This window comes from Cydia strobilella, chromosome 14 (genome assembly GCF_947568885.1).
Source record: "Cydia strobilella chromosome 14, ilCydStro3.1, whole genome shotgun sequence".
Classification (NCBI taxonomy): domain Eukaryota; kingdom Metazoa; phylum Arthropoda; class Insecta; order Lepidoptera; family Tortricidae; genus Cydia; species Cydia strobilella.
The window spans coordinates 13,712,793-13,831,839 of NC_086054.1; the positions used below are offsets into that span (position 1 = coordinate 13,712,793).

Here is a 119,047-nt window from a genome sequence, read left to right on the forward strand (position 1 = left end):
GCCTAACGTTTTCACAGTAGATTCAGAAGTTAATTTAAAATTTCTGAATTAATTCTGTGTTTTAAACTGTTCATACTTAATACTTATACATATCTGTGAATGATTCTCATTATTGTCATATGATAAAAGTTACTAGAAAATTAGTGTTGACTAGCCTAATGCTTCTAATTATTGACTTCTAGGGAAACATAATTAATATGTTTAAGATTTAAGCACTTTAGATCACAATACAATATATTATATCGATAGTCGACACTAATGTTTAGAAACATAGGACGTCACTATCATTCAATAGAGTAATCATAGACAATGTGGTAATAAGAGTGAATACGAATGAAAAGTCTGTGGGTGGATATGAAATGAAAGTCCGCCATATCTATTATCTACACGTCTTGTCTTTCCAATAGTGACTCGACTTTCGTATTATTTTGTTAGATAGCTCGGTTGTGTAGATATTTGTTTTAATTTAATTAATTTTAGTTCGACCAGTGCACGGTGAGTAACGTGTTTGAAAATGGATCAATGCATTGTAACTTTTTAATTTGGAACTTGTTTAGCCGCGACGTGCTCTACGAATTGTCAAAATGGAAAATTCTCAAAAAAATCCAATTTTGTAGGCTAATTCCACGTGTTATCCTCAAATCAAAATCGTTGCAATTCTTTGTGGTATATTTTGCTCAGATTGGTTTGTTTCTAAAATAACTCTTGTTTTCGTGTGTCGGCATTAGGTACATGGTGTTCGCGTAACTCGCAGACCTTCGCCGGAAGATCACCATGGAGTCGCCAAGAAAATTCAACGATTGTTACTTCTACTATTATTCCACATGCACCAAGGTTAGGCGTTTTACTGATCTTTTAATTGTTATATTATTTGTAGGGTAGGTAAACCTTATAATATTCCAAACAATTGAAGTTCTACTGATCGCCTTAGCTTTATCAGTATTTTTCGTGTATAACAGAGTGAGATATTCTATTATCTTTATAAGTCTTGTTTGTGATGAACTGTAATCAACATTTAAATTATGCATTTTACTGCATACTTTGTACTGTAAATCTGCTCTATAGCTTATAGATAAAATGATTACATCAATCGGGTGATTAGATAATGATGCTAATTATTACATAATGTGCCAGGGGGACAACTGTGTGTTCCGACATGAGCCTTCAGCCCTGGGCTGCGAGACCATGTGCACGGCCTGGCAGCAAGGCAAGTGCATGGACAAACGGTGCAAACTCCGCCACATGGAGCTCAGGGTAAGTGCAGACATAAAGTCCTACATTATGCTTATTCCTTAAAAATGCATGTGTGTTGGGTGCTTTTGAAATTGAAATTAAAATCTTTATTTATTTCTTCAACCCCTTTAATCACATAGGCCCAATATTGGCTAGCCAAAAAGACATTGAAGTTTTCTTTTGCTGTGTTGGTAGGATTTAAGTGGTTAATTAGGGTTGCTATCCATCAGTGTTGGCTGAACGTTAATTGCAATTAACTATTAACCAGTACAAATTGAACCGTAAACTGTAACCGTTTAATTTAACTGTAACTGTAACGGTTACAGTTTATGGTTCAATTTGTACTGGTTAATGGTTAATTGCATTAACGTTTCGGCCAACACTGCTATCCATCTAGGTATTCTAGGTGTTGTAACAAATGTTTGCCCTTACTTGTGCGATTGAATTATTCAGATTAAAATTATTTTATTCTACTTAAACTTTAAGCTAAACTTTTAACTTTTTAAGCCTCAATTAGTTAATTCATGTTTTATCCCTTTCTTACAAATACATAAGTCAAAATAAGAACAGATTAGGACAAAAAATTATTTGAATTGAATAACACCAATAGTGTTTGTGGTGGGAAAACCAGAATATTTTTGTGTGTCAAATGTTTTGCCCAGTTTTAGTAAATAACATAATTTTCGGACATTCCCTAATGAAATGAAAGGTCAATCTAATCAAGTTACCAAGTGTTAAATTAATTGGGCATAAATGAGGTAGAAACGGTAGTCTCATTTATGAATGAGTGGTTGTTTGTATTCTTAGGACTTGACTAAGTCACTTATTACAATTAAGAAAATAAGTAGGTAAGTAAATATTCTTTATTTTTCACTATCAAGTTAATAATACACTGAAAATTAAATACAAGTACAACAGCATTAAATAAACTTTCTACTTCACAAAATAGAAGATTCAGAAAGGAGTCCGCAGATCATAGTGTCAAAATAATCCGAACAAATTCAAGAGTCACCTTACACTTCGCATCAAGGGCCTGACACTCTTTGATAGAGAAAGATAGTCTTATTGCGATTCCTATAAGAGGAAAGAGAAAATAGTGCCATGCTTTGCCCATGGTCGGGTTATGGCAGCATAGGTAGGAGCTTAGGAGGCGATGGCGAAATACCGTAATTTTTAAGTGAAAGAGAAAAAGGATTAGTCTGCCATACATTAACCTGTCAATACATGAATATGTCTTTCTCTTACCCCTGGTCGCTCTGTTTCATGTCTATAACTACTATACTATGTCTATGCTTCGCATAGTGACAGTGACAGTCTCTCTCCCTACATAAAAACGAGAGTTCGCAACTAAGTACAACAGCTAGGCTTATTGATATAATCTGTGATTCCTCAAAGAGATTACATTTTTTATTGCGAAAAATAAATAACTTATTTTTTGTATTGTCTGTAATACTGTTTCTAAGAATGTGTTGAATGTTTGATTATGAAACTATAACTTGGTTGTTATATCTTCGTATTATTGTGTTACAACTACCACTTCTTATCTTTTTCGTAAGATTTCTGAGTAAAAACCAAAATAAGTAAGGTCATGCTAGCTGATAAGCATACTTACCAGTATTTTGCTGTTTAGTTTAATAATTAACATTCTCCTGTTTCATGTTAGGTGTTACACTAGATTCGATTAGTTTTTTAACCAATGTTAGCTAGGTTTTTTAAATTTCATTATTTTGGTGGCTTTAACCAGTTTAGTATGAGCCTTTGTTTTTAAAGTTACAAAACTGATTTCTCGTCAACTACAAATATATACATACTTAGAAACTATTGAAATAATGCAAGTGGCTCTTTTATATCCTGACTCTTGCATAACATTTCTCTCCAATATATAAATAAATGAACTTTTGCACCATATCAGCTGTAACTGTATTTAGATTTTGCTAAAATTGCATTGGAAGTTTCATAGATCTGCTGAGTAGAATCACTGAAGTGTAAGGAAAAAAGTTAGTATGGTAACACTACAGAAAACTCATTAATCAACAGGATTAATTTTCTATTGCTAAGATAACTTTTGGTCACTACACTAATTTAGTATGAAACCATAATCTCACATTTTAGCTGTGTCATGTTTACAACTCATGTAAATTACAAATATTAACAAAAAGTAAGTTTACGAAGAAAGCCTTGAATCATTTAAACTAATAGTATAGAATTAACTAGCCAACAGTTTTTTTACAAGTGAAGTGCCTATGTCACCTCGCTGTGGCTGGAGTCTGTGGCTAGTTGTTTGTGCATACCATTTGTGTTAGTTACTCAAAACATATCTGAACTGTAAATTAAAGTTTGTGACAAAGACCTCTTTTACCATAATTAATGTTGGTTTCAGAAAAACCGCAAGCAGATCCCTTGCTACTGGGAGAACCAGCCGGGCGGCTGCCGCAAGAAGCATTGCCCATTCATGCACAAGAACCCGGAGGCCCGCACTGACGGCATCGCGCCCAGCCAGCCTATCCCGCAGCAGCCCATCGCTGTGAGTTTATCTTTGTTCTTAACTCTAAAATAGGGTCTAAGAGCATCCTTCACAAAGTGGTAAGCAATGTAATAAAATACATTCATTAAATTGTCAGCATGCACAAAATAAAATAAAGATAAATTTATTCAACATGCATTCAGGTAAGGTATTTACATTATTTATATACAACACATAATTTTTATCTAATATTTGTTAAATCTGCAGTTACTACTTTCGAGGAAGCCTGTAACGGAGTAGAAACAGTGTTCCGTTAACCAGCTGCAGAGTTTTACAAAACCTATTATAACATAGGTCGGTAATTTCTCTCGGAATGCTATTATATATCAAGGTCGCCATGTAGTCACAGTTTTTACGATATAGTTGTACTTTAGGAGCAGGCATTGTCAGTGCTACATGTGTGTCTGATCGTTTATTGGTCTTGTCCTTTAAATTAAATAGTGATAAATTTCCTTTAACTTGTTTGGCAATTTCAAAAATATACATAGCAGGCAACGTTAGAAGCTTATTTTTAGTAAATAGCTCTTTACACGATTCTGTATTATTCATGCCCCAAATCGCACTCAAACATTTTTTCTGTGCTATGAAGACTCTATTTACATTAGATGAATTGCCCCATAATACAATTCCATACCGAATCTGAGAACACACGTATGCATGATACACAGTAATTGCAGTTTCCACTGACGTGGTTCTCCTGATTGTTCTTAAAGCACATATAAATGTATACATTTTTTTGCAAAGCATATCTACATGTGCATTCCAAGTTATTTATCTAAAAATATTCCTAGGAATATCGTGCCACCATATCCATGTTTATCGTGCGCGTCATTGTGAACCCTGTGTGGAAATGGACAAAGGTTGATATTAGGCTGTAGTGTAGCCGAGTGCGTCAGTTGACGTCTTTGGCGGTGAAAGGATTAAAACTTGCGGCCTTGCTTGAGTTTCTTGACATTCATGCAGGAGACTCAATGGTTGATGTGGTTCATGGAAGTACAACGTTTTTCACAAGTTTCTATGTAAAAATCAGTTAATTATTAGTTTATGCAGGCAAAAGGAAATCAGTCTGTGGTACTGCACACTTTTTTAGATGTGATTTTCTATTTCTTCTCGATCTTTTATTCTATTGAGAAATTATATTTTTCGACTGGTTCTATTCATTTTGCTTGTCAGGAGGAACTTTAAAACGGCGTCCAGTTACAAACATATCCTGCTAAAGCATTAAATGAGTTGTCTGCGACTTGAGTTTAACAGTGTCTGGGTGTTGCACACTGGGTGGTGACTTGCTTGACATGGTTGCAGGGGCAGACGGTCCCCGTCGGGCCGGACGGCGCGGATACGGCGCCGGCGCTGGGCGTGGGCGTGGGCGTGGGCGTGGCCGCGCCGCAGCCGCAGCCCGTGCCGCTCTTCTGGCAGCAGCAGCGTCAAGGTAATGCCACGAGCGTTTTGTCCCGTTGTTGAGACCTGTTTAACCCTTCGCTTTCTACTGCTGCGATATCAGATCGCAAAAGAGACAGTCGAAACTCAACAGGTTGTGTCAGACTAATATCGATATGTTTGCACTTGCAGTAGTACTCGACCCCGCGATCCTGGACGCTCTGCCGGCGGCGGCGGGCGGGGGCGGGGAGCTGCCGCTGCGGCGCCTGGTGGGCGGCGTGCCGCACGTGGGTGTCCACGCCCCGCACCCGCACCCGCACGTGCACGAGGCGCCCAACCCCTACCTCAGTCAGGACCAGCTTGTCGTCAACTTCGAGGAAGGTATGCGACTCTACTGAAACAGACCACGCCTGCCGATTGACCGATTTGAGAGGCGCGCGAGGGAGTAAGCCCGGGGGCAACGGCATTACTGAGCGGTAAGATCGGACTATTTTTTTTTTTGAATCGCCTATAACATGCTGAAAAAAATTGTATTGCTGGTTATCTCTAAATATTCCGCTGGTATATCTGAGGGGTAGGATCTGGCCGAAATATGAAAGTGCATAAGTAGAAAAATAGTAGTAAAATAAAAATTTGTTTCTCGCGTTGTTTAAATGAAAACCTAGTCAAACTACCTTAACGCTAAGATTACATCTTTCATTTTAACACTTACATATGAAACCAGAAAGATGCGATTGAACGAACCAAACCAACCAAAAAGCGTTTTGCTGATTGTTAGTGCTAAAGAAAAAGCACTAGTGCTAGTGATAAATAATATTTACTCAGTGCGTTACCTAGCGGAATATGTCTTTAAAAAAAATGGGTCGAATCGCTCGGTAATACTGACTGTAAAAGAGTAAAGTTACATTTTAAGATGATAAGTATTTTGATATCTTAATATGTAATAGAGCCCTTTTTAATCGCTCGGTTTTCTGTCTAATTAGATATTTTGATACAGTTATGATTAAATTCTACGCCATTTAAAGGCATCAGATTTGCTCTGAATGTTATAAATCAAGTAAGTTGTAAAATTACTTGTAATGCAATATTTGCTAATGGTTGTATTTATTGTATGAAGCGAATTGGTCTTCCTATTGGTTTGAAAGACTTTGAGGATTGTAGTATTTTATTGTAACTGTGTCTTGAATACTAACAATGGAAATTTCTTACTGGATCGGGTGGATTTGATGTTAAATTGGTGGCTAATACTACTGAAAATGGTTTGATAGAAAATGAAAAGTAGTCCATCAATTGTTTGGACCTCTCATTTTCGGTTGTAGTTAATTTTGATTTAAATGAAATAGATCGCAGGGTTAGGAGGTAACAATTTTTTTTACAGTGTACCTCCGCCTCACGTGAATTGAAAATAAAAAGCGGTCGATTCATTTATTGAAACTTAGTCTTAGTAATGTGATTTTTTTAAATAAATAAGACCAAAATATAATGGTTGTATGATAATTGTTAGCTAGATCCTGTAAGTAATTTCCAATTTGTGTTAGTATCTGGTTGTAACTGTCGTCTGGTTATAGTTGTTACAATATTTTTATTTGAACATTACCAATGATGTAATTAAAATAGTCCGTAAATAGAAAGTTATCAATAATATCTACCTAAGAATAGAATTTTAAGTCTGTGTTGTACTTTGTATTATGTATACATATACAAAATGTGTTATTCTTCGCAGTATTATGATTGTCACTAGACTAGACACACATCTGTTTGGTGAAAGTATCGGTCTGTTTGAAATCCTGTTACTATATTTGTTAGAAAAAGGCAAATAGCTAGCAAGGTGACCGGAATGTAATGTAACAACTATAACACATCCGTTACACGGCTAAAGTACCTCTCAAATCGAATGGCGGGACTTAAACGGCGCTGTTGTTAATATTTAATCTCGTCGAAAACGTCGCCGTGTCGTAACAATGGATTCACTTTAGTCTATAATCTATTGATTATTTATTGTCGACGTTTTCGACTAGTTCTGTGGCGGACACGATGATCCCTCAGATTCATGATTGTTATAAACGCACTAGAGTTTTCAATAATCGCTTTGTTTAGCTACATTTGTGAATAGTATAATAATATTAACCGATGATATAGTCGGCTCACGAAAAAACTGTTTGTACGCTGTAAAATGTAACTCAAATTGCAAACTCTAATACAGTGTAGGATAAGAATGAAATTATTATATACATTCGGAAGCTCACTCACTAATTTAACTATAATGAATCACTGTGCTTTAGGAAGAAGCTCAGTGCTGTGTGGCACTATGGTCGGTTTAGATTCTGTCTTTGGAATGTCAAGAAATGGCGAAAATTGCGCTTCGAGAATGTACGACCGAGCGATGGCCGTCGCGGACCTAAACTAGAAACTACAAACAACAAGTGCCAACACCACACGTCGAGAACGCAAGTGGTCTCTCTCCGCCGGTTATACCAAGCAAATTAAATAATAAATATCTCATAAAAAATGCCCAAAGTATAATGCGTAAGCTTGGTTTGGGGTTAAAGTATGCATAATAGGTAAAAGCGGCGGAAAGAAAACTTTATTGACGATATTTCGGAGTAGTCACACGACCAGACTACCCCCAGTTAGTAACAAACTGGGAATTGTTTTAAATAATTTACAGGACGCGGTTTTTGTAATTTGATTAAGTTTAGTAGACGTCTTGTGAAGAGAATGCTTTTATTTCGTTTGTCTTCCCAGTTTGTGGCTGGACGAATTAAATGTCTGTTTGATTGAAGGTAAAAATGTATTTAGGTTTTTTCTTCAGTAGTCAATTAATATAGTATTTATTGATGTAGCGTTAGTTGGATCGAGTCGCGCGCGAGGTGCGCGGGACCGCCACGTTATATTTTTAACGAGATGTTTTATTTAGGTTTACATTGAGCTGCCGACTGAGGCGTCGTTTTGTTTGGTTCTCTTACGTAGCCAATGCTTAGTAATATTTGTATACCATCGAGCATAAAATATATGAGTATTAATCTCGGAGAAAGATTTATTTATGGCTCTCTGTCCGACTTCTAGGACGGCGACGGAGAAAAGCAGAGTCGGTATTTTTGTATGTGCAATACATTAGGAAATATAACCACTTTCATATCTTAGCTAATTAGATTCATACATGAATATCTCTCGCTTTTTCATTTATCGTATAGAAATATCGCAGGCGACGGTGTCCGCCGCGGACCCACGGTGCGGCAGACATCGCCGGCGTAGGGTTTTTAAATAGATGTTTAATAATCTTTGTCTATAATAGAACAGTACATAATAAATAGGATAAATAATATATAAAAATACAAATAAAAATATATATACACGAATATTGTAACTGATATAAATAGGCGAAGAAAAAAAGAAAAAAAAAAGCTTTATGCCTTTAAATCGTTTGTATGTTAGCATTTAGGATGTTGGGCGCCGCGTGCGCCGGTACTTTGTACCGAGAGCATTAGATAGAGCTAATAAATAATTAAAAAAAAACTAGTTATACATCACATAGACAGCACAGTTCCATAATTGCCGACTGAAACTTAGGAACATATTATTTTGCTGTGCTCTCTATTTAATAACAAAATTATCGTGCTTAAGATCGTATTACCAATTTAGGAGGGTAACATATAACGAAAAGCTAACAGTGTTGAGCGTGTATAGCGTAGTGTCCCGTACTGTCGACATAGCTCCGATCACTCCCGTACGTTATCCTACTAGTAGCATCGCGGTACGTTTCAAATTCACACTTATCATTTGCTGGACCCTTCTCGGTGATGTTATTTTTTATATTTTTGCAATGAGAGTAAAGTTCCTATATTTATTACAAAAAAAAAATAGCAAGAAATGTCACGACAAATGAAATAGGTACTGTTAAAATAATTTGTCTATGGTCCACGGTACGCCTAGTCATTATTTATATATAAAACTATAATTATCAATATTAAAAGTAATATAAAAGAATAATCTCTATTGGTGGGGGATAGTTTAAAATAAGGAGAGACGAAAAAAAAAGGACGTTCTTATTTTCTACAAAAAAATATGCTCTTAGTGAAAGAGAACCGTGTTTGCCAATAAAAATATCTATAAGTTCATTTGTTGTGTTATGTATAACGAGGGGCGCGAATTAAAAGGTTTATTTTCCTGAACGCAGCTTTTTCGATGACTTCAGTAGGAATAGTTTTTATGGTCCTCCGGGCTAATTATCACTAGATTTATTGTTGGAATGTTAAAGTTTTTCTGTTAAATGTAAAATTTCACGTTAAGTGAAATCGTCCCGTGAAGTGCCGAGCCGCCGCCGCCGCTAACCAGAGCCATACCGCGAAAAACGAAATTTCTTTATCTGCCTCTCTATCGCACGAATATGCGATGGCGAAGCAGATAACAAAATGTAGATGTTCGTTTTTGGCGGTAGGCGCTCTGATGGCCGCCCGGAGCGAGGGAGTCGGCCGGCGCGGGCGGCCGCGGCTCTTCGTGTTGGTGTTTTTATACCGATTGTATTGTGTGAGGAAGGTAGAGGCCACGGCAGGAGCCAACGGCAAATTTTCGCATTCAGGGGTTGTTGTTATGTTAATCTTAGTCTTACTTTGTATAAGAATTTCAAAATATGTTCAATTAGTGACGCGTGTGTTGAGACCTTTCTTTTAAGCTAGTAACCTTTCGAACCGATCGGAATTCGTATTGGAACGTGTACTTTGGCTTCGTTTAATCAAATTGTGTTTAATATACCGGCGAGTAAATAAAACAGTTTCATAATATGATTTTTGTAATTATTTTTGAGTACCCCCGATCACTTTCAGATCGAACCGGCGAGAACACACAACTGACTTGGTCGAACTCGAGCGCGGGCTCAAAACTAATTACGAAAATCGCTGATCGTTCTTAAGCATTCGACTGAGTCGTTGTGTGTTCTTGCAGAGTCCGATAACGAGAGCGCGCCTTCCTCCACGCCCACTAAAGCGGGTTCTTCGCCGCCGCAAGACAAGCAGTCGCAGGAATTACTGCTCCTCGAGCGTATTCAGGCCGAGGCGGCCGCCTACTACAGCTACGAGAACCTCCCGACCGACCCACCTAAAGATCGCAAGATCATCCGCACCAACCTCTCCACCAAGTACGACCGACTCTCACTCGACGAAATCGCAGGTAAACAGGCCACCGAGCGCCGCAGCTCGCTCGATTTCAAAATACTCTCCCTGGAGGAGATCCGCGCTAGAAAAAAAAGCGACGCCATCGTCCACAGCGCGCCTATCACGCTCAATCTGAGAAAAAGGAAATTATCTACACAAGAATCTGTCACGACTACCGGTGATAAAATCATCAAGGTCGTTAGAAGTAATTCTATAGTTTACAAAAAGGTTGACCATAATGTGCCTTCGACTAACCAATCTAAACCGGAACATAGGCTCAGTGGCAGTGGCGACGCCAGCAGAAAACGAACCTTATCAGAACAGAGCGATGTCTACCTGGTCCACGAGGACGAATTAGTAGATAACTGCCACGAGTTCAAAAAAATAAAACTAGCAGAAACCACCTCGAAACCTAGACTAATTAGAAATAGGAGTAGTAATAGTGAGGCTAAGGAGCCAGTAGCTACTAAAACGGACGACTCAGACACAGAAGTACAAATAGTAAGTATCGATATATCAGACTGCACAAATGTAGATTTATCTTATGATGAAGACAATAGTAAAATGGCAGAGCACGTAGATGTTGTAGATCTAAGTGATGACGCGGACGATTGCGAAGTCACGATATCAGACTACGACCTAGGTCTAATCAAGAACGTTCCTGATGTAGTCGCTAGTTGTCAAAAGAACTCGAATTCGGAAAACATTGAGAGAGATCTTGTTAGTGACATAGATAATATTTTGGATGACTTGTTATGATTTCGGATTCTAGTTTAGGAAAAACGTACAAATTTTTAGATTTAAGATGTTAGTTAATACTACAATCAGATTAAGTCTCACCTCGAAATCCTTCCAAAGTTATGAAATTTGGTATGTATGTTAATTAAAGGCCTCTTTTTCATGTCCACACTATTTCACATTTTGGGGACCTCGAGGAATCGCAGCCATCTTGGAAAATGTGTACCATCCTGGAGAAATTTCCGTTTTACTCTAAATATACGTTCTCTATGAAAATATCGTGTAAGGCAACATTAAAGCTTATTAAATTCTACACAAATAAGTCCTAGATAACTTTGCGGAAAAAATACATCTTGTTATAGAAAATAATAGCGGAATCCAGATTTAGCGCTTATACCCTTTCAGGGGATATTCTCTTAATATGAAACTTGGCGGAATATGAATTCCACTTTTGTCTATACATTTGTACACGTTCTACTGCAATATCAACATTTTAATCGACTGCGACTTAAACAGAAAGTAGTGTTATGGGTAAATACTGAAAATCAGTACACCCTAGCTCAGGATACTGGACCGATTTTTTAAAACGACATATTGGTAGATTCCTCTTGCCCTTCACAACCTGTTTACACCTGTTTTATTAAAGAAAAATCAATACAGCTGCCTTGAGAGGACGCCGAATAGTAAATCATATTTTTACTTCTAGCGCCTAAACTATTGAGTGGATTTCAATAAAATAGACATCAGTAGATCCATAATTGGTACACGAGTGCTATGCAATACAAATTTACTAAAATAAATGCAGGAAAAATGTGTAAAACTTAAAAATGTGACTATAAAAACAGATTTTAGGTCTTAAATGGATCTTTTCAAGATGGCGCTTGATCCCCGTGGTCCCCGAAGCTCCAATTTTATGACACGCAAACAGGGTTCCCTGAAATTGTAGGTGTCAAATTTCATTACTGTCACTATTGTTTAAACCCCATTTAAGACCTAAAATCTGTTTATGATTTACTATTCGGCGTCCTCTCAAGGCAGCTGTATTGATTTTTCTTTAATAAAACAGGTGTAAACAGGTTGTGAAGGGCAAGAGGAATCTACCAATATGTCGTTTTAAAAAATCGGTCCAGTATCCTGAGCTACAGGGTGTACTGATTTTCAGTATTTAAACCCATAACCCTACTTTCTGTTTAAGTCGCAGTCGAGTAAAATGTTGATATTGCAGTAGAACGTGTACAAATGTATAGACAAAAGTGGAATTCATATTCCTCCAAGTTCCATATTAAGAGAATATCCCCTGAAAGGGTATAAGCGCTAAATCTGGATTCAGCTATTATTTTCTATAACAAGATGTATTTTTTCCGCAAAGTTATCTAGGACTTATTTGTGTAGAATTTAAGAAGCTTTAATGTTGCCTTACACCATATTTTCATAGAGAACGTATATTTAGAGTAAAACGCAAATTTCTCCAGGATGGTACACATTTTCCAAGATGGCTGCGATTCCTCGAGGTCCCCAAATGTCAAATAGTGTGGACATGAAAAAGAGACCTTTAATTAACATACATACCAAATTTCATATCTTTGGAAGGATTTCGAGGTGAGACTTAATCCGGTTGTACTATAAAGGTTAGTGCATAGGGAATTCAAATGATAAGTGTTCACTAAAAGTTACAACTTGTTGTATTGTTTTACGTCGCTACAAATTTAGTGTGTGTTTCTGAGATTGTTAATGCCATTGATGCAATTTTTCTATTGAAGTTTAGGAGTTGTTAAAATGATAAGTTTAATTTATTGTGATACGGAAATACATGTTTTCGGAAAGTGATTCTAGTAAAATAGAATGGGGAATAAATAGTCATTACCTACTAACTAGTTCATACTTAACTGTATAAAAAGTATAAAGCTAAAAAGGGAATTGCACTGCCAGAATCGCCTTAGCTGAATAATTAGAAATAAGAAGTCGAGGTTTTGATCCAAAAATGTAATATACATACATAATGCTGTTAATAAAACGTACCGACGCGACACAATTCTTATTCACAAAAGAAGTTCATATTAATATGTTTACACCTTAGCTTTAATATAATAAATTCGAAATGAATCCCTCAAAAGTTGAGGCGTCACTAAAGATTTTTGTGCCTAGGCACATGATACATATACACGTTTTGGGCTTAGTGTTTACCTACGTTAGTAAGTATAGTGTCATAGAGTACCCAGCCTTAGAACCGCAAAAGTTTGTTGCTCGAAGTTTAGCATCAAGAGTAAAATAAATTATTTAAAATTAAAGTACATTGTTTAAACAAATATTTTAACTAGAAGTATTTGAAAATCAGTACAACAGAGGACTAAAGTTTGATGCTATACTTCGTCTTTTTTTAGCATTAGAAATAAGGTAAACAATATTGACGTCTTTTTATTGAAAAATATAGAAAAAAGCTTTTAAAAAATTGGTTTATAAAAGCAAAAGAATGTAAAAGATCGTATATGATTTATAATTGTAACATATTTGCTGTGACTTATTTTTCAAAAGCGATTTTTAATAAAAAAACACGTCAAGATAGCTTACCTTCTTTCTAATGCTAAAAAAGCGAACTATAGTTGTACGTGAAATAACATCATTACACAGTAACAATGTTATCATTGTGAATTTATTCCAAGCATGCGGAGTCACTTAAAAAGGTTCAGTACCTATTTCGGTTTTAAGGCTTTTATTTTGAACTACGCTAAAATGACCATTTGTAGACTTTATTTGATAATAAGGCTAGAAATGATCATGTAAGCGCATCAGTATGGTACGATTGAAACAGGCATACTACAGTATGATTTGTGATACAAATTACATTACTTTGTAAAAGAGACTCACAATTATGTAACGAACATTAAATAAATTATTTACAACTTACGGTTAAAAGCCTTGTCTTTTTGTAAAAATCTAAAGGGACTTGGAAATGTTTTATCGGTAATTCAATATAACTTATAATCCAACCTTGTGTTAAGAGGCCGGTGTCGATTTTAGTCGCAAAAATGTAAAATTTATAGATTTCGTCGGTGAAATTGTACACCTTTTGTTACCTAATTGAAATAACAAGTACTGGTTTCTATTAGCACGTCTTCTTATCTTACCTTTTATCAGATCAATTTTTTGAAAACAGACGCATTAAATTAGTAATGTTTGCTTTTCTGATGGACGTTTAGGTAAACGCGCGTAAAGCACTGATTTTGTCGCTCTTATTTGTAAATTTCGTAAAGTTTGGACGGCTTAACATGGTAATTTTGTATTACACATATCCTGTGCTTGACGTTTATCAGACTACATTTTTATTTTTATTACTTTGAAGTAGTCTAAATGAAAGTTAGACGAAATCAATTTTCTCCAGAAATTACTTCAAAACAAATGACAATTTCTCTGAAAATCTACTTAAATTCAACGTAATTTTGATACTTAAACAATCTACAACATTTGCTGAAACTATTCTTATACATCAATTTGTATAATTTACCACCATAAATTTTTGATGAATTTTAAAAAACTGCCCCTTCGTTTCATATATTACCGGTGACACACGCTCGCGACCTCATAATTAAAAGGCAAGATGAGAAGACGTGCTAATAGAAACCAATACTTGTTATTTAGATATTACGTAACAAAACGTGTATAATTTCAGCGATTAAAGCTATCAATTTCAAATTTTTGCTCCAAAATCGACTACGGCCTCTTAAATATTTCTTAATAAATCCAGTCTGTTAAAATATGTGCGTGAAAGAGACAGGTATTTAAAAATCTATGAAAATTACGTATTGACTGTTACATTTTCTAACTTTCAAAATTAATTGGAACCTGTATACTCACTTGGTAAATGCTACTTCTTAGCTTCCTTTTTGAGATCTGACTTCCTGCCCTGTATGAAGGGTACAACGAGGGAACAGTGGCTCGGTAGAAAAAGGCCATGGACAGTGGCTCCGTCAACCTAATTTCAACATGAGAGAGGCGATATTTGGGCGACAGCCACTGTCCGAGCTGAGCCACTGTTTCCGCCTTGACCGTTCCGTTCCGTTTATACGTAATGGAATTTTGCTTTCCATATCAAAAGATACCTTGTGTTGTTACAATAAGGTATCGTTTGATAGTCACATAATTATTTCATTCATAGGGCACTTATTAAATATGTACATTATTGCAGAAATTATTTTAGTCATATCTTTCAAATATAGACCATATTGCAATTATATAAGATTCACTTGAAAAAAAGACTTTCGGAAATGATACTTTATTTAATTTGCAATTTTAGTTTCCGCAATAATATAAATTAAATGTTATATTTTTTGGATTTTGCCTACGTACTATGTTATGTTAGCGACATATACAATAAATATACAAGGCCGCCGGGCGAGGCCTGCAGCCCATAGTTACTACTATATCTTACCTACCCTATCTACTTTGTGTTCATTATCATAAAAAATAAATTTTAGCTATTAACACTTACCACGAGTTGTAGTAATAAAAGCAGAATGGTTATTTGCAAATAGACACCTATGAAATGTTCATCGTATGTTGTATTAATGCATTTTATAATTTTAAATACCTAACAATAATTTTGTTTAAGTTCGACCATGAATAGAAAGACGAAATAGTTTATAAAATTACTAATTTTGACACAGGCAATATCCAACCAGTCCAAACACAATGGTTGTATCAGTATTTGTAATCTCTTTTGATCATGTCATATTAAGTGTTTTCTATTAATTCATACTAGCAGGTGTCGATTTGAAATAATCACTCCATGCTTTTACTGAAAGTTAATTCCTGAATAAAATAGTTTGAGCCCAGATTTGTGCTCTTCCATATTTGTGGCATGACTACTGGATATGTTTATTCTTGCACATGTGCAGAAACAATACAATAAAATTATGTTTTCTTTCGATCTGTTCCCACTATTTTTATTGCTAATAACTATCGGATTTCTTGCCTAGTATTTAATGATAATACGTGGGTTTCATTATGAAAAAAGTTTCTGTATAGCAACTGCGTAAGGTGGAATGCTATGAATAATTGGCTTTGGATATTTAGATAACAATATAATCCTCGTTTTTAATGTCGCGTTCTGTGGAAAAATTAACTAGGTATGTAGCTTTATCAAAAATAAAGACAAAATTAGTAGAAACAGACCTATCACAAATAATCTACATTGATTATTTCACATAGTTTCACAGTCGGTAAAAAGGAATGATACGTCCGTATGAATGAGATTAGGGCAAGAGCTACTTGTTTTATTTAGCAAACAAGTTTCACAATATGAGCATTTCGGAAAACGATAGGTAGTAATTTAGCTGTAATACTTAATGTCAGTTTTATGTCATCATTTCTCCGTGATATGCCCCTTAGTGGTCTACAACCGAGTCGACAGCAACAGGGTTCAGTAGTTTAATGTATAATTATAACTCTACTTAATCAGATTTATTCTTATCTATAGCCATACCACGTAACTGAGACTTCTGAAGATAGCTGCACCATGATTTTTAGAAGGAGGCAGCTTTTAGGTTGCACCAAACCTCCTGTAACCGTCAAAGATCGCATCGTTTCATTGTATGGGAAGTTCGCTGATGAGTAACGTTGATCAGTCCTCTAGGTGGTTGGTGAACTGACCCTTAGTGCAGTGTACGAATAATAACTTCTCAACACCTATAACAACTATTTGAACTACCGAAACCCTCTTAGGGCGTCCGCGTCGCGTGGGCCGGGTGCACTTCGCGGGTGGGTGCACGCGGGTGCCATTGTAGGTAAATAGTATTTTATACAATCGTGATATAATAAGAGAGTTTTTCAGTCGAGTACCGTGTTTAGGCAACGAAGCTTGCTGAATTGCCTAAGTGAGGTACGAGATTGAAAAGCTTGACTAATATATCACTATTGTATACAATACTTTTTCTACGAGTCATCTAAAATAATACTTTTTTTACAACAAAACCTAAATAATTAATGAAAATTGGTACTACAAAAATGTAGTATAAAAGACATCAACGCGCGACTATTGTTTAGTCTTTTCTATGGGAGCGCGGCGGCACGTGATTGGTGACAGCGTATCGAAATGAATATTATAGTTGTTGGGAGCCCATACAATCAGCAATACAATCTTAATTCAAACATTACAGTCGACGAGTTGAAAAATACTATTTTGCTCACCCGCCCCGTGCACCGCGCCAGCTAGCGGACGCCCTTTTATGCCACCTGACCAGTTATCAACTAGGTATATTTCCTCTAAGTTGTTATGAGTGGACACATTTTCGTTTCAAATATTTAGGTGGTCTTCAAGAAACAAAAGCGTGTTAAAACCCAATATCTAGACTTCGCCTCGGTGACAGCAAATTCTTAAAATTTAATCAACCCTGCATCCCTCAAACACTGTTGGATGTCAAATTTGGATAGGTTTCTAGCAGCCAACTGTAAGAGATTACCATATCATATCATAAATGATTAAAACAAATATCCATTGAGATTGACAGTAAAGTCTAAGACAAATTCGTGCTTTGAATTAGATAACATGTAGATGACGCTGTACGGCACAATGTACAGAACATTATGCGGTAACTTGTCAGACGTTGACGTCTGAGGCCCTACCGCGAACCGCGAACGAAGTTTTGCCTCTATGTCGCACTTGTGAATAGATACTTAAGTGCGACAGCGAGGTAAAACTTAATTCGTGGTTCGTGGTAGGCCCTCTGACATGGGGCCGTACAGCGTCATCTTTAGCTAAACTAAAGCCGGGGCACCATTTTTTCTTGGAGTTTAGGTACACATTTTAAGGGGTCCGCAGGACGATATCGGCCTGTTAGTTGTTCGGAACTGTCAAATTTTTGTTCTAACTGACAGGCCGATATCGTCCGGCGGACTGATAGTCAGTGGGCCCCTTTACAATCAATTAATAATTTGATTTATAAGCAACTTTTTATTTCGCAGCAGAAAAAGTTGGGAAAATTAAGGTCATTAACTAGTGTTGTGGAGTGCAGAGCTTATTGAAAAATGCTTGATGTTGTCGGGCTAAGTTAGTTCCACCAGGGTCACTGCAGCCGCGACCAGTACTGCTGGGACTCCTGGCCCGGCACGGCGAGCGGGACCGACACGCCGGCGCCTAGGAGGCCGCCTAGCTCTGGAAAGTGACAAGATGAGCTGACTAATTGGGCGTTTTTTTTCTGTAGTGATGCACTGGACTTTTTTTCCAAAATAAGTAAATTTAATCTTTTTCCTACTCAGAATCACAAGCTCCTTCGTTCCTACTAATAGGAGAAAAAAAGCGTCCAAAGTTTTATTTTTCTATTCCGTTACCATTTTTCAAACACTGCACGACCGAGTACCGAGTACGGCGGTAACAAAATGGAAAGTACTTAAAATGTATGAAATTTACCTCATGGTTCTCGGCACAAATAACATTAAATTTACATATCCTAAAAAAAATCCAGTGCATCACTACAGAAAAAAATGCCCCAAGGTAGGTACAGGTTTGGTATACCAAATCGTGAAATGAAATAGGTATGTCGTGAAATCGTTTGTTAAGTATATTAAGGAATAGCGAAGTGCTGGACCACCTGTTTTTTACGAACGCTACTCTTGATTTTTCTGATAGGTAACGCTAGAAAGCAAAGTTTGGCAGAAGTAACTTTTAAAAGAGTAGCGTTTTAAAGCGACACTGGTGGAATGCTCCTTTACAACTTAGTCACAAATCTCGCGAGACATGAACAGCAACGATTTAGTGTCGCCATCTATTGAGCAAGATGAATTTCTCACTTACGTACTAGATGTCGCTAGTGGTAAAGATTGTTGAAAGAAGTTTAAATGCTGGAAAATAATTCTAACATAGATTTTTCCAATCTAAAAAGAATTGTTAATCACGCAAATTGTACCGAGATTTTAAGAACAGGTATGTACTTTGGTGCATACGACGGGAAGCACCATCTGTTAAAGGTTGTCGAGTTTTTAAAGTAGGTACCTACTAGATGGCGTTAGTAGTAACTAAGATCGCTACTCAAATTTTGAAACCGCTTCACGCCAGTTGCATACTGTCCGCGCTCGAATTCCGTGCACGACTGAGGAATGTTAGGAATGTTGGGCGTCATGACAGTGGTGTCATTTTGTACAGTCAGCTGCAGAGAAAAGGCACCCCCCGTGCATAGAAATTTGCATGCAAAGGTGCTAAGCGAATAGTATTGCTGACTGTACGTACGGGCGAGGCGCACACCCCCACACTTCCTCGACCTCCGAATGCACGGAATTGGCGCGCGGACAGTAGGTATCAATTCCGTGCGGTGGCTGTCGATATCCCAGCTTGTAGCGAGGGTAGCCGAGGAACCTGCAAAGCCCTTGCAGAGCTCCGGCATGGTGGGACTAGCTACAGGTGGTGGGACAGCTGGATTATGGTCAAGTTACCTGATGTCGGTGAGGGCTCGTGCTGGTACGGATGGTTGACATAATGCGGTGGTTGCCGGTAGCCGAGTTCGTAGCGAGGATAACCGAGGAACCCGCCCTTGCAGAGCTCCGGGTCTGGTTCGCATACGGGCACGGGCGCTGGTTCAGGCATGGGCGTCGGTCCGTAGCCCATTGGGGTTAGCGGACTGAAGAAATAAATAAGTTAGTTTACAGGCAATTTAGAAACAACCAGTATGATGGCAAAAAGAACAGTCAATTGTAAAAAGTGTCTTCAAATATTTACAACCCAAACTTTTAGGTAAAGAAGAGACGCTTGTTGTTGTCTTTTTTTTTAATACTACGTCGGTGGCAAACAAGCATACGGCCCGCCTGATGTTAAGCAGTCTCCGTAGCCTATAACACCAGAGGAGTTACATGCGCGTTGCCGACCCTAACACTCCGCGCCCTCGTTGAGCTCTGGCAACCTTACTCACGCACGCGCATAATTATACCATAGAGTAACTTATACTAGAGCGGTACTGTCATAGTAAATTTTGTAACCCCAGTAAATTCACTGCCATCTGTCGACACACTTTAAAACTAAAAATGAAGATTTATAAAAATACGATAGAATGTATTTAAATATAGATAAATGATTTTTTTTATTTGCATTAATTATTTTTTTGATTTTGACCCATGTTCTTTCACTGATATGCGTTAAAATTGTTAAATAACAAACGAAACCGTCAACGCCATCTATACGACTGTAGGCCAAAACTAGTAGCGCCCTCTGAACGAGAATCAAATTTTCTTGATTTTTGAGGCACGTTTTTTCCTTAGACTGTATCTATCTATTACGGAGTTATATCTATCTTTGATTATACATATAGCTGTCACGCTCGCACAGTGACATTGACAACCGGCATCATAGACGGTGGGCTGGGGCGTCAGGTTGTTAATGTCACTGTGCGAGCGTGACAGCTATATAATTATGCGTGTACAATAGAGATATCAACAGGTGGGTCGATGTACGAAAATCTACGTGGAAAGCGACTCATCTGAGATATTTAAATTAGGAAAGTGTGTGATATTTTGAACTCACCAACAGGTACGTACACCAACTTCTTGGCGCTGTGAGAACTCACAATGCCTTTAAGGATTCTTGTTTTTATTTATAGTGTTATGTTTATGAATACACAAACTCATTATTCTTGCCGTTTAAAGGTTTTAAACTCTGCTGCCATTTTTAATGTTGATCAGTTCAACATTAAAAATGTCTGATTGTGCTTGGGGCAATGTACGCTTTGGACAACAGATACTAACCAAACCTAACCTAACCCAACATACATACCTGTAGCTGTCGATGTTGAAAGGTGGATGGACTGTGTGAGAGATGATATGCAACGAACGCAAGTGAATAATGAGATGACGGGCGACAGAGAGGTATGGAAGAAAAAGACATGCTGCGCCGACCCTAAGTGTATGGGATAAGGGAAAGCGAATGGTGAGCTGTCGATGTTGACGGGCGGTGGGTACTACGGCGGCGGCGGGTAGCACTCGGGGCTGCGCCGCTGCGTGCGGATCTTAAGAACACGTTAGGTTAGGTTAGTCAGTAGTAGTTAGGTCATTACCTGTAACTGTCGATGTTGACGGGCGGCGGGTACTGCGGTTGCGGCGGGTAGCACTCGGGGCTGCGCCGCTGCGTGCGGATCTTAAGAACACGTTAGGTTAGGTTAGTCAGTAGTAGTTAGGTCATTACCTGTAACTGTCGATGTTGACGGGCGGCGGGTACTGCGGCTGCGGCGGGTAGTACTCGGGGCTGCGCCGCTGCGTGCGGATCTTAAGAACACGTTAGGTTAGGTTAGTCAGTAGTAGTTAGGTCATTACCTGTAACTGTCGATGTTGACGGGCGGCGGGTACTGCGGCTGCGGCGGGTAGCACTCGGGGCTGCGCCGCTGCGCGCGGATCTTCTCCTCGCGCCGCCACTTCGCGCGCCGATTCGAGAACCACACCTTAACGTCGGGTTACGTTAACAGGGCGCGCGGGGCGCTAATATTACGTAGGGCGGATCCAGTAGGGTTACCAGATTGAGAAAGTAGGTACCTTTAAACCACCCAACTATAAGTAGTTCAATACTACACTATGGTTCACAGTTTACTGTCAATTATGGAAAAATTTCGCCTTAGAACGCCGTCATTCAAATAACAATCACATGTAACACGTAAACGAACAGTAGTAGTTAGTTTTGTATCATATTTGGGAGATTTTGGACTATAGTGGGGTGGTTTTATGGTACTGAATGAAATGCATTTGGTAAATAAGATCTGTCTGGTTTTTTTTTATACCTACCAAAAATAACAGATTTCAATTTGTTACAGATTATAATTTGTTATACTCGTATCATCGATTGTTAGGGTTCCGTACCCAAAGGGTAAAAACGGGACCCTATTACTAAGACTCCGCTGTCCGTCTGTCCGTCTGTCTGTCTGTCACCAGGCTGTATCTCATGATCCGTGATAGCTAGACAGTTGAAATTTTCACAGATGATGCTGCCGCTATAACAACAAATACTAAAAAGTACGGAACCCTCGGTGCGCGAGTCCGACTCGCACTTGGCCGGTTTTTTTTTATTACCCTGATAGCTATAATTATACTTATTTTCGTATGTTTCGTGTGTCCAGTGAAAATATCATGCAATAATTAAGTGGAAGAAATGGAGATCCAATTGACTTCAATAAGAAATCTGGTAATCCTAGGATCGTCGGAGTCTTGAAGTAAAAGTCTTCAGATTATTTATTAGATTAATTGAATCAGTACCTAAGCTTTGTCTTCGGTTCTAACATAAATTTTTATTAGGTGAAACAATCGCAGGTTAATTTCTATATTATAAATACTATAATAGGGAAAGGTTCATAATATGGTATAGTCTCCGACTGTCTTAGATCCGCCGGATCCGCCCTTGTGGAATAGGGAATAATCCGACATCTGTCTTAAATTGGTAGCTAGGTAGGTACCATCGCCCACACTGTTAACTGTCCATCGTTGGACCTTTTATGCCTTTCGTAATAAGGTCCACCGATGGACAGTTAAGAGTGTTGCTGTTTGTACTACGCTTTCTTGTGGAAAAGTCTCTATCCAATTTTAAAAGAAACTTAATATTCGTTAAGCTGGATTATTCCTCATTCTTTATAATACAGTTATCGGTAGGCAACATTAGATTACAATATTTAAAAAAAAACTGATGAAAGATACAAGAAAATTCGATCTTAATTTTATTCATAAAGAACATCCTTGAAAACTTGATCATCTTAGTTTCAAAGTAAGGTTTTATTAAGTCATAGAAAACAAATAGGTGGCTAAGTCAGTTTTTAGTTTTCTCGTACACATTTTTATTGGGAGTGGAACCCGGAATCACTAACTGGGCTGTCCATCAAGCCAAAGTATTCAAAATACGGGAGATGTAAGTAGGTATGTAAAAGAAGTCTTCTCACCTGTATCCTGGCCTCTGGGAGACCGATCTTGGCAGCGAGTCGCTCCCTCGCAAACACGTCCGGGTAATGCGTCCTCTCGAACTCTGAAACGTAAGACGGGGTCATATATAGAAAACTTTCCACTACTTGCATATCTGTAGATCTATCCTTCGCCGAACACTTCCTGCTACTTGCTGACACAGGGCAACAACAAAACTTTCTTTATCCTTCTCAGCAAGTGTTCTAAGGATAGATCATGGAATAACACCTTCAGAGTGAAGATCATCATCATCTTCCTCGTGTTGTCCCGGCTTTTGTCACGGCTCATGGGAGCCTGGGGTCCGTTTGGCGAGTAATTCCGAGAATTTGCATAGGCACTAGTTTTTAAGAAAGCGCGCGACTGGGACGTGACCTTCCAACTCAGAGGGTAAACTAGACCTTATTGGGATTAGTTCGGTTTCCCCACGATGTTTTCCTTCACCGAAAAGTGGCTAGTAAATACCAAATCATATTTCGTACATGAGTTCCGAAAATTTAATTAGTACGAACCCGCGACCCCCGGATTGAAAGTCGCACGCTCTTAAGGGTCCCCGGCAAGCTCGGTTCTCCATACAAACGTAGTTACGCTCTCATTTTAAAACGACGAGCTAGTTTGCTCTATAACTTTGTACTTGCAATAGGATAAGGTAGTTATATCTATGTCTGTAATTAGTTTATGTAGGTTACCATATAATATTGTCTTCGGTTACCGCGATAGTTACTCATGAAATAAAACTATGAAAACGGATTATATCGCGTATATTGAATTTAATAAATTCAATATACGCGATATAATCCGTTTTCATAGTTTTATTTCATAGGTTACCATAGTTAAAAAATACAGCGAATTTGTTTTTCATACAAAACTTGTTTTTGCTCTATTACGTTTGTTTTATAAACTGGAGCTATATAAACTAATTACAGACCTAGATGATACCTAATGTCATTGTATGTGCAAAGTTTCATTACAATCCAACACGTAGTTTTAAAATGAGAACGAAACTCCTTTTGTATGCGAGGGTGAGATTTGGCTGAGCTTGCCGGGGACTAAAAGCTAGGCCACCAGCGCTTTACCATTAGAGTGAAGATATTGTAAAATTACCGCGTTCCAAGCTATCAATCTGCTCATTAGTGAAGCTGGTGCGGTTCCTCTGTAGCTTGCGCTTGAGTCGCAGTCGCGCCGCGTCGTCATCCGCGCCGCTCGAGCCCGCGTTCGAGTTGTCGCCGGACCCCGTCTCGTCGGAGTGGAGGCCTTCTAGGCCTTCCAGTGGCTCTTCTCCTGGGAAAGGAAATCAACTTCGGTTTACTAAAGCATGAATCACAGATTTGGACAGAAAAGTATGGCGGTCTTTGTTGTCAGATGCCAAGAACCACTTCATAATAGTAGTCGGTGCCCTAAGATAAGTATGACTAAATCACTATTTAGTAGGTACACTCAGTGTCAAATACTCTGTAACAGTCAAAGTGGGCAAATAGTTCGGTACTAAATATATGGTGCAGCGAACTATTTGACTACTTTGGTTGCTACAAAGTATTTGACGCTGTGTACATAAGGTGACATAAGTATGACTTAATGACTATTTGGAACAATCATGAGCGGACCCTCTTCCGGTTCGAGCGCCATCTTGATAGTTAGCATCGTGATTAATTACTTTGTTTTTTGCTTATTAATATTGTTTAAAGTGTAATATAGATAGCTTATTATACAGTAAACTAATGTGGTAGTGTGCAGTGAATGGAGAATTAATTTTGAAGCGCGTTTAACCACCATCTTGGAGTCAACGGCCGGTAGTCCACGTGCTTCTTGTAAAGACTAGCTATCGATTTACAAGAGCTAACAAATCACCGTACACTGTCTTGTACAACCGTACAATTTTTGTCGTTTGTAAACCTCTCAATACCTTGATACTGGCGAAATAGTCCCACTGGGCTGAAGCCATAATTTTAAAAGAAGAAGAAGAAGAAGATGAGCGGACCGAACAATTGAGTGATATTGAGTGATCTCTAGTTTTAAATTTAAAGTTATTTCAAAAAAGTTCAAGTAGTTTTTATGTCGGTGGCAGATCGCAGATTTGTCATTTCAAAGTCTGGCCTTTATATGAAACGGCGGTATTTCAGAAAAACTAAATTATTAGCTTAACTTTTTTTTATTGTTTAATAATCGTCAACATTTACCTAACTACAAATCTATTTGAACCACACACTTTATAATTTTTAAGAAAAAAAAACCGACTTCAATGGGGGATGCCGCGTAATTATCCTAATCCATCTTTTGACTAATTTTGCCTAATTGCCTAATTATTATAATATTGCCTAATAATGTAGAAAAGGAGGTAAAACCACCCACTATTCTAGTAGCATTTAGTTTTTGTAAGGGTCGCAGTTCTAACCTAACCTAACCTACTTTTCTGATAGCATTTCGTTTCTGTAAGGGTCACAGTTCTAACCTAACCTAACCCACTTTTCTAGTAGCATTTCCGGGTCCGGGTCTGGGTCCGGATCCGAGTCCGGGTCCGTGTCCGGCTGTCCGGGTCCAAGTTTGGGTCAGAGTTCGGTCCGGGTCCGGATCCGAGTTGGGGTCCACGTCCAGACCCGGGTCCGGGTCCGAGTCCGGGTCCAAGTTTGGGTCTGGGTCCATAAGGAAGAGAACAAATCGCCAAACGTGAACTATGTGTCATTGAAGAGTTCCATTCTGATCATCATCAGCAGTTCCACTTAATCAAATGTCACTTTTTTAAATGTAAATGCTGGATTTGTTGATGAAAATACAAAAATCACAATATGTATGCATTTCACATTTGAGGAGTTCCCTCGGTTCCTCATGGGTCTCATCATCAGAACTCGAGCTTGACAAAAATATGCCTTAAAAACTTAAGTTGCTTAACAAACGTAAAGAAGAGGACAAATCGCCAAACGTAAACTATGCGTCATTAAAGAGTTCCATTCTGATCATCATCAGCAGTTCCACTTCATCAAATGTCACTTTTTAAAATTGAAATGCTGGATTTGTTGATAAAAATACAAAAATCACTATATGTATGCCTTTCACATTTGAGGAGTTCCCTCGATTCCTCATGGATCCCATCATCAGAACTCGGGCTTGACAAAAATGTTTCTTGAAAACCTAACTTGCTTAACAAACATAACGAAGAGGACAAATCGCCAAACGTGAACTATGCGTCATTGAAGAGTTCCGTTCTGATCATCATCAGCAGTTCCACTTCATCAAATGTTACTTTTTTAAATGTAAGTGCTTGATTTGTTGATGAAAATACTAAAATCACTATATGTATGTCTTTAACATTTGAGGAGTTCCCTCGATTCCTCATGGATCCCATCATCAGAACTGCGTTTTGACAAAAACGGGACCAATCTGTATGTATATACTTACAATCAAAAAAAGAATTTTCAAAATCGGTCCAGAAATGACGGAGTTATGGAGTAACAAACATTAAAAAAAAAAAAAACATACAACCGAATTGATAACCTCCTCCTTTTGAAATCTTGAAGTCGGTTAAAAATGGAACAATCGGCAAAACCAGCTCCATGGAATTCGTAATCATAACACCGACCGCTAAATCATCAGAGACGAAAGTTCCAAAGTTCCAACCAAGTAATAATTAATTCCCACAAACAAAGTCGATAACAGTTTAAATTATACGAGTTCATTCCAGTAGTCGGTTTTATCAGCGGTATTATAGGGCCTGTAAATTTAGAACTTTTGCGTTTCGGCAAAATTTGCTACATAACTATTAACCTCTTTAATACTGCCAACCTCTTTGATCGTTCGTTCATCTGTTTGTCGATAGTAGCGATAGAGTGGCAAATAGATAAACGGATGAAGTGGTTCGCGGTTATAAGTTCTACATCCCAGTGTAATTTTTTTATAATGATAAGTGTGGAACTAGGTAACGTAGAAAACACCAATGACCGACAAGAACCAATAACCGACACTTTTTTTTTCATAAGAGAGTAAGCGTAGGAAACAGATTTCTTAATTTTGCAACACTGTGCACTAGAGAGCACACTGTTGACTGGCACCCATTGAAATTTGAGCGAAATCCGTCTTTTTGTTTGAAAATGGCAGCGTGAAAATCCAGTGCGGCTAGCGATCTGGTGAAAATAACAGAATTTCTTATAGAAGTTCGGAAGTGAGTACATCCCAATGTTTACTCGCAATTGATGTTTTTGTCGGGTTATTAAAAGCACTATTGGATTTATTTTTGTTATAATGAAAGTATAAGCTTAACTATTTTGATAGAAATTGTTGGTGTCGATTACTCGTTTTCACAAACGACTGTTCCAATTATCGACACGTGTTTATAATATATTTTTTAAAGATATTTCATTTGACAAGCGAATACATCCTATCCTAGATAAGTCTCAAAAATATACCTTACCATACTAAATCGTTATTTTTGGCTTAATTATGATGTATTGTTTTGAAAAGATGTGTCCCGCCGAGTTTGTTGCCGGTCCCATATTGGGATACCCTCCTCCAATTGAGGAGTGATTTAAATTTTTTCGGGGCAGAGGTGTAGGGTTAGAACCGGCGTAGCTTTATTTGACGTTCATAAGCGCATTGTAATATGCCTACTTGAATAATAAACTCTTTCTTTCTTTCTAAATCACTCTTAATTGTATAGTATAGAGAATGCCACTATCTCCTAAGTGTCGATCATTGGTGCCACTACGTTACCTGATGTTCGAAACGGAATTCTTCTGGCATGATTTGTCAAGTTTTATACGCTTACATAGTGCAATAAATCATAGGAACCGTTTTAAAACATGTAAAAATGTTGCGTAACACACTTACATAGGTACGTAGGCGTAGCACGTCCGTCGTCTACGTAGATGGATGTGAAGCAAAGAAAGAAATGAAAATAAAGGCTGCGCGCTTTTATAGATCACAGAATGGTGATATCAAGTTCACGCTCAAATTTTACTTGTACCTATGAGTTGTTATCAGGAAAACATTGCTATTTAAATGCAAGCAAATATGAAATTTATTTGGCGTAAAATACCTAGTAGGATTTGTAAATAATAAGCAATTTGGTGTGTGGCAGAACGCGTTCAACTGCACGTCAAGGTAATCTGACACAAAATGTATTGAAATGAGAGGTCTGTTGTGTCAGCGGGCGATATAGATACACTTGTAGTAGGTAGTCGGAAATTGTCTCACGTCACGTAAAATATAGTTTAACCTAATATTGTATATTTAATGCTTCATAAATTGCGCCCATAAACATAGTATCTGACCGCGTAGCCGCAGTAAACCCGGCGTTGTTCCGCCGCCATAGGTAATCCTTTGCCGTTAGACCCGGGTCACCCGGGTGTAACCGCGAAGGAGATTATTGACAAATGTTTTAAGCACATAGATGGCGCTGATATGTAATACTGCATAACTTTGATGCTGCTTTACCAGTTGCGTCCATATAATAGACATAAATAAAGAATAAGAATAAGAAATATTTATTAGCACAAAAATAACATAAAACATTGAAGTTGTTTTATCCGACCGTGTAGCGTAAACGCGTTATTTCGTTGCCATAATGTCGCCGGTTTCAGGTCTAAGGATGGAGATTATTGACTCAACCATAGACAACAGAACTTTACCTATGACTCAACTTAGTACTGTTCAAAATACATATAGGTATATGGCGCTAATGCACTGTCGCCCATTACGTTACGCCCATAGACAGTTTATCTGACCGCGAAGCCGCAGTAAACGGGCGATATTTGAACTTTAAAACACTGATCTTGATTTGATATTCAATTATTTGTTCACTCAAATTCAAAGTCAAATTATAAGTGATAATAGTCACACAATTTGACAGGCTCAATATGGTGACGAAGCTTGCAGGCCAATTCGAGCGTACACTAACAGCAGAATTGAATCATGTTATTTAGTTATCGTGCATTTCGCTCATACTTATGCGTACATGTTTTGGCGGACGAGAAGCACGATAACTAAATTTTAACATGATTCAAATATCATTCTGATGTCAGTGTACGTTCAAATTGGCCTGTGAGTTGATGAAGACAGCAAGCAAAGCTGCCTAAACATTTTTTCGGTACGTATTTTTGTTAATCCTATACTTATCCTGAAAAATAAAATGAAGTTCACAAGCGTTTATATAGCGCCTAGTACGAGCCGAAGTTCGAATGAGTGCAGAATTAGGTAATCCATTGAAATTGACACTTGCAAGAAAAGCGAGCGCCGGGAAAATGATCAACTACATTATTAACGATATATCAAAATAGTCGTTGATTTTATTCTACTTTGAGCGAGCTTCTAGTATAATATGATTTTTAAATTTGTCGTAATCAGGCGAAATTTGCTATAACTAGCTACTAGCATACTACAAATAGCTACCCTAATTTGAAAAGCCAAAAATCTTGAGACCCGTCGACCTATAATCTAAACTTTTTTATTTCCTTCTGAATTTCCAAACCACTTAAACACAATAATATGTTATTAGATTAATATTGTTTCGGGATAATATTGTATAAACCTGAACGTGACATCCCTACTAGCTACTATTCTTACATAGGCACTTTATACTAGTTGTGCTATGCTGTACAGCAGCGTAGCGCTACATAGCGCAATTGCATTGTTGAAACGCGAAAAACAGTTCTCAGTATAATAAGCCCCTACTATAAATGCGAAAATAAATCTGTCTGTCTCTTACCTCTGCTTACCGCTGATTCGCTGAACCGATTGATATGAAATTTGGTACAGAGATAGTTTGTGAGACCCAAGGAAGGACACAATAGGATAGTTTTTATAAATCATCATCATCATTGTCCAACGCAGACGAAGTCGCGGTTAGAAGCTAGTATATAAAAAAACAAGTACATAAACTTACAACTTTTTACGTTCACTTGGCGTGGTTTCAGGCTTTCAGCAGTAATATTCAAATTTGACTATCAAGTTACAACAAAATATACTACTGCTCGAATTCCCCCAGAAACAAATAATCTCCGTACAACTGTATATAAACTTGCCTATTCACAACTTCGCCGACAAATCATATCTCCTCAACATAAATCCATTTCTAAACAACCGTCACGATTTTTAATCTACAGAACCGCAAATTCTCAGGCAAATAAATTAAGTTAAAGTGTCAAGATTCCGTGGTACTTGTCTCCGGTGCGGGGGTGAGGCGGCCGGGGGAGAGGGGGGCGTAAAGCGCGTTCATGCGGAAACTGACGATAACGGGGGCCTACCACGTAACCCCGCCACGCTTAAAAATGTATGGCTCAATAATGGAATGGTTTTGGAATATCTAAAATGGTTTGGAGAATAAGTATTGTGTTAGGTAAGTTAGGACGTGGTCAGGATCACAGGACAGCTCTATTGATAATTTTAATTGTAGATCTTCCGTGAGATTATATAATATGAAAATATCTAAAGCGTTATTTCGATCAAATCTGACTCGACATGGTTACAAAATGCGCCCAAAATTACACGAGATTCAAATATTTCAATATCTATGTATTTATTTGTAAGTACCTCTACCAATTGGTTCTGTTTTTGACGTCATTATGATTCCCTTAGATTATACCTAGATCTAGGTGTACTTATTAATCTTAATTGACAGACAGACATTTAGTCAATAACCAAAATCTTTACAGTTGTTTGTTTATCTCACGTACACGATTTATCCTCTTTAACAATTGGTTAAGTTCAAGCACGGAGAACATAGACTAAACGACTAGCCTAGTTCTTACAAGAATTGGCATTGAAAGTATGGGCAGTTGCCCAAGAAAATGGAATATCAAAGTAAACTGTGAGCAGAAAATACAGCGGCAGGCATTAAAGGCAAAATACTGAGAAACTAGAGGTGTACATCAGTATATTGCTAATTGCTATGAGTTTTTTTCCCTTAAATAGGTATAACACTAAAATTATTGATATCGATTTTCCACAAAGAACAAGCTACAAGCTATTCAGAAATTTTCTAGTTCAGAAGTGGCAGGCATGATGGTATGATTAAAATATTTCTAGGGTTTATTTTGCGCCTCAATGGAATAACTCTTATCCGAGTACTTATTTTCGAATCAATCCACCATGCTAAATTCTTTTTATTTAATAAGCTTTACAGTAGGCACAAATTTAAATCAGCCTTTGGCCATATTTTCGAGATTGCGATAGAACTGTATACATTTACGTCTTGTGTGTTGGACTATTTTTAACGACAGACACTAGAATAAATATATATTTTGAATGTAAAGAACCGTACCTAAAGTAAATATCAAATGCCAACTTTACTCGTGGTAGCCGTGCTTTTGTTGATGGTTCAGAAGTGGCAGAGGTATATAAAGGTTTATTTGGTTTTCTTACTTTCTTATTTAAGTAGCCAGTAATCATACTTATTAATTACTATCGCACGACTTGTTTTAAATAGGTTAAAATTTTATTAGTTTTAGATGAGGCAGAAAATATGCAATTCGATTGTTTAATTCGCTACATACAATACATATTTTTTAATTAGAACATATTATCGTAACGTAAACACCGCACTATATTTAACAATATGCGATTTAAACAGTAAGAATTTAAAACCAATTTACGTATTCCTAATCTCATCCCAAAAGTTGTAACACCGCCAATTTCATACCAACATATTTGACAACTTAATATACAATTTGAAGTCTCACATCAGACGATGCCTATCAGGACGGCATAGGGCATAAAATCCCATGAAAATGTATGACTTGGGGGTAAAATATGATTTGTATCAGGGGCCCATCTGTCAGATGCGAAACATTAATGCTACACGAAGGCGACGTAATGATGTGTAGATCCGTATCAGATAATGGACGTGTCACTATTTATGTCTACTGGGATGACAACAGATAACTGACTAATAAACAGTTGCGGGAAAAATCGCGGCGTCGGTGGTTAAATATGGATATTGCTAAAAGTGGCGCCCAAACGTGGGGCCATGTGGTGTTGGAGTTAATTTAGCACAAAAGCTTGAAATTGGCTGTATCATTTCGTAACAACGTTATATAGAGTTAACGTTGTAGGATACGTAATTAAAATGTATGTCACTGGGTACTGCTTGATGCTGTTTTTTTTCTTACATGTTAGGTCAGGCGAACAATTTGTTTAAATCTAATAATCACGTAGAATAAGATTTCCTGAGGGCATACAACTAAATAACCTTGCGAAAAGTGGCGCCCAACGTGGGGTATGTATGTGGAATAAATTTAATTTCATATAAATGCTTGGAATGGCATTCGTGAAATCATGTAAATTCAATTGGACCACTAATGCAATCAATTTTTTTATATTATCAATGTTTATATAGGGTTGTGATATAGTTTGGTTGGAACGAGGGGAGAATAACACTTAATTTGAGAATAACGGTGTAAAAAAATACTTTTTCCAACAGCTACAAATAAAATAAACTGCAAGCTTTTTGTAATTAAAGAAAGCAAATAACTTTGTTTATTTTTATTGTTTTACTGGCCTAAATATACATTCGGAAAGTATTCCAACATGGCATTTATTTTTTCCCGCTCAACTAAGATGGCGGTGCCAGTTAACGGCAGCCTTATCGTGGAAATGTCATCGCGGTGACACGTTCTCCCCAGAGACACCTCCAATACCTCTGCATTTATGGAAATATTAACTAATATACAGAATTTTAATTAAATTTTTGTATTTTGCGTTAAGTAAGTACTTATAATGTTTTTGTTTTGGTGTTAAGAAGGGACGTGACATTGACGAAGCTCAGAAAATAAGTGTAGATTTTATTTCATTGTACCAAAGATAGATATAACTCCGTAATAGATGGATACAGTCTAAGGAAAAAACTTGCCTCGAAAATCAAGAAAATTTGATTCTCGTTCAGAGGGCGCTACTAGTTTTGGCCTACAGTCGTATAGATGGCGTTGACGGTTTCGTTTGTTATTTAACAATTTTAACGCATATCAGTGAAAGAACATGGGTCAAAATCATAAAAATAATTAATGCAAATATTTTTTTTTATCTGTATTTAAATACATTCTATCCTACTTTTATAAATCTTTATTTTTAGTTTTAAAGTGTGTCGACAGATGGCAGTGAATTTACTGGGGTTACAAAATTTACTATGACAGTACCGCTCTAGTATAAGTTACTCTATGATTGTACGGATATCAGAAACACATTTCTAATTATTTACAATAAAACTGCTTGTGTGGCAAAAATATTTGTTGTAGTAGGTCAATGAATAATAATATTTTTACAAAACTGTTCCAAACAGTTAATTAACATTGAGCAGATTTCCTGAATAGAATAATACATACTACATAATAAATCATTGATAAGAGAATTTAGGTATAATTAATGAAATTCAAATGTGGTACGAACTTTTGAATTTCATAAAACAAGTTCACCGGTGTGCTTCCATAATTCCATAATTTTATTAAACAGACACTGAAATTCAAACGGCATTTATGAAAAACGATAAGAATTACAATTCCGGACACGCGTCCGCCATTTTGAGCGAGGGCTGGCGTCAAAAAGGTTGCATTTCAGTTTGAGTCAGACCATAGATATGACATTTTGTTTATGCGAAGGGATACGCAGGTAACCGAGACGAGAGGGTGCATACTCAATGTGTTTAATGTTCATTTTCACAGATAAGTAATCAAAACGGAATTGCGTTTCAATGTACGCAGTAGGTAAGTACGCTTAAAGGGGTTTGATAAAATGATAATTAGTTGAAATGCGGTTTAAATAAATTAAGACTGCATATTAATGCTATTACGCATAAGAAGGTTTAAAACAAATTTAACAATCTTCAACATTTAATTTAGGCATTATTTGTAGATACTTAAAATATACCAATTCCAATCATGTTTCTTTAGTTTTACCTAAATGTGGTATACTTACATAAATCAGTAGGCAAAAATTATTAATGAAATGAATGAAATACCAATTATATTTCTCCTTTTATTCATAACCTACTAAATAAAATAATAATTTGCACACATCAGTACCTATCCTAAAACGCCGTTCTCATTTTTACCAACATTCAATTAAACCGCAACCACAGACAAATATGATGAACAAATATCATCGATCCCATAGACACAGATAAAAAACGGGTTTGGGCGGAGTCGCGTTAGTGCCGCCCCGGTTCCTCCCACGCGGTAAACAACACATACTTGTTATAGCGACGGCTGTATTCTGGCGGCGGTATAGTACTATTCAAATGGACTGTCATGTGGCTAAATTCTATAATAATATCATAGATTTGAATTTGCAGTCTTTTATGTGCAGAAAAGCTTTGTCAGATCGTGATTGTGGTGCTATTGCTAATGCCACAGACTTATAACTTAAAATTGTTAAGAAAAGACGCTATCGCTATCGTTATCGTTTACCTACTCTTATAAAAAATGCAAATAAAAACTAAACGCATTTAAATCGCTAAAAATGAATGGAAATATTTGTGACTGAATTGCAGACCAAGACTGCAAAATAAATCATCGACATAAAGGAGATCGTCGATTTTGGGCCCAATCGCATATATTTTACACTATTATGTATAATAGGTACATTAGGTACATATATGCATTTTATTACTGAAGTAGACGCAATATTGGGTGTAAATGAAACGGGAGAGATAAATACATAATTAATACTTATTTGTTATACAAGGGTGCAAAGTTGCATTTTACCCGCGAGTGTAGAATTGAAACACGAGAAGTAAAATACATTTGCGCCCGTGTATAACACAAAACTTTTCACCTCACTATAGCGAGGAAAATGCAACATCCACAGGCGTTAGATCATCTTCATCACTGGAATCACTCATTTCTTTACGATATTATAACAGAAAACTCTGGAAGTTGTGTATTTTTACGCGAGTCGGTGAGAAAAGTTTTTTAGTAAAAAAATTGTTGACAATGTTGACATTTATGACGTATGAAATGTCAACGATGCGTTTTGAAATTGCATCGACTCAACTTGTGCGTTCAGAATTATATTTAACATCATTATAAAAAAACAAACGTTTCTTATGGAATTTTAAGGTTTAGACTTAAAATCATTAAATAAAGCTAAATTTGGTATTTTTCATTAGATTCTCAAACCATTTATTTAATGATAATTAATATCGAACGAATCATTATCATAAACGATTTACGTTTTGTTATCTGTCAAGCTACTTAAACACGCTCCATCCAAGGTCAAATTACTTTCCCCACTAGTGGATAAAACGCGTTTTTCTCCGCTTGTATTGAAGGATAAAAGACAACTTTCCGAGCTAGTGAGGGGAAATAGTTATTTGTTATACAAGGGTGCAAAGTTGTATTTTACCCGCGAGTGTGGAATTGAAACACGAGCTAGCGAAAGGATCCTATAGTTGAACCACGAGCGAAGCGAGTGGTTCTAAAATAGAATCCTGAGCGTAGCGAGTCTTTCAACACACGAGAAGTAAAATACATTTGCACCCGTGTGTAACACAAAACTTTTCCCCTCACTATAGCGAGGAAAGTGCAACATCCACAGGCGTTAGATCATCTTCATCACTGGAATCACTAATTTTTTTACGATATTATAACAGAAAACACTAGAAATTCTGATTTTTACGTGAGTCTGTGAGAAGAACAGTAAAAATTTTGTTGACAATGTTGACATTTCTGTTCTGAAGTATGAAATGTCAACGATGCGTTTTGAAATTGCATCGACTCAACTTGTGCGTTCAGAATTATATTTATATAAATAAAAAATCTAACGTTTCCTATGGAAATTTAAGGTTTATGACTTAAAATTATTAAATAAAGCTAAATTTGGTCTTTTTTATTAGATTCTCAAACCATTTATTTAATGATAATTAATATCGAACGAACCATTATTATGAGCGTTTTACGTTTTGTTATCTGTCAAGCTACTTAAACACGCTCCATCCAAGGTCAAATTACTTTCCCCACTAGTGGATAAAATGCGTTTTTCCCCGCTTGTTTTAAAGGATAAAAGACGGCTTTCCGAGCTAGTGAGGGGAAAAATACATTATATTGTTCATTTCAGTGCAATACGCTCCAGTTTATTCTGTGCCCAAGTGCTTAACAAAATCGACGGTCTCCTTTATGTTATTTGTTTCAAAAATTTTGCCACATTTGCCAATTTCCTCTATAGTCAAAATTGGATGATAAGACGACACGTGCCCACTGACTTATATTACTTCAATGTACGTGCCACGTGCCTTATTAAATATTTTCTTTACGAATATTAGAATAACTAGGTATCCTGAAAATAATATATTTGATTCAAATACTTAATAAGAAAAACATGAACTTCAAAGTTCTTATGAAATATTTGAAATGGATGAACATTTTTTCTGGCAGATGTGACAGAATACCAACAAAAAATAGTTTAATGACCCAAATTGTGAAATTAGTTAAATATTTTTGTTAATTTAAAATAGGCGCCGACAAACACTTTTAGTATTTAAGTAAGTAGGTATATCAAATGGTTATTTTTCTGTTTGAACTAGTAACATTTAAGTAGGTATACGTTTTCTTGAACCGTGCGTAAGGCTCTCGTTATCCAAACCGTCGTGTAACCAAATCGGAGATACCTACTATCTCGAGTTGTATCTAAAATAGGCCGAATAGGGACACAGTTAGGGTAACTAAGTACTCATCAAACCCATACGCAAATTAACACATGTATAATTGCGCAAAGCCGTAGACAGGGGTTTGGAACCCTTTACCGGCGTTTTCATGTTTTATAATCGTGTTTCATGCGTTATTGGCGTCCTTTGTGGCGTGCTCGCGCGGCGGCTGGAAATGCTGTTACACGGTGTTTATGGATGGCTAGATCGAACCTTGGTCTAGACTGTTTAGGTAAATTAGGATACACTAAAATACTCTTTGTGGTTAACATTTTACCGAAGATGCATTGATTGATTTTTAGGGATCCGTACCTCAAAAGGAAAAAACGGAACCCTTATAGGATCACTCGTGCGTCTGTCTGTCTGTCTGTCTGTCCGTCTGTCACAGCCTATTTTATCCGAAACTACTAGAAATGAAATTTGGTATACATATGTAAGTTTGTGACCCAAAGACGGACATGTAACGTAAACAACGGAATTTTAAACATCGGGGCCACTTTTGAATGAGAAAATTAAAAAATATTTTTTTTCTAACTATATCGTGTTACATATCAAATGAAAGAGCTCATTATGAAAATCTCAAATATATATTTTTTATAATTTTAGGATAAAGAGTTTAGAAGTTATTCAAGAAAATAGGCAAAAAATGACCATTCTCCCTTTATCTCCGAAACTACTGGGTCAAAAATTTTGAAAAAATACACAAATTAGATCTTTACCTATAGATTACAGGAAAACCTATTAGAAATGTGCAGTCAAGCGTGAGTCGGACTTAATTACTTAGTTTTTGATCCAACCCCTACGTGTTTTTTAAAGACATTTCACATAAAAAATACATTGTTTAAATTATGTAATGTACGGAACCCGTAGAACGCGAGTCCGACTCGCACTTGGCCGGTTTTTTTCATGGACTTTACCTCTCTATTACAATCAATTCTCTTTGATTTTACCTTTGATTTTACTAATGTTTGTTGAGATAAAGTAAGCAGTTATTAGGCAATACAACTTTTAAATTTTTATGCTTAGAGAAAATACAACAAAAACTAAACACAAATAAGATCTTTATTTTCAGGGTTCCGTACCCAAAGGGTAAAGAACGGGACCCTATTACTAAAACTCCACTGTCCGTCTGTCTGTCACCAGGCTGTATCTCATGAACCGTGATAGCTAGACAGTAGTCACAGATGATGTACTTACCTACTTCTGTTGCCGCTATAATAACAAATACTAAAAAGTACGGAACCCACGATGGGCGAGTCCGGTTTTTTCTAAGAAATTTAAAAAAAAATAAGCATGCATTCTTCTACAAAACCTTGTGTATGTTCCGTGTGTACTACGTGTACTTCTACATAATATGTTCTTAGAGATAATTTAATGAAAATAACATGATAGTCTGATAGTCCCCGTCCTAACACAACATCTCTCTTAAACACCACATCTCTCTTTCACACACACACACACAAAGTTCAATTCTCAGTATACATATCCTTAAATCTACATTACATGTACATATCAATAAATGTAACCTAACAACATACAATTCAAATAGAAACCAATGTCAAATAACAACTTAAAAACACAAATTACTTATACTACCTAAACTATGCCACGGCTACCAAAGAAACGACAAATAAGTAGTAACACATTTATTAAATTTGACTTTTTCCCATAATGACCAGCATTACCTATTCGACGCGAGAGGTAAGTATAGTTTAGTTATGAACTTAGCTGACAAACATAACACTGCATTCAACTGATAGTTTATCGTAACCCCGTGTCGTTTAATTGCGCCCTCTGTACACAGGGTTGCCAAATGGGCAGTAAAACACGTTCAACTAGGAAGGTCATATCTAGCTTACAGTGTCATGTTCATACCGGCCATACGGCATTACGGCTGGGTGTGGCTGTCGTGTAATTGATCTGTTGCCGTTTGGTGGTTTGGATCATGGGGCTATAGGACATAAAAATATATCGATGCGTGGAGCGATCTACTAGCTAGTGAAGGAGATACGAGTATGAGTAGGTTACATGAATAGGTTACCTATGCAGTTGCTTTGTACAGTGGGGTTGTAGCTACATAAGTACAAGCAGACAACCGTAAAACCGGTTTAAATGTTATTGTACATGACACAATTTGTATCAAGATTAACTTTCCTAGTCAAATTCAGTAACGGTGTATCTATACATTTTTTGTCTGGAATACAAAGTTTTCAGTGCGTCACGCACAAAAAATATGCTGTGACAATACGAAAAGAATCTTCTTTCTTAGTTGTCTACATCGGAAGTGCTGTCGATTCTAAAAAAGGAAAACCTCCAAAAAGTTAGTTCTGAGATAAAAAGTTTCGTCCAAAAAAATTTGAAAATTGCGTTCTACAAAAATTTAATATAAATGTCAAGGTTCAAGTTAGATAGCCATATGTTACAAAATATGAAAGGTGTCGTGAACTTAATTTAGGTACTAACATAGTAATTTAAGTATATTTGTATTTTGTAACTAACAAAACATGAATTGTATCGTCCGAAATAAATGTTTTTTTTAATACCTTTAATCTTCTTAATCCCTTAATAATTCAAAATATTGCATAGCTATCAGTATTCAACATTTTTGTAAAAAATGTCCTTTATGTAGTTCACAGACGCTAAATTGGATTAGTCCATCAGAATGCACGTGTATACTTTCAGTGGTCAATCCTACCTCAAAAAGCCCCTAAATAAAATAAGCTTCAGACCTCTGTCAATCGAAATTAAACTACGCTCGTTCATCAAACAAAATTTAAATCCATTTAACCAACCATAATTCCGAATCAAAATACCTAACCAACACAATACATAGCTACGTATCTACATATATAAACCAGTAGGTATATGGATGCATACAGGGAGCCCCTTTGATGTGCTTGTACCTACTGTTCGATAGTTATACGTGTGTATACCCTTCTATTTTGGTTGTCTTAGCGTTTGGGCATAAAGGGTGAAACGGGTTAGGTTTTGTTTTAGACGGATATAAAAGGTGTGTCGCTGAGGGATTATGGACATTTGTGATCCTTTCAGTATCTATGTAACTGAGAGGCTTTGTTGATTTATTTACAAATTTGTATGCATATATTATTTCCCTTTCAGTTATTTACTTAAACTGACTTACAGCTATCATATCAGCTTAATATATTTGGGAGAAGTATTTTTTACAGAACAACTTTACCTATGTGTATCTTTTTTTTAAAATTCTGTTTTTACATATTTAATTGTATTGTTACTAAGTTAATATTTACCTTAGTTTTTTGTTTTGTCCACAAAACGGTGTACCACGTTTTTTTCGTGACGTAAAGTAATTACAATTTTTGTCTTGTTTTATATGATGTTGGAAATTAAATATATGTGTTTTAGATTAAAACCATCATAGTTGTAATAACATTTATGTTGTGATGAATAAAAAGATCCAAAATGAGACTGCTAGGTTTTTAAAGAAGATCGTACATATAGGAATGTTTCCAAGAACTCATACAAATATTTAAATTGATACCTATTACTCCCTTACTTATACTAATATTCTGCAAATTTGCTGTAAAGCTTTATGTTAAAATAGATTATTACTGGTTCTGAAATTATCTATTTTTAGTATGTCCGTTCGACTAGAAAATAGCCTCAAAGAGTAGGGCGATTTATACCGAGCATTATGTACGGGGCTGTCTGTGTTCCGTCTGTACAACTACTTAGGTATAGGAGTTAATGTTTTGTGCAAATAATCAGTTTTTACAAACCCTGTTACTTTATAGTACCGAAATCCTTTTAAAGTGCGATTCGAAAGGCGAGGTAACTTTTTAAGCGGCGCTACTTTTCATTCGTTTTCATATCTGGGTTGATTATTATTTTGTTGCCGTATTGTTTTCATTACATTAGGATATATATTGGTTGTTTTGAAGAGCTGCTCATTCTGGGCGGAAATACGAAATCAAAACTTATCCCGAAAAAAACATGTTTTTGTACCTCAGAGGAAATTTTTTTTAGGACATATCGTGAGATTGCGCTTATATATATTGTGCAGAATAGGGTAGGTACTCCATCTACCCACCAAATTTTATCGAAATGTGATGTAAAAATCCTTGAAAGAACCTAAATAAAATTAAGTGACTATCAACAAGTATCATCGAAATTACGATAATAAAGGAAGTTACCAAAAAAAAGGGGCCAGATTTCCCCAATCTATAGCGGAATATAGAAGATATCCTAACGCTCCATTTCACACCACACTCACAATACTTAAGACAATAACTCAGACCCAATAAATAAATATTCAACGCGCCATACATCTCACTAATTTAGTGCAACGGAACCCCATAGAAGGCCCCGCGGTTATATATCTTGTGACATTTTTCTTCTCTTATCTGGGCTCGCCAGACGATTATCCTTCTCCTTTTGGCTACGGATATTCAGTATATGTCGGTCCCTTTCTTGTGGCATTTATCAGTGCCTTCGTTATTTAGTTTTGGCTGTAATGGATTTATTCTGTCTTTTAACCTGCCGTTCAGCCGCTGAAAGAGACTTTGGTTTTACATTAACCTTGGGCGTTCGGGAAGTATATTCATTTTACGACGGTATTTATTATAAAATCACATTAACTTTACATAGGATAAAATGTCATAGGTAATTACTTAGTACACTAAAAAGTAATGAAAACAAGCTTTAATTTTGTGACGAAATGGAATTTGAAACACAAAAAATATACTTAATAACCAAACGCAGACAGTAACCACTCAAATAAGAATAAATACAACAGTCCGGTGTGTTCCGGACACTCTTAAACACGCATAAATAAATTAACATTAAAATAACGGGCGGTCCCGTGTCCTGTCCCCTCCGAGGGGACGCGAAAATAAAATTAGTTCCGCTGCTATCGCTGTAGGGTCCTTAACTGGAGCTTAGACGGACCCGCACCCTTAACGTTTAGTTAAATAAATAGTTGCATATTTTGAAGACTTTCTTTTTGAAGGGATGGTGTAATTTTTTGTAGTATGATCGGTTTGAAAATGTATCGTGACATTTTTTTATTTTTTACAGTGTAAGACTTACAGGCCAAGAAATAAGAAGGTATAGAGGGAAATGCTTGAAACACACTTTTTGACTCCGTAACTATGTTTGGACTAACTAGTTAGAAGGTGAACATATTGATTAAGATTGATTCTAATTAAGAAAATACCAAAAAGTTAGTTTATAGGCAACGGTAAAATTGGAATTATCACCTATTTGTGATACTAAACTTAATTGTTTATGTAGATATCAATTTTCCCAATGCTGAATTTTGAACTCCGAAACGGCAGCAACCTAATTAAGCCGTCGTTTTACCGATTTGCTCACAAGCCACAAAGCGCCCTTAATCTAGGTACAATTGTTACAAAGCAGCGCCTCGGGCGAGCTTGGTCGTTACATTTAACGCTGGTTGGTGGGCAAATATTGTTGCAAACGGTTACCAGCGAGTCAATATCTGTAATAAAGTGTCAAGTCGTTAGCAAAAAGAAAGAGATAAAGAAGTTCAAACGACATTAAACGGTATATTTACGGTTTATAATAAACCCCCGAAAAACGTACGAGTATGAATTCTTAATAAGTAATCAATAAAAAAAATGATAAAAATACTATATTTTACGTATTTTATTGTAAAATTAAAATAAGAACTTAAAAAAATACGCAGATTATTACGCAAAATAAATAATTCTACATTTAACAATCTAAATACTAGACAAATAGTAAGTATCCGCGATTCGGACCGTATCTTACAGTTTTTTTTTTAATTTTTTGTTCGATTGAAGTGTTAATTGATGTTCGTTATTTCCTTATTCATCATCATCATATATTTAAGAGTAATTTATTTATTTCCTTATTATTTTACTGAAATTTGTTTCGTTTTATTTTTGTGCGGCAATTGCGATAATTAAACTTAATTTTTAGAATATCTTATGGAAACATGAGTGAATAAGTGATATGGAAGGATTAGGTACATTTTTCAGGTTGTCTAATAGGTATGTTCACACTGCTGAGGTGAAAAGTTCGAGATTCTAAACGTTCAAGATTCTAAACGCTCTAAACGCTCAAGATTTTCAATCTTTCGCTTGCACGGGAGACGGGACGCAAAATAAGCAAACGAAGAAATATCAAACTACTCTCTTGTTGTACAATAGTACATTACGATACAAGTGCGAATTACCTTTTCGCACGTGTATTGTACAACGTTTTACAGTACATATGGCCCTTAAAATATTCGACATACGCACGTATAGTGCTAGTTACCGCTCTAGGGCCGTAAATTAGCACCATATGTACTGTAAATAACTACCGTAAAATGGTCCTACTTTGCTCCAAAATTGGCTCCACTTTACGGAAATTTTGAATATTTTTTTAAAAGATTTATTTATTATTTATTAAATATTCGGACGAATTGAATATCAAGAAGAACATCTTAACATATTTTATCGGTAAATCAACTTTATGTAATGTTGTTGTATATAAAACAAAGCTATGAATAAGGAGCACAAGATACCCGTTGTTTGGGGTATTTTTGCTCCTGCCTATAGTTAACGTAGTGGTGCAAAGTTACCCCATTGTGTGCCAAATTAATAGCCAATTTGTTATGTTTTTGTATAAGATGAGTCATGTTTTGGAATGCAGTATCGAGACAAACCCTACGGGTTTAACGTTACTTTGTAACTTAGTTAGATATTGTTGTTGTAATTTTTATTTATTTATTACGAAAAGGCAAGCATTTGACCGCAATCCCAAAACCGCAAAAATTTGCAGATGAAGTCTAGGATGGATCATGCTTACCTAAAAGATGTCTATTCCCTCTCGATTTAAAAAGATCCAAGTTATAGTGGACTGGGAATAGATTTGCAGGAAGTGAATTCCGCTCCTTACCTACTTAAATAAATAAATAAATAATAGGCCCCGCCAAAAAAGAGAGATTAATTTTATGACTAACGTAGCAATTCAAAATATATATACGATTTCCTTTATCTGAGTATATAAATAATAACATAGAAATATTATGTTTGAGTATATTAGACGTTGTCCTTTATTTGAATTGGAGCATAGTTACCCACCAAGGAGCAAAGTAGGACCATTTTACGGTATTTATCATTATTTGCCGCCTCACGTTTCCAATATGCCGGGCACAGACGTCATAAACGTCAAGACTAGGCGTCATGGTCGCCGAGTCGTACGGCGAGTTACCGGCGCTTTCATGGGGAGTTGAATACTTAACGACCGTGTGCGGTTTGGATTAGGTGGTGTGTGTGGTTTCGGCAAATATTTGAACTATTTAGCATAATGTTGTTACAGTTGGTTTGAATATGCAAACAGAACGGAAACGGAAAATTAATAAAGTCAGACTAAGCTAACTCTGCAATCAATGCCTGTCTGTTAATCACAAAGTGTGGCAATGTCATCATTAAATTCAAATTATAAACGTGATATTTTTGCCCCCTCACTTTGTTCTATTAGAGTCGGTGCAACGTTAGCTTAGACGGACTCTAGAACCTAATAAAAAAAGTTCTTATAATATTCAGGGCCAACATACGACTTTAAAATGTTCCTATAATATTTAGGACCAACATACGAGCTTAACTGTGCTGGTACCTAAGGTAAGTTTGAATTAAGGTTGCTTTGATGTTGAATAAATAAATGTGTCATTAAAATGTCACATTACACCATAGACAAGTACCTAGTCGCTTTTACGATGCCATGCTCCAGGCACTTTCACGGTGAAAACACGGCTAGTGCACACATAAGTAGCGTTGAGTTTCGAGCCGCGTCTAGCAGTTGAGTGCTTGTTTTCGTCGGGAAAAACACTTATGAGGTAAGCATTTTCATGGTCAACCTCAGCCGTAAAACTAAAGGGGTCTCAGACTTTCAATTATGTCTTCAAAGCCTAAACAGTGATGTGAAAATGTGGTAATAAAAACATTATTCATCTGTACTTATTTAGTTGTTATTAAGATTTTGACTTTCATGTTGTGGAAGAATAAATTCAATGGGTTTTTATTCTAATTATCACATAACAAGAACAAACCGGACAAGTGCGGACAATGTTATCTGGAGAGTTCTGTAACTTCTGTACCATCATAAACATACAGAAAATGCCGAAAACTCACATTTCACGTACATGGAATACCGTTGTTACCTACACAATGTGAAAATTTCAACTGTTTACCTTTTATGTTTTATGAAACACTGATGGATAGACAAAGTACGATCCGACAGGGGAAACTAGAAAATATGGTTTCGGTTGGCACCCTCCCACGGAACCCTAACGACTAAGTTAACGCAAAGGACTTTGACTGAAAGATCAAGGTTATCTCCAAGATAATCAGATTACGTTTACCGAAGCCGTATCGAAATTAAAAATTCCACAACTCCATTGCAGTTTGTGTGGGACCAGAAAAATGTTCAAAGCTACCTAATTGGATACACAGAGAACCGCTACAAAGGGGGATGTTTGAGATAAAAATGAAAATTAAATCTTCCAACTGGATGGGCAGAGTAATGTTTTTGACGGTACTGTATAGGCGAGGCCTCCCCCTGAGGGGTGGTGGGGGTGACCGCAAATCGACTATCAAAATGCTGGTGAAAAAAGTTGCCGGCAGACGGCGTGACGGCGATCGTGTTGTTTTTGAACGTGGTTTGGATGTGACGCCATTTTGTGGTGGTATCCGTAGGCAGTTTTATATTTTATGCGTTTACATGACTCGTAATTTGAAACTAATATATTTTTTGTCGCTATTATGATTAGAGAATGTTTCGGTAAAATATATGCGAGCAAGCGAAATTTAATATAATAATTATTCAAAGTAGACTCTATATCTATAGAACGTTGGTGTGTATTAAACATGCTAAAATCCAGTTTTTTCTTCAGGTCCGGAACATTTTGATGTGACTGATTGTTGGTTTACACGTGTCATATTATGCGACTAGCTTTTACACGTGTGGCTCGCTCTTATCGCTACTTAATACTTTTAAAAGTAGCACTGGCTGCACAATTGCATTTTTGTTTATATGAATTAAGAACACAACAAAATCTACTTCCAAATTAAGAAACATGTAAAAACACTGTTTGTGTTCAAGTCATGATGAGTCAAATTCTTGAACATATTTCACGAGCGGATGTGTCTTAGTTTTCCAACGATCTTTTGTGTCAAGTATTTAGAAAAACTGACCTTTTTTCAGCCTCACAACGATAGGTATTTTTAACGCTGATATTTTTCTGCCATCTTGACCAAGAAGTTGGTTCAACTTTCTAGTAAGTTGGTTGGTAATTGGAGCCGTCTCTACTCAGGAAATTAAATATCTAAATACTCTACGGCCTATGGCTCTAACCTTTCTTCATACCCATATCGCCATTACACATCTGAGGCCCCGGGCTCAGAACGTGTAACCTATATGGCGGAGTCCTCGCGTCTATCTGAGCCGGCCACGGCACGTGCAGCCAGTTGGACTGGGAGCCCAGCAGTGGCAGTCGTACACTGGCGTGTTATAGTAAGCTGGAAGTTTGTTGCACTACGGCACTAACCTTTCTTCATCCCCATATCGCCATTGCACATCTGCGGCCCTGGACTCAGACTGTGTAGCTGATACGGCGGCGTCCTCGCGTCTATCTGAGCTGGCCAGGGCGCGCGTGGCCAGTTGGACTGGGAGCCCAGCAATCGTAGTCGCTCGTACACTGGCGTGTTGCAGTCGGTGGGGGGAGGCTGGGAGCTGGTCTTCTCCTTCTGCGCGGCGAGGTTGCGGAGCACGCGGTTGATTGAGGATACCTGGGCAGATTTGGTACTTTGAGTATGGTGTTTATAAAGATGTGTAATTGAGCTTAATGAAAACTAGTCACTTTGTATTGCAGTGTCTGTTCATTCATACTCATTGCTCTTGCGAGTACTTTAAGTAGCCAACAATCAGTTATGTTGCTGCAAAAAAGTTGCCATTCTTCAGCACGTCTTCTTTTACCCTACCAGCTAACTTAAGAATAAAAAAGATTCTTAAATAAAATTTGTGAGGTAAGATAATAATTGACATTGAAGATATTCTCAAACGATTTCCATGGCGAGATGTATTACTTCATTGTAATCATATTGCATAATTATATATTGTGACCAAAATTCAATAACGTAAAGGTTTTTGTAATCCTTAATCATACTCAACTTATAAAAAGAAATACTTAATTTGCTTCAAATCAAATTGTTTTTGTGCAGGTATAAGTTTTATTTTATTTGCCCTTTAACAGATCCTTAGTAGAACAAGACACGGAGATCTTTGTATCGGATGTCGATAAGGGCGCGGTGACGACATCAGATCAGAGAGGCGTGCTTTAAATTGATTATTAATTACAATCGGAGCCTGGTCGAATGAGATGCGCTAAGGAAAAAAGTAGAGACATAAAAAATAGGATGTTGCTTTATGATATGGGTGCTTTTTTATAAAATTAGGAGTTATAATATTACAATATACAATTTTTTCATAAAACAGATTGAGAGCTAGTCGTAAGACTAGCTATTCTAAGTCTATTTACAAATGACGAGCAAGGTTTTAAATTAGATACATATTATATTTTATGTCCGGCACCTCAATCTCGTGTGGATAACATTCAATACATAATGTCTGGTTTTTAACCGGTAACTACTTTTTTTCACGGTATATTTAGATGCCAAACCTATCAGTTGATTTTCGGGCACCGAATCTTAGTGGTTGTATGCATCTTAGACAGGTGTCATAGTTTAATAATTATGACAGTATTGACACGATCACATCGATTTAACTGCATCATGCGGCGCTCATTTCCTCTTATCAAACCGGTTACTCTAGATAATAAGTTTGATAGCAACATATTTCGACCACCCAGCGTAAGGGATACAGAAATTCAAAAATGTCGCCAACTGACAGCGCCAAAACGGACGTGTAACGTAAGTTAGACGTAGGAAGGCCGTAAGAGGATAGAAGACGGTAACCCGAGCCGCGCCGCGGTGGTCCGCGCCGAGCGGTGACTGGCAGCTGACGCGATGGCCGATGGACCGAGAAAGCGCGTTCGAACGGGGCTTAAAAAAAGTTTTCCTTCGTTGTCTATGACGATGGTTGACAGTTTTTTTTTATTTGTTTGTTACGTTTGCCGGTATTGTGCGTGGAAGAGGTTTTGATATTATTTAATAAAATACGAGTCATCATTTGTTTAATTATATATTGAGTTTAGGAATTAGACGCAGGTGTAGGTACTAATTGTTATAATTTTCTTCAAAAGGCAACCGCGCATTAGTAGGTGCGTAGGTATGAGAATTGATGAAATGTAGAAATGATAGATATAGATAAACATTTTATCTGTAGATCTTAAAAACCCGATAGTATTAGGTATTTGCAAGATCTTGAAGATAAAAGAGAACGTTGTTGTTACATGAGTTAGCTATTCAGCTTGTTAGAGATCGAATAAGATTTAAAGAAGTCAAGAAAGATTTCTTCGAATAGAAAATTATAACAAGCTAATAATTAAAAGTCGACAAACGGACGGACGTTTGCCCCGCAGCGTTCAAGTAGAAAAATTGAGAATTTCTAGAAAGGGTTGAATCTCGAATAAATTTTTCACGCAGATGGAATGGAAATTTTTAACAAGCAAGCACCATGCTTGATAGCACGATGCGCCAATTAAATGTTTATTATCAATTGCCTTTCAATTAACAAGTTATCGAGTAATTACAAAATAGCGGAGAACAATGAATAATAAATAGGGCAGTATTGATTTCAAAGATGAATTAATTTTAATGTTTAAAAGAGGTTTGAACGCGCACAGAAGTCTGGCCATGTGTGAAAAACGTGCGCACTGGCCGGTAGTAAAAAATAAAAACTACACGTAAAGTACAGTCCTGTAAACAGTCGCTTAATTCGAATTACACGCACGGATTGACTTGTTTCCACGACCGTACTTACACCAATTAGTAAATATTAACCCTTAAATTTGTTTATATGTAGGAATTAAATGTATAAAGAAGTGAACATAGACAATGTGGAGCCAACAATGTGTGCATGCTCATACGTTTTAAGTGTTTTTGTGGTTGGTTCACGGCGCATTAGGTTCGGTTGCTATAATTCGGTTTTTGAGACCGGTAGCTGGGAAATTTACTACTGATTGCACTAAAGTTCTTTTTAAAGGATTGTTAGAGGATTAAGTACCTGTATGTGATATCGATGTTCTTTTTAGAACTTATTTCCACAGGGATAATAATTTTTTTAGGGTTTCGTACCCAAAGGGTAAAAACGGGACCCTATTACTAAGACTCCTCTGTCTGTCTGTCTGTCCTTTTGTCCCTCTGTCTGTCTGTCATCAGGCTGTATCTCATGAACCGTGATAGCTAGACAGTTGAAGTTTTCACAGATGATGTATTTCTGTTGCCGCTATAACAACAAATACTAAAAACAGAATAAAATTAATATTTAAGTAGGGCTCTCATTACATAAAACAAAAGTGATTTTTTTGCCGTTTTTTGCGTAATGGTACGGAACCCTTCGTGCGCGGGTCCGACTCTGCGGCCGGTTTTTTTTGCCCTTCTTCATGGTTACATCTGGGTAATCGTTAAAAAACATCATTTTATAGGATTTCAATGTATGTAAATCCGTGGTCATTTATTCTGAGGTTGTGGAATAAAGAGGATTTGTATTGTATTTGTATTGTAAATATGATTGTTTGTGCCAGTAGCATAATTGTAGTTATAAATCATTTTCTTAGATGCGTACTTTAATAGTAATAAAAAGTGTACGTCTGTTACCTCCTCTCTACCGGTAGAGAAATAAATGAGTCACGTCATCTCTGTACGTACACTTTAACAATACAATATCGACCATACACAAGTAAAGGAAAGTTGTGGGCTAAACCGGCTAAAGGGTTAGCTATACCAATATTGAAACTATTTCACACCTTTATAGCCAAAGCGTATCAAAGGTGTTCTAAGACGTACCGGCGTCATTAAAGGACGTAAGCTATACGTTATAAGAGCCACCTTTTTGTATGAATTGAGCGCTTTATTTCGTGTTTAGGTATGCATTTAATCACATTATTAAAAATACATGTTAAAAATGAGCTCATACATAAATAAAAAAACATAAGAAATCAGAGGTACTTAACGATTTTTACACCAGAATAACGCAAAAATACCTTTGTTTCTTGTTTCTCAAAATGATGCCAATTTGTAATACTAACACCCTTGTTACACCACTTACACCCAATGAGTGCAGTGACGAGACAACAAAATGTCATTTGGCCGAAAGAGTTAAATGGCCAACTGACTATCACGCATTTTTGAATTATTTATATGTCGAATCAGTCAGCTTGTTTAATAATGACTCGCTTGAATTTACCTTAAAATAAACTTTCAGAGCACTGACTTACTGCTGTAGGTACTTGTTACGTGTAAACAAGGCATTACATCCTTCATATCTCGTTAGTCTCAACACTTGCATATCCAAACTAAATTAAATATCGCCATATTTACTAACAAAACTTAGCGCAATCACGACTCTCGCGATCAATACGCGCCCTTTATTTGCGCGTACTTTACAAGATGGCTCGAAAAAATCGCTAAGCTTATTGAAAAGTATTCGCGCCCTGCCTTCACGGGCTCTGAGCAAATATAAGATAATTTTACCGCTTCACCTCACCCGGTATTTAGGGGCACCTTTCATACTTTTTACGGCGTTTGACGGTACGTTTTTGACGTAATTTATTTTGTATTCAAAGTGCGCTGTCGGAGGTATTGCGTTCGAGATTCTGTTGAAATGGTAAATAATTATGGCCGGTTTGGGTGACGTGCATTTGTTTATTAAGTAGTTCATTTTATACTCATTGAATCGTTGTAACGTAAGTATGTCTTGGTCAAGGATTTCGGAATAGCTTTCAGTGTTTGGTAATGGTTTCGTTTTAGATTCGAGACATTTCTGAATACATTTAAACCCGATAAAGCAATAATAGTGACAGCCAAATTGGCCAATATTTACATTTATTGTCAATTTACCTACTGGCATTGCATGGCATGTCATTTGCCAAATATGAAGTTTATTGCTATAGGAAGAATTTAGCGTTAAAATTGTGTTTAAAATCAGGAGTGTGGATAAATAATATTAAGCAGTCTGTCAAATAAACGTTCATATAAAAGTTTTCAAAATATGCTGCCAAAACTTTCTCTATTAGACGAAGTTACTGCATTCGTTTCTAGATTTTACTGTAAAAATGATCTCCTGTTGAAACGCTCTTACAATACGAGTATAGCAGCAAATAAAAGCAGTACATTACAGGCCGGCGGCACGGCATTGTGCGCCCGAGGGCACAAAGCCACCTGCTGCGTATTGTGCGTCGGCACTTTGGGAGTCAATATTTTGGGTGACTCTTAACTTTGCGCCTTGTCAGCGAACAACTGCTGCACTTCTATGATTATTCTTTTGTTTTTGCGCTTTTTATCGCTGATTGGATTGGCAGGATGTTCAGGTTAACAATGCTATTGTGTTGGCAATAGGTGCCATTTTTTTAAAATTAATATATAAAAATATTATGCTAAGCAAGCTAAATCTAACACCTAGAGTAAATAAATTCAAGAGGATATAATCGAAGGAAAAGTAAAATAGCTATGAACTTTTAAAAAGGGGAGACGTTTGGAGAATTCGTGAAAAAAATTGTGGCACATTTAATTGAATAAATTAATACTACATTCATCCTTTTGTAATATTAAAATTCACAAACCATTGAATAGTTAATAAACAATACCACACCGCCTCAAGATCCCCGCCCAAACTTAACATGACACGAAATCTAAACTGCACTTAATTCGCACTTTTCCCACGGAATTTAAAGTATTATATTAATTGTCGATTTACTATTGTTGGCAATCAAAGAAATAGGTCAATAAAGAGTATTGTTTGATTGAGAGTTCGGCAGTTTGTCAATACGGGCTCATATTGTAGGTAGCTCCGGGGGGCGGTGTGTTGCCCCCCGTGTAAGACTAAGGTGTACAACTGTATTCAAAGTCATTTGAGGGTGAAATGATATGCAGCGATTTATTAGGTACTCTGAGTTCTTATCGTGTGAATCGAGGTAGAGCTTTGTTGGGACATTCATCAATTAAAAGGAGGCGGTGTGGACGGTGTCTTGTGAGCTATGAGTCGTATGACGACTTATTTAACCGTTAATTTTATTGTTGACTTTTCTATGTTGGAGGTGTTGCTTGGCATAGCCCCCTTTTAAAACGAATTTTGTGATGTAAAGTGTCTATTGTTTAGTTCAATCAAAACCAAAGAAACATTAATTGTAAACGTAAAGTTGTAGTTTTTTTTGGATATAATTAGTTTCATGACAATCTTTTAAGCTATCAAATAATCAAACGACCTAGATTATTCCTTATTTGCAACCAAAATACTTATTTTTATTGGATTAACTAGCCGTCAATACTCAATACGAGTATCTATTTTTACTCACATCTTAGCAATGCTGTCAAGTGAACAAAAAAACTGGAAAATATCCATTCCATTGTACCCGGTGAGGCGTAGAGCAGTTCTTGTTATATTTGTAAATAATAAATAAGTGTGATTTTCCCGCTGTAGCTGCCTCAGCCGGCAGGACGCGATTTTCCACTAGATGTGTTGCCAGAATAATAAAATCGGGGAAAAATTCGGACCGAGCGGCTGGCGTCAAATTGATTATTGATTTATTTTATATTTGGACATTTTTGTTGGGGGTTCCTTGTGTAAGTATCTAGTTAGTTTATTTGAATGAGTATCATTCGAGACTACACTCGGTGGATCTTATAAATGGGGCGCTGAAGGCAGATAGCAGATTCTGGGCTGCTACGCTAAAAGGGTCTTACAAAACCTTCCCTATTTTTTTAATTAACAGGGCGATTTGACGATTTTTTCTAAAATCTGTAAATGTCAAAAATTGTTAATTAATAAGTTTTGTAAGACCATTTTTGGCGTACCTAGCAGTAGAATCTTAGGTACATTAAAATAGGCAATTTTGGTATAAAAAATACTATCTTGTAAGTTTTAATGACTGAGGAAAGAAATGACTAGTGACTAACTATAAAAAAACTATGTAGAATAAAATGACATACCTATGTAAAAAGCAGAAGACTTTTCATTATAATAAATTGAGTCACATAATATTTCTAGCTTGAAATTTCTAGTAATCGGCTTCCTCGGATGTCATCATTAAACATCTACTTCCTAAAATAAATAACCAAACGAAATATCGAATTCACCTTTATTAATTTAAATAACAATACGTCATTGTTTACCAAAAGTCACCATATTGGTACAATACTGAAGCGAAGGGTCACTATTAAATACCTACATCTTTGAAACTCAACCAAATGGCAAGAGTCAATTGTGTTTACTTGGCGAAGCGGTCGCAGTCAATAATAATTTTACTTTAATGGCGATAATAGTGTATTATTATTATTAAAATAGAATAATAGTGTATTATTACGGCACGGGGATGACGCTTGAGTGGTCGTGAATGACATTCAACGGTTTTTATTTTAAGTACATTTTTTCTTTTGCTACTTTTGTATTGTGCTGATTCTGGTTTGACGCGTGCTGCTGAGAGGGAAAAATACATTTAAATGGAATCATATTTTATGTCACTAATGAAGTTGTGTCTAGTCTACGTCTAGTCCTTGCTTTATTATTAAGCAGACACTTTAGAACTTAAAAAAAAAACCGACTATGATGATCAAAGTCAATTGTCAATTTCATGTCTTGTCAATTATGATTGCTAACAAGTGATAATTTACAGATCCGAGTGAAAAATACACTCCTTTTCAGGCGCTATTGAAGCAACAGATTGGTCGTTTAAACAGTATATGTGCATTGACTATGTTTTTTACTGTTTCGTAGGTTTATGATTTCACTATTTAATTAGTATTTATTTTGTAAATGGTAGGTAGTCATATCGTTTAAATATTCTCAATTACAAAGCCGGCATCTCACAAACGTCCCTTTTTGGCCCAGTGGTTGACTGGTAGAGAATGCATTGAAGCATTAAGTACACCAATTGTACTTATTATTTTATGTGCAACAAAGTTTTAATGAATAAATAAATATTTGTCTATTCCTAGTTTATCAAAATCGAGAAGAAAAAAAGCCCAAAAATATAGACGCACTCATTGTAATTGCTTCAATAGTGCTTTAATTAAGATTGCCAATATTATTTACAAGCGTAGTATATTGATAGTCTCGAATCCTAGAAGTAAGGTGAACTGTTTTCTAATACTCAGAAATTACATTTGCATTTATAGTAGTGGAGAAACAAGACAACAGTTATATTGCAAAAATGAAACCAAAGATAAGAATCTTGACACGGTTATTAACGAACAACACAACGGACTCGCAACTCATCCCCCATTGTAATCCGATCCGAGCACACTTGCGGCGACATATCTCCTATAATTACACCCATAATCACCGAATTAAATCTGCCATCGAAATCATTGAAAAAACTCATAAATATGCATCAACGATACACTGTCATTTTACGACGCAGTTACAAAAAGACTTATCTCTGTTTGAGTTACATAATGTCATACGACGTTTTGAATAAAGGAAGATTCAGTCCCTTGAACAACAGTACAGACAAGAACACCGTTTAATACACAAAAGCAACTGTGGAGTGTGGACGCCGCATAAAATTATAATAAATATCAATAGAGCGAGACGAACCTAAACCTCAATGCGTTAGATAAGGACAGTGGTCACTGCATTGGCACAGTAAATCGTAAAGGTGACAATGCATTGACATGTCATTTGGGGGGCTTCTCATGTCGTGGGGTAAGGACGTCATAACTCATGGTCGAGTAGGGAATTTACGGCTATGGTGATTTGGCGTCTGATGTGTTTAAATGTGATAAATAGACGCCTTAATGTGTGAAATCGGCATTTTAACTGATTTTATATTGAATTGTAAGGGTAAGGACACGGTTTTAATGAAATCAGTATGACTTGTTATTATTATTTCCAGTGTTAGTTGAGAATAGATAAAAGTAATATTTTGGAAATATATTTATTAGCTGCATATGTATCTTGCATATTACGGTTAGTACGTTCTATGCACATCTTTTTCTTTATCGTCAGGTTGTGTGCCTGTAAGTAGGTTTAAATACCTAAATACAATTAAAATCACCTTGTAAGTTAAACTATACTGTTATTGTATTGTAATAAAATATTACAACCTAATTGCCTGGCATGAGGAAAAATTCATAAATAAAGAAACAGACAAAAAACTATAAGTATTTTTTTGACATAAATTTATTAATTTCCGCTACGGGTGTCTGGAAGAGATCGCTTTTTAACCTCTTCTTTTCTGTATTCTTTGTATTGTTTTCTGTAATGTGGTGTGCAATAAAGAGTATTTATATTGTATTGTACAGGTATTTTTTTACGCTTTTTTGTCACCAACTCGTAACCCTTCGCTACGCCTCTACGGCGTAGCAACGCTGCGCTTACATTATTCATGTTGTTTCATTCTTAATGCCATATTTTTACATATTTATACTTGCAAAATATGAAACAGTCGTATTTTTTTTAACGCCGAGTTTGTTGCCCTTTTATTTGATTTTACGCAGGCAGAAATTGATTAATCTGTATGTTAATTTGTTTGTCGAAAGTTTACTTCTATAACATTGCAAGAAAATGGCAGTCACGCTACAGTGTGTTTGTTTTTAATAAAGTACTTACTACGCCATACATTTTCTATGCAAAAAAAAAACAAATAGCATTCCATACTATTTTCATAGTTAAAAAGACTATAATGATGAAACAATCTGAAAGATACGAGTGAGACGCTGAGACGAGTAGTATGTTTTAATCTATTTGTTGCTGGTTTAGATATCAGTAAAAAACCGGCCAAGTGCGAGATACAGCCTGGTGATAGACAGACAGACAGACGGACAGAGGAGTTTTAGTAATAGGGTCCCGTTTTTACGCTTTGAGTACGGAACCCTGAAAAGTAGCTGAAGCATACTATTGACAGATGCATTTCATGTTTTTTAATATTATATAGCTCCATGGGCAACTAAAGGGTTTTATAATATACTGAGGAGTGACTTTGCTTACCTAATACGCAATATCTATACATTTAATTTTGCATTCGCAATAAATTTTCCTATAAACTCAATCTAGACCCTTGGAAGCGTATTCTAATCAGGATTTGTTATGAATATGATCTGTCAGTGTTAGAAGTGACATTTATTTTACCAGAAAAAGTAACCTGTTTTTACAATCAAAATGTCTATTGGTCAATTTTTAATCAGTTCGGTAGGCTACGGTGACTGCTTACCATCAGGCGGGCCGTATGCTTGTTTGCCACCGTTGTTGTATACAGGTTGTCCGTAGCCATTAGACAAAGCCGAAATGTACATATTCATTAGGGTATTTCGAATCAGTATACCATGCAAGTATCATAACAACCGGTGTAGCGGTTACGAAGAAAATAACAAATTACAATTTTTTACTTTGGAGCAGCCTGTATGTGTTAATAGCTCCTGAGGTAATAAATAGTATTAAACCTTCAGCGAACTTATTGATTATGTCAAAAACACTGCCAATGATTAATACAGTATGTTTCTTTTTGTTGTCGATCATTGGAATTAAATTTTGTTTGAAAATTCATTCTTTTATCTTTTGTTCTAATAAAAAAAACATTAACGTTAGAGCATTCCTGAGAAGTGACCCTACGTGAGATTTCAAGGTTTGTTAGCCATTGGACACCCTCACCCTGTATAAAAAAAAGTTCCTAACAATGTTGGTAGGTGCTTCAATATAACATACGGAAAGGCTCGACGTTACCCCGATAGGCATATTTATGTAGTCTGCATGTAACTAATATGGCACAGCCGGCGGGCGGTTAGCGTACATAGCGAATATGTATATTACAACGGCGACGTATACAAGCAATACGTGGACGTAGGTATACGTAATATATGTAGAAATACGTAGCGATAAGCACCTACGAGTATTTGGCGCTTTATGGTTATGTATGTTGGATACTTGTGTATTAGAGCAATTAGAGTGATATTCAGTTTTACTATAGACTTAGGTACGCAAAATATACCTAAAGTTTTAGACAAATAAACCTAATTTTGTAGGCATTTATTGATTTATTTAGTGTCGTCTCGAGTGATAAATGCTTTATAGATAATATAGTTGTTATATTTTGGAGCCAAATAAAACTGTAAATTAATTAATCACGGTTTATTAATAGCTATACACATGCGTTCCGTTACATGGCATGAATGACAGTTCATGTCTCAGTGTTGCCACTGTAAACTCTGTGACAGGTTATTACAGTAGTATTCACTGATCAGTCTCGATTTGGAAACACTGTAAAATAAACTTTTGAGGAGGTCCGTTAATTATCTGGGATGTCCATAAAAGTATCCAATCTATTACGCAATAACCCCTTTAGAGGTGTCATTAGTTAGCGCTAGAATGAACGCCAAGTTTTATAGTGCATGCTGTTAACATGACCTTCATACGTTCATGTAGGTACCTAGAAATATTGAAGGGCGCAGGCGTGACATTTTCTACATAGCAAATCAAATGGTGCGGTGGTCAAAGGTTGGGCTAGCTCCTAGCTTCAAGTTTGAAATCAGTCACTGACGGATTTAAAATTAAGTTGAATATTTTGGATCGTGTTGAAATCAAAACTATGTTAGATACACTTTTAGTATAAAAGAAGTATTTAGTTTTAGTTTTAGATTTAAGTGTTAAATACTAGATTTAAAGACACAAACATAATGGTTTATACCCTAGCGATTTCGGAAGAGCGGGGTTTTCTGTCACAAGCATATCTAATGCTTAAAAGAAGATCCCATCCCATGCTGTAAACTACTTGTAAGGAACCAATAAACATTTTTTAATTTTTCATTTTCATTTTCATACACTACACAGTCCGCTAAAGGACTCCTACAAATAATAAAGACAAGAACGATACATATTGAACTATAGTTGAAGCATAGATTCCTGCGGTTTCCGAATAGCTCAGGAATTAGGAATGCAAATAGCGTAATGAATGGCCCGACTGACTGGCCAAAAGGCCTTTTACACTCGAAGGTCGTAAGCGCCACAAACCGGCCTGTCGTTTACGACGTTTAGAAAGGTCGCATGTCGCGCATTACCGATTTTCGGCATTTGCCAACGCGTTTTGCGCTGCATATTGGTTGCAGAGCCGATTTGAGATTTGTTGCCTGTTACAGACGTGCCCAATAAATCTCTTGTACGGACATTAGTAACCAGTAACGGGTGCGTTGCGATGCAATTCAATTACCATAATAGGCAGGTTAATCTAATTTACCTATTAATTTTGAGTCAAACAGCTTTTTACCCTTTTTTACACACTTACAATGTACATATTTTAATTATTAGATTTTTCTACCAAATAATTTCGCTGCGAATTTGATACATTTAAATTTGGCTGCTTGAAAAATAAACGGGTAAAAATATATAATAATAAGTAAAAGTATTATATACATATTATGTATGTGTGTATATAGACTGCCTGTGGTCTGCCTCTATCTTTAATCACTTGTTTTTGTTTAAGCTGTATATATATCTTACTGAGGTGTGCCAATAAAGAGTATTCTATCTATCTATCTATCTAATACACAGAAATACTTCAACAAACATAATTACGAAAACTGTTTATAAAAACATTTATTTAATTAAAGGTAATTTTTAGGGTTCCGTACTCAAAGGGTAAAAACGGGACCCTATTACTAAGACTCCGCTGTCCGTCTGTCCATCTGTCCGTCTGTCTGTCTGTCTGTCACCAGGCTGTATCTCATGAACCGTGATAGCTAGACAGTTGAAGTTTTGACAAATGATGTATTTCTGTTGCCGCTGTAACAACAAATACTAAAAAGTACGGAACCCTCGGTGCGTGAGTCCGACTCGCACTTGGCAGGTTTTTTTTTAAGTAGTTGTCTTTAATGTTTACTTAGTTTTTACTCAGTTAAACGTTGTTTAATAACTGTAATAAAATTATAACCCTTTCTTAGAAATAAAATAAACGATTTTGAAAATTAAGTACGTCACCAAAATACGCTACATAAGTACCTAATCTCATTTTAAAAAAGTAATGACTATCAAAAAAGATACAACCTTTAAATAAATGCATAAAAACAAATAAATCGTACAAACATCGCAAATTTCCGATAAACGTTCAAAACCACAAAATAAATTCGCTTAAAAACTCTTATGTCATCGATATAAAGTATATTTTTGCGTAACCCGACCGCTCCGAATCGTGGTTGTATAGCTACATGCATAGCATATGTATGCAGAGTGGATTAAAATTAAAACTCCGTAAAACGCACAGCATATGCCGGGGGAGTCACCCTAGAGGAGTGTTGCTCAATCCAAAACAGCCTAAGCTATTTGCTCTGCTGCTATATTCTGATATTTAGCAGAGCATCGAGAAACGCGGTAAGGTAACGTATAGTATGATCTCGTCTTACGAATTCTTATACATACAGTTACCTATAGGTAGGTGCAAATTACAAATCTACGCAAAATTGGTGTACACTAAAGAACTGCAGAAAGTTTCTAAAAAAATGGAATTTTCTCGGAAACCTCTGGTATTTTTTACAGGAATTAATTAAATTTCCCCAATAAGTTCCCTTTAAATAGGATTTTTTTTAATATTTCGCAATCTTGGCTTTGGCATTATACTTATGTGCACCCGGAGATCAAGGTTTGATGCAATCCATTTCGTCTTATCCACGCAAACCCCTTTCTACATCTCTTGTTTTTTTCTATACTAAGAAAAGAAATGAAACATGAATATATATAAATGAGAAGAATTTCGCATGAAGTAGATAAGCACAAATATTTGACCAAATAAGGCAAAGTGGTTCGATCGGGGCGAAAGCTCATCTGCGCTTTAAGCGGTAGGCTTCAGTTCGGTTTGAGACTTACTCCTTTTTAAACCCAGCTTGTATTCTAAAGGGATTCTCGGCAGACTTCACTTATTTGCGTTCTAATGGGAAAAACAAATGAAAATCGCAAAATGGATTAGATGGCGATTAATGCTGTTTCGCGCATTTTAGTGATTTTGGGAGGCGATGGCGAGGAGATGACTGCCTTTCCACTGAGACAGATATGAGCGGAAATGAGAGGAGACGTGAGGGAATAGCATTGATTGTAATTCAGCGGAGCGGAGAAGAAGAATTACCTACAACGAATGTTTTTGGATGATTCCCGCACGTCTCTGCCTCAGTGAAAACGCAGCCAAAGAAGTTTCGATTCTCTTAACCAATTTCTTTATCGAAAATTCTCACTTGGAATTAAATACCCTTTAGAATGCTACTAACGAGATGAATATGATTGTAGAATAAGGATAGGAGTTAAGTAGTCTGCATCAAGATAGTGATAAGTTTACTTGTACTTCTGATAACTCAATTTGACGAGCTAGTTATCTCAACAGTCTAAGACGTTCACAAAGCCTTTAGCATGTCACTCACAACCTAAACTAACAATTAACTCAAGACAAAATGAAATTCTCGAGACGCCATTATCAAAGAAGGCCTAGCCGTTCGTTTGAAGTGCAGCCAAGCGCGAGGACCGTAGTGTTCAGATGTTGGGAGATTATGTATTTAGTTAGTTAGATCGAAAACACTGTTTTAACTGCAGTGTTCTGTATCAAGTAGTTTGCAGATATCTGTGTTATAATTTAGATATTTATTGAGATAAAATTTCACAGCATTACAGCTTAGCCAATGCGCTCTAAAATTAAATTAAGTAATAATAAAGCTATATGTTATAAAATTATACGATAAATATAACAATAAATAATAAGCCACCTATGTTGATTCACAAAAACGTACAAAATCTTTAAAAAGTTTATGATTTTTGTCGGCAAACAAGTCGTAGTCAGGTGCAAAAGATAAAAAAATAAGAATAATATTAAGAGGCAACGCACTACCCTGTGCCCATGAGCGCTAAAGGTACGAAAGGACGGGATTATTCGTGATGTAGGTATTTTAACCTCGTATAAGGCCCTTAGTATTTTAAACCATTTTCAATAGGAACATAGTTGCATTTGTTTTGTGTCGTTCGATTTCAAAACCAAAAAAATATCAAGTATATTTCTTTATTTTTTTTATATAAAAAAACATTACCTACAAGCGATATAATCCGACTTAATGGTTATATTTCATGATAGCAAAATTGTGTAGGTACCTAAGTATACCTCTACTACCGGCAAACAGTTTTAATTCAGGAAAAAGTTATTATTGCGTGATTGAAAATTGAGTATACAAAATAAACATTTCTGCTGCAAATCAGAAAACAATACAAAAGTATTAACTTTGGCAAAAATAATGGTCTGCCGAATTTGAATCGCGTTCTTCTTGATAAAAATCGATGTCTTCGTAACTTTTATTATTTTTTAATCGAAAATATATCTCTCTGTTGTCTCTATAATAACAGAAATGCAGTATTGACACAAAGAGAAACCCGTACTCCATACGTTTAATTTCCGAAGAAATGAGATGGCTCTTTCATACTACTCATCCATCCAGTACAATGTTTAGAAACTATAAAAATAAGGTATGTTGCCAAAACATTTTTAGAGCACACAGGTGCAGTCAAAACTATTGAAGCTATCATCGTCCATCTGCCTATACCCCCGTATCTCACAAACACTCGGTCATTATTGCAGCTTAATGCCCAGCTTAGCTCGCACGTGGCCACTTTCATAATAAACCCTGTCGAAATACTACAATCAAAACTAACCCATGAGAATATGACAGTAAGGTTGAAAATAAAAGGGCTTTAGAAATATTATTGGAAGTGCGATTTATCGCGCTAGAGTTGCGCCGGCGCCGATCTCGCTGTTTTTTATTTGATTCTGTGAGAACGGGAATATGATGGACAGGTTTAGGTTAGTGTAGCGTGATCTTGTAGTTAGACAAGTGTTTACTATATAATACGTATGAATGAAAAGGCTGAACTAAAAGAGAAAGAAAAGTATGTGCGGGAGAAATTAACTAATAAATAATTCTCCCTCACGTCCTTCTAAGATAAAGATAACTAATATACAGATAACGTCTAGATTCGGGCCAAAATAACTATTGTTTATAAATTTAATGTTACATGTATCTGGGTCTGCATATGAATTTGTTTGCTGGGGGAGGAGGGGGGGGGGGTCAACTATCTGCAGCTGACTATACGTATAATATGCCTTGTAGAAGTACAATCGGACATTTGTGAAATAATAACAGAGTATCATATCATAACGGAGCTGCAAGAAATAGTATAAACTTCATATTTTCAGGAATATTATTTTACAATGATTTTCACGAATAGGGCATAACAATATAAAAATATTTAGGAACCTACCTACTCCGTTACTAAAGAGTAATACTTATAGGCCAGTCAAATTAGATTAAAAAAAAGCGTTTTGAGGAATTAATTTCCAGCAAGTTGGAAATCATTTTAATACCTTAATTTGGTCCTAAATGCGTATAATCCGAGTTTGCTCCATCCCAGGAGGTGTGGATAAATTTTGGGAGCCTTGGGAGATACATTTTACCTTGGATTGACAAAATCACTCGATGTAGAAGGAACCCATTATTAATTACAATGTCACAATGTCATGTACAAGGCTGTTGTAGATAAGACATAAAAAAACGGATTTTAACACTATTATATCAAAAACACCGGCCAAGTGCGAGTCGGACTTGCGCACCGAGGGTTCCGTACATTACTTTTAACAATGTATTTTTTATGTGAAACGTGAGTGAAAGGTAAATTGCTGTGTACGATTTGTGACGTATTAAAAAAAAACTACTTACTAGATCTTGTTCAAACCAATTTTCGGTGGAAGTTTGCATGGTAATGTACATCATATAATTTTTTCAGTTTTATCATTCTCTTATTTTAGAAGTTACAGGGGGGGGGGGGAGCGACACACATTTTACCACTTTGGAAGTGTCTCTCGCGTAAACTATTTAGTTTAGAAAAAAATGATATTAGAAACCTTAATATCATTTTTGAAGACCTATCCATAGATACCCCACACGTATGGGTTTCATGAAAAATTTTTTTTTGAGTATCAGTTCCAAGTATGGGAAACCCCCAAAATTTATCGTTTTTTTTTTCGATTTTTTTGTGAAAATCTTAATGCGGTTCACAGAATACGTCTACTTACCAAGTTTCAACAGTATAGTTTCAGAGAAAAGTGGCTGTGACATACCGACGGACAGACAGACAGACAGACATGACGAATCTATAAGGGTTCCGTTTTTTGCCACTTGGCTACGGAACCCTAAAAAAAGAAATTCATAGTGGCAGCCATTTTTTACAATCTTGAACTACAATATCATATTAAGGTACCTTTCGGATCCTCAGATTATCAAATCTTTATCATGATCAGAGCAAATTTCCCGTCGGACGTACCGTTTTTGAACTACAAGCAAAAAACTGAAAAAGAGCAAAAATTGTTCCACAACTCCGGAATGGAGCAAACTCGGATTACACTAATTTAGAACCAAATGAAGGTATTAAGACGTGTTTCCAGCTTGCTGGGAATTCCTGGAAAAAATCTAATTTGACTGGCCTATTATTTCAATATACCATTATAAAATAATACAGTAAAATTTTATCGAGTACTTACCTACATTATTTAATAAGTATTGTAAGAGCTAATAAAATTACAATCAAATCTTTACATCAATTTACTAAATACAATTTCAATAAAATATCAAAATGAAACATTATTAATTGAATTCAAACCAATGAATTCTAATTTTATAAACTATAGACAATCCCGACTTTATTAACAACAAACTGGCAGCTAATAAAACGTAAAGAGGTATTGTATCGTCCCACGTGAGGAGACAGGGGTGCGACGGCACAGGCGCGTTCAAAATGCTTACCGAGGACAGCCAAGATGGCGGATGTGAGCCAGTCTATACGCGCTAACGAACTACGCACTGTTGTTAAGAGAATCGAGGTCATATTAAACTGGTCGGTCTAAGCTTTTGATACAAATGGGAATACACGATACAGTTTATTGGATCTAAACCTTGTAATTAACTCGTTGTGGATTATGAGAGGGTGAGATTACATGATCACATATTGGGGAAGCTGGGAAGATGGGGAAAAAAGTTACGCTGATAAAACCGTTGATATGTTGCTCTGGATTTGTTGATACGATTGTTTGTTTGGACTTTTAAAATTTGCATTCGACAAGTTTTGTTTGCAGCTTTATATATATAACCGTGTCGATATAAATAAACTAACAACTTTTTTCGTTTTAAAGTTTTTTTTTATTACGCCTAACGTTTTTTTTAAGTACTGTTAGTGTTAAATTCATTATAGGTACCTATAATGAATTTAACACAAGTAGGTCGAGTAAGTGTCATCTGACTCTATGTGTTCAAATAATAGGAAAGGAATATACATAGTTCTAGATAATAATTTGTCTACTCTGTTACGAAAAATGAAGAACACGGGAGCCACAGCTAGGGGTCACGGTATCAGAATTTATTTTGACACAGACCAAACCTGCTTGCTTACTTTTCTTACTTGTATCACAAATGCCTATTTAGGTAGGTATAAAAAAAATCTGATAACCCTTTTAATAGTCTGTAAATTATTAAGTTATACCTAATTAGGTATATAGATGAGTCAGCTTCCTCGCGTTATCCCGCCATTTTGCCACGGCTCATGGGAGCCTCGGGTCCGCTTGACAACTAATCCTAAGAATTGGCGTAGGCACTAGTTTTTACGAAAGCGATTGCCATCTGACCTTCCAACCCAGAGGGGGAAACTAGGCCTTGTTAGGATTAGTCCGGTTTCCTCACGATGTTTTCCTTCACCGAAAAGCGACTGGTATAAATATCAAATGATATTCCGTACATAAGTTCCGAAAAACTCATTGGTACGAGCCGGGGGTTTGAACCCGCGACCTCCGGATTGAAAGTCGCACGCTCTTACCGCTAGGGGGTTAATTAGGTATATATATGAGTATTTTGGCAAAAACAACGTCATAATTTAACACTCCAAAGGTACATTCAACTTATGGAACAATAGATACGCTTTAGAATTAAAAACCCTTCGAATACCCTAAAGGCATTCTTGCTGGTGACGTCCGACATTAAACCACATGACTGCAGAACTTGCAATTATGTATTTATTTACTCTTCCGATTACACTCAACATCAATGTAAGCCTTAAATCCTTCAAATTGTGGTATTAATTTCTCTCCAACACTTCTTATTTTTAAGTAACGTTTGAAACACGTATTACCGAACGAAAACTGACTTTAACTCAATGAGAAACAACGGTATTTCGCTTGTAAGTACTTACACTTTATAAAACTGTGCATTGACAAACAAAATCAGACTCTAGGTTTTTTCAATAGAGTTCATTTTGAAATGGGTGTGTCAAGAATAGGGTAGATGCGCCGATCACGAGCCACACTCACGTCACGTGTCTGCCACGCGTCATCTCCGATAATCTTCTTTGCCGGACTCCTTTGTTACAATTTGTTTCTCCCGATATAGTCCTAGCTACCCCTGCGAGATCTAAATCTCTGATATGAGCCGTAATGATATTTTAAATCAGTGTTGCAGGGTTATTGGCTTGGTTATTGCAACGGCGCTAGCTTTAAAGTAATCAAAGCTTCGAATTCTCTAACTAGGGTCAATAAGTATCAAGTTAAACTATTTATTGCGTTACAATTTATCTCAAAACAAACGAAATCTGTATATCTATGTTAACAACAATCTGACAGAAATATTTTGTTTTATATCAAATTCCTAAAGAATAATAACAGATAAAAAAAAGTTAACCGACTACATAAAAAAGGAGGAATATCTCATATTCATCCGAATCTTTTTTGTACTCTCAAACTTTTTAAGACTGCATATTTTATTAAAAGTTAACAGTGAAACAAAACTCATTCATTATCGATACAGATGTTTCCAGATTTTTTTGTATCCATCAAACTCATAATTCGCGCTTTTATTTGTTTTTGATAAAATTAAAAATATTTATTACATATAGCTATTAAAATAATTATGGACCCAAATGCACACAGAATAAATGCAAATATGACATCGAAAAAAAAAAAACAACAGCATCACTGCTCGTTACCGACGTAAAAGTGACAAGAAAATATCGCGACACAATGAAATAAAGTTGTCATCCCCAGCCGAGGGTACGGCGTGCTAAATGCATTAATTTGGCCTGGATTTAGTGGCCCGGAAGTGATTTGCTACGGGAACGCATGTCACTATGCGATATGACCCTACTATTCTACTATTGACCCTCTTACCCTAAATTTCGCCGTTCAAAAATAAACTTTTTACAATTACATTAACATTCAGTTTCGGTTGTCGATTATGGTATTTAGAGTTATATTGTTTAAATGCTTAACAGGGTTGAATGTCGTTACTGCTTTTTAGTTAAGGGTCGTTACTGTTAAAAGCTTAACGATAGATTTGACGCTGTGTTATTAGGTCCAATAAAATGTTTAGGAAAAATTACTATCAAACGCTTGTCCAATTTTTAAAACATTTAACATTTATTCAGGGTTGAGTGTACGAGTAAAACGCAACCATTTACATTTGGATTTTCTCGCATTCCCCGCAGTAAAAATATTTCCTGAATATTCTATTAGAATGATGAACTTGAATACCTTGTGCGAAAAGTTTCAATTGCAAGATGCACGTTTTTTTTAAATTGCTTTCATTCGTTGTTGAAATATATGTTCCGGTATACGAGTAAATCTTATCGAACTTAAATAATAAGTTACATGCCTACTTATTGATAAGCTACCCCTAACCTACAAGGTATTACTAACTACTATTCTTATGCTAAGAATTTATGTTAAGAAGACTGGAGTCTAATACCGCGGTCCTGAGTGTCCTGACTAGTTTTCGGAAGTATTTAAAAAATAGTGAGTATTTGTACCATTAATGTTCTCATATTCAGGTACAAAAAAGACAAATGTGAACACTAAATCTGCGTGTGACCCACATATTACGTCATCACAGCTGTACCATCCAATGAGGAGCCGTGTCTCACGCATATACATAAACCTAAAACAGAGCCTTACCTCACGTCGTCCTAACAAAATGAGACGGGTTAACCTTCCCAAACGATATCTTGACGTTAATATATTCAGCCTTAAGCACCCTCTTATGGCGTACCTACGTAAACACAATATCAACCAGACATCGATAAATACGAAGACATCAAACGCTCCTATACATACCCACAGGTATATAAGCATATCTCCCCCGCTGATAACTTAAAGACTTTATCCCCTGTACAGGAATTTTTACGGTAACAAAGGCCTTCATATTTTCTTTATTCATACCGTGTCAAAATCGCCCTGCTTCCCCCTTCGGCGACGAAAAAAGAGATAGCCTCCCAACTCTTTCGTTTTCATTAAAAAAGGTATATATCCGTCCCATTTCGCCCCTCTGTTTCGGTTTTATGTTTTTCGCGATATTCCGAGTACCTACCTACTTAATGCGTTGGTTTTTTTCTTGAAGAAAACCTTGGGGGGTGATGGCGCGGATTTCTTAATTAATTTATGTTAAGTATTTGCGAGGGAGATGTTTGTGAAAGGGCTGGCTTCGCCGAAATGACCGTGACGCTTCGTTAATGGTGCAGAGATGTATTTTTATGCCGCGTTAAGTTTTAGGGTTTTTTAATTATAGGAGGAGATGGCTCAAGAAAATCACAATTTGACATTTGTAGCTTCATAAAACAAATCGCGATTATGGTAATTATTGTGAGCAGGTAAATACATGTAATCGTAGTAGACACATTTTAGTTCTACTTGGCTAGAAATTTATAAACAACCATGCACAATTTTCGCATAGAATATTATAACGCTGCCTACATCACAGAAATCCATCGCTATTATTATAAAAGCATCATCCTCTACATTCGAAGGCGATATGTCTAAAGGATGTCCCAGAAGGGAGCGACCCCGTATTCAAAAAAGGGAAAAATGAAGAAAAAAGTTATAACGTCATATTGTTTTGCCACGAAGTGGTGGGGAGAGGGGGACAAAGGGGGACTGTATAGTGCTAGGGAAAGATAAGGCGTTATAGCCCCGATGTAATAGTATAGGTAGGTATGCTATTGTGCCCGTCTCGCCCTTTAGTATTTTCATACTTTTCAAAGGCGCCCCGTAGAAGCGCTATTTTGCGATTTAGACACAGGGGCGAGAAGATGATTTTGCGAAAATATTTTTGCTGGGAAATGTGTTTTCGGTTTTAACGTTGATTTAAGTTGTGGATAAAATATATTTTTGCTTAGTTCACTGTCACTGTCTTTAGAAGATAATTATTTTAGTTGCTTATGATGCTTACGTAACTTATAATTATTTAGTTAGCTAATTGATAATTATACATACGTCTATTCTCGTACCTATTAAATAAAATTTCTCGAAGTTATGAATCATAGGTATTGATGATATACCTATACAATTTCTGTTAAATAAGTGCGAGTCGGACTCGCCCACCAAGGGTTTCGTACTTTTTAGTATTTGTAGTAGCGGCAAAAGAAAAACATCATCTGCGAAGATTTCAACTGTCTAGCTATTATGGTTCATAAGATACAGCCTGGTGACAGACAGATGGACAGACAGAGTCAGACAGACAGACGGACAGACGGACAGTGGAGTCTTAGTAATAGGGTCTCGTATTTACCCTGGTACGGAACCCTAAAAAATAGTCTCAGTTTTACAAGTTCGTTTTAACATAAAGACTTATGTTTACAAAACTAGCACATTAATAATCAGTTACGATATTTTTTCTGTAGGTATGAAAATTAATAATTTTAAGTAGTCCGGTAAAAATTTCAATAGGTAGACAAGTTCAAAGTCTCTCCGAACATTTGTAAAATACTGCTCAAGATCTCGAGCTCAAATATTTCAGCATATTTGGCCATTCAGTTGAGTTTGAACCGTTTACAAGTTTTTATTTCTACACGTACAATTATCATCACAGGCTGAGCACAATGCGGTACTGTAGCAACAATATGAAATATGAAACATTTTAAGTATGCTATTTGTACATTTTGTTTGTATTTTGTGCAATAAAGTTTAAAAATAAGGTTTTGGCAAAAATTTCATTTTCGGTACAAGCTTTTATCGCTGACTGTACTTTTCTTTCCACAGGTAACTAATACTCATCGAGGCAGTTCTAAAAACCCCAAACACAATTAGGTTTCGTTGTTTTATCACAATTCCTATGGCCACCTGTCTCCATCATCAGATCAGCTCTATGGTACCATAATATTGCACTGTCACCCGACTTACATGTGTATGCAAATTTTCAGCTTCATTGGAAGTCGGGAAGAGGGTCAAATTTAACTTGCAAAATTTGACCCGTACAAACATAGTTACACAGTACATACATCTTATACCTTTAAACGAACAATTCTTGTATATATGTATGTTATATTAATACGAGGATATCGGAATCTAACGATTTCGATGAAATTTGCTATAAGTATGGGGACTTTCGGGGGCGAAAAATCGATCTAGCTACGTCTTATCTCTGAGAAAACGCGCATTTTTGAGTTTTTATATGTATTTCGAGCAAAGCTCGGTCTCCCAGGTATTAGATACTTACATTAGGTACAAGTTAATAATAATAATAAATTAGAAAAGCTTGTAAATAAAAATACTTAGGTATGTATTATGTATAGGTACTTTGCATCAGAGCTTGTCGGCCCGAACTGTAAAGAAATAGTTAAAGCAAGACTCACGCTAGGAATATTGTCCGACGTGCAGACACCCTCGCTTAGCAGACGGTCCCTGATCTCCCATGCGAAGATCGAGGGGCACTCCCGCTTGTACTGCGCGATCTTGGACACCACCTCCGCTGTCGCCACGCGCGGCTTAGAGCCGCCGATGGCGCGCGGTCGGATCGAGCCCGTCTCGTAGTACCTGGGGTTTGAAGGTGATTAATATTTGAGCTTTTTAGGGTTTCGTAGTCACCTAGAAACAATTATAGTTTCGCCATGTCTGTCTGTCTGTCCGGGGCTTTGCTCCGTGACCGTTAGTGCTAGAAAGCTGCAATTTGGTATGAATACATAAATTATGCATTGGATAGAACGGGATTATAAAAAGTATAAAAAAATATTTTTTAGGATACCTCCCATACGAAATGTTTTTTTTTGTTTTTGCATCGTTCCAATAGCGTAGGGTGTCGTCGGATAGGTCTTTCAAAACTAATAAGGGTCCCCAAAAACCATTTTTAGGGTTCCGTACCGAAAGGGTAAAAACGGGAGCCTATTACTAAGACTCCGCTGTCCGTCTGTCCATCTGTCTGTCTGTCACCAGGCTGTATCTCATGAACCGTGATAGCTTGACAGTTGAAATTTTCAAAGATGATGTATTATAATTGTTGCCACTTTAACAACAAATACTAAAAAAGTACGGAACCCTCGACGCGCGAGTCCGACTCGCACTTGGCCGGTTTTTTAATATAGTTAATATTTTTGGAAATAACCGCTCCGAAAGAAAAAAAATATGTGTCCCCCTGGCATAAAGTGCATTATTTAAAAGTTGTGAATAACCCTTATATATGTGTGATTTATATGATTAAATTTCTTGGCACACTTTACTAAAGAAGAGACGCTATCCACATAGATTTTCGTACATTGACTCGCCTGTTGCTATCTCTATTGCACACGCATAATTATATATCTGTCCCGCCCATGATGCCGGTTGTCACTGTGCGACCGTGACAGCGATATAATTATGCGCGTGCAATAGAGATAGCAACAGGCGGGTTAGTGTACGAATATCTATGTGGAAAGCGTCTCTTCTCTATAAGTATAACCTAAATAGCTTGAGGTCATTAACTTCCGTTTTGACTGTAGAAGTGTCTTAGGTGGATAGTTGCTTGTTGATAAAACCATAGAGTAACTTATACTAGAGCGGTACTGTCATAGTAAATTTTGTAACCCCAGTAAATTCACTGCCATCTGTCGACACACTTTAAAACTAAAAATGAAGATTTATAAAAATATGATAGAATGTATTTAAATATAGATAAATGATTTTTTTTATTTGCATTAATTATTTTTATGATTTTGACCCATGTTCTTTCACTGATATGCGTTAAAATTGTTAAATAACAAACGAAACCGTCAACGCCATCTATACGACTGTAGGCCAAAACTAGTAGCGCCCTCTGAACGAGAATCAAATTTTCTTGATTTTCGAGGCACGTTTTTTCCTTAGACTGTATCCATCTATTACGGAGTTATATCTATCTTTGATAAAACGAAAACCTCATTTTAATAATAATTTTGTATTTAAGGGGTTTTCAGAAAAAACGTTACTATTTACTTTTTTTAGAAAAACCATCAACTTTTGGTTTATTTAGACTCAGAATCACGAGTACTATTGAATGAGGCAAAGAAAAAAAAAGTGTCCCTAGTTTTTCATACAAATTTTGGGTGTCAATTTTGTAACGGTCCATACAAAATGTATGTGAAAATGCGTTACAAAACTGTAATTTTTTTTGGGACATATTTTTATTCTTTTTAATCGTGATTCTAATTAGAAATAACCCAAAAGTTGATGGAATTAAAAAAAAAAGTAAATGATACTTTTTGCCCTAAAACGCGTGATTACAACGTTTTTAGATTGGTGTCTACTGATTTAAAAGTTTTATTGTTATAAAATAATTTTTTTTCAATATCAGTTCTAAATTAGAATTCTATGAAAGGCAAATATTTGATATGAACCAATATTTAGGTATTAATCTTGACTTAGATGTAAGTACCTTATGTATTCAAGTATTAAATTTGCATAAATAGTAAAATTACAACGGGCAAGGTGCCCAGAAGGCTGGCCGTATTTCCTCGTTGTATTTATTAACCTAGTACCTGAATTTGCCAACATATTCCCATTTTCAAGTGAAGACTTAACAGTCAGGTATTGGATTACCCCTTCCTTGAATATTCGCATGCAGCATGGTGCGTGAGGGTGGCCGGTGTCCGGTTACCGCAACATCGGTCATACCGACGTTTAGGTGTCAGTTGTCGACGGTACGGTTTTTGTCGCGAAAGTAAAACGGTTAATGAAAGTGGTATATACAGGATGGCTAAAAAATAAGTGCATTCCCGTTGCCAGGGAGATTTAGGGATTATAGTGAGCAACTTTTACTATGGGACCATCCCCGAAATCGCGAAAAAAAAATTTACCCTCCGCCAAACAGCCAAATTATTTTTCGCGATTTCGGGGTTGGTCCCATAGTAAAAGTTGCTCTGTATAATCCCAAAGCCTCCCTGGCAACGGGAATGCACTTATTTTTTAGCCACCGTGTATAGCTAGTCAAACCAAATTGTCAGTAAATAAGAATAAAAAAAACTATACTCATCCTTTTCTTTTGGATGATTCTTTCTGCCTATGTTTGAAATGAGACAGTCCTTTGACAAACTATATCTGTGATGAAATGGGTCTATTTGAGAGACAGGTAAACATTATCTCAAGAATCTCAAGCTCCTTTTGGAGTACCATTTACAGAATATATTTATTATACTGCAATTATCAAAAAAATGGTTATGTGTAAAGTCGGTTTACGGACGATAATTTTGCGTGATAACGTGATGAGAAAACATTGATGAAAAGGCCGTAACGTTACCATAGAGATCTGTCCACAACGTTACCATGAAGATCTGTCCACAACGTGACACTTTTTCGTGCATGCTACCGGTGTTCATCGATTTATAAGACGTTATCACGTCAAAAATCAATATGGGATAGTACTGTAACATATTTGGTTATTATAATCGATGTGCAAAGTACTTTTGACTAAAGCAAAGGTTCGTTGGAGTGACTCCAATATGGGGCAGCTTGTATAATATTTTATTTAAGCAGTCCGAAGCAGTCTTAACGAATTCTCAAAAAGAAATAAGAGTGTGTTATTATTTATTCAGGTTTATTTATTTACAATCGATATTTAGATATACGTATTTTAATTTTAATAGATAAAATTAGTTTCGCTAGAGAAACTAGACGTCGTCTCAGAGGCTACGAAAAAAACCGGCCAAGTGCGAGAAGGACTCGCGGACGAAGGATTCCGTACCATTACGCAAAAAGTTAAAAAAAAAACGCGTTTGTTGTATGGAAGCCTCACTTAAATATTTATATTATTCTGTTTTTAATATTTGTTGCTATAGCGGCAACAGAAATTCATCATCTGTGAAATTTTTAACTGTCTAGCTATCACGGTTCATGAGATACAGCCCGGTGACAGACAGACAGACAGACGGACAGTGGAGTCTTAGTAATAGGGTCCAGTTTTTACCCTTTGCAGACGGACAGTGGAGTCTTATTGGGTACGGAACTCAAAAAACAGAAACGGTAACCGCAACATAATTAATCGACATCCAATCATTTCAAAAATAGAACCGTTTCCAGTTACTGTCACCCAAAACCAACCTTCAACGTCACCTTGACGTTGTCCGCTGCAACCCAGTCGAGGCAAATCGATATTAACTATCATAAGCACTTTAATAATACTTCTACTTGTAATTTGGACTCTAGTTTAGTGTGACTAAGATTGAGTTTGCAGTGTAGGTATGTGTTAGATAAGAGGTAGTTAGGCTGGGTTTTAGTAGTCAGGGGCTGTAAATGGCTCGTGTAATAGGTAAGCCTGCGGTTTCAGCGTGCGGCGTGCTATGAGTGCGGTCGCGACCGGTTAGACGGAGGTATTTGTTTCAACTGCATTTTTGGAATAGTTAGGTGTTATGTTGCTTGGTTGATCGGATAGATAGTTGCAGAAATAGATAGTTTCTAAATAACTGCTGCTTCGTTATTTATTTAGTAAAATTTAACGTTAATTAACACGTTACGAAGCGTCAAGTTTAGTCTTTCAAGTGTGCCAAAGAAATATATCAATGTATTTCTATACTCTCTCATATAGCTGCAACAGGATGTTTTTCGAGAATTTAAATTAAGTACCTACATGTAAAGGTCGATTTTCTCGAAAATTTTTAGCAAAGATAATTTTTCAAGATATTGTTAATCTTCTGTCTTGAAGTGGTTGGTAGACGCAGATTTTGGATGTTGAACAGTAAGGCATTGCAAAATGTTGAATTGTTCTGATATTTTTTTGTTTATTGACCGAAACAAAAGCAACGCAGTTGTACGTACCTATTGCATGTATCGAGACAAGGCCAGCACCACAATGTTCTGCCTCGTGGAGTTCGGTAGCGGCCTGCCTCCTACAAACACCGGCAACTGACCTGCCGAGTATCTTGGACACGCTGCCGTTGGACACCTGCAGGATGCGGCTGATGTCGCAGAGCCTCATGCCCGAGTGCGCCAGCTCCACGATCTTCTGCTTCGTGGAGTCCGGCAGCGGCCTGCCTCCTACAAACACCGGCAACTGACCTGCCGAGTATCTTGGACACGCAGCCGTTGGAGACCTGGAGGATGCGGCTGATGTCGCAGGGCCGCGCGCCCGAGTGCGCCAGCTCCACGATCTTCTGCCTCGTGGAGTCCGGCAGCGGCCTGCCTCCTACAAACACCGGCAACTGACCTGCCGAGTATCTTGGACACGCAGCCGTTGGAGACCTGCAGGATGCGGCTGATGTCGCAGGGCCGCGCGCCCGAGTGCGCCAGCTCCACGATCTTCTGCCTCGTGGAGTCCGGCAGCGGCCTGCCTCCTACAAACACCCCGCCGAGCTGGTTAACACCGCTGTGACCTGCCGCACCATAAGCTTGCTTACTCCAATTAATCATTTGTTCCAATTTTGCTTACACTACAGGCAGGTGAGATGCGATTAGGAATATTTGCCGTTCTAACCCAAAAATATATTAATATGCAGCAATATTATCAAGATATTTTGGCTTAGCACGGCTGTTTTATCAGAACCCTTACGAATCGTACGCGAACTGAATTTTGTCTATGGTTAAGGAACTCTCGGCGTAACGTAGAGTCGGACCAAGCTAACTCTGTATGGCATTTTCAATGACAAAGTGTGGCGATGTCATCATTAATGTGAAACTTCTATGATAATATGACGTGTCGTGTCTAATGACACTTCCTCACTTTGTTCTGTTTAAGTCGGTGCAAATTTAGCTTAGACGGACTTCTTAAATATATTAAGAACGGGTCACTCACGTATTTTAAGTCGAAAAACGCTCGACATGTTTCACTCCGTACCGAAGAGTATCATCAGGAGCTTGTGTTGACGTTGACGTACCGGCGCAGACTGCGGCCTGCAGCCCTTCGCGCGCGAGCGTTTTTCAACTTAAAATACGTGAGTGACCCGTTATTAATATATTTAATATGTCTGTGACCACGGAAGTTTTGTTATTAAAATAGCTTAGACGGACTCTGCAACGACGTTTTTATAGCTGCCTCTTCTAACATGAGGGAACTAAAACGTTGCACATGTAGATGGTGCGAGAACTCGCTTCGAGTTTCGTTACCAATGTATGTACAGCAATCTGTATTTGTTCGATCGGTTGACTTAGTTGTACATTAGTAATTAAACTCACTTGCGAGCCCTCGTTCCGACTATCTGATGGCTCCTCTACACGATGGGCCATCATACTGGCCCACTAAGATAGGCCAGCGTGTAGAGAGGGTAGTGGTGTCGGATGGCTTATGGCGCGGCGGGATGGCGATGGAATAGCTACGGTGTCGGATTTTCGTCCACCCATCAAAGGCCAGCGAAGGTAGTGCGCGTCTACACGTGGCCCATTCCAGGACTATATCGGATAGTTGCGTTTCAACCATCGCATGGCCATCTCGCTGGTCCAGCGCTGGGCCATCGTGTAGAGGAGCCGTGATCCTTTAAAGTATCGATATCGACATTTCGGGTAGGTACCTTACCTATCAAATATGTCATTAAAGGGCAAACATAAATACTCAGATTACGATTCTTATTTGCATTATCTGTTTCTAAAGTTAAGAATATATAGGTGAAACAAATACCTACTCACAATTTTAATAGGTACAACTGTTGTAACAACAAAAATCCCGCGAGACTCAGACATTAAATATATCAAAACGGGTCACTCACATTTTTTTGATAAAAAAATTGTTTGACATGTTTCAGCCAACGCGTGGCTCCAGTTGCAGCTCCTTGTTATGAATCGAAACATGTCGACAACAAAAACAATTTTCGATTTAAAAAACGTGAGTGACCCGTATTATTAAAGTCTATATTATAAAAGTCAGAACCGGTTTTGGACTATTAATTAATAATCAAAAATTAGGCTCCTGGGTATCCTTAACCTTAGGGAGCCAAAGACACAAATTTTATATTTTTCGTGTATGGTCATGTCATGTTGCGTTAGTTGGGGTTGCGTCTGATAGTACTGCAATTTCTTTGAATTGTTTTGTGAGGAACTATAGTCTAGTTACGAAATAATACCAACTATATTATTCTATTTAATTAATTTGAAAAGTTTAACTTTGTAATTAACTAATTAAAAATGTTATGTTTGGCTAACGCAATAAAGCTGAAATTTCGATATAAGTGGTTCCGTCATCTTTTAACAGTTAATAGTAGTTAAATTGTTTGTTTTAGTTTAGTCTTCTGATGGTCAGCCATTCATATTATTTACCTACATTGCAAGCTCAAACTAATATTAAATTATAATATGATTGACTTTTGTCTACACTTCTTGTATACTCAGCCGAACGAAACTCTGGATTATCATGGGATTATCTAAAATTGGCAAGCATTATTTCTTGACCATGTTCCTATTCATGAACGGCTGGCTTAAGTGCCGAATCCCTTTCACTATGTTACAAATGAAACCTTTGCTTTGCTCGAAAATTCAGCTTTAGATACCGGTAAAGTCACTAATATTAATAATTTGCACAACAAAGCACGTAAAAATAACTGACAAAATCTCACCTTATACAAAATTTTACCCTATATAATAGAACTACATTTTATACCTTGTTGTAGCTATAGTACAATAGTACCTCGAAATTTGTCGAAAATTGTAGACTTTTAAGGATTTTTGAAGTCAACCTAAAATAAATGAAAATGGAGTTGAAAGTCTTGGCTATTTCTACGGGCAGAGACTATATATGTGTTTCTTTTTTTGCGCGCTTCTTAGTACAGATGTATCTGTCAGATCTGTCTGGTAGACGTCCTTTGCGGATAGATCTGTTAATGTATGGCCACAATTGTATGCACAGATGTGTCTTCCGTAGATCTATCCACAGACTGATACCGGTCCGGGTCCGTGCCGAAGCGCCCTACACCTCGTTTTGATGGGCGATCCGAGGGCCTGCCGTGAACACCGAACTTCGCAAATTGCGGGCATCTTTCTCTTTTACTCCAATGAAACTGTAATTAGAGTCACAGAGAGAGGTGCAAGAAATTTACGAACTTCGGTGTTCGCGGTGAGCACGTGATATTTTCTGTAAAAAGTGTCGGAAGCCTGGCACGGACCCGGACCGTTCTAGCGTGAGTCATCCTTAATTCTCGGAAAAAAAAACCTTCCAGACAGATTTGACGGACACATCTGTATGTGTATCCCTAGCAATGCTCGCAGGTGGTCATAGTAGTATGGGATGTTAATCACCATTACCTTTACCTTTGTGCGCAAGGTCGTCCATGCGGTCCAGCATCCCGTCGGGTGGCCAGGGGCTGATCGGGGGGAGCTGCTGCGTCGGCAGCATCGTGTACACCCCGTATTCTTCTATGGTGCCGCCCTGGATACATAACAACAGATTTCAACCATCATCTTCCTCGTGTGACTCGTGTCCCGGCTTTTCGCCACGGCTCATGGGAGCCTGGGGTCCGCTTGGCAACTAATCCGAGGAATTGAAGTAAGCACTAGTTTCTACCAAAGCGACTGCCATCTGATATTACAATAGATTTGAATATGCAAGTAAAAGAGTATCTTACTAATATTATAAATTAAATATAATAAAACGGGTCACTCACGTTTTTTAACTCGAAAATTTCTGCGGTGGCAGCATGCCTGTCACGTTCTAACAAGTATATAAGTGCGAAAGTGAGAGGCATAGTGACAGGCGATAAAAATGCACCCATGCTGCCACCGCTGGACATATTTCGCTTCATAACGACAATTTGAATCCATATCGGCCAATTTTTGACATAAAAAACGTGAATGACTCTTTTTAATATTTTTAATAAGTCTGAGTCTCACGGAAGTTTTGTTATTAATATTATAAATTTACAAAGTTTTTATTGAAGGATGTTTGTCGCTTCATAACGATAAAATGGCTGAACGGATTTCGATGAAATTTGGCACACAGATAGTTTATGACCTTGAAAACCATGAAACTTTTTATCCCGGAATTCATCCCTTAACCCATAAATGCATACTGTACGATTTATACAAAATTATAATAATACAAATTGTTTTAATTTATACTATATAAATAAAAATTAATACTTTTAATTTTAATTATTATTCCATTTCGTGCAGTCACAGAAAATAGTACATTGTGTAATAAGTTAAGAAGAGCTTATAGAAAACCAAAGATTTTAAAGTTACCACTAAGATTTTGTTTTCCGTATTTTATTGAATAAATATAGAAAACAACCTACATAGTCCCAAATTATGAAGGTCTAGATTTTATGTAGTAAGTACCTACCGAAGCTTCTTTATCGTATGGGTGATTACGTTTTTACATAAGCATCAAATACAATATGTGATAATAACTATCCTATGTTCTTCCCCGGGCCTCAAGCTATCTCCATACCCACCTAAATCGGTTTAGCGGTTTAAGCGTGAAGAGGTAACATACAGAGTCATTATCGCATTAATAATATTAGTAGTAATAAAGGAGGGCTGTGGACAATACGAGTAGTTAACAGCTTGCTGTGCATATAAGTAGGTAACGATTTTATTACACACAGGTAATAGAAATAAGGAGTACTCATGTATGCGGATATTAAAAGTTTAATCAGAAAATGTGGCTTTAGACCTTAACTTTGAGACGTTAATCTAATTACTGTGTATGCTTACATATAATTCTATATTATAAAAAAAAATTGTAGTAAAGGAAGAGGTATCTGCTTGATAAAAATTAATTTATCTTTTTTTAGCCATGTAATGTCAATCGTGTAATGTTTTTGTGGAAGTACAGATCCTATAAAAAATCTTAGCAAAATAAATACATATATAAATAAATAAGCACCGGCCTACTTTATTAACACACTAACATATTGTTTTTATATAGATTCATAAAATGCATCCGTATAAGGCTTTAAATCGGTGTAATATCATTTGGTATCGGTATGAATATCAGCATTCGTTCTCATATATATTTTATGGGGCAGCCCACACCCAAGACCTATTTAAATCTGTTATTTTTTTCTAAAAACTATCCACACAAGATTTAATCAGAAATTAAATTGCAATGATGCATTCGCCCGTGACCAACGCCAGTGTTTCGCGACCGGTACATTCAATTCTTCATTAAAATGGTATCAACGTTACTACATAAATGCTTTGTAATATTTTTTATACTAAAGTGCTGCCGAGCCGACGAAAATTTGGGGTGGGGAGAAAACATTACCAAGTTGTATGAGTTGATCTCAAGTGCCGTTAAAGATGGTATCGGTATGTTTCCTATCCACTGCTTAATATATTAGAATAATACAACAAACCTTTTACAAGCTTAAATTTAAACCTATGTGTATTTACTATCAAGTGGGGTAATTGGAGACTAAGGGATTACTTATTACTTTAGACAATTTTGTGTTTGTTGAAAAGTTTATCCTAAGACTGGTAAATCCTAATTTAAAGATTGTAAAAAGTACACTGCTGTCAGCCACGTTCATATAATTAGGGAATGTTTCTTTTGTCTAATGTTATTCCTCTGGTCCCAATTACCTCACATGATGGTTTGTTTTATTTTTATTTGTAAAACATTTCAACTCCTTGCTGATGGCTTGCTGAGGTGTTCGTTTGAGCTGAGATTTAGTATACCTTCCTTTTTTTCCAAGATAATTTTGGTACAACACAATTTAGATGACTGCTTTGATAAATATAGGTAAAAACCGAAGATCATAGGAACTCTGTATTAAATTAACACAACGACCTCAAAGTTGGGCTCGTCCGAATCGTCTCAATGAGTACGTAAATCATGTTTTTTTTTTAAAGAAATATAGAGTCGCCGTTAAGGCTTGTGCCAATAACGCACTAACTTACTTAATGCTTCACTACATTGAATCTAATTAATTACTTAGAGCACAAAAAATATTTGATATCGTATCGTGTTGTATTGTTGGGTATCTAGTTAGGAAGAGTTACTTGGAATCCAATTCGTTTGCAGCTTTGAAAGAGTTTATACTAGTTTAGACAGTAGTAAGCAAACCGGTCATTTTAAAACCTGAACTATTCAATCTACAGATCTCAAAACTCCACAATTAACTAGAAGAATATCTGTAAATGACTCGTTATACCAGGTACACCTGAGTAAACTAAAAGACGTAAATGGAATTAAAATGCATAATATTGTTATCAAACGCAGCGGTCCGGATATTAATTCAACAATATATATTAATAATCCTTTAGAAGCTAAATTACCGCACCCTTTCATGTCTTTTGAAGAATTTAAAAATACATTAGTACAACAACAACTTAAAGACAGGGAGGCGTTTTTGAGATCGAAAAAGAAAGAGGTATACAGTAAAATGTGGGCTGACATAAAAGCTACGGCTAAATTAAAAACAACATCCACTTTACCAAAACAAGCTCGTCATGAAGGAAAATTAACAAAGAAAACTGGAAGTGACTTAAGCAATACTAATAATAAAAGTAAATCGAAGAAGGAGCAAGAGCATAAATCAAATACAACACATATTAATAAACAAACAACGCATACGAATACAGTTAATAAGTCTTCTACCGCATATTTCCACGTTAAGCTTCTAGATTTATGGCAAAAAAATCCAACAACGGACAGTTCACCTACCAATAAAGCCGACAAGAACAGCAAAAATTCAAAAAATATGAACGTAGTAAATCAAGCAGTTACCACAAAACCGAGTAATGTTAACAAAGATCAATTATCAATTGTTGAAGAATCAAAAACGAATACGGAACATATATCAAGCACAATTGATGGAACAACTATTAAAGAAGAACTAGCTGCTAGTAATGATAATCATGTATTAAGTACCATTGATGGAAAAATAGCAAATATAGTAGGAGAAGCAACTACAATTGATGAAGACGTGTGGAAGGGTGTTGATGAAAAGGAACTGACAAATATAGATAATCAAAGTGAAGAAACGAGAACCGAAGAATTAACAACCGAACCTACTACTACTACAACAACTCTTCCTACGCCCACTACTACTAGAGCGAGATGGAGTGTAAGTAAATTTGATAGAAATTGGGTCGGTAAGTAGACTTTTGGGAGAAATATGCATCGTATTTTTTTTTACAATTTTTCCTGATTATATTCGTCATTTAAAAGCGCGAGAAGATACTTTAGGTAATTGGTTTTTTATGCAAGTAATAAAAAACAGAAATGAAAAAAATGAACATGATAATATTGATAATGTAAGTAAGCATATAGTAGTATGGTATGGTAGGTAACTATCCGTTTTTAGAGCTTAATAGGCTTTATTGGGCCACTCTAAGAGTCTGTCTAAGCTAACTTTGCACCGCCCTAAACATAACAAAGTCATAATAAACGACATATGTACTTTCATAGAAATTTGATATCAATGATGACGTTACTACACTTTGTCATTGCAAATGCCATGCAGAGTTCGCTTAATCCGACACTAATGACTTGTTGGTTTGTCAAGACAAGCAAGTCTAATAAACTAGGAATCACATAAAAGAATAGATTTGCGTGTTTAAGTAGTCGCACTACTATAGGTATATAAATTATAAACTGAATGCTGAGTGAGTGAGCCTTGGTTAATTTTTCTTTCGTATATGTGATCTATTTGCCAAGCGGACCCCAGGCTCCCATGAGCCGTGGCAAAAAATGCCGGGACAACACGAGGAAGATGATGATATGTGATCTATTTCAGTAATAAAACTGCTAATAAAGTTTAAATATTGTTTCTACTATAAGTTAATATACGGCTAAATATAATCTAAATTAGTTTTTAATAAGCAGATACGTCCGTGAGCGATATCTAAATTTTTTTTATATTAAAGGAAAAAAAAGGATAAAATTTAGCGCTTTAAGGATGACTCACGTTAGACCGGGCCGTGACCGGGCCGGAGCTTCCGGCGATTCGTTTTCTATGGAAAGCATCACGTGATCACCTGTCATGTCATAGAAAATTAAGCGCCGGAAGCTCCGGCCCGGTCACGGCCCGGTCTAACGTGAGTCATCCTTTAGGCAACACATTCAACACAACCTTGCCACCTTTCGGAACTTTCTTGCCCGAACCGATTAAGAATTTGCATATTTCCTTTATATAAAAATTTGTAGAATATAAATTGAATTTAATATTTTTCAGAAACCTCGCGTGCTTTTGGGGGACAAGCCAGAAAATGCTTCAACATCTACTACTTAGTTAATTATTTGTATTTGTCTAATTCTAATTGAACCTGAATTTACTTAACTAATTAAACCAATAATATATTTATACATATTTTGACTCCAACAATAGGTGCAATAAAGTCATCTGTCCTATTTATTTAATACTCTCCTACTTATTGCGCTAAATTGCTGGTCAGATTTAATTTTAGTTAGAGTTTCAAATGTATACATTTTAAATACCTATATTAAAATGGGTCACTCACGTATTTTAAGTCGAAGGTTGCTCCATATGTTTCACTTCATAACGAGAAGTTCAACGGGAGCACGTGTTGGCGGACCGACGCAGACTGCTTCTCGTTATGAAGCGAAACATGTCGATCAATCTTCTGGTTAAAAATACGTGAGTGACCCGTTTTGATAGTACTTAATATGTTTGTGTCTCATGGAAGTTTAGTTATTCAAATCAAATATATACCTCAAGCGGTACATTTGAAATATTTAAATTGATACAGAAAATATAGAAGCAGGCTTTTATTACCGCTCCTATTTATTAATACCTACCTACTAAATAATTTTTTAGAATTACATACCTAGAGTTAAAAAGCATTGAAATAAATGATATTGCCAATTCTGCTATTCTTTATGAATTAAACTTATTTATATGTTCATCCCCTACATTTCATGACAATATAATGAACTTTAAAACAGCGACTTGAACAGAAGTACATATTACAATAAAACTATTAGGTATAAATTAATACCAGTTTGGCACTGACATAAACGCTATCGAGAACGTAACTTACTTTCTATGCATCTCGTTCGTAATCGCATATTAGTGCGAGCGACATGTATAGAAAGTAAATTAAGTACTTACGTAGACATTAGCGTATATGTCAGTTTTGACACTGTCAGTGACTCATGGTACGGGTACAGGCCTGCTAGTAAATTAAAGGTATCAGGGAAGTTTGTGCGTATGTATTATACCTATATTTATTTATTTTAACGACGAGTAACTAAACTAAAGTGAACTAGGTAAACTACTAAATTTATTTAACTGCGTTCTCTTAAGACTGGTCGGAAAAACTTAAGTTATTTAGGTAGGTTACTATTAAAAAGTTTATTTCTGTCTAATAAAATAAATCTTAACAAAATAAAAAGCTGTGTTCAAGTAAACTTTCGGTTGTGTGGAAGACGCTGCATAATTATTAATTAGGCTCTCATAATTAGCAAGAAAATTAAAAATACATATTGGCGGGTCACTCACATAATTTTATTTCATTATCGTACGTGAGTGACCCGTTGTTAAATAATTTTATAATGTTTGGAGTATCAGAAGATTTATAATTAATATTAGATAAACCCTAATATCTAAATCCTGGTTTTGGTTTCGTCCCTTTACCTATCTACTTATCTACAGTAATGTGGGTATGTAGGCAATAGGTATAGGTAGCTGTCATACCTAAATGACCCTTAAAGGGATACTAAAGTAGTTTTAATTAACCGTAATCTTCCATGTTTTGTTTGGAGAAATTTGAGATGAAAGTTACTTTTCTTGGTGGCTACCAAATGAAGGTGTACTTATTGTATTTTAATACCTTAAGCGTCACTTGCAGCATCCCACTAACCCGGGGTTAACCGGTTAAACCTGGAGTTACCATGGTTACCAGTACAATTTGACACTGACTTAACGGTTTTAACCGCTGAACTTAGTGGATGGTGCAAGTGGCCCTTAATTAATTAACCAACTTTTAAAACAGAAAAAGCTTACCTAAACTGACTCCTTAAAATAAAAATCCAAGTTATTGCAAAAGCAATAACTGAAACAGACTTCAACTGGCGTCCACCATCACTTCAACTTTTTTTAAAGTTCACAGAACTCGAGCCTTCGTCTTCGCGCCAAAAAAACGTCAACTGTCAAACGGGCCGCATCGCGCGCTCCCGTACAAAGATACCACTTCACTGATTACAAAACACAATCTCACGTGGGGCTTTGGGTCTATACCTTTATAAATATGAAGGGCCCAGTGACAGAATGAGACGGAAATATATCAGTACTACGTAAATGAAAGAGCACGCAAGACCGCCGAGTGTCAACTCCTATTGTAAGCCGCTTACTGCATTTAGGATTGCTCATTTGTGCGAGAGAGACGGCTTTTTATGTGTGTTTCTGTTTTAATTTATGCCCCGCCCATTCCTCATACTATCCCCCCAGTGGTGGGGCGACTTGGCCAGTTTTAAATTATCTATTATAATAAAATTATTTCGCGAAATAAGGGGTTAGTAACGATGGTGGTATTTAATTTATCGCTTTAAGTTTCTTATCGGCGGTGTGTTTGGATTTAGTTAGAGCTTATTCAGTTTATTTTGTGAAAATTGAATCTCAATAAGTCTTTCGAATTGTATTATTATTTATTATATTTCATTAATTATTACTTCTAAATATTGTTCTAGGTAGTTGTTATTACAATTTTACCTATATAGCTGTAGTTTATATGATATTACGGTTTTAGAAAATACAACCTACCTACATGTCGGAGGCATTGCGTTAAAAATATTCGTAGGCAATCCGGAGCTAATTTGACTTTCTTTTTCTTCTAGAGAGGAAAAGTTCTTAACTGGCGGGAGATTTGAAAATTATGCAAGCCGGTGAGAGAAAAGTTTTAGAGACGTTCAGCCAATGTTGCATAATATTATGTTTAAGATGGGGATTTAGGCATTAGTTTTTAAACACAGTTTTGGTTAGTACTTATAAAGTTATAAAAAAAGAAACTAAATAACTGCTAAAATGAATATACCCAGATATATGTATAATACCAAATTCAAACTAATTACAGTTTTGTGGAGCTTTGTTAAATTGTAATTTTTAACATTTGATTATAATAAATAAAATAAATAAATAACCTATACATATACATGATCATTTGCTTTGTACACTGTAGGTATGGGCTACCTATAGATATGTCTGATCAAACGTGTACAAATTTTAGAAACTTTTTACGGGGATATTTTTTAAATTAGGTATGTGACAATAAAAAAATTGTAAAAAAAGTTTGCATAAAAGAACAAGCAAAACCCGACCCCAACCCGAGCATATAAACGGTTTAATTCCTAATAGGCTCTCAATTTAATTAGTGTTTGTGGTCTCTTTCATTTCACACTAACTGCACCACTACCCGTTTTCCGTCCTCTTTACACCTCTCATCATGTTCACACAAGCCACTTTATATTCAAAAGGATACCAACTCTATGCTTCAAGGATAAAGTTGATTTTGCAAAAGCTAGTTCCTAAGGGATCTGTCAACATTTGCGGTCGAATTTCGGCCAGACTCCCCCGCACAAACTGTTACTCGCACAAACATTGTCTTTGACCAATGGCATGTGAGCGCCGCTCTTTTTCAGCCAATCCAGGCGTTGAATATATTTGTTTTCGCGCGCTTTTGGATTCGAATTCCGTTCTGTTGTTCTATTTTTGAAATGGAACGGGACATGTAAGTACCTAGTTGTTGCGCGTTTGTGTTATGCGGTTAATTTTGTTCGTTGTTTTGTTTAGATGATTTGTGTATGATTCGTATGTGGTAACTGCAACATACTTGATTTAGCATTTTAAGACTTTAAAGCTATGTGATAAGTTTAACGAAGCTGTTAATCATTTCAACGGGGATTATTAGTGATTATATAATTCAATTCAATAATTATTTTATTTCAGCCATGAAGCTTATATTATGTTAGGAATACAATTTTCTTGAGTGAGTCTTTCCACCACGAGAGCTAAAGAACAAGCTGATTTCACCAGGAACCCATCATCATCCTGATCCTAATCTAATAATTATTGGGCATGGGACCAACTATAAATCCTTTTAAACAAAAAACGGTTTTCCAAATCGCAGTGCACTCCAATTAATCGGCTACCTAGGTAAGAATTGAGTACAACTTTTTTGAAAAGTTACAAGGTTCATCTAGCTTGAACTGAAAAAAATGGGTAGGTGCGTTGAGGTAAGATTGAAGGGTTTTTTATGACGGGTAAGATGAAAAGTCTTCCGTAATGCTTTGGCATACGGAATTTTTTTTTCTTAGCCCTCATAACTTACCCAACGCACCCTATTTTAAAATGCGTTAAATATGTATAGGTACCTATACTACCTAGTTAAATATTGTATTTTATTTTTAGTTGCTTACATGATAATTTTATGAGGAGTACCTATGAATTTTTGTAAAACCTACGATAAAATTGCAGCTACCTTAAAAATTAAAAAAAAATATATACCAACCGGCACGGCAGTACTCAGATGAAGCGATGCGAGTAGCTAAGTGGCAAGTAAAACAAAGGGCTAGTAAGCCTGTTAGCCGCTCAAGTGGAGGGGACAGATTTGTTAGGCTTACAAGTATTGTTACAAGTTCCTACTTATCCTGGGGCTTAGTAGGACGCGGTTGAAATGCAGTTGTGTTAAAAATGGCCAATGGCAAAACTAACTAATTTACCCTTATGCATCGTAATCATCACGATTCACGGATTTATGAATGGGGACTTTATTTAAAAGCATAATATAAATAACATTATGATTAAGGCTAACAATAGAAACTAATCTAAAACGTATTATAAAAAATCTCGACACCAAATGATATGAAGCTATATTCGTAGCCAAACTCACAGAAAAACCTATATTTGGTCTTACATATACTTTTTCGTATTTTAGTAAAAACAAATTTAACCATAAATTCCGTTAGATGCAAACGTATTAAATTAGTTTAAAACGGGTCACTTACACAATTTTCGCCCTTCATAATTACGTGAGTGACCCGAAGTAAAAGCACCGTGGCGTGGGTACGCAACGCACCGTACACTCGCTGCAGATGTTGCTCCGAGTTGATGAAACTCGAAACGGACTGAAATATGTCGAGTGATAATCTTCTAAAATTACATGAGTTACCCGTTCGAATAATAGAAATAATATGAAAAATAGACTTCGTTAGCTATGACAGGTTCCTTAAATTAGGTTATACGTGTTTTTGTTATTATAAGGTTATGAAATTTTGTCACAATTGTTTTTCTCCATTTCCTTTGAGTGCCATTATTTAGTTGTTACCACAACCTCGCAATTAGGTAATTGATGCTTTAAATAATTATCGTACCTTAACGGTTGCTTGGTTGCTCAGTGTAAAAAAAACCTGAAAATGTAAACTTTCCGTATTATCTTAAGTCGTAATAATGCATATTAAAATTATTTAAAACGGGTCACTCACGTATTACTAAATTGTATCGAAACATGTCGAGCTATTAGGCTTAATAATACGTGAGTGACCCGTTTTAAAATAATTTTAATATGTTTGAGTCTCACGGGAGTTTTATAGTTAAAATTACGATTTTATCTTAAAATCGTAACAATGCATTTAGCTTATTATGATTTCATAGTAACTATACCCTTATCCAACTAGCATCATTGTACGTAAAGCCTAGTTCAGACTACGTTAGTAATAAGTCAAGTAGCGAGTATATTAGTTAACTAAATACGGTCAACTAACCAAAAATCGTTCGCACTACGGACGAGCGAGTTACAAGTGAGTAGAAAATGAAAGGCTGGTTCGGTTCGGACTACGTTAATTTAGTCAAGTGGCGAGTATTTTAGTTACTAAACGTGTCTGAACACCAAAAATTTAGTCGAGTAGATTAGTAAGTGGTGGGGGGAAGCTCGCTCGCCATAAAAAATTGAATAAAATGGATCCACTCGACTAAACCACTGACTAATCTACTCGACTTAATTACTACCGTAGTCCGAACTAGGCTTAAGTCTCGCAGCCAACAGTCGCATGCGCATAGAAATAAATAAACTAATAAAAACTCGCTTCTTTGTATAACTCGAAGTGGCAATACCTTACTTATGTCTAGGTATATTTAGGATCAGTATTGAAAAATCAGTGATGTTTCATAGAAGTTTGTAGATAGATGAGTTGTTTCGCAAAAACGCAGTGAGTGCACTTCCTTGGATGCAATTAATATGCAAATGGTTACGCCATTGTCTACGTTGATTGTGTAGAAAATGTATGTGCATAGTTACTTTGTTTTGTAATTTTAGGTTAGGGTTCCATGGGAATCATGGTTCCATCAGTTCCATGGCTAAAACTGTACACACCATCGGATTTTTATTTATTTCAGGCACTAGTCCCGTATTGTGTTAGTATTAAAAAGATATACCTATGTATATGTTAGGTTAGGTTAGGTTAGCTGCAGAGAAAAGGTAGCCCACGTCCATACTAATTTACAGAACTTTGTATGCAGGGGGGGTGCCTTTTCTCTGCAGCTGACCTAACCTAATAACCTAACATATACATAGGTATATCTTTTTAATACTAACACAATACGGGACTAGTGCCTGAAATAAATAAAAATCCGATGGTGTGTACTGTTTTAGCCATGGAACCGATGGAACCATGATTCCCATGACTAGACTAGACTAGACTGTACAAAATTAATTATCAAAACAAAATTCCAAATAGGTAAGTACAAAATAAAACACTAATTCATATAAATTCATTATTAGGTATTGGGTCATGGAGTTTGTTAACGAATTAACAATGAAGATGTAGATGATAATGAAGAAGAAGGGTTTTGATAGCTTTTAGAAAAGTGGAAAAATTAAGAGAAACACGAGCAGTTGACTTTACAGAACCAGATTTTAATACGAACTGACGTTAAAAAATAAATAAACACACGCTTCAATATTTAAATATTAAATAAAAAAAACCGGCCAAGTGCGAGTCGGACTCGTGATAGCTAGAGAGTAGAAATTTTCATTAGATACAGCCTGGTGACAGACGGACAGACGGACAGCGGAGTCTTACTAATAGGGTCCCGTTTTTACCCTTTGGATACGGAACTAAAAATGAATGAAACTAGGACTTTTAAATTTCATTTTACCATTTTTTATGACAATTAAAACAACATAAACTAATACGGGACTTAATCGCGGAAAAACTTACGTTTATTTATGTCCTGAAATCGTGTTAGTTTTAATCAATATAATTAAAACAACGACTATATAACAAGAAAATAATTAAATCATCCGAATACGTCCCACCACGGTCCTGTATAAGCGCTGTGTCGATAAATTTCGTTTTTACCCTTTGGGTACGGAACCCTAAAAAGAACAAACTAAAACATAGACAATAAATGATATCAAAACTATACAGATACGACGTGATAATTTTATTAATTGTGGCTTTGAAATTGTAGTGTTTAGGATTTCAATAAAAATATCAAAAACTAAATTGAACAAGTTGTTCGGGTAAGTAATAAAGTGTCTAATATTCTATTGCATTTCATGTGTGCATTTGATGCTTATATATAGAAAGCTGAGTACCGTCTTTGCAACATGAATCATGCGAGGGCATAGCACCATTAAATATGAATAATCAGTTAATCATAGAATAACAACTCTAGGTCCATGGGGTCCCAGCGCGCACAAGTTATTATTTGCAGAAATCGCGAAGCGTCTGGTTGACGTAACTGGTGACCGAAGAGCTGGCGGCTTCCTCGCACAACGTATCAGCATTGCGATACAGCGAGGAAATGCCGCCAGCATCCTTGGTACAATGCCTCAAGGCTCATTATTAATACCTAATAAAAGCGACTAATTGAAGCCGCATTCACAATTTTGTCTAGACAAATGTGAATGCTGCTTTAAACAACTAAATTATCTATTTCTTACTTTAGAATACTAGTATGTTTTGCAAATGTTATTTTAGTTGTGTTTGTTGGTTTCTACACTTGACATGGCAATAGGGAATATTACTGCAATATCTGCCGCCAGAGAGCAGTACCAGCACCTATCGTAAACCGTACCGTAGAGTAACTTATATACCTATACTGTGCCTTATACTGTTTTTTGACAAGTTTTCACAGATAATAAAATATGACATTGATGCATCAAGTCGGTTTGTTTACAAAGGGGAAACGCGAAAATCGAAATTTATTATAATTATTATTTATTTATTATCTGCCTCTTTATCGCTCGAATATGCAAGTGATAGAGGGGTTAGATAACAAAATTTCGATTTTGTTGTTTCCCGGTACACCCTCAGATTGTGATGGGTTATGGTAGTAGCGCCACCTACGCAGTTTCGCATAATATTCCCTATTGTATAATTTGTATACAACATGAGTGGTAAAAGCTCGTTTTATAATACGTAGCGACATCTAGGATATTTTATCGCTTGGTTCTCTCGTTGACAACATGTTTTCGCTACCCCACGACAGATGGCGCACCAAGGCGCCATGCACGCCAACTATTCTTCACGTGGCAACACAGAGGGCATTACTCAGAGATTGTCAACTTGCAACGACGTGAAGTTAGAATAACACCTATGAATTTAGTTCACTTGATTTCTACACAGCTGGCGCTGTTATTAATATTCTGTAATTGTTAAGTACGTACAGTCAGTAAAATAAAGATATGAACATTTTACCTATAACTTTAACGTTAACTTGTACTACATTTCATATTTTTTATGACATTTGTAATAAAGAGTATATAAATATTAATAATATTACATATGCTTTTTTTTGTTCTTTATACAATCGAATTTAAACTGTTGTGAGACATACTAACATTAAATCATTTACGCAACACACGGTCGTCGTGAACGCTGCTCGCACTATTAGTGTTTGAGAAAGGAGACCTAGGGTCTACGAAACATGTCGCGCGAGTGACTAAAACAAGTGAGTCTAAACCGTAAAATGATTTAATGTTCTTTATACAGATATCGTTGATAAAAAAAAAAGTTATTATAAAATAATAAAAAACCCTCCAGCCTCTTCTTAAATTTAGACCGATAAATTAATATGTTATATTTTTTAAATTAAGAATGTTGAATGCTATGTTCAGTTTTATTTATAGGTATATTTATCTACTTAGAATTTTTGAGATCTAACGATTTAGTTATACTAGCATATGTGATTTCATTAGTTTCATTACTTACTTTCATTAGATAATTAGTTACCGTACACTCACGCACACACATAGACACGTACGTTTTAGTTATTAGAAAACAAAATAGTCGATATATATGTAAACTGTCGTGCAAGTTAATACCTGACCCAGTAGGAAGCCTTTAATAATTTCTATTTACACTTTAGTGCAAATATATGGTGTTTTATCATTATCAACCCTCAGCAATATCGTGCGAGGTAATTAGGTAAGTAATACTGAAGAACTATTAGGTCAATTTGAGTTTTATAGTTGGTCAAGCAAATCTTGTCAGTAGAAAAAGGCGCGAAATTCAAATTTTCTATGGGACGATATCCCTTCGCGCCTACATTTTTTAAATTAGCCGCCTTTTTCTACACAGCTATAGCTATTCGATCTGTTTCGAAGGCTTACAAAACACCTTATACTTACCAAATATGATATAAATCCGTAATAGATGGATACAGTCTAAGGAAAAAACGTGCCTTGAAAATCACGAAAATTTGATTCTCGATCAGATGGCGCCACTACCTTTGGCCTACTCTCGTATAGAGGGCGTTGACGGTTTCGTTTGTTATTTAACAATTTTAACGCATATTAGTGAAAGAACATGGATTAAAATCATAATAATAATAAATGCAAATAAAATAATAATTATCCATATTTAAATACATTTTATCGTATTTTTATAAATCTTCGTTTTTAGTTTTAAAGTGTGTCGATAGATGGCAGTGAATTTGCTGTGGTTACAAAAATTACTATGACAGTACCGCTCTATCCTATTATTATCCTCTTTGCTATAGCGTAGGTACGATGATTTTGTAATTGTATTGATGCTACCTAAATACATATTATATTATTCGTTCTCTTGTTAAGATGAGCGTAAAGAACTTTAAAGACGCTCGTCTCATTGAACTTGATGCGAAACGTCAGATACGTCGCGGTTTTTTCGATTTTTGACAGTTGCGTTCGGCTCTCGAGGTCTCAAACTTGGATTATTCATTGAGCCAAAACTCTGCAAAAAATCAGAACTACCGGATTTGACGCAAACGAACCCCATTACAAAAGGCGACAAAGTTACTGGATGTGTTGATGAGCAGAGAAGATAGCTTGCCTTAATTTGATGTTCCCATAGTAATTACAAATTTTCCTAATTCCTTGCCTAATTCCCACACTCTCCGCGTATAAAAGGCTGGGAAGATGTCACTTTCGGTGTAGTTGAGGTGAGGTGTTCCAAAGTTTAAGTTGTTTTCTTACGAATACTTAGGTATTATGCTAATTAGAAATATCCTAAACCTTCAAGAAAAGAGCGTACTCCCATCTTAAAGGCCGGCAACGCACTTACAACCCCTCTGGTGTTGTGGGTGTCCATGGGCGGCGGTAATCGCTTACCATCAGGTGATCCGTCTGCTCGTTTGCCTCCTATTTTATAAAAAAATATATATATAGTTTAGGTATTGATTTTGTAATAAATAGCATTTGCATAGATGTGGCAATAAAGATTTTTTTTATTTTTTTTATTTTTATTTTTCAGGAGAACAGCAGTTTTAACAAAAAAAAGTCCTTGGGCTCTGACATATTAAATCGGGTCACTCACGGTTTTAACCCGTAGAGCGCGTCAGCGCGTGTGATACTCAATTTGGGTGGTAGCGACTCAGTAGTGGGTCGCAGACGTGTGTTACCACAGATCAATATCGGTCAAATTGGTTTGCATCAATTTAATGTATGGTGGTCGTTCGACGGATTAAAGGGGTCCACTAACTAGTCCACCGGACGATATCGGCCTGTCAGTTAGAACAAAAATTGGACAGTTCCGAACAACTAACAGGCCGATATCGTCCGGCGGACTGATAGTCAGTGGGCCTCTTAAGTCGAAAATTGCTTGACATGTTTCCCTCCATAACGAGTTTTAACTGAAGCCACACGCGTTAGCAGACTGACGTAGACATGTTGATCAATTTTCGATTTAAAAAAATGGAGTGAACCGTTTTAATGTATAGAGTCAGACCAAGCTAACTCGGCAGCGATTTTGATAGCACAGACTGTGCATGTGTTATTTTGAACGTCATAATTTCATAACAGTTTGACGTTTAAAATAAGACATGCACAGTGTGCTTTCAAAATTGCTGCCGAGTTAGCTTGGTCTGACCCTATTTAAAAAGTTGTCAGTTTTAGAAAAAATGTCAAGTAATTAATTTCTTTTTGAGACGATTAATCTAACGCTGCGTCTTACGTAAGCGAACGACAGCGAAGCGGCGCGGCGCGGCGCGGCGGGCCCACGGCGTTCGCGTTCGCAACGAGATCGCCCACATAGGACACTTCTATAGGGTATCAAAGGATTGATTCACCCCGGTGTCGCGCCGCGCCGTGACGCTTCGCGTTCGCGTGTCGTTCGCCTACGTAGTACGCTGCGTAATAGTTGAGTACCTACTTGCTTAGGTTTGAGGTTCCAGGTTTCAAGAGTTAACAAAATGAAACTTGCAATCATCATTGGGATACTGACATTTTGTTACTGTGGTTCATATGGTAAGTTACTAGTTATTACTTACCTACTTTCTATTTTTATATGAAACTATTTCATACACCTGCTGAATATTCAGATATAACTCTCTAGTCTCTACCAAGTCTCAAAAAACAAAAATACCTACACTAGTCGTCTTCAAGCATGTTGAATAAAGGTGCTAATTTGACAAAATAGCATTATTTAATTGTAAAACGGGACTTAATCGCTTATTTAAGTTTTAAGATTTACCTCCGACGTTTCGAGGACGGCGTTGTCCGCGTGGTCTCAGAGAAGACTGGCTAAAGTTGACATCAACATCCTCTAGTCGCGCGAGTTTTTCGAACTACATTGGTCTTGTTTATTAGCTTCAACGTTTTGCGCACTAGGGATGTTACTCTATGAACCGCCTCTCCCCGTCTCTCGCCGTCTTTACGTTAGTTCCGTCAAAGATAGATATAACTCTATGGTTCCGTTTTACAATTTAATAATGTGTAGAAATCGTAAAAGAATAAATCAAAATAGTATTGCCAAAGTAGCAGGTTTTCAAGCTTTTTCTACTACGCTTCCTTTTGTACATGCACTTCATGATAAGTAGGTATTTCAAATTTAGCACTAACCTTATTTTGCAAGCGAACTTGCGTAATTTTAACTGTTGCTTTACCTTATGTCAAAGATAGATATAACTCCGTAATAGATGGATACAGTCTAAGGAAAAAACGTGCCTCAAAAATCAAGAAAATTTGATTCTCGTTCAGAGGGCGCTACTAGTTTTGGCCTACAGTCGTATAGATGGCGTTGACGGTTTCTTTTGTTATTTAACAATTTTAACGCATATCAGTGAAAGAACATGGGTCAAAATCATAAAAATAATTAATGCAAAAAAATCATTTATCTATATTTAAATACATTCTATCGTATTTTTATAAATCTTCATTTTTAGTTTTAAAGTGTGTCGACAGATGGCAGTGAATTTACTGGGGTTACAAAATTTACTATGACAGTATCGCTCTAGTATAAGTTACTCTATGCCTTATGTGGAACTGAATATAATGAAATACTTTTATCTAACTACCACGGTTGCAATAAATACATTATTAGACTTACCCTTTTTAATTTTAAATACATTTATTTACATACAAGATATATACAGTGGTACTACGTAAACGAAATTAATAACTAGCTTAAATCTAAAATAGGCCCTTGAGGCATTGTACCAAGGATGCTGGCGGCATTTCCCCGCTGTATCGCAATGCTGATACGTTGTGCGAGAAAGCCGCCAGCTCTTCGGTCACCAGTTACGTCAACCAGACGCTTCGCGATTTCTGCAAACAACTTATGCGCGCTGGGACCCCATGGACCTAGAGTTTCAACTCCAAACTTACCCTTAATCATGAGGTCGATTTTCAGCTAACGTGGAACGCTGCATCTGTCTTCAATCAGGTGCCATGGATCCTCAATTTGAGGATCACTTGAATAATTTTCAACCAAGACCACGAAGGGACGAGTCAGGTAAGCACTAAGCAACGGTTAACGTTTTGACCGACACGACTGTTTTCCACTGTTTTATACATACGTATAACAAGGAATAGTAAAAGACAATGGCAGAGTTAACAGATAGCGTAATACATTTTATTAACTTTATCAAAAAATGTTTTTTTGGAAACCCTTATATTTTGAATGAGCTATCCAACGATTCCCGAAACTATTTGTTCAAGGAAAAAAAAAACATTTTGTACCTACCCTAAAAAATCTTTTTTTGTTTATTTTACCGTTCTATCGCCATGCATGATTTATGTATCCATGCCAACTTACAGCTTTCTAGCACTGTAACGATCACGGAGCAAAGCCGCGAACGGACAGACGGACATGGCGAAACTGTAAGGGTTTAGACGTGACTACGAAACCCTAAAAAGGAGTGTACACGTTTCCAAGGGAGTTACAGGCGTATACAGGCTACGGCGTTACCGCTTACCTTAGGACGGGACGTTTACTTGTTTCCCACCGACGTGGTATGGAAAAAAACCGGCCAAGTGCGAATCGGACTCGCGCATGAAGGATTCCGTATCATTACGCAAAAAACGGCAAAAAAATCGCGTTTGTTGCATGGGAGCCCCACTTAAATATTTATTTTATTCTGTTTTTAGTATTTGTTGTTATAGCGGCAACAGAAATACATCATCTGTGAAAATTGCAACTGTCTAGCTATCACGGTTCATGAGATGCAGCCTGGTGACAGACGGACGGACAGCGGAGTCTTAGTAATTGGGTCCCGTTTTAACCGGTACGGAACCCTAAAAAAACTGTATTTTGTTCCGTGATATAGCAGCACCATTATTTTATTTGTAGATTATAAACGATGTAGAAACAAAACCCGTCCATAGATGTCAAGAAACACTGTTTATGTATTTATTGTCTTAGTAAAGTGTAAAATATTTTTTCAGGGGTCAAGTTTTCGGAAGATCCTGAATTATCAGAAAGAAAGAAAAACGAAAATGCGGAAACAAATAGACCAAGATGGAATGTGGGTTTTGGTGCCATACGCCCTATGAGAACACGAAGCCCGCCGAAATGTAAGTGATGTCTCCACTACCCGTTGTTTTAACCTCGTAGTACTCGTACAATACTCAGTTTAAGCCATTAAAATTAAAACTGTAGTAAGGGCTCTCCGCAAACGAAAACAAGATAATTATCTCAGTCGGCTTATTTATTGCAACACTAACTAGGTACTATTACAGTTACAGATACTCGTACCAAAGATAGATATAACTACTCTATGCTCGTACGTAACGAAACTAAGGTGACCTCAGTGGGCGTTTCGGCAGAGACACCGCATCGTCATCAAATGTAACGTACGGCATGCTTTATAAACGTACGCACTTAAAAGACTGAAACCGCGACAAATTAGACTGAAACCGCAAGAAAAAAACCGCTGCGTTCTAAGCCAAAGTTCGCACGATTAATGTTGGAATGTTAGAAATTATTTGGAAAGTAGTTGATTTTCATTTGTTTCACGTTTTAACAAAAAACAGTGTAACCTCAACCTATACATGCTTTTCATTTATTCATTCATAACCATAACTTGCTAAAAATGCAATATGTCCTTTAGGAATCACATTGGGCAGGACGACGCTGTAATAATACGTACACGACTTTTGCATGAAAAGTTTCGATAATTATAGTTTTTGGCATATATATATGTACATATATGCACATACACGTGTTAAGTACCAAGTGCACGAAAAAAGGTAGAGCATGCGGAAGGTATAAAAACAGTTTTTAATTTTTAGGGTTCCTTAGTCAACTAGGAACCCTTAGGCCTTATAGTTTCGCCATATCCGTCTGTCTCTCTGTCCATCTGGCTGTAATTTGACATGGAAATAATATAAAGTACTAGTAGTAGTAAAATAATAAATAGAAAAAAAGTAATTTAGGGTACCTCCCCTATGGTGTGGAGTATCGGTTTCAAATCGGATAGGAGTTTCAAAAACTTAATTGGATAAAGTGAATATTTTGGGAAATAATCACTCCGTAAATAAATGTCCCCCCATCCTCATATTCCTCATCCCCATCCATCTAACTTTTGGTATTCATAATTCTGTCAAATGTAAAATTTACTCATCGTTTTCGGGAAATAAGAAATTCCACCCTCATCAGAGGCTAAAGCCTTTTTTTTAACCCTGACCCTCGCAGCAGTCGCAGCTAACTGTAATGAAATACCCCACAAATTTTAAAAATTGTTTTACAAAAGTTTATAAACAATTTCTGCTTTTTCAGCTACTGTTCTCCGTATTTTGCCAGAATATATGAAAGAAGAATCAGAGTACGGTATTTACGGAGCCTACGACATCCAAGGTTGAGACGAGTATGTCAGAATAACTGTTACAAAAGATTTTGGGGCAAAACTAATGTGACATTTTTTGGCAGATGTAAAGTTATGAATAATAAAATAAGAAAGACAAATATCTATATTCTAATAGTATAAGCCTTGTGTGAATCACCACAAAAGAGAGAAATTTTACTTATGGACTTTTGTGAGTGTTTTTTCCTAAGAGTGTTTTAAATGATAAGGAATCAATTTTAGTGACCCTGGCTCGTTTAATGGACTGACGAATATTATTATTCATTATCCTCGATTTCTACGTTGTTGTTAGCTTGGCGTTTCTTAACCCCTCAGCTGTGACGGGCCCAGGCGTCCCGAGCAATTTTGAATTTTATTTATGCCATAAATAACAAAACTTCCGTGAGACACAGACATATTAAATATATTAATAACGGGTCACTCACGTATTTTAAGTCGAAAACGCTCGACATGTTTCACTCCGTACCGAGGAGTGTCATCAGGAGCTTGCGTCGACGGTGACGGACCGGCGCAGACTGCGGGCCGCAGCCCTCCGCGCCCGATGACTCGGCGCGGGCGCCGGTGGCGGCAGGGGGGGGGCGAGAAACTACCCTCGTTTACGGCATTATTGTCAAATGATGGGTTGCACACAACACTCACTACGTCATTCGCTAATGGTTCAATGGTGGTGGTAATGGTGGTTTGGTAATGGTTGGTAATGGTAATGGTGGTTGGTGGTAATGGTGAGCGTTTTCGACTTAAAATACGTGAGTGACCCGTTATTAATATATTTAATAATATGCCATAAATATATGTATACGAGAGTTGATCCAGCCTGTCGGGCTTTCCCACAGCTGAGGCGATAAGTGAATATTTGATTGACCGAGCGAAGCGTAGTTGAGTGGGTGTGCGTTTCAGATTGGGTCTAGCTAAACCCTTTCGTATGTTCGGATGTTCTCTACAGGTCGTATTTCTCATCAGATTCTCGTGTACATTTGTATGCAGGTTCAATTTTTTTGTCGATTAAGTTTTTGGATATTTTCATAATGGCAGGCGTGGCTGACTCCGCGATTTCGTCGCGTCGCTACAAGTACATGCGGCTCTCACCAATTTTGGTGTCTAGCCATAGTAGTTGCCGCGCACCGCTACGGAACGGACGCCTGCTCGCACTGGCGCCACCTAGCGGTCATACCTGTCGTAATAGACGCGTTTTGTTAGAGTGAACCTTCTGTATCAAGTACTATTAAAGTATTATTTATTCTGTGATAATGATAATGGCGAATAGATAGGGGTTCGTGAGGTCTACAGCTCACAGAGCCTCTAGTACGGCAGTCGATAAGATAATGAAAATGAAGTGTTTTACGCCCAACTTTTTGACAATTTTGTTAAAATATCAATAAACTATTGTTGCATTTATTTGGTCGTTTTAACTCTGCATATTTAATATCAGTGGGACAGTTAGCATCAAATGTAAAGGGGCCCACTTATTACCAGTCCACCCGCTGCTTTAAAAAGTGAGTTTGGCTAAGATCGGACACCGGTTAACATCGTATAATGAAAATTAATTTCATTTTATTTCATTTATTTCATTCACAAGCAATATTTACATCGCATTGGAAATTATACATTAAAATACTTAGGCTAACACAAAAAAAAAAACACAATAACATACAAGGAATAAACGTTAATTTGCTCAAAATTCACGCCTAATGTGGATTTATTTAAATACTGACGACTATGCGTCACCATTTTGTGCAGCACAACCTCACCAGCCAGCTCAACTTACCATCATTAAAAATCCCCAAGGGGCCCACTGATTATCAGTCCGCCGGACGATATCAGCCTGTCAGTTAGAACAAAAGTTTGACAGTTTCGAACAACGTACAGGCCGATATCGTCCGGCGGACTGGTAATCAGTAGGTCCCTAAAAAGGCTTCAATTGGCATCATACCTACGATCTTACCCGTTGTCGGATCGTAGTCGATCATCTACCAAATCGACACTACACCTTATAAAGCAAAGTCCCTTGCCGCTTCTGTCTGTTTGTGTGTATGTATGTTCGCGATAAACTTAAAAACTAAAACTACTGAAAGGATGTTCATGCGGTTTTCACCTATCAGGGCCATTTGGGGTTCCGTACCCAAAGGGTAAAAACGGGACCCTATTACTAATACTCCGCTGTCTGTCTGTCTGTCTGTCCGTCCGTCTGTCATCAGGCTGTATCTCATGAACCGTGATAGCTACAGTTGAAATTTTCACAGTTGATGCATGTCTGTTGCCGCTATAACAACAAATACTAATAACAGAATAAAATAAATATTTAAGAGGGGCTCCCATACAACAAACGTGATTTTTTTGCCGTTTCTTTGCGTAATGGTACGGAACCCTTCGTGCGAGAGCCCGACTCGCACTTGGCCGGTTCTTTATTTTGTTGTCGTTTTTTAATTTTTCTCAGATTTTGATAACATTTGGTGGATAAATAGTTTCCTATTCTGTACAACATAAGCAATTTCACCGTATGTCCTAAAAAAATCTTCCACAGAGTTACGGAAAACGTATGGAATTTTCCGTAACTGAATGGGAATTTTCATATATTTTTTTTGTCCCATATTTATTATTTATTTTTCATATATATTTTTTATTTATTTCGTTTTCATTCCGATCAGAATAAGGAGCTTTTCAAAGTTACCAATTTTTATCATTTGACAGAAATATAAAATCGTCAAGAAAATGAAAAATGGCCCATCAATAGAATGATTCTTGAGGAAGGTTTAGGTGTATAATTTGTTAATATTTTGTGAAACCCGTGCGAAGCCGCCGGGTCGCTAGTAATCTTAAAATCAGAATAACCTAGTTGAATATTGTCATCATACAATATCTCAAGGTCGAATCTCATACACGTAGGTGGACATCTTATGGATCTTCATTCTTTATTCAAAAAGTCTGTAGTGCGTCATAGTCGGATGTACTCTTCTTGATACGAGGGGCTTCGAATATGAAGTAGTTGTTATTTTCAAAAATTTAGGACCAATTATTTCCACTAGTCGATTGGCTTGAATTTTAAAGAAAATATATAATTCTAAATAAAGCTTAGGACAAGATTCATTAAATTTTTGAATTTTGGACTTCACAACATGTCACACATAAATACAATATTGGACTTTGAGTTGAGAGGTAAGGCGTAAATCAAAAAATGCTTAATTTTGGAAAGAATGAATTATATTGTATCCTATTGTTCCCATTGTTGTGAAATATATTTCCAAAAGTAAATAATAAATAAATAAATGTTATGTACTATAATACAAATTGACGAAGACCCACAGTAAGCTCAATAAGGCTTGTGTTATGGGTACTTAGACAACGATTTATATAATACTAGCTTTTGCCCGCGAATTAGTCTGCGTGGACTTAGTAACAGCAGCTAAAGTAAGTATAGCGCCTGGAAAAATTCTCATAGCAATCATTCAATTTGAGCATATTATGCACATAAATTAGCAGGCACTGCATTAATTATCTCAATTCCACCCCGCTTTTTACTTTCCTAAGGAATGATTTTCGGAATAAAAACTATCCTATGTCCTTCCCCCCTCTCGCCAAGAGAGGGAAAAGGAGCGGCGAGTCCCACACACCGTGCGTAAGTGCATTCCCACTCCGACAAAAAATAAAAGGGACTCAACCTATCTCTATGCCAAATTTCATCTAAATCGATTCAGCGGTTTAAGCGTGAAGAGGGAACACACAGACAGAAAGACAGACAGACAGACAGACTTTCGCATTTATAATATTAAGTATGGATATAAATATTTATAAATACTTAAATACATAGAAAACACCCATGACTCAAGAACAGATATTTTTTTTTTTTTTTTTTTTTAATTTATTTATTCACTTTAAATATTCATACAACTTTTGCCAGTATGCCACTATTGTAAACCTCTTTGGTTTATGTAATAGTTGGCGAGTTCGCGCGGTCCGATCCGCGTTTGCTTAATACTATTAGGTATATAATTATATTATACTATTATATATATCCGTGTTCATCACTCGAATAAATGCCCTTACCAGGAATTGAACCCGGGACCATCGGCTTCATAGGCAGGGTCACTACCCACTAGGCCAGACAGGTCGTCAAAAATGAATGTGGGTAAAAAAATTATAATATCAGAAATTCCAAGTGATGATTATTTCAACGGCTCGCTCTTTTTCTGGTCTAACTCCGAAACACCTTAACTAACAAATAAAAAAAGTTAACATTAAGGCATCCAACAACAGTACAAAGTATCAAGAGCTTTCAGTTCGACTTTATCGCCCAGTTAATATTATCACGTATAGAATCCGCACTCACTCTCAATTTGTGTGGCACGTGCCTTAAATTATTTAAACAACACTTCTATACAGAAATCGGTCCCAACTCCCAAGGTCCTATTCGACTCGAGTGATATAAACCCAAGAAAATTAAAGAAATCTGCGGAAATAATTCGTGTAGTTTTGAAAATTGGTATAGTTGCACCTTGTGGTATCCAGATGAACATACTAAAAGTCCTCGGGGGTCGGGGAGTGAGCTAAGGGTGTAGGGGGGGCTTAAGGTATATTTTTTCAGATTTTTGCTCATATCTCGAATATCTGTACGAATAGCATTATAATTACTTCGGACAAAAGTTTCTTCATAAAATTTTCTACAAATTAGGTTATATTTATTTTTACTCTACGAACAATATTTTAGGAGCTACAGGGTGTTTAAGTTAACAAAGAGATGAAAAATAGACGACATAAGAAAACGTCGTTTCTTCGTAGTTGTTCAGCATAACTGAAATTTTTAGTATAGAATAAGCAAGTTAATTCCCTGCTGATTAAAAATAAAAATGAACCGGCCAAGAGCATGTCAGGTCATGCTCAGTGTAGAGTTCCGTAGTTACCCATCCGTCAACCCAGCACAATAAAAGTTTTCATTAATTGTATCAATCGATCAGGTTTATTTTTAGGATCAAACGTTTATATGGGACCCATTGCATTAAAGCAATACAAAAGTCAGAAATGATAGTCAGGCCGACAGTCGTACTTCACTCGCGGAACGCTCCTAACAAAACGATAAGTGAAAGTGAACGTGACGTCAAGGTGACTGAAATCCCATTTTGAATTTATGGACAAAACAAGAAAATTGCGTTTTTGTCGGTGAAATATTGCGTTTATGTATATAGTTGCCGTACAATCTTTTTTTGGATAAAATGTAATATATGGACCGCGAGCCAGGCGCAAATTTCGTCAGTCATCGCCTCCCGGGCGAAAACTCGTATAGCGGTTAACGGCTATGTATGATGAACCCTCGTGAACGTCAGCTGCCGCTCCGTTGGTGGGTTGAGGAATGGCAGCCACCGAAACGCGTAACACGGTCTTTCCACCGCGATACGACCGGCTGACGATTTGTTTTATTAATAATAGCATCTAAACTATCACCTGACAAAGTATCAAACGGGAGGCGATGACGCCGATGACTGAAAATAATTTTCTTTTTTACATGTTCATGTGACCAGCTGACGGTCTTTCTACAGCAATACAATCGGCTGACGATTTTGTTTATTCACAATAGCATTTAAACTATCATCTGACAAAGTATCAAGCGGGAGGCGATGACAATTTTTTTTATAGACTTTATTTGCTGCCATTTCTCAACCCACCAACGGAGCGGCAGCTGACGTTCACGAGGGTTCATCATACATAGCCGTTAACCACTATACGTGTTTTCGCCCGGGAGGCGATTGGTCATGGAAATCTGTTCCTGGCCCGCGGTCTATAGAATCGAATGGTACCCTATTCCTTTTTGGAAGTTAAAAAATTACTTAAATTTCGAAACTTTCAAGTCCTGTGTTTTTGTATTATTTCCATATAGTATTGTGATAAATTGCTCATTTGCTATCTATCTTACTAGAATTTGTTATAAAATTCAACATGTTAGACCGATAGTGGGACCATATTTTTGACCTTAAAGTTATGATAATTCTAAAGAAGGAAAAGTGATGCTTATATGGCAGGGGACATGTTTTTAAGCATATTTGTAATTTAAGACGAAAAGTTAGAACGAGCGTTAGGTATAAATTAGGTATTTATATATTTTGATTGATGCTTTTTGAATATTGAATTAAAGTGCAAAGTTTAAGCTTCATCGTTTAAATTATGTATGACTCTTTAAACTGTTACATTTTTAGAAAAAAATTTAACGTGCTTCTTTGTCAAACTAAAATTAGCTTATTATTTTGTCGATATTGAATTAAAGTTTTAAAAATCCACAATAATATCTCTAAATTCTTAAGTTAATAGACAAAGCCGAAAAATTAGAAAAATAGGATTGCTGCTTAAATTTTAATATGCGTTTTATGTCCTGTAAGGTCCAATATTGAATTAAAGTCTATAAAGATAAGTTTCATACTATAAAATAATATATGCAACCATATTATGAAAAGTAAGACATTTCTGTGTGTAGCTTCCATTGTTATAGCCAAATCTATTTAAAAAGGCGCGAAATTCATACATACGCCGCGCTGGTCCGTCAAGGTGCCGGCGCGGCACGCGGGAGCCTATCGTAGCATTCGTATCTATCTATACCTATAGGTACCTCGCCCGGTCGCCCCACCCCCCGCTCAGCTTCGTAAGCGCTGCTTGACTTTTCTTGTCATTCATTAGTTTGTTTACCGTGCACATAAATTAGATGCCGATATTACGTGAAATTAATGTAATTATGACTTCAAAATGAGTACAAAATGTTTGTTATGTGGACTGATTATTTGTAGTTACTTAGTGGTCCGAGAGCTGGTAGACATTTTGGAGTAGGTCCTTGAGGCAAGCTGAAAATTTGCCTGATACTTCTCCTATCATACCCTAACTCAGCACTGGAGGAGGAGCAGGATAGCGGGGCTAAATCAACCCTTATATTTTTTAAGATTTTTTAGGGCTCCAAAAAAGTTCGTGAGGCAATCTGTAATTTTTACAGGTTGAAGTTAAAAAGTATCTTAATAGTCACAAAAAAATAAGCCTGAACATTTGGTCGGGTCTTTGACCTTGCTAGAAGATCTAAAAAGTAACGTATGGCACTTACTCGTACGTAAAATTAAGTTTGTCTACTATAGTAATTGTATGCATTACAAAGTTATTTTTGTAGTACAGTAAATTAAAGACTACTAGGTAGGATGTACAGTCAGCAATACTATTCGCTTAGCACCGTTGCATACAAACTTCTTTACAGGGGTGGTATCTTTTCTCTGCAGCTGACTGTACAATGTGATTGTAACTATGACGATGGTGTATATTTATGATGTATGTTATTTATTGTGTTTTTTGTATGTTACTTAAGGGCTTCTGTTAAGGGAACGAAAATTTGATTATTTTTGCGCTACAATGCACGGTTTAGGAGATACAGCCCTGTAAACATTTTTTTCTGTTTTTTTTTCTATTTGTTTTTTTTTAATGTTTATTAAGGGTCCCGTGCAGGCGAACGAAAATGTTTATTATTTTGCGCTACGGCACACGGTTTAGGAGATACAGAATTATAAAGGTTTTTTGTGTTTTTTTTTTAAATATATTAATTAAGGGTTTTTTAGTGGAACGAAAATTTTATTATTTTACTCTACGACGCTATTATTAAATCATGTTAGATTTTGAAATTTTTATATTAAATATATCTACTTATATATAAAGTTGAAGTTTGGTTATGGAATTTTACATTATATAAATATACAAAAAAAGAAATATAGGGCTGTATCTCCTAACCCGTCCGTCGTAGCGCAAAAATAATAAAATTTTCGTTCCCCTTTAAAACACTTTTAATATACAAAAAACACAATGAAACACAATAAGAAAAAAAAACTCTACACGGCTGTATCTCCTAAGCCGTGTCGTAATATAAAAAAAAAAAAACAAAAATACCAAAAAAATCTTTATAAGGCTGTATCTCTGAACCGTGGGTCGTAGAGTAAAATAATAAAATTTTCGTTCAACTTAATTAACATTTAAAAAGATAAGAAAAAAAAAACAGAAACAATTTTTTTAGAGGGCTGTATCTCCTAAACCGTGCGTTGTAGCGCAAAAATAATCTAATTTTCGTTCCCCTTTGAGAAACCTCTAAGTAACATACAGAAAACACAATTAAAAACTAAAAAGAAAAACAAAGAAAAAATCTTTATAGGGTTGTATCTCCTAAACCGTGCGATGGAGCGCAAAAATAATCAAATTTTCGTTCCACTAAGAAACCCTTAAGTAATATTAAAACACAGAAAATCTTTATAAGGCTGTATCTCCTAAACCGTGCATCGTAGCGCAAAATAATAAAATTTGCGTTCCATTGCAGTGGACCCTTAGTTAACATTAAAAAAAAGAAAAAAAAAACAGAAATAGTACATTTCGATGCTAGTGCGGAAAGTATGTCATACTTTACATACTTTCGAAGAATGACATTTCCGCACGTGTATCGAACGTTTTTTAATACCGTTGCGAAAAAATAAGAAAAACAACGTAAGGAATTCGAAACTTTTATATCATTAATTCTGTGACATTATTGACAATAGACTTATATTGACCGGGATATAGACCGTGATTACCTTTTGTATTATTTGTGAGCTCCCGATATTTCAAAACCACCGTGAATCATTCAAAACTCTAATTATTGACATTGACATTATGAAGAGGTGTTTTTATAGCTTTTATTCGACTAGAATGGATTTTGTTATTATTATTGAACCCACTTCATACAACATTATACACATTGTATTGTTTTACAAATATAAAACATTGTACTATTATTACCTAAATATCGTTATTAACGATTATTTCAATACTCAATACTCAGTAATCAACATAAAAACCTACTGTTAAAGTAAGAATACGAAAAATATACATATTTCATATTTTATTACTTACCTCTTCATCATTATAACGTCTATTTTTTTTATATATTGAATATTGAAAACCGTTCTTAATAAGTTGTCTGAATAGAACGGAACGCCTGTCAAAGGAGAGGCGTTTTTTATTTCTGCTTTAAATTTCCAAAGGCAACATTCGATATTGTTTTTATAAATGTACGATACACAAATAATCGTAATTAACGATATTTGGGTAATAATAGTACAATGTTTATATGTACAATTGTCTTATAGAACATGCATTTAAAAAAAATCTTTCATTGAAGTGGGTTCAATAATAATAACACCCAGCTAAAAAAACACCTCTTCATAATGTCAATGTCAATGATGTCACAGAATTAATAATATAAAAGTTTCGAATTCCTTACTTGTTGTTTTTCTTATTTTTTCGCAACTGTATTGAAAAACGTCGTTCGATACACGTGCGGAAATGTCTAATAATGACATACTTTCCGCACTAGCATCGAAATGTCCTATTACAGGGCTGTATCTCGTAAACCGTGCGTTGTAGCGCAAAACTAATCACATTTTCGTTCCCCTTTGAGAAACCCGTAAGTAACATTCAAAAAACATAATCGAACAACAGAAGAAAACAAAAAAATAAAATATCTTTATAGGGTTGTATCTCCTAAACCGTGCGTTGTAGCGCAAAAATAATCTAATTTTCGTTCCCCTTTGAAAAGCCCCTAAGTAACATACAAAACACACAATGAAAAACTAAAAAGAAAACAAACAAAGAAAAAAATGTTTATAGGGTTGTATCTCCTAAACCCTGCGTCGGAGCGAAGAGCAAAAATAATTAAATTTTCGTTTCACTTTAAGAAACCCTTATTAATATTTAAAAGATACAACCCTATAAAGATTTTTTAATTTTTTGTTTTCTTTTTTGTTTTTCATTGTATTTTTTGAATGTTACTTACGGGTTTCTCAAACGGGAACGAAAATTAGATTATTTTTGCCCTTCAACGCACGGTTTAGGAGATACAGCCCTGTAAAGATATTTTTCTGTCTTTTATTTTCTTTTTTTAATGTTAACTAAGGGTCCACTGCAATGGAACGAAATTTTTATTATTTTGCGCTACGATGCACGGTTTAGGAGATACAGCCTTATAAAGATTTTTTTTAAATATAAATTAAGGGTTTCTTAAAGTGGAATGAAATTTTGATTATTTTTGCGCTACGACGCACGGTTTAGGAGTTACAGCCGTGTAAATATTTTTTCCGTTTTTTTTTTGTTTTTTCTCATATTAAAAAAGGGTTTCTTAGAGGGGAACGAACATTTTACTTTTTTTGCGCTCCGACGCACGGTTTAGGTAATACAGCCCTATAAAAAGATTGTTTTCTTTGTTTTTTTCTTTTATGTTTTCATTGTGTTTTTTGTATGTTACTTAGGGGCTTCTGATAGGGGAACGAAAATTTGATTATTTTTGCGCTATAACGAACGGTTTAGGAGATACAGCCCTGTAAATATTTTTTCTGTTTTTTTTTCTTTGGTTTTTTTTAAATGTTTATTAAGGGTCCACTGCAGGCGGACGAAAATGTTATTATTTTGCGCTACGGCGCACGGTTTAGGAGATTCAGCCTTATACGGATTTTTTGTGTTTTTTTTATACCTATATTAATTAAGGGTTTCTTAAAGTGGAACGAAAATTTGATTATTTTTGCGCTCCGACGCACGATTTAGGAGATTCAACCCAATAAAGATTTTTTCTTTGTTTTACATTGTGTTTTTTGTATGGTAATTAGGGGTTTCTCAAAGGGGAACGAAAATTTTATTATTTTGCGCTACGACGCACGGTTCAGGAGATACAGCCTTATAAAGATTTTTTCGGTTTTTGTTTTTTTTTTAAATATTAATTGAAGGTTTCTTAAAGTGGATCGAAAATTTGATGATTGTTTTTGTGCTACGACGCGCGGTTTAGGAGATACAGCCGTGTAAAGATTTTTTTTTCTTTTTGTGTTTCATTGTACGACCGGTCTGGCCTAGTGGGTGACCCTGCCTGTGAAGCCGATGGTCCTGGGTTCGAATTCCGGTAAGGGCATTTATTTGTGTGATGAACACAGATATTTGTTCCTGAGTCATGGGTGTTTTCTATGTATTTGTATATTATATATATCGTTGTCTGAGTACCCATAACACAAGCCTTCTTGAGCTTACTGTGGGACTTAGTCAATCTGTGTAAGAATGTCCTATAATATTTATTTATTTATTTATTGTATTTTTTGTATATTGAAAGAGGGGAACAATTTTTTTTTATTTTTGCGCTTCGACGGATGGTTTAGGAGATACAGCCCTATATATATTTTTTTGTTTATTGTTGTTTTTTTGTATGTTATATGTTATATAATATAAAATTCCATAACCAAAATTCAAATTTTTATTTAAGTAGATATACTCAATATAAAAATTTCAAAATCTAACATAACTTTTAATAGAAATATCCTCATACATCATAAATATACACCATCCTCATTGTAACTATGTACATTTAGCTGCAGAGAAAAGATACCACCCCTGTATAGGTTTGTATGCAAAGGTGCTAAGCGAATAGTATTGCTGACTGTACATCCTACCTAGTGGTCTTTAATTTACTACAAAAATAACTTTGTAATGCATACACTTTGTTTAGTAGACAAACATAATTTTGCGTGCAAAAATAACTGCGATGCATACGCTTTGTATAGTAGATACTTAATTTTGTGTGCAAAGATAACTTTGTAATGCATACAATTCGTATAGTAAACAAACTTAATTTTGCGTGCAAGTAAGTGCCATACTTTTTAGATCGCCTGGCAAGGTTAAAGACACGACACGACCAAATGTTCTGGTTTATTATTTTTATGACTATTTAGATACTTAATTTTAACCTGTTAAAAATACAGATTGCTTTTAGAACATTTTTTTGAATTTTGTGAAATATTATTTTGCACGCGTCTAGCAAGGTTAGGTTACCCGATAGCCCGTTGATCTATATACCGTTGATCTACCTATATATCAATACCGTTTGATCGCTGCCTCGGCGGCGCACAGCGCGGCACGCGCAACCATGCCGCGCGTTTGAAATGTAACGTAAATATAAGCACGGAATGCATACGTATCAGTATTTAGTGACGCGCAGATTTTATATTTCTAATCTTTTGAGTGGGAACTAAGATCATTGTCATGACCGTTTAATATTAACTCTACAAACTTTAATTCAATATTGGCTATACTGCTTAACCAGAAATCAATATCTAGAGAAGCACATTGTCTACATTTCTAATTTTTTACAAGTATAATAAGCTGATCCATAATATCGTAATTTTGCAATATCAGCTACTCTAATTCTTTATTTACAAAATAATTCATGTTTTTAAGTTCACCAGAAAGCACATGTTCCAGATTTCTAAAAACCGAATATTGTGTATAAATTAAAGTGGTATTGAATATGTTAAAGTTTTTTGTAACTTTAATTTTATATTTACAAAGTTATTAGCAGAAATTAAAATATTTCAATATATCCGAACGCTCACCCTAAAAATTTCTAACTTTTTACGAAAGTCTTATTTAGCATGCTAACAATGACATATCGAAAAAGAAAAAACTTTAATATTATCAAAACCCATTTTTGTTCCACCGCTGGTCTATGTGTCATCATCCCTATTCCTTTTACCAAATTAGTCATGCGCAAAATGTGTCACTAAAAAGAAAAGATTGATATGCATCTTTCATACGCTGTGAAGTACTTCACTCTTTTATTTCACTAGTTTAGTTTAGTTCAGTAGCTCAAAAGATTCTTCTATATCATCAGTACTGGTTTTCTATCTCTCATTCGCGGATATATTGAGTTGAATGAAGGATTCAATTGATAATTTCATTCAATATGAATCACTCAAATAAATGAATTTATAAATCGAAGGTTTAAACGTGGCGTCCTTGTCACTCTCTAAGTGAATGAGCAAGTAAATGAAAAGATAATTAAACTGAACTGCTGAAGTAAAGAACTAAATAAATCCGAACTGAACTAGTGAATGAAAGAGTTACATCAAGTGAAGTACTTCATTTGAATCTTCCATTCGCGAACTACTCATGTCTATACCAAATCCAAATTAATTATGCACCGAACATTCTTATCGTGCGTGGTACATCTTGAAACGTCGTCATTGGCAAAATCCCTCCTGCCAAAACCCACAAGAGGGGGAAGCTATGATGATGACGATGATTGGAGCCCTTACGTGTCCCACTGCTGGGCAAAGGCCTCCCCCAATTTCTCTACAGATCTCTTTCCAATGCTGTGTCTGACCACTCCTTCAAAAAGGAGTCCAGCCCGCGCAGCATGGTTTCCCCTATCACTAAGTCCGTCACTTTCGCACTCACATACTTGTTAGAACGTGACAGGCATGGTGATAAGCGTACCGTGCTACCACTCCTGCAGTTCATCCCGCCATCTCCGGCGGGGTCTGCCAAGTCCTCGATTTGAGTTGTGAGCCCGAATCGGGGGAAGCCATAATAATAAAAAATGTCACGCTGATGGCGCTTGGCTCGTTAACTGGCGAGAGTGGCAAGTGTTTTAAACCAATCGCGTTGCTGATACGTGTTATATTTCGCGCTGTTAAACTTTTTCCAAAGTATGTTAGCCAAGAATCCTTAGGCCCCATTCGCACGTGAGCTTAAAAAGCGTTGCGTGTGCGACGCACCCATAAGTAAGAGCGAGAAAGCGATATCTTTCTCGCTCTTACTTATGGGTGCGTCACACACGCAACGCTTTTTAAGCTCTCTTGCGAATGGGGCCTTAGTCCTGAGTTATCGTGCTCGCAGCGCCAAGAAAGCTTACCTAATAACTGTTACGATGTATGTTGTGAAACTAACCCTTGTGAATGAAGGTTTATCCTGACTTACTTATTGTATTACTGTAACACAGTAATGTCAGCGTGGGTGTGATAACATTGAATAAGATTAAATTTCCGATATGATCCCACTGAGATTGTCGCAATCCCGACCTGTACCACGCGACCAAAACGTCGTAAGCGCCGTAAAATTCATGGCGCTTACGTGTTTAGGTCGCGATATTCACGCTCCGCTTCTTTGGTTTGATGCCAAAACGGCAGCAACTAATGGCGCAAAATACTTGTTATTTGTGTCGGTTCTATACGTTAGTAATAATAGTTCAATGTCTGATCCCAAAGTCATTACAGCGATGAAGATTAATTAAATTATTTCGAATACCTCCAGAAATCAACCAATTTCAATGGAACGAGTCGTGACCGGAATGCGCCTTTTACTTCATTAGCAATCTTTAAGGAGTGATTTGATTATACAATTTGTTATAGCTTTGGTACAACTGGCAGTGCATCTCGTGTGCGATCAGCGCGAGCGATCAACATATCAATACAGCCTTATTTGATTTTAAAATATGAATACAGCTCAAGGAACCGTTTAAGGCGGGACGTAAAGCCTCAAATTAGAAAGAAACGAAAGGTATGGTGCACCGCGTTTTTTTTAATAACCTATTAGTGTGTCCCACTGCTGGGCAAAGGCCTCCCCTCTTTAATGCCACTTGGCTCTGTCCAATGCACATTCCCGCCACTCTATGTCCAACCTTGTGCCTTCAACTACTAATAATTTATAATTAAGTAAATAATTAAAACGTGATAAATTTTGTCCTTCGCTGCCTGAAACACAGGAACTCCTAGTTCAGGCATTTGTAACACAGTTTCCTCTACTAACAACTCTTAGTCTTTAAGATGAACCTCTGTACAATACTTTTTTCAATAAATTATTTGTATTTGTTTGTATTTGTAACTTTTCTTTGCACTACAAGTCGTTCCGTACTTAAACTAGCGGAGCAGAGAAGAGAACCAATGCAATTTGAAGATTCATGCATGTTTACTCTCATCTTCGCCTCAATGGAATGACAGCCTAAAACGCTCGCAGAAGGCAGAGCTCATCACACGCCTTACTTTTAAGCTTCTCAGAGAGGGCACTAAATGGCGGAAAGGCTCTCCTTAACCCCAGAAACTTTGTTAATAACTTAAAGTTTGACAACTACATCCCTTACACGTGTACTTATACAATGGTGCCCTTTTGTTAATGTGTGGTAAATTGTTAATGTATAGGTCAATGTAAATTTGGATATAGCTACAGAATCGGTAATATGGATTTGATGCCAGTGCACGTTCGAATTCTTCAGGATTAGATCATCGGATCCCGGATTTAGATTTAACAAATTGTATCGGTTTGGGAATGGTTTTGACACGATGACGAGTTATACACCATCTTGTAGTTGATCTGTGGCTCTTACGCAATACACAAATGGACAGTTTTCAGGAACTTTTCCAAGATGTACTTACGAGAACTAATGACCAAACCATTTGCGGATGCGTAGGCGACATGTGAGGTAAATGATGGATTGAGAGGACAGCCAAGAAAAGCCCCCTGCGGTGTGCATGATGTCGGAATCATAGGTATTAGAGCACTCATTATTCATACGCTGTGAACTTGCCCTTAACGTAACTATATCTGGAACAGTTGTCCTCACAAATTATTGATAGTGCAGGTTCTTTCCCGGCAAATTTAAAAACTATAGTCCACCCAGAAAACAAAAACATTTAAAAAATCAAAAATCCTTTATTGTCAGGCAAAAAAGGCCTGACAGACTAACAGGCATATTATATAATGTTAATTAGTGATTTAAGGTCAGACTTGCATAATATCTTTCTCCACCGATGATAATTCAAAATATTTTTAATATTATATTTACAGTATTTCAGGTAAAATAACTAATTCGATGTTTTTCTACTTTCTATTACTGCCAGATATGAAACTCATCGATTGAGGTAAAAATAACTAAGAGGGATATTATCCACCACATCCCTCATACATAAATAACAACGATGTTAACGTAAATAGTATACATGTAACAACGTGTTTTGCCATCTGATATTGTTGATCCTCTCATAAAATCGGCTTAATTGCGAATTAGGCCCAGAATAGCAGATCATCAAGGATGACACGCTAGACCGGGCCGGGGCCGGGCCGGAGCTTCCGGCGCTTCGTTTTCTATTGAGAGTACCACGTGATCACCGATCAGACGTCATAGAAAATGTCATGTCGGACACTTCGGCCCGGGCCCGGCCCGGTCTAGCGTGAGTCATCCTTTATCGATTGATATATCAGGAAAAGGCCAGCTACATATGTGTCTAGGCTTGTAGCCAGCCATACTTCGCAAGGTGAACCAGTACTAATAACAAAACTTCCGTGAGACACAGACATATTAAATATATTAATAACGGGTCACTCACGTATTTTAAGTTGAAATCGCTCGACATGTTGTCGACGTGAGTGACCCGTTATTAATATATTTAATATGTGAATCAGTACTATTCAATATTGGACTTTTACTATGGGTTCAACTCACAAACGTAAAAAATGGCGTTAATTTTCGTCAATTAGAAGTCAATTTTTCCATGCAAGAGCAACAACAGTCCCTCAGTATTAAATTTGTCGTATAAATTACATACAGATGTACATCAGCCGGGCTAGCAAGCCAAGTGCGAGTCGGACTCACGCACCGAGGGTTCCGTACTTTTTTAGTATTCAATAACAATACATCATCTGTGAAAATTTCAACTGTCTAGCTATCACGGTTCATGAGATACAGCCTGGTGACAGACAGACAGACGGACAGACGGACAGACGGACAGACGGACAGACGGACAGACGGACAGACGGACAGACGGACAGACGGACAGACGGACAGACGGACCGATGGACAGACGGACAACGGAGTCTTAGTAATAGGGTCCCGGTTGTATCCTTTGGGTACGGAACCCGAAAAACGGGTAGTCTATCTCGCGGCGAGATACTGTCGCGCCAATCAGATGCTCGGCCTACTGTAGTGCATAATTGTAAAAACGCGCTGAGTATACTTTAAATTAAAATAACAAAACTTCCGTGAGACACAGACATCAGTACTATTCGATATTGGACTTTTACTATTGGTTCAACTCACAAACGCAAAAAAATGGCGTTTATTTTCGTCAATTAGAAGTCAAATTTTTCATGGAAGAGCAACAACAGTCCCGCAGTGTAAAATTTGTCGTATAAATTACATACAGATGTATTGGCGCGAGAGTATCTCGCCGCGACATAGACTACCCGTCCCTCTTTAATTCATACAGTTAGTAAAAGACGGGTAGTCTATCTCGCGGCGAGTTACTGTCGCGCCAATCATATGCTCGGCCTACTGTAGTGCATAATTGTTTTCCATCGTTTTTTCTCGAAAACGTTCGTATTTGTCATGCTAGTTCAGTCAGTGTCAATACTTTTTTGAACCGAGACTGACTGAAATAGCAAGACACGGTGGTAAGTTTCCGTGAAAATACGATGGAAAATAATTATTCACTACATCTGTATACACTTTGGAAACTATGGCTAAGGGTTGTAATATCCATGCACATCGGTAATAATTAAACCTGCTGACGAAATGTCACGAGAAAGAGAGGGAGAGAGAAGGGTGTAGAGGAGAACAGCCGGACACCCAGACATACAAACGCTTTTTAGGTTTCAGTACCCAAAGGGTAAAAACGGGACCCTATTACTAAGACTCCGCTGTCCGTCTGTCCGTCTGTCTGTCACCAGGCTGTATCTCGTGAACCGTGATAGCTAGACAGTTGAAATTTTCACAGAAGATGTATTGCTATTGGCGCTATAACAACAAATACTAAAAAGTACGGAACCCTCGGTGAGCGAGACTCGCACTTGGCCGGTTTTTTTACCAAGTTGAAACGGTGACGCTTCGCTCCCTCGCTTCCTGTATTGTAAATTTAGTTATACTAGGAAAAGTATAAATAGCATAAAACTAAAATTCTGGGTATACAACAATTAGGAGGTGAGAGGTAGGTATAATAGCTTTACGACGGATAAATCAAAGCTATTTTTGGGTAATTTTAAAACAGAATTTGAAAATTTTTGAAAAGAAGAAGCTTTGCTTATCGGGCTCCTAAAGAAACAACAAACCTGCTGGCAAACTGCCGAAAAAGTAAAAAATGTTAACTATCACTGACGCAGCTGTTTAATTTTTCATCAGTATAAAAAAAGGTGTTTTACACCCCCGCTCAACAAAAATAAGACTTCACCGTCTACAGAAAACATGGTTAATATTAATCGGCCCTCGATGCAAACAAACCAATTTAGATTTATTTACCTTTATTTTAAATATTCACGTGTATCAAATCACGCACGTGCTATGTACACTACCTATTTATAGTCGAAGGCAAAATTATCGATCCAGACAAATGGCTTAAAAACATGTGAACACGACTTTATTGTGGTACTCTAAGGTGTAAGAGCGTACACATAATTATGTGACGTTTTCAACCAAAAGGTACCACATTGTCGCTTGTTGATAAGGTTGATTTCTAATTGAAGCTATATGCATATAGCGCCTTACTGACAAGCGACAATAAGTACCCTTTTGGTTGAGAATGCCACATATTTTTGAGACTGGGAATGTATATATATATTTATACCCTTGACTGTACAGTCACATAGTTAATGACGGCTAAAGATATTATATCGTAATAATATAACCCCTTTGTTATCATAGAAATTAGGCCCTGTCTTCACTTTCCATCAGGTGTGACTAGGGCCAATCGCCGACCAGTTTATAATAAAAAAAAATAAAAATAAAAAGAATGTATAAGGGTTGCGGATGGCACACGATTCTGATTGCAATTTCTTAAAACTCTTAATAAACCGGCCAAGTGCGAGTCGGACTCGCGCACCGAGGGTTCCGTACTTTTTAGTATTTGTTGTTATAGCGGCAACAAAAATACATCATTTGTGAAAATTACAACTGACTAGCTATCACGGTTCATGAGATACAGCCTGGTGACAGACAGACGGACCGACGGACAGACGGAGTCTTAGTAATAGGGTCCCGTTTTTACCCTTTGGGTACGGAACCCTAATAAGAAGTAATATAACACACGGCCGCTGCGTCGCCAGTTCTCTTCTTCTGAACTTGGCTTGGCTTCTGGTCTTCAGACCAGAATAGGTTCTAGCTTCGATGCTAGATGTGGCTCTAACAACACATCAGGACACGTAGCCAACGTGCCTATCACTCTTCCACACTACTTAGTGCGACAAGTGTTGCGATTACACGTTGGCTACGCACCCTGTATGAAGTTCGAATGTAAATGAATGTAAACCTATCTTGAAACAGAATAGTTTAAATTTATTAAGGTTTATACGTACACCTGCTTGTTTGTCACATGGCATTAGTCACACACATCTGTTTACTTAATATTGATACTTTTTTTATTATTTCTTCTATTTAAGATTTAAGCTAGTTATTGATTTAGTATTTGTACTATATGTAGTATCTCTGTATATAAATTATGTAGATAAATGATTATCAGGTCCTTAAAAAAAGTAGGTTAATGTCTCACACCCATGCCCCCACCCAGAAAAAACGACCTCAAATGCCGTTGTTCCATCTTTTAACCAGAGCTCGTGGAAGCCTGGGGTCCGCTTGGCAACTAATCCCAAAAATTGGAGCATAGAAGCTACTGCAATCTGACCTAGACGGGAAAGTATCCTCATTTTTTTCCAAAATTTGCCGACCGTCCTCGACGATACGAAAGTAGATACAAGCACAACCTGGCACCACCCGAACGTTCAGAACTACACCTACACAAAACAAGCCCAAAAATGATGGCCATTAAAATATATAACAAACTCGGCGACGATATTAAACTGCAGACATCAGATAAACATTTTAACAAACTGTTGATGAACTTATTAGTTAACAAATGCTACTATAAATTGAATGATTTCTTGGAAGATAAAAATGATCACGAATGTTACTAGTTTTAATTGAATTTAATGTTAATTATTAGTTTTAATTATTACTCACATTATTATTTTTATTCCATTTATTTTTTACCAATTCTTTTTAAACACTGCATGACATACAAACTCTTAATCTTGACATTCTTGACATAACTATTAAATAAACTTAGCAAAAAGCTCGTCGACGCAACCGGTGACCAGAGAGCTGGCGGCTTTCTCTCGCAGCGCATAAGTATTGCCATTCAGCGAGGGAATGCTGCCAGCATCTTTGGCACAATGCCGCGGGGGCCTTATTTAGATGTTTTTTAATTAAGAGTAGTTTTGTTTTTTAATTTTTTTTATTTATAAGTTGTTATTCTTAGTTACTTTTAGTTTTACTTTTAATTGAATAATAATAATTGTTAATCCGATAATAAACATTTCTCTTAAATAAACAAATATTATACATATACCCTACATTTTCAATGTTAAATTTAATTGTTAAATATATCTCCAAGACATTAATAAATTTGTTGCAATATAATTTTAAATTACAATGTCTTAACCATTGTCATAAGACCTAGTTTATATAATGATTACATTAATACCAATACCTAGCATACTTTAGATTTAAGACTATTGCTGTGCCCTACCAGGGTCCATGTGAAACCCACTATGTATGTACCACCAAATGTAAACCATGGATGCAATAAATAAATTATGAATTATGAAGTAGACCTCAATTCGAATTAGCCTGGTTAACTCATGACGTTTTCCTTCATCCGCGACTGGTAAATATCAAATGATGTTTCATACATAAGTTCTAACAGCTCTTCTAACAGTGACGAACGTTTTTAGGGTTCCGTACCCAAAGGGTAAAAACGGGACCCTATTATTAAGACTCCGCTGTCCGTCTCTCCGTCTGTCTGTCTGTCACCAGGCTGTATCTCATGAAACGTGATAGTGAACCTAGACAGTTGAAATTTTCACAGATGATGTATTTCTGTTGCCGCTATAACAACAAATACTTAACAGTACGGAACCCTCGGTGGGCGAGTCCGACTCGCACTTGGCCGGTTTTTATTATTATTTTGGGCTCCGGAAAAGATTTTGCTTTCCAAAAGGGTTCCGTCACCAAAAAAGTTTTCCTATGGAATACATGCGCCGCCGTAATCGGCCCCCGATGTAAATTAATTATCTTCAAACAGCGTACGTGATTCCGCTATCCCGCCTGGCAGTGACGATCAAACTTTCAGGGGCGTTTTTTGACGGTACTTTTTAGGGTTCCGTACCCAACATTTCATGAAATAAATTACAGTACAACTTTGCCTAAGCCAAAATTATAAGAATTCACATCACAATCGTCATGTAAATATTTAAGCTACCATACAACAAACGTGGTTTTTTTTGCCGCTTTTTGCTTAATGGTACGGTAATGGTCCGACTCGGACTTGGCCGGTTTTTATACCTCTCGCGACGAATGACGTGACGGTCCCATGACAGTTGCTTCAAATCTCTTTAGGTTGGGTTTAATTTAAAAAATAATTGAAGAAATATGTTTTCACTGTATTTTTATTATTACTTAAATGTTACATTCCTATATTCTGTTTTTTTATTCCGTAGACTTAAATTACATTTCATGTGGTACTAAGAAATGTCTTACACATGAAACGTCATTTTAGTCTACGGAATAAAAAAAACAGACTATAAATAAATGTAAGTATAATAACTTCCAAATGTCTACGAACATTTTACGTGACAGCCACACCATAATGAAAATGAACTGTCAGATCTAAAATTATCAGAGGGCCTACCGCGAACCACGTTCGACGTGTTGCCTCTCTGGCGCACTTGTAAATTCGTACGTAAGTGTGACAGAGAGGCAACACGTCGAACGTGGTTCGCGGTAGGCGCTCAGACTTTTGCCGTTACACTACCGGCTACCGCGAAAACCGAAATTCGCAAATT

General features: G+C 36.5%; 3 protein-coding genes across 3 annotated transcripts; 2 read left to right on the plus strand and 1 right to left on the minus strand.

Annotated features, from left to right (window-relative positions):
• The first annotated feature begins 307 nt into the window (after positions 1-307).
• On the plus strand, positions 308-15,952 carry LOC134747231 (uncharacterized). The gene is made up of 7 exons (XM_063681836.1): positions 308-495; positions 729-834; positions 1,135-1,254; positions 3,614-3,757; positions 5,060-5,186; positions 5,327-5,515; positions 10,076-15,952. The coding sequence occupies exons 2-7, from the start codon at positions 775-777 to the stop codon at positions 11,041-11,043; spliced, it is 1,608 nt and encodes a 535-aa protein (XP_063537906.1). The 5' UTR covers positions 308-495; positions 729-774; the 3' UTR covers positions 11,044-15,952.
• A 2,044-nt stretch (positions 15,953-17,996) lies between these two features.
• LOC134747163 (paired box protein Pax-6-like) lies at positions 17,997-74,532 on the minus strand. The gene is made up of 8 exons (XM_063681743.1): positions 74,137-74,532; positions 69,344-69,524; positions 46,104-46,344; positions 24,034-24,210; positions 22,914-22,996; positions 21,310-21,434; positions 19,444-19,628; positions 17,997-18,169 (listed from the first exon to the last, which is right to left on the minus strand). The coding sequence occupies exons 1-8, from the start codon at positions 74,337-74,339 to the stop codon at positions 18,081-18,083; spliced, it is 1,284 nt and encodes a 427-aa protein (XP_063537813.1). The 5' UTR covers positions 74,340-74,532; the 3' UTR covers positions 17,997-18,080.
• Positions 74,533-78,964: 4,432 nt separating this feature from the next.
• LOC134747164 (probable serine/threonine-protein kinase nek3) lies at positions 78,965-82,090 on the plus strand. The gene is made up of 3 exons (XM_063681744.1): positions 78,965-79,163; positions 79,956-80,923; positions 82,034-82,090. Exons 1-3 carry the CDS (start codon positions 79,025-79,027, stop codon positions 82,088-82,090), a joined length of 1,164 nt encoding a protein of 387 aa, XP_063537814.1. The 5' UTR covers positions 78,965-79,024.
• Positions 82,091-119,047: the final 36,957 nt, after the last annotated feature.

Bases quoted from the DNA above. Each gene is read 5' to 3' on its own strand.
- LOC134747231 (XM_063681836.1), top strand. From the start codon at position 775: ATGGAGTCGCCAAGAAAATTCAACGATTGTTACTTCTACTATTATTCC. The intron at 1,255-3,613 runs GTAAGTGCAGAC...TGTTGGTTTCAG, and splicing joins TCCGCCACATGGAGCTCAGG to AAAAACCGCAAGCAGATCCC. The intron at 5,187-5,326 runs GTAATGCCACGA...TTGCACTTGCAG, and splicing joins CTGGCAGCAGCAGCGTCAAG to TAGTACTCGACCCCGCGATC.
- LOC134747163 (XM_063681743.1), bottom strand. From the start codon at position 74,339: ATGATTAATTGGAGTAAGCAAGCTTATGGTGCGGCAGGTCACAGCGGT. The intron at 22,997-24,033 runs GTAATTTTACAA...CTTACGTTTCAG, and splicing joins GATTGATAGCTTGGAACGCG to AGTTCGAGAGGACGCATTAC. The intron at 19,629-21,309 runs GTAATGACCTAA...TTATTTCTTCAG, and splicing joins GTCAACATCGACAGTTACAG to TCCGCTAACCCCAATGGGCT.
- LOC134747164 (XM_063681744.1), top strand. From the start codon at position 79,025: ATGGTATCAACGTTACTACATAAATGCTTTGTAATATTTTTTATACTA. The intron at 79,164-79,955 runs GTATGTTTCCTA...TTCAATCTACAG, and splicing joins TGCCGTTAAAGATGGTATCG to ATCTCAAAACTCCACAATTA. The intron at 80,924-82,033 runs GTAAGTAAATTT...AATATTTTTCAG, and splicing joins CTACTAGAGCGAGATGGAGT to AAACCTCGCGTGCTTTTGGG.